This window comes from Semicossyphus pulcher, unplaced genomic scaffold (assembly GCF_022749685.1).
Source record: "Semicossyphus pulcher isolate SPU_LCO1_2020_fin unplaced genomic scaffold, fSemPul1.0.p SCAF_22, whole genome shotgun sequence".
In the NCBI taxonomy this organism is placed as follows: Eukaryota; Metazoa; Chordata; class Actinopteri; order Labriformes; family Labridae; genus Semicossyphus; species Semicossyphus pulcher.
Genome location: NW_027211696.1, coordinates 11,037,637 through 11,175,444, shown reverse-complemented (window position 1 = coordinate 11,175,444; position 137,808 = coordinate 11,037,637). Strand labels below are relative to the sequence as shown.

Here is a 137,808-nt window from a genome sequence, read left to right as displayed (position 1 = left end):
ATTATTCCTCCCTTCATATTTAAGTCCACGGGCTTTTCTGGTAATCCTATCAGTTCGGCCTTACCCCCTTTAACCCCACAACTCTCCTCCGAGCTCCAGCAGTAATAAAAGAAAAGCATAATCCAGTGTTTAGAAATATGAGATTTGCTTGTTGGAATCCAGCGAAGCCATGTTGGATTAAAGACGGCCCACGCTGGTCCAGAGGAGTCGGCTCTGTAGCCCCCCCGGTGATTGTGGCCGTGCATGGACGGAGAGGCGAGGAGGTGTGTAAAAAGGAGCAGATTGAATGGTGTAAAATTGACGTTAAAATGAAACCGTTTCTTTGTGTAACAGGTGTAAATCCTGGCAAATATAGCTGTAGAGTTTGGTTTAGAAATTCCTCATGTAAGAGATAAAACTACCCTGAGCACGGATATTTTCTGCGCAGATGTGTTTGTGTGATCGAGAGAGGAAGTGTGTGTGTGTTCTTGTTATTTATGGCTGCCAGGATTTGAGATGATAGAACCGGAAATTGGGCCGCTTTTTCCTTTTTTTCCCCCTCCCTTTCCTTTTTTACTGCACCCTGCTCATTTCTTTAATACGCTCTAAAATGTAAATCCGTATGCACACATGCATCCCGGACAATGCGGCCAATGTGAATTTTATGTAAAATGTACCCATAACTCTAGCCCACGATGTAACATATGACTCAATGTAATTTCATTACGTAAAAAGGGTTTGTGTTTGTTGGAGAGCGGCTGGTACATGTGTGTGTGCGTGTGTGTGAGGGAACATGTATGTGGTTGGGGGGGGGTTAAGAAGATAGAAGAAGTGATTATAAGTAAAGCCTTATGTTTGTGTCATGCGTGTGCGTGCTGCGTAGGGTCCAGGGTTGAATGTGTGTCAGCATCAAGATCCCAGAAATGCAAAGTGGGCAGGAGGGGAGGGGGCATTAAATAAAGAGGAGAGCCTTTCATTGACATTAGAATAATCCAGGCAGTTTTTTGTTTGCAGATTTGACCGCGCACTCATGTAGGTAAGCAATCTACATATGAGCCTGCGTCTCAAAGGTCAGATCCCAATAATTCCTAATATTCTAAGTAATGTAAAACAGGCTGAGCTCAGTTTTGATAAACCTTATGAGAGAACTAAATGAAGATTAGATATGGGCTTTTATTTTGTTAAGTAGGTTTTCTCATATTTTTATATTCATAACACACTTCAGTGCACTAAAAAGAGTCCAATTCAATTATACAAATTGAGAAACGGACCATTTTATGTTTTTGTGTTTCTCTTATGATAATTCTAAAGCACATATACTTTAAATTTATATATCATATATACTTTTTTAGATGGTAATGATTTATGTATTTTGTTAAATACTAGAATTCATAGCAAAATAAATGTTTCACATTACTAAAATAGTAAATAGGAAGTTAAATACACTGTAAAATTAGTAGGAAAGTAGGCATAATTCTGTCAAAATAAGAGCGTAGGTGTTTTTTAAGGTCAGTATGTGAAAGTAAATGTATGTTACCCAAGTTATTTGCTGGTGCTAAGATTTACCAGTGTTCCCTAAATCCCCCTGGCGCTGAAATATACCTGTGTTGCCTAAACGCCTCTGGCGCTAGAATTTACCTGTGTTCCCTAAATGCATCATACGCAGGCCTCTGCACCCCTGCACGGAGAGTCTCCCCTCGCGAGTGCAGCGCCGACAATTCCAGTGTTTGGCGTGAAGTTATAACGTTCATAATTGTTAGATCAAGTGTGACTGGCGTGTAGCCAGAGACGAAGGCAAGAAACTGATAAGCTGAGCAGTAGCTGTGGAAAGAGAGTCTCTGGGAGGAGCTCCGGCCGGCGTTTCCCTCCTAAATTCATGACTCATCCTGGTGAGTTAGCCACCTCATGAGAGCTGATTAGCATTAATTTGCCTGTTCAATATTAATGAGTTGTGTGTTATTTTGCCTTGATATGTGTGATGGACAGCAAAAAACCCAGTCGGGATGTAATGTTATGTAATTTGAAAAGTGTTTGAAGATAAACTAGCTTGTTTGCCGAAGTTTTAGCCACTCAACACGAGGCTAGCAGCAGCCCAGCAAGACCTGGGGCAACTTGTGCATATTTGAAACAAGGTTTAAAGCTCCTGTGAGAAGTTTTTCGCTGGATATGAAACGGACTGAAATTCATCTGATTCCTCAATATGACCTACAAAAACAAACCAGACCATCAGCGACAACACTGATTATTTCTATATAGTTATTTTTAATGCCTGAGACTGCTGGCGGGGGGAAGGCGTCAGATGAAGTGATTAACTGCACGCTGACTTTGTTTACATTTTCCACGGCAAAAATGTAAAGTGAGTGATACATATGACTGTTAAAGAAAGCAGTAGAGTTTTTTTTGTTAAAAAACACCACTTAATCATGAACAGGATAAAAACAGCAAAGAGATAAGAGGTACGGCTTTGTCCACAGGGGGCGCCAAAATCAACACAACCCAAAAGTTCCTCACAGGAGCTTTAATACAAATGTGTGTGTGATTATGAAATGTGAAAGGGGAAGTATGTGTGTTCATTTAATATGTTGGCTACATGTAAAAAATGTTTACAGAGAATTAAAGAGAATTGTATGGGACCTACCATCCAGACAGTCATCTTTAATGCCTTCATCTCGTTGGGACACTGATTAAAAAACTGATTAAACTGCGTCAAAAAGGAACTTGAGGTTGACAAACGTTAAAGGAACATTTAAAACGAAAGAACTCAAAGGAAACCCTATTTTATGTTAATTATGTTTTATTTATTTTTATATGGTCCTTTTTAAGTTTTGCATTTAACAAATGGATTTTCTTTTATTGTTTTTTGTGTATTTTGTTTTTTGTTCTTCTGAGAAACTTTGCATATTGATGCAGAAAAAACGTGAAATAAGAAAGAATTAATATATTTTTGTATTATTTTCTCTAAAGTCAATGGTTGTGTGTGTTATTTGTGTGTACGTGTACATGTACATGTACGGGTTCAGAGAAAAAGTTAAAGCCCACACCGGTAAAGATGGATACCTTCCTTGCTGAAAGATGACTAATATAAAGAGGTAAAACATTTTAACTTTTAATCTAGTAATAAATAACTAAATAAATAACTAGTGGAGTAGCTTTGCTGTTTTTATCAACACGACATGGATAACAAGAAACCTGGATGGATTATCTGCACGGCCATGCACAGGGGAGAAGGCTACGTAAAAAATAATGGACAGATCCTGTTCGGTTCCGGGTCGCACATTTCCGGGTTTCTTTGGGTTCGGGCACGACATTATGGACCAGTGAAGACCTCTAACGTGTACAGTATGTGTACACATACTTAATGCAACTTTTTCAAATAAATACATTTATGGGATTCTCATGATCAACACTAAAGAATGTAATATACCGTACATACTGTATATGAATGTGTCTTATATACTGTATCTCCCCTTTCTTCAGTGGGTGTGTATGACTCTGCACGTACTTGTGGCTGCATATTAATATCTCTGCATCTCGTCCTTGTGTGGTCTTCATTCAATTAGTGTAATTAGAGGTGGAGTTGGGCTGAGTATGACACCTTTTCCTGCATTGTTTTTTTTACCCATTAACATTTTACTCCCTCCCACTACTTTTTTTTTTCATGCATGTGTGCAAAGCAGCCGACTGCGTACAGGAGAAAGGACCAAATCAGCATCTCAATGTTTACAAAAACAGATTTTCTTATGTGCTATGTTATTATTTTTTGTTACGTAAAAAAATCTCTTGCAGGTAAAAAAAAAAGCTCGTTCACATTGTACAGCATTTCTTTTATTAAGGAAAGGCCGATCCATAATGTGGAAATCATGCTCTGCAGGTATTGATCCGGGTTCCTGGCTGCAGTGTGCGGTTCAGCAGCAATACCAGGGGGACCGTGACTGTATTTATACATATATATTTCTGTGGTGTGTGTGTGTTTTTATGTGTCCCTCCCTGTGTGTGTAAGCTGTACCAGACACTCCAGTCTATTGGATTGAGATTCATTCGCTATTTGAGGGTCAGGGTTCGGGCCACGTGTGCGCCGCATGCCTCACTGATCAATACCTCCGCCACACACCCTGCCTGACCCCGGCGTTTTGTCACCGTAAATCCCCGAGCTCCTTTTTCTCCTGTTCGCCTCCCCCTCCTCCTCATTCTCCGTTTTTTTTTTTTCTTTGCTTCTTAAGTCAGTGAAAGAAGTGATGGATTCAAGAGGGAGCACTTTGTAAGATCTAAATACATTTAATGCACCCCGGGATGGCCCTTTGATGGCTAATGCTCCGGGATTCAAGTGGTGGTTTTGTCTCAGGAGGGACGATGACTCAGAGTGTGCGAGGGGAAAGTTGTAGATGATGTACAGTAGGACGATGATGTCAGTGCAAATTTTCTGCTTTATTTTTGCTACCTGTGTTTTGACCCTTTTCCTGTTTATGACCTTTTAATTGGAGCTTGTTAGATTTAAAAGAGTTGTTCGTCATTGGCCTTCCTTCTGAAGTGTCTGCATCTGGGTCCTACTTTTTAAGGCTTCATACGTACCTGACAGCTGTAAATAAAAAATAAAGCACACAGACAAACAATAGTACGACAGTGGTAATAAGTGTGTCAAAATAAGAGTCTACGTGTCATTTTAAGGTCTATTTTACATCAAATGTGGGAAAAAAGAGAAAAATTTGCTTAAATTATATTTTTTGTTTATTACATTTTCCAACCATTCCCACGATTTCTTATGCCCCAAACTTTAAAAAATGTCACTAGTACAAGTACACTAAATTATGACCAAAATCGTACCTTATTTTTAACACAAAAAATTTACCAAACCACCAAATTTATCTAAAAAACATGAGACTAAAAATCAACAATGTGCTGTAGTTTTGCTCATAGTTTAACTTAAAGTTACGTGTTTCAAAAATAATGCGTAATTTTTTATATAAATCTTTATATAAAGCCGGCTGTGGCTCAGTGGTAGAGTCGGTAGATTCAGTGGTAGAGTCGGTCGCCTTTCAATCGGAGGGTCGGAGGTTCGATCCCCAGCTCCCTCAGGCCACATGTTGAAGTGTTGGGCAAGACATTGAACCCCAAACCCCAGCGGGTGTGAATGTGGTAACTGGTAACTGGTGAATGTTGGGCACTTTACGTAGCAGCCTCTGCCATCAGTGTGTGAATGGGTGAATGTGATATGTAGTGTAAAAGCAGCTTTGAGTGGTCGCAAAGACTAGAAAAGCGCTATCTAAGTACAGTCCATTACAGTCCATATATTCCATAAACTATATGGAATGACCTAAGTATATATGGTCGCCCTCATTCTCTCCACGAAATAAAACACCCAAAACATCTCCACTACAAAAATGTCCTTAATGTTGCTGCTGGAGAAAAAGTGTAAAACGGGAAAAAATTGTAAAAATTTCTAAGTATGTATGACCTAAGTTTTATGGCAAAAGTTGAGGCCCAAATACAGACAAGTTAGAATATAATGTCCATGTTTAAGAATTTCAACCCCTCTTTTGTGTCTTTTCAAACCACACACATTCATGCACGTCCATCAGGTACACAAACGCAAAATAAAAACACACGGCACATTTGCCCTTCCTTCGTGTCCTTCACACATCCTTCAGCCTCATTCCGTACAAAATGCAAACACGTTGCCCCTTCACCTCTCATCACTTCTGCTCTACATACCTCTCCTTCCTTTCCTCCCTCCATCCTTCCCTCCATCCTCGGGGCCCGACTGTGGCAGCCGTCACGCCGCGCCGACGTGTCTGCCTGTCGTCTTTGATATAGTAGCATAAGGTTTGCCTGATCACCAAGGTCAGGGACGAACAATCTATTCCATGCACTCATTATTATTAGGGGTATAAATAAATTTAGGATGGGAGGCTGCACCTTGACCTTTGAACCTTTACCCTGGGCTGAAATTTATCTTTTTACCATTTTTTTCCTCCCTGTTGCTTGGCGACAAAAGGTGTCTCTTCCTCCACCTCTCTGGCTCTCCCTCTCTTGAGTGTGCATCGGATCCATTAAGTGAATGAGATGGATGCTGCCGCTTTACATATGCAACGTTCAGAGATTCCATATGGACAAATATCTTGTTCCACTACCGAGAAAACCCAACGACACTTATCCAGTGATATTTTGGTAAATTAAATGATGAAATAATCTTTTTTAAAGTTGTATTTTCACTGTATTTATATCACCAACATCTAATCACGGTCTGTTTGACACTGTGTCTGCTGTTGCTACGTCCTACATACATATCCCTGGCAAAATGATCAATAACATATTTCTGACAGGTTTCTATTTTTGCTTTTCATACGATTATATTTTCCAACTTTTATCCTGAGCCTGGACTGTGGGACAAATAAAAGGGCCTCACCAGAGGGTCGTAAGCTGTGAGTCGGCTCATAAAAAGTTAAAAGAGCAGCAATATAGCCCGAGGCCAGACCTTTCTGTGCCTTTAAACCCATCGGTGAAATCTTTAAATAAATTCAAAAACTTAGTGGTAGCCAGTGCAGGTGTGCTAAAGCAGGAGTGATCTGGTCGAGCTGGAGACGTTGGACGGATTTTTGACTCGGAAAAAGTTACAGTAGTTTAAACGAGGTGAAATAAAAGTTTCTCGAAAGCAGCGTGATATAAAAATTGAACTGGAAAACTCTCCTCACCTGCTCATCAAAGGTCTTATATTGTGTTATTTTAGTAAACCAAATTATAAAATCTACTTTTAATGTTATATTTTTAATGAAAGTTACATTATTGGTCAATTTTGCTTTTAAAGTTTTATTCCGGGTCAGTTTTTAACACCAGAAATACTGAATACCTCTTATATCAATATTAATCTTTCAACCACATACACACATCCTGCCACATAAGATAGTTTCAGATGAAGAAAATAGTGATTATTTGTGTTCAGCTGGGATTTATACTTTCTTTATTTTAGACACATAGGTCTATATCAGCATAAAAACGCAATACATATAATAAAAGACAAAATAATAAAAAGATAAAGACTGATGAAGTAAGTGTAAATCAGCATTAAAAAAAACAATATAATAAAAATTAAAGGCAACAACAAAAGGATAAATTCATTAGTTTACAGGTTCTGTGATTAAGACGCGTAAATACACTTTTTCCAGTGTTTCCAGAAGCAAGAAGAACACCGTGTGTCACTTAGTGTGGGTTGAGATAGAGCCATCAGGATTACATTCTTAGACTCAGACAATCTGCTCATAAATTTGAACATTACATTTTAAAAGTACGGCATGGAGGGTTGGAACATTATTGGAGACAAACGTAATGCTCTCACTCAACTTGGTAACAGGTGGGCTGCATAGAGAGGAGTACAGGAGGCTCTAAAAACATGAACTGTGCACATGTGGAATTTGTTGTCGTCATCACTCAAGTCATTCCTGATTATGTGACTTAAATATTTTACTCTATTAACGACAATAAGGTGTTTATTGTACGTATAAAAAAATGGATAAAATACTGTGTTCAATTTTGCCGAATGTAACACAGCAAACACTGGAGAGCAAATGCCCGCGTTATCCTTCACCATTAAGTTTGGTTACTTTGTGAAATAAGAATTTGCCTTTTTTTGAATGGACTTTGGTAGAGATTAATTTTTGTCTGTATTCGTGCTTCGCTCCAAATCAAACCCTTCCAGATACAGTGTCTAAGATTAAAATCCTAGCATGAGAGTCGTGCTCTGAACTGTACTCTGCTCCCGTGTTAACAATAGTTCAGCGTCCCCTCCTGCTTTTGTCCCTGATCTCCCCCCTCCCTTCCTCCCTCCCTCCGTCCCCCCAGAAACCAAATTATAAAATCATCGAGAGCATGATGAGATTGCTGCTCGGTTATTAATCTTCAATAAATACATCTTGACCCAGGGATTAAGTGTATGCCCTCTCCACCCCCTTGTCCTCTCCACCACCCCCCTCCTACCCCAACGCACACCACCCTCACTCACTCATCTCTCCAAAGATCCTCTGACATGAATTCTGAAAAAAAAAAAAAAGGGAAGGAAAACAACAGCAGAGGGTTGAGGGAGAGAGCGGCCGGGACAAATGTTCCCAATGTGGATTGAGGGTTGGCGACTGATGGCAGCGACCTTGGGGGGGTCCTCGGGCTGAGGCGGGATTACTTCTTCTCTCTGGGAAAGACAAATAGTGTGGCTGGAAACAGAGAAAAGGAGACCCATGTTCAGGATGAATTTACAGATGTGCCGTTTGTTAGCCCGTTGGAACATGCTCATATCGCAGGAATTCCGATAAACCGTAAAATTATTGGCATCTTATTTTAGCACCTTTTCAAAATAAAACAAAACTCTGTATTCAGCTACTGTTTGTTTAATGTCTTATTTATAAGGCATGAAATGGAAAGTTAGGAAAAATGCTACTGCTGTTGTTAGAGTACATAAAAAACGGACCCACTGTCCATCTTCAAACTGTTAAACACCTCAAAATCAGGGCTGTTTTTGACTTGTATATCCATAAACCTCAATCTATTTAATGGCACCAGTAAACTGAAAGCAACTATATGACCAAAACAGCACACCACACGCTAACAGATTCATTCACCAACAGCCAGAGTCCGACTCTCACAACTGGAAATCTCGCAGGTCTCCAGCAGTCAAACATGACTGTAGAGTAAACAAACATGGTGGACGACAGGCAGGAAGAATTGGCGAAAATTCACGATGAAAAAAGAAAAAACAATGGAGGTAGTCGTGGAGACGGCGTGAACATGTTACTTTATGCTTTGCTTTTGCCACCATGGCTGCGGTTGTTGTGTTTCCTTCTTCAGTCAGCTTGCTTCCCAATTGGGAAGTTCCACGTGACAAACCACCATGGAGTGGCCCCGACATTCTTCTGAGCAGATCGAGGGAAGTAAAATCACTCCTAAGATACCTCACACACCACAGGAAAATCTGGCAAGATAATCTTTAGAAGCATCAAAAAATCTGGACTTTACTTAGAATTGTCTGAATGAGGGAATCAGGCCCAAAACCAGCTTGTTTGTACCCCGACTTACAGGTGTGTTACGCTTCTGGATGACAGGCAGTGTGAGTGAGACAAACAAAAAAGGATTCAAAACCAGGTTGACGATTCACCAGTTGAGGTGTAGATTTATTCAGGCCATCCAGACAAGCAAAAAAAATCATTATCAATCATCATTAAGTGTCCTCTGTAGAGACAAAAGAAACAGGCTCTCCTCATAGCCCTCACCTCCAAACTGACACACACCAACCCAACAGTTGATTTCACACACCTTTTATATCTTGCTTTTAGGCCAATCACAGGTGAGCTCTGTAATCAGTGGCATCTTGACCACAGGTGAACTTAATCTCCCCTCTCCAAGAGTTGATTACACTCAAGCATAAGTGAACAAAGGAAAAATACTGAACTCAAAGCACAAGCGGCCATTTTAAAGGAATAAATAATGAAAACACATTTTATCACAAGTTCAAACAGAAAATAAAATAAGAAATCATGAAGTTTAATTCACATATTTAACAATTATTTTGTACAATTATGTTTGAGAGGAATGTGCACCTTCCTCTTAATCAAAACAAATCTATCATCTTGCAGGGTTGCAGACTTTATATCAAGGTGTCTTCCTGTTTTGGTGTCCAATTAGTCCCTTGCTTTTTTTCAGCCTCAACCATTACCTATTGTTCCACAGATGCAGCACCTAAAAGGGATAAATGGGGTAAGTTGTGGATACAGTTGGGAATCTAAAAGAATATACATAGATTTGGAAAATATAAGTACACATACTGTCTGTGCTGTGTGAGGGAGGACCCGCATACAGACACCTTGGCAGACAGGCCAGTTTTGTACTCATTCAACTAAAGAAAGTTTTGCGACATCCAGCATTTAAGGCGCTTTGGTTCATTATGTTTATACAGTAGCGATAAGTGTGTATCATAAGCATAGCTATTAAAAAAGACATGCTTAGGATTAAGTGGAAGCATGTATAGGGAGAAGAGAAGGGGGCCAAGAATTGAGCCTTGGGGAACGCCACAGGTAATGTCTGCTGAAGACAATGATTTTCCTACATCTATAGAGAAAATCCTATTTGATAGATAGGGCTTAAGCCAACTCAGTGCGAGGCCAGAAATACCTACCCACTTTTTAAGACTTTTGTTGTTATAGTCTACTGTGTCAAATGCTAAACTTGGGGATGATTTCATGAGCAGATGAGCAGGTGGAGGTGGGAGTCAGGTGACCAGGATTGGTGGGAAAGACGGAGGGTATCTGGTGTACAGGTGGAGAACGGGACAACCTGAAAACATGCCATTGGGCCTGAATAGCTGTGGTTTTGTTGGACGTAGCAGAGCACGCTTCAGCTAGCTCAGTGACCGTCACAGAGAGGCTTTTTCTCGTGCAGGAAACCGCTGTGTCCCCTGTGACACCAAAATGAACCTTGACATATGATTTTAGTCTAAACGATCGTCTCCTTGAATGAGTAGTTTTGGTGCCCTAACCTACTAGTTAAGGCACCACAGCAGGGAAAAACCTCAATATGTCTGAAAGCACAGACGTTAATATTTTTGCTTCTTAGCAGCCGACTGAAAACACTCAAAAACCTCGACATCCCGCTCCCTGTGGAGCAATATTCAAATTAAACACAAACAAGCAGACATGCAGTGTTTGCCCTCCTCGTCTCCCCTCCCTCCATTACCAAAAGTGACTCCTCTACCCTCTCCTCCTTTTTGCCACTTCAACTGCTGGCTTCAAAAACAACAATTACACTGAGTGATTTATCGCCTCCTTCAGTTAGAGATCAGAGCAGATCCTGCACCAGGAAGACCCGCTTTGATGCTCGCAGCATGTGTTACAGCCGCTTCTCTGTCTGATTCCTGTTTCCTCAAATGCCTGAGTCTCTTCTTTGGGTTTTCCAAGTTTCAGGATGCAGGAATTCTCTGCTTCCCATCCCTCCCCGGCTCCTCCCCTTTCCCTCTGTGAGGGTTGACAGCTGAGCAATGGCCTCTCCCGGTCGCAGCGATAATTGAAAAGCGTGATGGCTGGGCCCGCTGGTGTAGCGACCATCTGTGAGTCTGAGTGGTTTGGTGAGTGTTGCGTTCGTGGGCGGGGAGGTCGAGGGTTATGTGAGAGCCAGACAGCCTCCCGTGGGGAGCAGTTAACACCTCATAGATGCCAAAAAGGCCCCGAGACGGCCCTTTGCAGAGCCGAGGCTCCTAATGAGAAAACAGGTGATTATCCCTCTGTGAGGCGAATAAACGCAGGCTGTTATGAATCCTGACACCAGAAATAATACAGAAAATCCAACAGAGACCTGGTTAAAGCTTCAGGAGTTAAATGTTTCCTGTTTACATACATTCTTTAATCATTGCTGTTACATATATCAGGGGGATTTGTTAACACACAGGATGGTAGATGGAAGATTAATTACCTATAAAAAATCAATTAATGCTGAAATAATTGCTCAATTATTCACGAGATACGCGGAGAATTAATTAAATCCAGATTTGATAATCATTTATCAAACCAGCTACAAAATGTTGCTCACTTTTTTTTTCTTTAAAATTTTTTTTTTTTATGTTGGTCCAAAAAAGTGCAAAATGTAATCATTGGAAATGATTTTAATAACTTGTAAAATATGTTATTATTTTCAACATTTCATAACATGCTGTGATTAATGGACGAGATAATAATAAATAATATTTTCTTTAATTTTGTTCAGGTATAATTTGGTAAAAAACTTACCATGCAGCTTAAACCAAACTCCATAGCAACTGTTGGTAACTTTTCTTTGTTTTCTATTGTTAAGATGTAATGGGTTTTTTTTTAATGAGTCCGAATACATAGAAAAATGTCATCATTAGAAATCATTTTGGGCTCTGACCACTTCTAAAACATCTTATTATTCTCAATGTTTCATGTAATTGATGACACAGATGGATAAGATAAAGAAAGGTTATAATTGTGTAAAATTTGAATGGAGTTTGGTTTATATTACTGGATCCAAATACAGCTCAAACGAAGCAGCCGTAAAAGCTGGTATCTGAGCACACGTGCTGTCTGAAAATCAGTATGCTTCTCATGTTCACCCCTCCTGCGTTAATGCCTGTATGAAATGTGCAATAAAGATTGCATAAAAAATGACAAACATCCAAACGCCAGCGGTGGGAAGACGCTCTGAGTGATGCATGAGCCGATACATTCCTAATACGAATGTTCCTGAATGCATCTCAGTCAGCCATCGCAGACAGATTACAGGATATTGCATTCCCGTCTCCGAGTGAAATGAAGAGATAATTATGCAGCCGGACGGGTGATGGAGAGGTGGAGCCGTGATGGATTTGATTAAAGTTGTCAGTGAAAACACACGCTAATGACCGTGTTGATTAGTTAGATTGCTTTAATGCTGCTGCTGCCATTAATCTGCAGGCGGAAACAAAAGTATGCCGCTGGTCAGTGCTGTGTTTGCACTTTGTTTGCATCTGTGTGTGTGTATTCAGACCCTTTGTTTTAAAAAGCAACAACTTTACAGTCATTTATACTAAGTTTTAAACAGCTTTTATGCTTGGCTTCTTTTATTTTGTCATTTGGAGTTCAAACTTTAAAAAAAACAAAACATTTTTAATATTAAAATAAAAGAGTAAAGTTTTTTTTATTTCTTTAAAAAACCCAACATATTTGAGTCCACAACATAGCACATTTTCCTTTCCAAACTCTGCCACCAAACACCCTCAAAGCTCTAACCACTGCAGGATCTCATTCATTAACATGTTCTTTAATTGATTGACATCTTCACCACAGATAATCCACCCTTCTAGTCCTCCTCCTCTCTCCTCCTCATCCCTCCCCTCCTCCTAAGGTCCGAAAAAATGAAAAAAAGAGCACCCCGTTTCCTCCATGCAGCCTTGCATATATTTAAACACACACACACACACATGCGCGCACCACGCGGCCTCCGCCCTCCGCTGCTGCTCCATTAGGTCTGAATTGTAGCTGTGATGTGTGGGACCCAGGGGAGGTGTTATTGTCAGAGCTGATTTACTCAGCACCATCTGACACGGGGCTGGGGGGCTCCTGTGTGTGTGTGTGTGTGTGTGTGTGTGTGTGTGTGTGTGTGTAGGAGAGACAACAGGCGTACTGCCAGGCTTAGAGTCCTTTACAGAGAGGACAGTCAAAAGCAACAGTTAAACAGTCGCTGCAAGGAAATAGGCAACCTTTACAGTCATTAGGATATAAATGTGCAGTTTACATTGTGTCGTTTGTATTTCAGAGTAGTTACGCGATCAGAACCGGTGGCTTTGTGTCATATGTTTTATGTTTGTGTGAAATTTAGAAAATGTAAAAATCACTCAGTTTTAATGTAATACACTTCTTTCACACCTAAGGACAAAGTTGCAAAATCTCAGTTGTGAAATACGATGTTTTTTTCCCTCATCTCAGACTATACCGCTCCATCTTTTTTAATGCTAACATGTTCTGTACATTTAAGCACTGAGAGTGTATATCTTTGTTTATTTGAGCAGTATCACATGAGAGGGAGTGATGTTGTACTGAATATCGTCACGGCTGTGATTCGGTCGTAGGCAAGAGGCCACAGAAGATAATCACTCCACCAACTCAACTACTTAACCAAAACTGAAACTGGACTTTTGTTGCCAGGCAACCCAAACATTCTCCTGCACTTTGTGTCATGATATTTTATCATGTACATTTACCTGTGTGTTACATTTTTGACTTTATCATGGAACCAGTGAAATAAGAGTCTGCTGTGTGATTTACCTGACTGAGGCGGAGTGATACACACAGTGAAACGTCTCAGTGATGTTGTACTCTACATCAGCACTCATGGAATGCCTCTTATCCATCATCCATCCGTCCATCAGATTACTTGGTCGGAACATTCTGTAAATAACATTATAGAATTAATTTTCATTAATTGGAATTTTCTTAAAGTTTTTAGAGGTTAAACATCTTTCAATTGCATCATAGTTTTATTTCTTATTCAATCACAAGCATGCCGCAGTGAGGACCAATCAGAATCTCTTATTCATCAATGGCAAATACATTAATAGTGTGCAAACCTGAAAGTTGGTCGAAGATTTGGTGACACCTTCAGTTTTCCGCACATATTAAAGGCATTTACATTTCATAAACAGTGAGGACACTTTTAGCTGACAAACTACAGAGGACACATTATGGAGTTGGGGAATGTTTAAAAGAAAAAGCCTGGATGTAAAGTTTTTTGTTACCTTTTAATATAACATATAGATACAAGATAACTGATACCTATATCTCTTTATGACCTCATCAACACAAAGACGTGTTAATACAGCCAGCCTTTGTTTGCCAAATAATGACTTTCAACTGTCATGTCTGCCTTGATTTTAACCTCTATTCTCCTTTTTCCTCCATTTTTTCCCACCATTTACTTAATCACTGTCGTGCTGTTCTAACATTCATATTGTTGTCACTAACACCTCACTGAAAGCTCCTTTTCTCACCTCCTGCAGATCTTATACAACCCCATCTGACAAATTGCATACCAACTTAATCTAATTATTTACTCTGAAAGTGGAGGATTTTAACCCAATTGGAGAGAGTGGGGTGGGATAATCCCAGGTGTTTGCTTAGAAGAGGTCATCTCATGGACACCAAAATCTCACACCTGCCGTGGGACAGAGATTTTACAGGTGAAGGGTAAGTTTGAACATCCACTGAAAACTAATTTGATAGCAGTGTAGCTCTTTAAAAAGTGAATTCAATTAAAAAATTACAAGACTTCTTAAAAGCTCTACAAGTTGCGTGTTGCTTACCTTTGGAGATCTGGGCTAATCTGATCCATAAATTAACATCTTAGTCCTTTTATCAAAGTACTTCCTGTAATTACCCCGATGAACAATTATTTCTAATATAAAACCTCTTATACCTTGTGTTTGTACCAGTTCATGCTACAAACCCTTTTGTTAAACTAACTGTGAACTTTTCCCGCTAGTGAGTGAGCTAGCATGCTTGCTTTGCTAGCTTGGATAGCTTCCCCACCTCCTCAGCAACACTTTAACGCAATTAAATGTACACACCCAAGAAAAAATGGTAGGGCTTGGTAAGTGGTGAGGGAAAAAGAGAGAAGTCTGCTTAGTGCTAGCATGTTCCCGGCTAGCTAGTGTGTTAGCATTTAGCTTTCTAGCCAACACTTTAGAGGAATTAAATAATGTACAAACCCAAGAAAAAAAATGGTAGGGCTGGATAAGTGGTGAGGGAAAAAAGAGAGAAGTCTGCTTAGTGCTAGCATGTTCCCGGCTAGCTAGTGTGTTAGCATTTAATTTTCTAGCCAACACTTTAGAGGAATTAAATAATGTACAAACCCAAGAAAAAGAATGATAGGGTTGGGTAAGTGGCGAGGGAAAATAGAAGTTTGCTAAGTGCTAGCATGTTCCCGGCTAGCTAGTGTGTTAGCAATTGGCTATCTAGCTGCAGTAATCAGCCAGCCGTGCTTCTTGTGTACCAGAGCTTTAAGAGATTCATTTAATTAAATAATCATCACAAAAACATCATCAACAAATAATTGAATCAATTCTATGGCAATTGGAAATTAATCTCCAGATTACAATAACAAACAGAAAAGTACTTCCTGTTTGATCGACAAATGAGCCTGTTTAACCCCAAATACAAACAGGAAGTAAACTGACCAAGGCAGGTTTCTATAGGAGATTAACACAGCCTTTCACACTTCACTCTCACCGCCGTGCTGTCTTTGCCAAAACACTCTTCGGGTCAAGTTACACACCTGTCGCTTTTTCAGGGCAACAGTGATACCTGCCAGTCAGCTGGAAGGATTCGGCTGAATTTCCTGTCTGGTGTTCCTTTTCTTGTTGTGGGAACCTGAGGAGCCGAGCAGGAGGGCGGGCAGCTATAATGGTGGAGGAAGTCGGGGGTCGCGCTCTGAGACAAAAGGTTTGAGGACAGCTGGCTATCACATTCATGTGTGTCATACTTTACAGATCTGCGCACACACAAACACAGAGGTACACATTCAAGCAGATGGACATCAAAACAATATGTTAGAAAAGTACTAACATCCTTTATTGGTAGCAAAACCAAGTGAGCAGAAGTACTACCAGTTAAAGTTATAATACAAAACTGCCAACTCAAGTTGATGCAATAATGTTTAAAGTCCACACGAACCAGCTAGAGCTCTGCTAGCAGTTAGCACTCTGCTAGCTGCTTCATTTAATTCAGCATAAGCTTGATTTGTTATAAAAACAGGAAGCTAAGTAGGAACTTATTGAGGGTATTGATTGGTGTTTACAGTAGCCAGTGAGAATGTGAGAACACGCGAACACAAACACAGTGATGACCGCTAACTGCTAGCTAGCTTGCAACATCTGCGTGTAAGCCTGGGTTTAGGATGAGTCGGCAAACATTTTTTGTTTCCAGAAAAAACTCTAACAAAGCATTAAGAATACCTACAGAATTACTTTCTTTGTCATTAATTGGCCTATAGGTGCTAATATTGATATACGATATCTCCTTTGATTCAATGGGAACATTGGGCAGCATTCCAATTACCTTTATTGGGCTAATTTATATTCACCTTGATAGTTAAATCTATACCAATCCACAAAGTCACTTATTACTGCTTCTGTGATATAAATGTGGTAGAGTAGAAAGAACAATATTACCCTAAAAAATGCAGTAAGCTACGTACTTCCTCTGAGTACAGTACAAGCACTTCAAAGAGCACTCACGTAAATGGTCTCAGTTAGTTTATGCTTCTGTGATTTCGGATGATTTAGTTCAACTTAAACTATACTGCTACATCTTATTTAATCCTTAAATATTGAGAAGATTTGAGCGTTAAGAGGACTCAGTTTTTATATTGTAGAATTTATTAGTATTCATCCTCTTTTAAAGAATTAAGAGATCAAATATTGCAAATTAAAAGGTCCATCTCTAAAATTGAGTGGGATATTTTATTGCTAATCCAATCAAAACTGAAGAGCAATCAAAATCTTTTCATCGGTTTCATCTGAAAGAGGAGTACTGCATTACTGTCTCCAAAGCTGACCATGTAAGGAGGTTCTTTCTGTTTAGTATATAACAGGATACATCAAATAATGAGATATCTTAGAAGATCCAAAATGTGATCTAGGATTCAGTTGAAGTTAAAATATATCCCTTTTTTTTAAATCAACATCGGCTTTAGAAATACTTCCCAGGTTACCACTTTGCAAAAATAAATGCTGAAGGAAGCAGAAGATTTAAGGGAAAGCTGAAAAAGCTGGGCTGTTTGCACACACACACACACACACATCACAAGTGCATAAACATGCAACAGCACAAACAGTCACACGCACGCGCCCGCCTACACATATACTGTTTAATCTACTTAATTGAACCTGACTTTGAATAACTAAACAAATGAGGAAATTCACAAGGGGCACTTGATCCCTTCTCGGCTAATGGATTGGAGATTCCTTTCCCATCGGAGCGTTTGGGCAAACAAGAGCCGGTAATCTCTGGATTGATGAGTTGACTCTCTGTCTGCATCAAATTTCTGCACTAAAGAGCTGTTGAACCCCTGATGTGTTGGTAGTTAGCCAGAGACTCAATTTGCAGACGCGGGCAGAACTGTAGGATGGGTCCTGTTTCACGATCAGGGCGGCTATATGCTATAGAAAACCTCTAAAGTATGTTTTAATTTCTACGTTTCTGACTCCTCGTTTCGTCTCGTACGACCAATTTTGTAGTCCAAACAAAAAGGATAAAACTCCATCTTAATTTAGGTGACAAATTTATTAAAGTCCTGTTGTTTAATCAGGAATCATCATCATCATTACCAGAAGGAATAAATAAGACATAAAACATTTTCCACATAAACAAACATATACATCACACCCCGAGTGCTACGGCGTATTCTTCCTCGGGGGTTGTTTTTTCGGCAGAACAAAACGAACGAGATACATCTGAGAAACACACAAATGCATAGAAGTAATTGGACCCCTAGGTACCGTTGAATTAAGACAACACCTACATGTTATGCCTATATCCCTGTTTAAGAATGTACAAAGTCCTCGTATGTGGGTTTCTTCTTCGTGTCCGAGAAGGGGTTTGTATAAAAATAAAGTCTCCACAATGATAAACCGTTATATTTATAGATATTTATATATAGACATTTGGCAACAACCAGACATTTAAAGAACTCAGTTCTGCACCTGAACACAGCGTAGAAAACAAAGAGCTGATGTGAATTAAGAGGGGGAGTTGGGGAAGATCCAAAAAGTCTCTACGTGACTCAGCTCATAATGGTTTCTGAAAATTGAATGTTTTTGATGGATTTCTTGCTTTAAATACGGACAATTTTTAGGCCAAGTGCTTTAAACGGAGGACCAAATATTGAATGTACTTGTTAATCAGATATTGGTGAGATCCAAGGACTAGTCCTTTACACAATCAATGTCCTGTGTGGCTAATTTTCAACTCCTAAAATCCAAAAGAAGACACAAAAAACGAAGAAAGTCCAATGTCTTGTCGTCGACCAATCAAAACTGTCCGTGGTCCACTTCATCCAACCAGGAAGCAGGACTGGCGGGAAAGTCCGGGTATCCGCCGCTGCTGCCGGTGGACAGGTCCGAGCTGGGGCCATTAGCGCCCCCCATGGTGACCCTCACGGCGGGGTTGATCCCGGGCCCGCCCCCCTGCGTCATGATCGACAGGCCTGAGTCGGGGTAGACCAGGCTGGAGATGATGGGCTGGTGTCTGGGCAGCGCCTGGAGGGACCCCGGCGACTGCGGGAGGCCGTAGGGGCTGTTGGAGCGGATGTCGTGGAACTGGTCCTGGGAGGGCAGGACGCCGTGCTCCAGGGGGAACGAGCTGTGGTTGTTGCCCCCCTGGCGGCCGGCCATGGCTGGAGAGGACTCGCTCAGGCTGCTGTAGATGCCGTTGGTGAGGCCGAGCTCGGACATGGGTGGTTCATCTGCGACAAGGAAGAAGACAAAGGTGATATTTGTTATTCTGGTTGATTTGAACTTAATGAAACTGTTTTTTTACACAGTGAAAAACTTCCTGGATATTTCTTTAATCCGACCAGTCATTGGTCCAGAGCCCAGAGGGTAACCTGGGAGGACTTCCAGTTAGCGAGTGAGTCAAATTTTTTAGGCTCCTGGTTTTGTGAATGCTCCAACTCGGAGACTTAAATATAACAGAGCCATCAAGCATGCATACTCTATTCATGTGTGTGTGCTTGACTGTACCTGTAAAGGACACCTCGGCGTCACTGTCCATGCCCTCCTCCTGGATGCTGTCCTTGTCCGATTTGGAGCTTCCTCGCGACCTCTTCATGTTGCGGAAGTACTGCCCCCACCGCTGCCGCCCGGCGTCTTTCTTCAGCCTCTTCTCTTTGGCTCGCCTGTTCTGAAACCAGACCTGGAGGGTAAAAAAAAAAAGATGACTTAATGTTGTTTGAATGTTTAGCACCATGTCTGAATTTGTCCTGTTTTTCATTCTTCTTTTTTTTTGTAAAATTACTGTTGAATACAAAACCAATCAAATTTCAAGGCCTAATTTACATAATCATTTGTGTCTTAAAGACCATATCTACGGAAGCCCTCAGCGGACATGCATCCATATATTTTATTTACTTTATATATATTATTTATTCCTGTGATAACGAGTAATTTCCGGTTTGTTTTCTTGAGATCTCCACTTATTTAACAAAGCTGTTTTTCTCGTGATAACCGGATCATTTTCAGGACATGCCATGCCACCATTGCCCACACTAATGAGGTAAGTTAAGCCTTCTTCTGTTTGTTTTGTGCTTTTGCATCTCTGAGGATACAAGTTATGATCATCTGATCTGAGACAAATAAGTCGAGATCTCAAGAAAACAGAAAATTACTCGTTACCACGGGAAAAGTAATTAAAATGCATGGATGCATGTCCGCTCAGGGCTTCCGTACATAACTACACAAATAGACCCCAATTTCATTAAGTCATCACGCCTTTCATATTCCCAAGTGTAAGCCCTCTACATCCACCGCCCTCCGCTCCTTCCTTGATGCACATATTCCACTTTTAAGCATTAAAACTAAATTAATTTTCAAGGACTGTCTGGACGCTGCTTCAGTCCTCTGTGACTTCCAGTATGAGACTGAAACAGTGACACTGACCTGTAATACTTGGACCGGCCTCCCTTTCACCTGATTTATCACACATTTAATTAACTCTGCGACAGCTACAAGTTGTCCTCACCCCGAGGAGCAGACAGGTCAGCGTGTTTCTGCTTTAAATTATCTACATTTTTCTACTTTTGATCTGATCGATAAATTTAATTTGGACTTTTTAAAACACAACATTTAGTCATAAACATAAACTGCCTGTAACCTCACTGCTTGCAAATAAAAATGAATACATGCCCTGTTTTTTATTTCATCATACACACAATGTTAATTCATTTCCTACAAGCACAGGAAGCAGTTTTACATTCTCCTTAATGATATTCCGCCCTGAGTGAACCCTCCTCACCCTGTCCCTTTCTCTGCATAATGAGCAGCATTTTAGTGTCTTCCGTCTCTACTTTTGTCCTTGCAAATAAAACAATATATATGACCGCCGCCCAGCCGCCTGCGCGCGGCTCCTCAGCAGCAGACAATATGCGAGGGGGCCCCTCTTAGCATTGTTAACGAGCTCGCACTTAAACCGTGCTGACTTTCATGTGGACTTCATTTTACTCCATCTCGCCGTAAATTCCACCCCAACACACACACTCACGCTTCTTCGTACAGTGGGGCTTGTGCCAGTTCAGCCACAATTGTCCCTTTTGATAATGCAGTCAGGACGCTAATGGAAAAGCTCTTAATGGATAATAATATACTTTACCTGCACAACCCGCATATCCAGGCCCGTCTCTGAGGAGAGCTGCTCTCTGACGTGGCGGGCGGGTTTGGGAGAGTTATTGTAGGCGTTCTTCAGTGTTTCCAGCTGCTTAGCTGTGATGGTTGTTCGAGGCCTTTTTGCAGTCGAGTCTGCCTCTGAAAAAGGAAGAAGTAACACACAGTGTTAGGCACAGCTGGACAGTTAATCTGCGTCAAACTTGTAAAAGCCTTAAATGTGTGGAAATATCACAAATTGGACAATTAACACATAAATTAGGGATAGACCGATTATCGGCCAGGCCCATTATTGGCGCCGATATTTGGCATTCATATCGGCATCGGCCATTTTTTTTAATTTATTTTTTTTAATCTGACGGCTGATAAGAGATCAATTTAAAATTGGGTTATTTTGGCTCTGATGCAGCCTCGCCTCTCTGTCTGCAGTCACTAGTCTCCAGCATTGTCCCACCCACAGCACTGATTGGTTACATGCAGAGCCATGGCACGGGTAACAGCCAATCAGCAGTGACAGCTGTGCATGCAGAGTGCTCACACACACGGCGGAGAGGAGAAAAAGTTCATTTCTTTGCTAATTTTATTAAACTTTGTTTTATTTACTTTATTTATTTATTTATTTATTTATTTAAATTTTCAGTTAACTTTATAAGAGATGCTGCTGACCCTGGGAACTCCCTGCTTTTTGTTTGTTTGTTTAATAAACATATGCTTAAAGGCATTTAAACAAAGTTAAGTGTTGGAGTTTGTATTATCAAAGTTTTGAATATCGGCTCCAAATATCGGTTATCGGCCTCCTTGACTATTAATAATCGGTATCAGTATCGGCCCTGAAAAAATATCGGTCTATCTCTAACATAAATATACACATTAATAGCCTAAAGGTTATACTTTTTTATGTGTTATCATTTCATGGCTGTGTCAAATGCTATAACACAAAAATAATCTATGACATAATAAAAATATAACTATGAAAAAGAAGGTTGGGGTCTTTATGTGCCTGTTTTTGGTTCATATTCTGAGCAACTGATCGCACCAAATCGCATACAGCTTTCTAATTTCCCATAAATGGACAACTTCCCCTCGTGCCTATAAACTAAACTCTGGCATCCTGTGCATAATCGCATCCTGTCGGCACATCTGTTGGCCAGCACAGCAAAAAAAAAGATACTAAACCATCATCCAAATGGATGCAGCCCTGGAGTAATTGCGCCCTCTCTCATTAGCAAAATAAACGTGTGTGTTTTTAGTGAAAACTTAGCTGCATAAATCCATGCGCGGCTGTGTCCGGCTGTAAATTCAAACAAACAGATGGGGAGATAAAACTGGACCATGCACAGTCTCTGGACCCAGCAGGAGCAGAGCATGCTGGGAGATTCTAAAATGTGATGTTGGTGGATAATATGAGGGTATCTTATGCCAATGTTTTTCGGGATATAAATAATGTTGTAAAACTGATGGCACATTTTAAAGTATACTTTACTGCTTTTAATAAACTAGTAACGCACGTGCTTCAGGTCGTGAATAGCGTCGATGTAAAGCCCATAACTGTTTCCTGTCACTATACTGTAGGTAGGTCTATGAATTATTTATTTTTTGTATTAATAAGTTAAGTTTTCTTGTTGTTGAAATAGAATACTTGTTAAAATGATACAATAAGAGTTATTGAAAGCAGCAGAGTGCACGTGCGTGCGCCTGCAGGCCTCCACTTTACGCACTCTGCTATCGATCGGGCTGCGGGAAACGACGCAATTAGCGCAGGTGGGTCAGAGTTTATGGGTGACCTCATTGTCATGTCAAAATAAAAGCACCTACTTAAAAACAAGTCTGCAGACCGCGCGTCATATTTCACAGAATTGGAGCCGCGCACACTCGATCATCTGTGAACTATATGCTGAGAGAGTCTCCTCACCTCTCTGCTTGGCGGTCTCGTAGTCGGCCTTACACACCAGCCTGCTGTCCTCCATCAGGTAGTACTCGTCCCCTGTGGCCAGCTGCCTCTTACACACGATGCAGGCGAAGCAGTGCAGGTGATAGACGAAGTCCTGCGCCCTCCTCACCACCTGCGTGGGCGGGATCCCCTGCTGACACGCGGCGCACTTGGTCCCGAATCTCCTTTTGGGAAATTAGACGGTTTTCATCAATGCATAATAACTCTCTCACACTCAATATAATGCAGCAGATATATTTTATTATTAAGGAAAAAAACTGTGCTCAGAATATGTGAGAGCTGCTCACTTGAAGAAGTCGTCCTTGCAGTAGACGCTGTCCCCTCTGCTGAAGCATTTCTCCGCCAGCTGAGCCTGACAGTCGCTGCACTTCAGACACTTGCTGTGCCAGTGGCGGTCCAGAACTTTGAGGATGAAACGGTCCACGATGTGCTGGTTGCAGCCTGCACACACTGGGATCTCTGCGGGACAGATTATGGAATAACTCAGGTCAGTAACAGTACAGATATGGGGGGACACAACTGAGGCTAGTGTGCTTTAGTGTACACTTATCACAGCTAAAATAAGCTCAGCAGAACCTAAAGCAAAGTGCGTAATGCGTCACTTGTTTCTTAAAAGAATACTCTTAAAGTTAATATTGTCTTACTCACTTATTGTCTGTATCTATAATAGTTTATAATTCCTAAGATTTGATAAAACTCTTATGATCGATAGGAGATATAATCGAATTGAATTCTATTTAATAAAACAGCACTGAAAGATCTTTTCTACTCTCTCTTTTCTAAGTGTGTTATTGAGTCATACATAATATTGCCCGCATAATTAAAGCCTCAAACCCAAATGTAGTAAAACAAAGCGAAAGCTACGACACCTTCCACTTTTCCTTATTGATGAATCAACACATGATGGTTTGAAAAAAGGGGGCGTTGGCAAAGTAAATGAAGCAAATGCATGATTAGCCTCGTGCAGAAGCAGGCCAGCGCTACACAAGCTTATACCAGATAGAAATGTTTAGACTTAACAGTGTAAACACGAAAAAATAAACCCCATAAACATAAACAAAAATAAGTAAAAATGTAATTCGGTCAGTTTTGCAGAGACATTCATGTAAACCTGCAGATTTTTAAGCTCTTATTAATTTTTTATATTCGGCCCTATAGTTTTATATGATCGGGAAAAAAGTCACCAAATCACCACATGTCAAAAATAGCCTATATGAATAGTAAATAATTACATTACAGAATTTCGTAAGCTTTCCTTGCCCTTGGTATGAGGAGGGCTGTTTAATGTGCTGGAAATTAGACTAAGCCAGAAAGCAGATGCCATACATATAAACCTCGCATAAAATGTATAACTCATATTCAGGCCGATATGTGTCCCTGAGAAAAAACGTGATGAAATCATTCACCTTTAAATTAAATTAAAGCGAAATGGGGAAATAAAAGTAGTCATATTGTCCTTAACGAATAGACAAAGAAACTAAACTGTTAAAAAAAATGGTTTGCACCATTTTCACACTAACTGCATTTATTAATTATACTGTAAAAAACCGAAGTGAGACCGACAGCCATTTCGAGCATAAATCCAGTTGTGCAGACTGAAGCATAAAAAAACCCTTCAAACATTTAAAAAATAAAAAAGATGAAACCGTGAGGCATTTCAAATACCGAAATGAAGTGTAATACAGCTTCATCTCTGGGAATAATTGCGCATTAATCGAATAATGGTCGACTAGTTATTTTGTAATCATATTTAAGGAGCAGCAGGCACATTTATATAAGATCAGTTTCAGGGAAAAAAAGGCCTCCACGCCCACGTGAGATATGTTCCCTTAAAGCAACAACAACTGATCAAAAGAACAGACACTTTGATATTCAAGAAAGAAAACAGCCAAATGAGGACAAGTTAAATGCCAGTAAGACGCCACCAGGCCGCTTTATTACTAATTAAAAGAGGGTCAACCACTTCATATTCCATCCGTGCAAGGAATCGCGTTCCTATTGTTCTGCTGCGGACGACCATGAAACATTCATGAACATTTTCTTCTTGCACCAACAGCACAAGTGTGGTGGCCTCGCCACGTCAGGAACAGGTGTATACAGCTCATCATTAATGCAGAGTGGTCTGTAAAACCGGAGAGCTGCGGCCTGTGAGTCTCAAGGTATAAACCAGTGAGGAGCTATTTTCTTGGAATATGAAAAACATAGAAGCTAGATAATCACAAACCAAATATACGGACACTCGCAATATTGACATTTGTAGCAGGTGAGGTTCGATGCATGACTTTACCCTCCTCATAACAGTTCAAAATGGCCGATGAGCTGGTAAATATAATTTGGAATCATTACAAAAAATAACAATAAACATGCAAATATTTAGAAAAATAAATGTGACTTTATCATGACTCAAAAATGGGTAAAACCAATTTCAAAATAAAAGAGTGAGGAAACGTAGCTAGGTCTGATTTACCATCCAAACAATGTACTAAAATATAAAATATACTGATATGAATTTGAACGAGCATTCACATAAATGAAAGGTTTAAAGCTTGAAGCGTAAAAGTTGTATTACCACCGAGATATGGAGCTACAAAAACGGCACGTGCTGTCTGGTGTAACAGCTGTAAAACTGACTCGCGCGACAGGAAAATCTGCCAAAATAAAAGCGACCGAACAGCTGTAGCATCAATCATCCATATACCAGTTATTATAGCACGTAGCCTACACACTTATTATCAAGAGACTGCAATTAATCCTACAGACACACAAAAAGGCCAATTTAAAGAGTCAATAATTAGTTGTTACATGCTACAAACACAAATACGTGTTAAATAAACAATGCAAGAACGAATAAACTGACAATATATGACTTCCGGTTACCTTTCCGTAGCTCCTCACTGTTCGATAGCAAAGCGAGGAGCATCTCCGTGTTATTTGGTGGCTCTTTTGGACAGTTTCGCTCACAGTGTCCATCCATTGGTCATGATTTACCCTCACATTCATACGAAATAGTCTTGTTTTTTTATTTATATACGCGTACAAACAAGGAAACTGTTGTCGAATGTGTGAAGCACGAGCCCCAAAAGCGAACACAAGCGCGCGAGTGTGCAGTGGTGGTGGAGTTTGCTTTCTGCTTCACTGTGTTGAATGAAGCCCGTGCAGGATTACGCTGCGCCGTTTCCCAGGCGACAGGGAGATAGATTAACATCACCTACCGAGCGGCATACCGAACCCGGAAGAGGAAAAACACAGGAGGTGAGAGGGGGCCAATAGAGCTTCAGTGCTGGATGGTAACATTACTTAGAGAGACGTTACAGCATTGTAGCATATTACTGTCCATATAACATGAAAAATATATAGATAATTATCTTTATTTCTTGTTTTAGTTTAGGGCCAAGCTAAATTGAAACTATACAAAATCCACATTTTGTTTTCATTTTTTGCTGACCTACAGGGTAAAAACCACGTGTTCATTAAAGTTAGCATACAGACCGTTAATGTAAAATAGGTAGGCCTATATAGTTTGCATATTCCGCAAATAATTCTCATATTGCTTCATGATTTTAGTGCATAACATTCTCTTTTCTCTATGCCGAGAAATAGGCTACCTGCGTGTGGACAAAACATAGTTGTATAAAATATTAAAGATCCCCTTTTAAAACTGGACTGATTCAATGACCAGTAAAAAAAAAACAAATAAACAGCAAACAAATAAAAAACACAAAAAAAGACCAAATATACAGCTTTTTGAAAAATCTAAAAACCAGCACATAATGTTGCTGTTGATTTATTACGTAAATCTACCAAATATTTTTTTCTCGCGAGAATTCCCCATTGCAAACCACTTTTAAAAAACAAGATTCCAGTGCTGCCCTTCGTAAAGGAAAGATTGGGCCTTGAGGGAACGCTACAATCTTGTCCAGACATAACTTTGGTTGCCTGTATAATGGATTAATTAATTTTTTTCAGCAGCACATAGAGGATTGTTTATTAAAAAATATATATACATAAAATAGCAGTGGTAAACCATTATTTTTACTTGAATAATTAAACCATTTTGCGTACAGGTGCTGTGTTTTCTCACTAGAAAGACAATACATTTTTTTGTTTGTTGCTATTTTTACAATAATTGTAAATAGTCAAAATGCACTTTAACCTGCTTGTGGAAGCATTACGTATCATAAGCTTTGTATCCGCTCAGATTTGAAATAAGTGATTCTAAATATCCTTCACACACGCGCTCACAATCTTGATCTCGTGCTCAGAGACAAGTGTTTATTTAGGGGAGAGATTGGCTGTTCAATAACATGTTGATCGGGCCAACACCCCAATGAATTTTATTGACACTGATCTTTGGCACAAAAGAGCGCCTGGGGAAATCACGGGGAGTGCCACAGCCGCGCGCGCCGCTGATGAATCTAAAATCAATGTCCTATTTGCCTGGATTTCCACAAGTATATGAAAGACGTTTTTTTTTTTTTTAGAGAAAGGTGTTCATGGGTGCCCCTCTTACTTTTCAGCTTTGTCATAATTTTTATGTCGTATTGATTGGTCACTTTTGAGGGGGTTAAGCCCAACGGTAATGTGATAACAAAGCAATGAAATTACCATTAGAGGAAGGGTCAGTGAGGCACAGAAAGTCGCAGAGATCATAGAATAAAATTACGTGTTTTTTGCGTCAATTTTAATTGGTTAAATTGGGTAAAATCACGTGATTAAAGACGGTCTTTTTTGAATTCAATTGCACCATTTATTTTAAACAAAAATAAATAATAATAAAAACACCAACGCTAAATCAAAAAACAGGCCAAACTAACAAAACATGCATTTCCCATCTTAAACGAGCACTACATCTCCATCACCACCTTCACAGGCGACCTCAGGTGTCCCACCTGTCAGGGCAGGAATGTGACACCTGTTGAGCATTTTTGAGTCGGTGGGCTGCTGACAGTCTGTCAAGCAGCCTACACACACACACACACACACACACGCACATAGAGGGACCCACACTGTGCTCTCTGCGTATCCGCTGCCCGCACCCTCCGCTCCCGTTACAACCTCGGGCGGCGGTGTGAAATGACAGCACGCGCGTAACATCTGTTCTTGTGATTCTGCAACAATGAAGGCTCATTACAGATTCATAACGTCTCCCGCACGCAACAACGCAGGAGAAGCGCCTCTAAACAGTCTGTATACATCAGCATGGGCCGGTGGATAATAGAAGGAGTCCTGCAACTGTTGCATCCTTATATTTTAATGTCGAAGATTTATTTTGGTGTGTATAAAACGTAAATATAAACAGAAAGCAAGAAAAGTATTTTTCTAAATAAAAGTTCGGCTGCTTTTCAAATAAAATACAGAATAAAACAGTCTGCGTAAAACCAGTTTACAAGCCCCATTTCACGCTTGTCACAGCTGACAAGAACAGCCTTCAGTCCTGCTGTGCTGGTTCGCTGTATTATCCTCCATTTCACGCCTAATTGTAACTTGTTAACACATCCCAGGACATCAATTAAAGCAAACACACATACAAAACAAATTAAAATGCATTCGAAAAGTGAGGAAAAGTTTAATTTGGCTCTTACCTTGGCCCGAACTGTACCGGGAGAAATTTCCGGTGTTTTGACAGCTTGACCCCGGGTGCTCAAGCAGCATTTTGGAGCTGTTCCGATGTCCCAACAGGAAGGAAGCAGCGCCGATCAAACGAACGCTTTTGCTTTAAAAAAAAAAACTAGCTCTGGACGATGGATTCAAACCGGAACTTTCCTGTTGACTTTATCCTCTCGAGAGTGACGGAAGTTTGATTTCAGAAAATTGTTAAAAAGGACGCCCGCAGACCTCTCTCCTTTCGTCAGCCACCGAGGACGGAAACTTTGAATATGCATCAAGTTGCTCGTTGATTCCGTGTCGATAAGCTCGAGGAGGAGGTGGGAAAAGTGCGTGACCGAAGTGTGCGCGCGGAAGCCTGCGACTTTACTTCAACTGAAGTGCTCTCAGCGCTGCCTCTGTCCAGGGTGCTGAAGGGGGAGTTCCTCTAAGCGGGGCAGGAGGCGTGTGTGCTGCTCCTATATCCCCCGTGGCTTTCTTTAAGCGCTCACACACACACACACACACACACACACACACACACACACTTGCCCTCCCCTCTTTCTGGTTATCTCTGTTGTGGTGCACGTGTCTGTCTTTCAAGGCGCACAATAGGGCAATTGGGCATTGCTCGGGACATTGTTGTCGTGCGTTTCCACCGCTGCGTCTCTCTTTTGTTTGGTTAAAAATAGACAGCATCGCATGCATGATACAAGTGGACAGAGCGAACATACCGTTATGTTAGCTTATATGGAGCTACGGTTGAACAATACGAAACAATGCATATTTACGTGTTTAAAATTGAAGCATACGTTTCGTACGCAAAAATACAAACGCTCAGAGGAAAATGTTTTAAAGAATTAACTAAATTAAAATCAATACTAAAATGCATTGAGGTTAAAACTTATCACTAGTAACATCTGTCTTTCTTTCCCAAAAAAAGTCGTTGCCAATTTATGCTAAAAATCTTATCATTTAAGCTAAAAGTCGTGCGCCTGCGCAGAGCTGCCCGGTTATTTGGCTGAGTGCCATGCCTCATTCCTTTGACCATGTGCCAATTACCACCACACCAGCACGAAACTCCTCTGACGTAGTCCTACAGCTTTGATTCAATTTTACTCGCCCAGCACGCCAGCCCGCAAGTGGTGTAAGCCAATTAGACCTATGCTGTTCATTAGTCCACTCAGGGCAATTAGCCTCCCAAAGTTGGGAAGAAATCAACCATCTTTTTTTCTTCTCCCACCATCCTTCATTGACTTTACACTCTTTATTCCTGCACTCATTTCCTCTAGCTTCACAGGATGTCGAGGTTTTACCAAAAAAAACAATATCCTTTGGATGTTTGTTGTTTTATGATTGAGAACAAGTTCTTTTGTGTTTTAGGGGGCGGTAATCTCTGGTTGACAAGTCAGTGTGGATCTTTGAGCAGATTAAGGGAGAACTGTTGGTAAATCTGGAGGAAGCTGAACACAGTAACCTAAAGCCAACAGCATCAAAGGAGCTTAGACTGCAAGCACAACAACAGGCCTGCTTTCCTTTTTCGTCTCTGCTCCTCTATTAAAACACTTTGCATGGTGAAGATGTGTACGCACATTTGACATTAGGATCTTTAATAGCCCCAAAGATGAATTATGAAGCATCATTTCCCTGTATTTATTATCTTAATATATTATGACAAAGAAATAGTTCCTCATAACATGAATCAGAAATCTAAAAAGCCTCTGCTGTTGCTGTCTTTCTTTTCATCTCTAAAACCCTCGGCCTGCATGCATGAATATCACGATGAGCCAGCCCCTCTGAAGCCCTTATCCTGTTTGTTTGTCCTCCGCGCTGTGGAGCATCATCGCAGGAAATTGGTAAAAGGTTAATACACCTGGGTCCTATACTTGAGGAAGCAGCTGCAATCAGCCTCTAATGGTCCTCCACCGTAAAGACAGCCTTTTGCACCTATTAGAACTTGATGTTTGACCTTGAGTATGAGCGGGTTCAACAGGCTCACAAGTGCCCCGCGAGGTTAGACAAGCCTCGGGGGCTCGAGGATCACTTCATAAGAACAAACGGCACGCTGCATATGAATCCTCTGGTTCTCCTCGAGTGGGAGCTCTTACCTGAGGAAAGAAAGGAATAGCTCTTTCGTGAGATACAATAGAAAATTATCTTATATTTGCATTTTTGCATTAATATGAATTTCAATTTGGGCACAAATATACCCTCCTACCTTTCTATTTTTTCCAAGCGGACACAAACAAAACATAAACTTTTATACCGTTTGATACGAGCTACAATTTCAGAACAGGCTGAGGACTGTTAATACTTATATGACATGTAAGTAAAGTGCACATTTTTGCCTTTAATATTCTATTAAATGTGTTTAGCCAAACTCTTTCAACAGTCCTGTATAATGTCGTTAAATAACAGTGTTTTGCATTTAATTTTGAATGTGCAAAATGTATCATGTTTGCATTTCCTTATGAAAAACATTGAAAATTTGAAAAACAATGAAAACAGCTTTCAAATGTAGCATTTTAGCTAAATTAGCAAAACAGGAAGCGGTTAGCTGTTATTATCATTGACGTAAATATTTTCAAAATAAGACGTGAGATTCTTCAGGTTGTCTCAGAAATCTTCTCGTCCGCCTCTGCCCTGACTCTCGTCAGTGTTTTTACATGCACATATTGAAACACATGCTCGTGCTTTGTCTGTACGTGTCAGCGCCGCACATATATGTGCATACATGTGTAACTGCTGAGTTGGGTGACCGAGTGTGGCCGCGGGGGGTCCCTGTGCACCCCTACCACCCCTCTGACACCAGGCCGCCATTGTGCTCCTGTCATGATCAATCATGTCCTCCAAAGACTGTCCTTGTTCGGGAGGGAGGGGACCAATCACACGCCTCATTACCCAGGCTTGGTTACTCCTCAGCGGAGCAGTCCCAGGACACCTCGGGCCTGTTGCTGTCTGGAGGGAAAGAGGAAGAGAGTGAGTGTCTGTTAGAGAGAAGTTAGCGGATGAGGATGATATCTAAATCTGAAAAACAGACCTTGAGAGTGACTTAAAGCTTTAAAAAGATTGTTTGGATGTTATATCATCATTTTCTTTAGGTTTCGTTCAGTTGCTGCTTAACAGAGAAGTCAAAGCGGTATAAGACAACGACTGGAAATTTAAACTGTAGGAAAAAGGAATTTCAACATATTTCCAACCCAACCATCAGTCGCTTTACTGTATATAAAGGCCCTCCCTCTGCGTCCCGTGAGCCCCAGCCTGTAGTTTCCAACCATAGCGAGCAGCTCTCATTGTTTTGAAATGGCTCCATCTGGCAAGGTTTCACTGACCAGGCCGGCCGCCGCTCGCTCCCCCAGCAGCTGGCTAAACTGCCCAACCGCTTTTCCGCTTGGCCCTCGGAGTAACCGACACTCTCTGCTGGCTTTGCCCCTCACACACACCCATACACACACACAATAACACACGAGGCTAACTGTCCCCCGGCCTGCCAGTCTAGGGGTCAGCTGGCCTGAGTCGAGGAAGGAGGGGTGGGATGGGTGACACCATTTAGGCTTTTGTTATTCACCCAAGAGGACTGGAGAAATGGTCGGACATTAGAGAAATGCTTTGGGTATTTAAAGAGCAGGGCGAAATGGACAAATTCTCCAACTGTGATTCAACATCAGATCTACTTCCTGATGGGTTTAATTCACGACTCTTCTTATCATTATGGCTTAACTCAACAGCTGGCCCTTAAGACTCAAATGCAGGTTGTATTATTTGCGCACAAGGGTCTACTCGAGGCTAAAAAGGCTGCCACCTCTGCCCAGCATCAGACCCTTTGAATATTGATATGCTAATGATGAACAACACAGGAAACAAAGCCTGACTGCTACCACTGGAGGCCCGTACAATGGCCCTTCAGTCAGGCCTTGACACTTTTACCACCCAACATGTGTCCCTGGTTTCATGCTCAGACAATAAAGGCCAACAACTGTCCATCCATTTATATGGTGGTGGTGGTGGTGGGGGGATGCTGCTGCTCCGTTCCGACGCACCGTCTGGGGACCCGACTGGTTGCGTTGTGTTTCAGGCGTCTTTGTCCAGGGTGGGAAATATCAGCTTTTTAGCTCAATGATAAGCCACCCCAGAGTCATAATGTGCGGGAGGTCAGAGTTCAAACCTTTCAGGCAGAGCTGAGGCTTGACCCAGCTTGTCATTACAGATGTTGGCCTGCTGTGGGGTCTGTCTTGTTTGCAGGTGGTATGTTGTGGTAGAGATAGAAGAGATTCTTAAGCGCTTACAAGCGAAATGAGATTTACACCTACGGGCTGGTTTATAGGAAGTTTCTAGATCTAATCAGCTTTGGAAAGCATGATGGGATTTTTTTAAATGTGTTGCATGGTGGCTTGTTTTGATCAAAAAGAAGCATCTATGTACTCAGAGATGCTGCCAAGGGCTTTTGAAAGAACATTTGACAGGATCAATAATGTGAAATTTGCTGCATAATTGTTACATTTTATTCATAAATGTCTACGCTAACTATATTTTCTTCTTTTTAGAAAGTGGTTTGTTTAATTCAGCATATTACAGCATACCTACGGAGTTATCTAACAGCTATGTGATACTAACACAAAACAATGAGGTTTTGTCATTTGTATTTTCTCTGAATATTTGATTTTTTTGTTGTTTTGTTAGAAACGTGGGGTTGGTTCTTGGGGTAGACGGCAGCTCAGTCTGTAGGCACAGAATCCAGCAACTGCTCGGGGCGCATGACTCACATCACTACATTAATGCATATCCACAGGGTCCTGTTTGTGCATGTGTGTATTTGGGGTGTAGCATGTTTGTAAAAAACAGAGTTTCTCCTCGGCTTTAATGAAGTACGTCTTCTTTTCTGTTTTAAAAAAGGTAGAATAAAATGTAGGTATTCAGAGACACAGTTAGGAAATATTACATAAATTACATCAGTCATCTAAATTTAGAATGTGGGACTTATTGAGGTACATTTTCTTTGAGGCTGTGACGTTGCACTCTGCATCTCAAGCATCATTTATTTTCACTTCAGAGCGGAGTTGGACAGTTGATGTTAGTTTTAATATAATTACATTATAAATAATGTTTATATGATGCTCGAACAGTATCGCAGATAAACAGGATTCAGTCCACAGTTTTGCTTTTCTTTCTTATGAAGGAAATTTTGACCAATGAGCCAGCAGCTGTCATTAATGTTTCTGATGAACTATTTTGGTATAATGGTTACATAACTAAAGCAGATTTTTGTTTATAATATGAGATCTGAACATAAATATGTCTTAATTACAGAAAAAAATATTTCAAGAATTAGTTACAGTGCTGTTGAGAATGTTAGATGGAAGACAAGGAATTACTTAACCAATGCACTGTGTAAACAAACCTTTCCTTTATCCTTTAGAGGGCACAGAGATCATGCCATATATTACATCTGATAGGAAATTATTAGGACCGTTACCCAGGTACCACAGAGAGATAAAAGAGAAAATTTAAAATACATTCATGACATAATGTACAAAATGAAATTACCATCATGTCACGTATTAAGTGTAACTTTGGAGATGCTAATGTTCATCTGTGTCAGTTTAAACCCTTAAGAAATGCTGCTACATCGACATAAACATCCTACATTATGTGAATGAGGCCTCTTAGCTCAATTTAATGTTGTGTTTGGGTTTTTAAGGAGATCATGTGTGGCTGTAAGTGCTTATAATTGAACTCTAATTGAAATCTCTGTCCCGCCCCTCTCTCTCTCTCTAATGAACCCTCCCCGACAGAGCAAACTGGACCCCCAATCTAGACCAAAACAATAAGAAAAGCAGATTAATTATAGCTCCCTCTCTGCAGCATTAAAGCAACACTTTTATCTTTCTTTTCCCTCCTCTAACTTTGTATCAACTTTTGTATTCACAGTCCCTCGTTGTTGTGTCTCCTTCTTTGGCCATCAGCAGTTGCAAAGTAGAGACAGCGACGCTGATTAGCGACTGTACAAGGCAGCAGTGACCTCGGATGATGGATGTAACCATTCTGCTGCAAAATGAATGTATTTATTATTAGTAATTTATCTGCTAATTAATCATACTCCATGTCAGAGCATAGCAGACAACCAGCCTGCCATTAATATCACAGGGTCAGCTGTTTAAAAGCTGGCATTTATCATGGTGTCGCTATTAGATGTCATTATTGCTGAGCTGGTTGGGATTCGGTAAATTATAAAACAGTTTGTGGGGAACGCTGTGCAAATCATTAGTTTTTTCTATTGCTTTAATTTTTTAGTAACAAAATTTTGTTGTAATTGTTGTGAACATGTTTTAATATGACTATTAAGACGTTTGCAGTCATGACGGGATGTTTTTTCTTTCTCTAGTGCTTTTAAAGAGATGACTATGGTGCAGCTAAAGTCAGCTCTGAATTGTCTTAGATTAACAGGCTTATAGGTAGGGATGGATGTTTGTGTACCAGCGGCTGGTGGAGGGCATGTGTGTGTTTTTTGCCTTTCTTTTCCAAACGAAGGGAGGGGGTGAGTGGTGTTGGTGGGGAGGGGGGGGGTCTAAACATTACGGATAAGAGGCGGCCCGGCACACGCCTGCCTGACGGTCGGTAATCCCACAGTCTCAGACTCATGACCCACTTTCTTGGAGGAGCAGGATGGAGCAGCGGCCTCTTACCCTGGAGGAGCCTCCAGACGCAGGGTGGAGGGGTGGAGGAACTGCCCCCCCCGATTTTGTAAAGACAAAGGAAAAGACAGACTCTTGTAAAGACTCCCGAAAGCCAAATAAGAGGTTCAGGAACGCTAATACCTCAACCTGATGCTCTTATTATTGTATCTAATAAATAATTCAGAGGGTGTGCCACTTTGTTCCCGGTGCAAAATATCCGTCTGCTAGTTGGAGGCTTCTTTTATTCTTGATTGCACCTGTTGTTAGGTTTAGGATTCCTTACGGATATAAATATTGCAGCAAACTTGTGATTTAGGAAAATGTCACTTTATGCAGATGATGATTAATTTTACTGAAGGATTCAAAATTGTGTCAGTGGAGCAAAGTGGCAAACAAGCCTCCCCGGTAGCCTTGGCCTTTACGTGAAATGGACTAAAATTCTTCTTGGGATGCTTCTTAAATCTGGATGCCCTTGTGCAATGCAAAGACTCTGCCCTTGTGTTAGTGGGAGGCTTCATTCATTCTCGACTGCAACTGGTATTGCGTTTAGGATTCCTTAGGGCTCGAGTCATGATCAAACTTGACACTAACAAAATGTCACTTTATGCAGATGATGTTCTATTTTACTGGAGGGTTCAAAATTGTGTCACTGAGCAAAGAGGCAAATAAGCCTCCTTGGTAAGCTTGGCCTTTATGACAAATGGACTAAGATTGTTCGTGGGATGCTTCTTAAAACTGGATGAGACTCTTGTGTAAGTGGGAGAATCTATTTATTATTGATTGCAACTGGTATTGCGTTTAGGCTTGCTAATGGATCGACTAATAAAATGTCATTTTATGCAGATGACGTTCTGTTTCAATAAAGTATCAAATATTTCTACTTATTATATTCCTACTTCTTGGGTCCTAAGCTCAAAAACGCCCTCTGCATCTGCTGTTGCTGCACTCTCAGCGCTCTTAGTTGAAAATAGTTCAACTTTTGGAACATTGCCGCACTAGTCAATTCTCCCTCCCTGCCAAATCAAAATCAAGAAGGGGGGGGACTTCTGATATCAACTTTGTCAACAACAATGGCGGAGGAGAAGCTGATCATTTGGTTTTTTTCGAGGGTACAATTTCCAAGTGTAGAGCTGCTGCTAATGCCAGGACACGATTCCTTTCCATAGTTTTTGATGTTTTCTTTGTTAAATTGCCTTGAATAAAGCAAATATTAAGCATACAGAGCAATTTAAAACAAACTAAACGATCACTACCAAGGGAAGCATAAGTGCCAACAGACAATTTTCATAACCTAGCAACAGTAAGCGCCAGTTAGAAGCGCCCTGAAATTGCGGTCTTGAGCGCTGCCAGCGCAAAAAACACCGTTAGTGGACACAGGCCCTTAGGCTTTGCCTTTATTTCAAACAGACTTTGATCCTTCTCTGGGTGTTCATAAAACTGGTCCTTTGTGCAGTGCAAAGACACAGCTTTTGTATAAGTTGGATGCCTCATTTATTCTTGATTGCACCTGTTCTTGTGTTTAGGATTCCCTAGAGAAAACGTATTCAGCAAACCTTACGCTTACGAAAATGTCATTTTATGCAGACGATGGTCTATTTCACCGCAAGATTTAAAATGATGTCTGTGGAAATATGCCTACTTTGGAAGTGGACATTGTTCTTGGGATTCTTCTCTAAACTGGATGCCCTTGTTGAACACAAAGACACTGGCTTTGCTTCCTAAATCAGGAAACTGTGAGAGCACAATATTGAGCAAAGATTTGAGCCATTTCCTAATTAAACCACTGAATTAAGCGGAGATCATCCACTAATACAAAGGAAATGAAAAGAACAGCTTCTCCATTATTATGTCTTATCCCTTGCAAACATACTGACCGACATCACGGCACGAGCCACATGCAAATAGGTCAACAAATGATGCATGGATGTATCAGATCATATCACCACCATACATCTTATTTTTTTATTACCCACTGCCGACCCACCCCTCCTCTTCCTTTTTTTGTTGTTGAAAACATCTCCCCACGCACACCACAATACACGCCGCTCTTACTTCTCTCTTTATCTTAATCCCTGGCAGACTTTAAGTGTCTGGCATCAGGGCAAAATCCCAAACTGGAGAGGAGCATGTTTGGAGACCTAATCCCCTTACCCATAGACTCGAGTTGCCCTCAATTCACCTCTCCCAAAGTAGGCCAAGAACAAGGAGCCACAACAGAGATGCAAGCGGCTTCACGAGGGCTCAGCATTATCACCACGCTGCCAGACAGACCGACGGACGCATGGACAGATGATGCATAAGCTGATATACACTAAAGTATGGACGCACATAGCAGCTGACATACACACACACACCCAGATGCTAACCTGAACTTCTTGCACTAATTGCACAATTTTAAGTAAAACAAACTGTCTCCTGCAATACTTGGCTTCATTCGGCATATACATTTTAAAGTTGGCCACTGGAAGGGAAAACGGATCAGCTTCACTCCAGTGTATATACATAACTTTCTTTCATTGTACCGCAGCTTAACACGCTGTTGTCAGTATGGTGGGAGGCTCTGAGTTTAAGCTGCAACCACAAATCAATAATTCTCGAAATCACACCCCCATATGACTTTCTCAGACACCTGCGAGCTTGTGCAGATAATGCATTTCATGCACATTTGAAAACACAACATTTGGATAGCGGTCCCATTAGTGATGTAAGTAGCCTAAAGAAAAGACTGAAGGTAAAATCAAGTGGACAATTTAACAAATTATGATATGTTTTTTCATCGATGCCACTGGCAGGTCACTGACAGTTTCAACATCAAAACCTTTGTCGAATGCTTTAGAACTCCAAGTCTGTCCATATTCTCACTTTGGACAGCTTGCATATCAACAATCAAATGTTGATGGCATGCAATGATATGTAGGCTTTTGTGCCCCTGACACATGGTTTAGACAAATTTCTCTTGGTTATGTGTGGTGTAAGTGTGTGTGTGTGTGTGCAAGTGCTGGTGTGTGTGTGTCTTTAGGTTGGATTAAGGGTTTAGAGTTCTGTTTGGTTTATACTGTATCTTATCAAACATATGCCAATAAAATTATTATACAAACAAACAAACAAAAAAAAACCTCTGAGTCAGTGGGGGCACCGGTTTATCTCAGTGGTTAACTCTCGTGTCCCATGTACAGAGGCTCAGCCCTCCACGCGGTGGCCCTGGGTTTGACTCCTTACCTCCTAAAGAAAGTCACTGGTACATACAATTAGCAATATAATAGGACTTTAATCCCCAACTGTTCTCATTAAAGAATTGCTTCATAAAAATAATGTTTATTAACATAAGAAATCCCTATCCGTCAAGGTGGCGAGTGACTTGAAATCTGTACCTGTCACTTCAGTCATGTGGCAGGTAGCAGGTGCTAATTATTCCCTGCTTAGTGTGCAAAGTGTATAAACTGAAAACGTCCAGGTTTTTGCTGCTTTTGGTTTACATTTTTTAATGTCTGTCATAAAGCAAATACATACACACTGATACAGTTTATGGCTGCTGTTATCATTCCTCCTGTCTATACCGGCCCTGAATTTATCCCTTCAGTCGTGGGACAAAATCCAAACCTTCCATACTTTCTCTGTGCCAAAAATTGTTGTCATTTGTTCTGACAAAGATAATATGAGGATTTAACACTGAGTTACACTAATAAAGTGGGATTCATCCAAAGTTACAGTCTTTTTAATGCATCATTTCCTCTTTGTGTTTCTATCCCTCCAACACAGCTCCGTCTGGGGAAACACAAAGAGGGAATTTCACATCTGTCATCACTTACATTAGAATCACACTGGTGATGGATTCACAGAGCCAGGAAGAACAATTATAGTGCCAAAAAAAGAAAGTGCATGTGATTCATGCTTCCATCTCTTAATGTCTGCATGATGTTGATGTATAACCATGCCCTTAATAGTTGTCCATGTTCAGTTTATGCCAGAGATGAGTAAACAACACTGCCACCCTTTGGTCACCAAGGGAAAATATAGCCATCATGTTGAGTTCACTAAAATACATACTGACATTAGCTTGACAACTTTATGTATAATTTGGAGTAAAATTTGAATAAGGAAATATATTTCTATCATATATGGAATCTACAATTTCCATTCGTGCAATTAATGCGAACCATAATGTGAAACATGCCTGCGTAACATTATAACTGAGGCAAACATGAGTCAACACACTACGCCGCCACACAAAGGGGATTGTCGGAGGCCCAAGCATTGTCTTAGGGATTGCTGCAAGATAACCGGCATCCAAAGAGGTTTAAGGACAGAGCTGAGATGCTTCAGCTCCGGTTGGATTCTCAGATTTAAAGGCTCATCCGTCACTTTTCCACTTCCCTCCCTCCCTCCCTTCATCTTCACTCCGAGCTCCCAAGCTGAGATCTGGAGAAGATTAGGTCTGATTTTTTTTTTTTATCCATTATGCAAATTGTTTTCTGCATCCCAGCCTTACTGTCATCACTTAGATTGTTTTATCATTAGAACCAAACTGCTCATAAAATGGCCAATTTTTTTAATGCAGTATATTACAAAGAGTTACAAAGGTCTGTTGACCTTCATTCAGAAATGAGAAAACCCAGATGTTTTCATATGTAATCATGCTACTAAGAGAAATCCCTCAGAGAAAAGATGTTATTGTGATGGATGTGAAACTTCTGACCGACAGTTTTTAGAAATGTGTTGCAATTTAGAAAGTTTTGATTAAAAAAAATCCTGAATTTGGATCTTGATGAGATTTTAATGTATATTTAGATATGATATAGCATGATATGTGTATAAGGAACACTCTCTTAGTACTTAGGCTTCCATACATTGGTATCTTGCCGTTGCTATGTATGGAAGCCCAAATTGGACATGCAGCCATAAATTATATTTACTCCGTTTCTTTAAGTTATTTCTGGTCCTTTTCTTGAGATCTCGACTTATTTGTCTCGTTATTACGAGATAACGACGTGGCACCACTGTAATGTCAGATGATCATAACTCGTACCCCCAGAGTTGTAAAAGCACGAAACAAACATATAAACAGGCTTAACTTACCTCATCAGTGTGGGCAGTGTCAGCATGGCATGTCCTGGTCTGTAATATCTGAGTGACCAACCTGTTGTTTTGTTTTCTGGATTGCCGGAAAATTATCCCGTTATCACAAGAAAACAAGCCTTGTTATGTTGAGATAATGGGCCAAATGAATCCGTTATAATGGGAAAACCAGCTTTGTTTTCCAGAGATAACGAGAAAAATATGTTGAGATCCCGAAAAAACAGCCAGAAATTAACTGGTTATCACAGGAAAACAGAGTAAATAAAATGTGTGGATGCACGTCCGCTAGGGGCTTCCGTAGCTATGACATATTTGAGTACATTTTACCTTGGGCTCTTTGGCCATGTCTGTCTTGTTGTTTCTAAACTTGCACGGATGTGATCATTCTGACTATGAATATCCCAAGAACTTCTTTACAGTACATCTACTACCTCATTTAATCCCACCAAATGAACAAACAAAAACAAACCTGTATACTATAAAGTTCAAAGGTTAATATGCATGTCTTTAGAAAAGTGTAAATCCCACTGATTGAATGAGTGAGGGCACAGATTGAAAGTAACCTTCAGGCTGTCGCACACGAGAGGTCAAGTGGTCTTAAACAGGCTTGATTTATGTATAGGATATAAGCTCAAGCTTTACATATTTATCAGTCTGCACATAATGAGGGGCACACTTAACACCTACTGTACATTTAATCATCTTATTTTCACAGTTACCTGCTTAGAAGAAGCTGTGTTGGGGCGCTGGTTTAGCTCAGCTGGTAGAGCAGGTGTCCCATGTACAGAGGCTACAGCTCGACGCCTGGTCTGCTGATTATTTGGTGCATTTCATCCCCCTCTCTCTCCTCCCCACATTTCCAGTGTCTCCTAAGCTGTCCTATAAATAAAGGCAAAAGCCAAAAAATGACATAGCAGTCATAAATGTCTACCTCTTTGTTTACAGTCTCTATTAATAATTTATTCCCGCCTGTTAAACCTGGCTTTAACTTCCCCTCTTTGGTGGAAAAGTTGGTGTCTATTTTATCTCATGATATGTACGGAACTGTTGGCAAAATAATCTGCTTTACTTTGAGCTTGATGTAATTCTAAAAGAAGTATTTTTTTAAAGAGTCTATCGTGTTTTTTATTTGCTTAAAGCTCCTGTGAGGAACTTTCTGTTTGTGTTGATTTTGGCGCCCCCTGTGGACAAAGCCATACCTCGTATCTCTTTGCTGATTTTGTCCTGTACATGCTTAAGTGGTGGTATTTAACATAAAAATCTCATCCTACTTTCAGTCATATGTATCACTCACTTTAAATGTTTGCCCTGGAAAATGTAAACAAAGGCAGCGTGCAGTTAATCGCTTCATCCGACAACTACCCCCCCGCCAGCAATTTCAGGCATTAAAAATAACTATATAGAAATAATCATTCTTGTCGCTGATGGTCTGGTTCGCTTTTGTAGGTCATATAGAGTCATCAGAATTAATTTCAGTCTGTTTCATAACCACCAAAAAAACTCCTCACAGGAGCTTTAACTTCTGACCTTTAACTCTTTCCTTCATACATACACTCTACGCCTGAACCCACCTGGCAACAGCAGTCCTCCACTGCTCTTGGACATTCGACAACCCACTAGTTATTGATTTCCTTTGAACCAAAATAACCAGATATGTATCTTTTCTTGTGTGTTATAGAACAGCAGAAAAAAAACATGGCTCCAAGTATGATATCTGCCTGTCATTATCCAAATACGAGCAGTTTATTTGGACTCTAGCAACCAGAACTAAGTTATCTCACCACATACATCCTCTGTTCCTTTTAAGGAAGATGAAACTATATTAGGCAAGGCCGGTTACCCCTTAAACATTTTTTAAGAGCCATCTATTTTTAGCCAGCTCCTGCAGAAGCTTTACAGAGGAGCGTCAGTCGTGAGTTATTCTGGTTCAGGTTGTCATTCAAAGGGTATTTAGGCCATAGTCAACAACAGCAGCATTAAAAACACACCATAGTTTATCCTCCCGGTTGTGTTGGTGCCGCCTTACTGGTATAATGAGAACATAAGCAGTCCGAGCTGTGATAAGACCATAAGGATGTTTCCACCTCTGGATTAGCAGAACCGGAGGGACGACTGTTTTGTTGCTAAAGGACAGCAGCAGAAAGAAGACGAGTAGCGAATGGGAAAGTGGCACAAGGTAACGCAGAGATGCTGGAGGACACCTCTGGGTCCTAACTGTATCATTCCCAGGGTTGTTGAGCAAACTAAATTTAGCCAAAACAAGATTAGCACAGATTAATGAAAACTCTACTGCCTTGAGCTGTATGCAGGAAAAATGTCTGCCAATCTGTGATTCTGCACATTTTTAAGCAACAATCAGATACAGGTAAATCTTTACTTATAATCTTTTGTGTTTGTAAAAGGTGGGAATCTGGAAAAAGCATACCTGACAGTGGGACTTGGTAGGAATTGGAGACAACTTTGGAGGCCATACTGAGACCCCAAGAAAGGCCTTCCAAATTATGTTATAATGGTTAAACGTATAATCTTGAAGATTTTCATGTAAATAAATCTAAGTCTGTTAAGTCACTATCTATCGCCAAATGAGATAACACAATGGTGATTGAGCCTATGGCCCACTGATGAAAGCCTTTGCATTTGCAGTATTACAGACTGGGTGACTGCGGCGACTTTCGCATAAAAAAAACACAAGCGGCGCCCAGTTAGTGACGCATTTTCCATCACCCAGCAGTGGTTGGTCTGCCAGAGAGGGTAGGCGGAGCTAAGCAAGTGTTGTGAGTAAACAGTAATCTACTATGGCTGAACAAACAAAGAAAAGATCGATGACTACAGATACAACTTCAAAAATAAGTGAAAATCCAAAGAAAAAGAAACAAATTCGACGCTCAGATGAAGGCAAACTGTCTAAAAAGGAAAGCGACCTTCAGCGAGGAAAATCAGAGCCAACCGTGGACGTGTGGTGAAATAGGGAAGTGTCCTCCCGTAATTACCCTTTATCGCCATTAGAGGCGCCAAAGAGAACAAAAGTGAAATCTTCCAGATTGAATCTTTAAACATTAAAAAATGTGACCATTGTTAGTCATGGTCAAATATCCTACTTAAAACACCCATGTTTTTTTATGTGATATTTCATAACACTGATGGAAAATAATGCACATATGCAGAAATATCCACGTAGTAGGAAATATACACGTCCCTGTGATGCATCCATACCAACTGGGGCTCCTGTAACCTCGTGAAAAACAATTTGAAGAGTACCTTACAGATGCAGGCAGATGGTTTTGTTTTCTAACTGGATGCTCAGTTTTAAATCTGAAATCAGCTTACCTCAATCTCATTTTGCTTTTGTTGCTCCTTGCTGTCTGTAATGAGCCGGCGCGATGCACAGGATATACGGCTGGAGGATTAAAGCAAAAACAAAACGTGAAGCAAGGGAGCAGGGAAAACACGTTTTTTTTTTGTGAGGGAAAGAGCAGAATTTAGGAGTATACTGTTGCAGGTTTGAGGGGCTTATTATTTTAGATGTACAATGTCATTATAATAAGTGGTTTCACAAACAAATACAGTATAAACATACAGTGCTCTGAAGATTAGCGGCTGGTTCTTTGTCCTCCAGGACTTTGTCCTTATTCTATCAAAGCAGGAGTTCTGAAATACAGAGACTTATCATTAAATTCACATAACTGAATCACTATACATGATATGTATGAAATGATCAGGATTTAAGAGAATTCCAGCTGTTTGCTTCCTTCATGCTTCTTCCATTAAATTAAAAACATCCACGTCAGACCTGCAGTCACTGACAGCCTGAATATGTTTAGTGTGAAACTCTTCATTTCCTTTTCAGCTGGAGGAAAGAGAAGTGCAGCTCTTCATATTAATGGCATTTGAATCTCATTAAACATTGTCATGTGACCATGCATGTATTAATGCTGTAGAAGTGGCGCATTAAGGAGTGCTGAAAAGCCACAAGACCTGCAAAGCAAAACAACAGGATTGTCAACATGCAGCAGGATTGTAAACATCAACAGCTTGCAGGATAACTGGAGGACAGTGCTGCAGCTCAGGGCAACACAAGCCTTTGATAAGAAGTCTAACAATGTAATATAAATGTAGAGAATGTTGTATATTATGACAAACTTGCTTACTTACATGCATTAAAAAAACAGATTAAATGTTTTTTATTATAGAAAAATTCTATTTACTCACCTTAAATTATGTGTATCCATGTTTATGTGTGCCAGCACTGCTCCCAAAACAGACAGACTGCAACAGGCGAAAATGTTAAATAATAAAATAGAAAAAAATGCAAATAAAGAAATTGTTTATTCTATTTGATTTAAATCTGAATTTGAGCCTTAAAAATAATTAAGGTTTTCCTAGATACAGAGAAATGCACAATAAAACAATTTAAAAGAGGACATTACTCTAAGAAGGCACAAAGGTGAAGTAGTTTTAGATCATCAGAGGTTTGAGAGTCTTAAGTCCTAATAAATTAATAAGGGAATCATTAGGCTTCTGCTAACTATCAAAAACATACAGTGAGAGCAAATATCAGAAAAAAGAAGAATTTGATTTTGATAGCGACACATTTGTAAGAATGTCTTTTAAAAAGGAAAATAAACAGCATTACATTTTTTTCGCACATACAGCATTTTTTAAAATCTATGAAAAATATTGCATTGTTTGGTGTTTGTATTATTATGTCCACCCCCTTTGTACTCCTGATTCTCTGAGATGTCGCAGGCTCACGGCTTTGTCATTCACCAGTACAATGCTGCTCTCTGCTGGTGAACCTCAGGTACTGCAGCCACCTCTTTGTTATGTGAGGCTCTGAGTGATATGCAGTCTGTTTTATATATATATATTCCTCTGTAGTCCCCCGGTGGTGGAATGAGTTATCAAACAACATTCGGTCTGCAGAGTCCCGTTCCACCTTTAAGAAGAAGCTAAAGACCCAGCTCTGTCATGAACACCTCTGCACTTACTGATATTGATGCTATTGATGATGATGACATTGAGGTTGTTGTTGATGTTGATTAGGATATTCATGATGATGATGATGATGATGATGATGATGATATTGATTTGGTTGATTTGGTTGATGAGAATGATTTAAAAAAAAAAAAAAAAAAAAAAAAAAAAGTAACGCTCTGTGCTCTGCCTGTCGGCGCCTGTGTCCGATCGCACTTGAAGCTGTTTGTTGACACTTGCTGACTTTGTTGCCTCCTGTCCTGATCGTTGCTTGTGTTGTATTAACTCCCAGACGTACGTCGCTTTGGACAAAAGCTTCTGCTAAATGAAATTGTAACATTGTAACATATATTATATACGCACGTTAGATAAAACACAATGGCTGAATAGCTTTTATAATAAGTTGTATAATGACACTATACAATATGTATTTTAAGGATACATTTTGAAATTAATAAATTAAATCAACCAAGAGAGCACCAAAATCTGAATGCAATGGCTGAAATGTAATCCTGGAAGTCAATGAGAACCATCCCGCTATAATTCAGCTTCTCATTTATCTCTATAAATAATACAAAATAAAACAAACTTTAGACTGTAAGAAATCCAGTCGATGTAGGAGAAAGCTTTAGCCTGGACATCCAATTTCAGTTATCTAGGTATCCGCTAGATACACTGGAGGCCCAAATTACTGGCCCATGACCCGAGAGGCCAGTAGATAAATTTAAACTTTAATGAAAGTCAAAGTAACTTTGTGATTGGATAATGGTGATAAAAAATGAGGCTGATACTATTTTGATTCATGAATAGTATTCTATTAGATATACTACAGGAGTGAATGTAAGTAAATTCCTTTAAACAATAATTCACAACCATTAAAAAAACCTACCTTTTCTGACCTTAAGTGGTTACCTCACCTGATGCTCAGGTGTGCGTCAGGACCCTGTGACGTCACTTGGTGACACATAGCCCTCCTCTGCCCACACCTTCCTACGCCCCATCTGTAATATTATAAGACATATATTAGACCGTAGAGAGGTTGGTAAAACACTAATTTTCAGCAGCTCCTCTTTAAAGAGAGAACGAGAACTACGAATATTTTAGAGAAACAACAACGAAAACATTAACGAAATAAAATAACACTGTTTGAGTATGCATTAAATATGATTTCACATGTGTAAAATACCCGCTTGCCCTCCCTCACCAGGAAGCACGCTCGCGCAAAAGCGACTCCCCAGTCTGTGACGTCATTTCAGAGGCGGGACTGTGTGTTTTTATGGTTTATTAGCACAATACCTCACTTCCTCGGCAGCTGCCATTGCTGTGGTGTGTGTGAGGGGAAAGAGGGGAGGGAGAGATAGAGGCAGTGGTGAAAAGCGAGAGAAAACGGGGGGAGGGAGTGACAGAAAGGCGGAACGGCTTAAGAAAGAAGAAAAAGGGATAGCTGCCTCTGGAGGAAATAATTGTGAAGGGGCCTCATAGCGGGAGGAAGCAGACAGATTAGCAGCGGTTCTATGGCTCAGTCGGCTGCTAACGGTGTTGACCAGGATCTGGCTAGCAAGAGGCTGCACTCAAGGTAGGACCCGCGGGGGTACATCGGCAAAACACGGGGGGTCAGTCTGGTAGCTTGTCCTTGAATGGCAGGCAGTATAAAGAGAAAAGGGAGCGGCTGAAGGGACAAAAAGGATAGTAACGGAGACTGCCAGCTCAGTGCTTTGCTTACCGAGGAGGAGCCAGGCAGGCGGAACTTGACCAGCACAGCTTTCACTGATTTTTTAAAAGCTCGAGACCCAGCTCGAGCCCGGATCCAAGCCTCATTCCTGGCTCGGGTCATTGAGCTGCTGTGGCTGGAAGTACAGACAGAGAGGAGCCTCGGGAGATGTGGACGTAGGAGGAATAAAGCGAGGGGTGTCTGTGTCCAGGTTAGACACATGGGCTTGCTATGTGGGTGCCGAATCACACCATACAGGGTCAGTGGATCACATGAATGAAAAACACAGATGCAGGCAGGGAGATGGCTTTGTGTAGCAGTAGCTGTCAAAGTAAGACCAGATCAGCCCCATTATTTGCATTGTGGGTGTATATGTGATAACCATGTTCCCACTCATTTGCAAGTCTTCCTTTACCTCTCTAGTTCCTGTATTATATCTGCATGTCATAAAACAGTCTGAACTTTTCAAAGCCAATCCCAAGTAAGAATCATTTGTAGTTTTGAAATATCACACACTATTTTCAGTTTTGGAAAAAAAAACCGTAGGCAACTGATGAACATTGTAGCATAGTGTATTTAAATACTACCTATTACACTTTTATTCTCATGTTACTTACCTGTCTTTTAATTAGTTCGCCTATTATTTAGGAGTATCAGGGCCACACTTTTTTATTCGTTTAACATTTCAAAAGGCCGAGAATAAAGTAGAAATGTGGAGAATGAAGTTGAAAAACAATGTCGAGAATAAAGTCGAAATGTTGAGAATGAAGTCGAAATGTTGAGAATGAAGTCGAAAAACAATGTCGAGAATAAAGTTGAAATGTTGAGAATGAAGTCGAAAAAACAATGAGAATAAAGTCGAAAAACAATGTTGAGAATAAAGTCGAAATGTTGAGAATGAAGTCGAAAAACAATGTCGAGAATAAAGTCGAAATGTTGAGAATGAAGTCGAAAAACAATGTTGAGAATAAAGTCGAAAAACAATGTCGAGAATAAAGTCGAAATGTGGAGAATGAAGTTGAAAAACAATGTCGAGAATAAAGGTGAAATGTTGAGAATGAAGTTGAAAAACAATGTCGAGAATAAAGGTGAAATGTTGAGAATGAAGTTGAAAAACAATGTCGAGAATAAAGGTGAAATGTTGAGAATGAAGTCGAAAAACAATGTTGAGAATAAAGTCGAAAAACAATGTCGAGAATAAAGTCGAAATGTGGAGAATGAAGTCGAAAAACAATGTCGAGAATAAAGGTGAAATGTTGAGAATGAAGTTGAAAAACAATGTCGAGAATAAAGTCAACTCCTACACATTGCCCACAAAAGCGCACATTGACCTGATGCAGTCAGCCACATACTTGGTTATGACCTAGTCTTGTTTTTCTTAATGTGGCCCTAATACTCGTAACCTATAATCTATCACTAAAGAGTAAAAAATGGCACTCATGACTCTAGTTTTATCAGACTGAAAGTTCAAACCCGAAGACGCTCAATATTTTATTGTATTTTACTTAAAAAAAAGCCTCACTTTTCAGAAGTTGAAAGCAAAACATGTTTGTTATTCATGCTTAAAAAAATTAACAGTTCATCAACTTTCAACAGAAGTTGCTTACCAATTTTTGCCCAAGCAACTAAGTTAGTGATTAATCATTTTAGCTCTACTTCGTCATATATTTAAACAGTGGCACATTTTGGCCCGTGGGTTAGTTTTATCTGTTGTTTGTTGGTCCATGTCTCATGCCAAATACTCGACACACCACTCATGAAATGTTATTAAAACTTGAATGACACGTCTCTGTTTAATATTTTGACATTTGGAACATTACTAATCACAATAACACTTATATAATGGTGCCTCCGCATCTTTGTTAATCAGTCAAGTAGAATAAATCCCATATCAAACCCACGGGTTATGCTGTCATTCAGGGAAGTCATCCATCTGATAAGTGTGTGGTAACATTTTCTGAAGCTATAAATTTACCAGTCAAATCAAAGTTATATTGTGTACTGTTATACTGTTTTACATGTATAGCTGCATGAACTACTTCATATCTTGTGGTGTAGTTTAATTAAAGTCAGTGTCTGTTACTGCTGAGAATATTAATGTGGAGCGACATTCATGAGCCCTGCAAGGTTGTCGTGTCCCAGACAAACACACAAAGATAAATAGAAAGAGTGACTCACTGTGCTGTTATGATCATATGGCCAAGTTTACCCTCTGCGATTGTTTTCCCTCTATTTTACAAACAGATAACATCAATACATGACCTTTCCACAATGAGGGTTGTGTGTGCATGTGTGTGTGATTATGGCCCTGGAATGAAAACACAGATGACCCACATAAGGATATTATCTGCTTAATAGATGCTTTTGTTTCTGATTGTTTCAGACAACTCTATAAGAGGTAGGGCTGCACGTTTATGGCCAAAATGATAATCACGATTATTTGATCAATATTGAGATCATGACTATTTATTAATGTTAAATGACAGGGACAGGGAGCAGCAACGTTATCCCTCTTGGCCTTCATGCACTCATAATACCGCACTTAGTAGTGTTTTTTTTTTTCAGGTGGTTGAATAAGTTAGTTGTGTTGCTTTGCGGCTCAGTCACAGGTTTCATGCACTCTTTGCCTATTATTTTTTCTTGCTTAACATCACTTGCCCTAAACCCGACATACCTCCAAACAACCGATGACGAGCCGTTTCAGGGGACCTGTGGTTCGGTTTAACGACTGACTTGCTCTCTTCCTGCTTTAGTATAACAACAAGTAGCGTTAAAAACACGACCGAGCATTACTCCCTAAATGACACGTTTGCAGAAACAACACTTCAAAGATGTAACAGAAGTATGTTGAAATCGTAATGAAAAACAACAAAGAGGCATCCACGAGGACAGTTCTCTTCCAACTGCTGTAACTACGACAACCACAGACGCAGTCAGCAGAAAGTCGCCAGTTACCATGTCTACTCGCTTAACCGAAACACCGGTCTCTGTTGTTTACTCCTGCACTCTAAACTGCCGCTGCAAAGTAGGGGCTCATGACATAGCATGCCAGCTCTAAGAAATGTGAAGGCAAAACCTCTCGATCGCCCCCCTGGGGGGAGTGGCTGTTAGTGTCGGAGGCACTTGATTTGATATGCAGAGTTTTCTACTTTTAAACTTCAATATTGCCGTCAATCAATTATTTAATCGTGAGGAACCCAAAATCATGATCGGGATGGATATTCGATTAATTGTGCAGCCCTAGTAAGAGGTATGTCTAAGATGAAACATCTCCTTATAAGTGTTGTCAGTCAGTTACTGAAATTGGCCACGGAGCATAATAACATATGTGAAAGATTAAATCCCTGATATTGAAAATGGTCCATTAGATCCATGTCTTATTCTTTAAAGAGACTAAATTTATTTCATTAGAGTTACAAAAATTTGAAGATGTATACATGCAAATTGCTGCAACAGACCTCCACTTTGTCCTTTTTGGATGTCCCAAAACTCGTAACCAAAGAACATAATGCTGCCCCATTAATGTGGCCACAGACGACAGGGTTTAGGGAAACAGAATATCGAACAAAAAATAATTGTGGTTTTACAAGAGGATCAGACAAAGGAAGGAAGAAGGAGACAGCTCTGCTCTAACTGAGAGCGACATGCACTGCAAGAGGAAAAAACATTCCTAGAGAGTTTCTCTTCGGTTTCCCTGACAACTGGCCGTGGCACTCTGTAATTATGGCTAGAATTACTACTCCGAGCACAGAGTTTGTTAGTTAAGCCAAGTATAATGGGGACAGTAGGGTAGAAGTGCCAGTATGGGTTAACTATTAACTATTAAATTAAGGAATATTGTATACATTTTTTTGTACTTTTCTATAAATAAATAAATGTCATTTCAATTAGAAGATCATGATTTCATTTGGTTGGGTCCCATATATGTCAATTTGTACTGGTATGGTATTTTACATTTAAACACAAACCTCACTTCAGCTCCTTAACCGACCCCCTGAAATCTGCCCTATATGTAACTTGTGCTATGTGATGCCATGGTAACAGCACTGGGGGACTGTCTCTCTTTGACCACAGGCGGGCTTTTATGGGATAAGTGTCTCCCCAACAGACCAATTAGAGTTGTAATCAGAGGAGAGAATGGAAGGCTTATACATTCATGTACTGCACAGATCCATTCTTAAGCCAACCACAAGGATGGCAAGAATGAAGGTCCCTTTGTGACAATCCTTTATTGGAGTAGGCGTTACTTCTGTCTTTGTCTTGTTGTCTATCTTTTCCTTTTTTGACATTCATAAATGTCCTTTTGTTTTTTTCCGTCTGTCAGTAAGCCCTAGAGTTTTGCTCTCAGCTTTGATCAAGATGGGTGATGGTATGTTGTGGCTACTAACTCTACAAGTGAACAGCTGAAGTTATTTAACCATGTCGCCATGCTTTCTTATTGCTACACCCTTTTCCACAGTCTGTTTTAAAGTTCAGGATTTTACAATTTGGCTGTGGTTTCCAGAGTTCCCTGCTCCAGTGCAGTCTTGTCATTGTCTTCTTTGTTTTTTCTCTGCAAAAGCACAGTTCAGAGCCTCTGAAGTTACCTGCTTCCTAATTGTTTTCACTATCATGCTTGCATGAAGACACTGGACTTCGGTCCTTGCAAAGCCTCAGCGTCCACCTGTGACTGGACGGATGCTAGGCTTCTATCCTTACTCCTTGAAACCTTGTCACTAGAATGGCTTTGCCACAATGGTTTGGATCCATTGTTCCCTTGAAAGGAAGGGTCACTACATGATCACCTATATCCCATGATAAAACATTTCCATCCTGATGGGACTGGTGCATTGACCTTGTGCCTTTCATTGCTTTGGCTACTGCTATTAGTCCCAGCTCCTCTTTCCTGTTGCTACTAACAAGCAGCATTAAAACAATCTACAACTTTGTTAGACCTGAAATTACCAATATTTTCTGGCATCGATTTACGCACGGAGGGATTTCAGAGGTAAAGGATTTCCTCCCACTGTTGCTATTTCAAGTCCATCTCGCTTGTTTTAAAGGGCTGTTATATGCAGTGGTAACCAGTAAAATCCACTTTCCAGGGTGATGACTTTGGTCTGTTATTGCCAGCCCAGTTTATAGATGTTTAGAGTAATTTTTGCCCTAGGGCCTGGATATGTTGTTCCAACAACAGTTTCAAGGAAGACAGTTTGGTCAGGTCAGAACGTTCTTTGAATAATTTGGCTGAATGGTTCAGGATGTTTTTTCTTGCCCTAAAACTGGCTACTTGTTAAAATTCAATGGGTCTTGTGGAAGTACTTTTATGCCATCTTCTATTTTTAATTATGTCATTCTAATAATACTAGACATAACATAGTGCCATTAAATATCAAGAGCATTAAAGGTTTGGTCAATATGGCATTTTGAGAGACGATACATTTCCATTGTAAGCCATGTTGAAATTCCTGCGATTCGTCAAGTACAAACCTTTCTGTCTTGTTATGCGACTCATCAACAGTTTCTCAATTGATCTTTCAGAATTTTCTTTATATCACAATGTATTTTGATAGCACAATTTAAATTGCCATGTACTGGAGTAGAAGAAATAAGCGAGAAGTGACAAAAAATACAGCTCTCCATCTGGTGCACACTGTCATGGTGATTTTTCCCCAAGGTCAGATGGTTCAAAGGTGCTATGATTCTCCTTGGTTATGATTCCAGCCTGTTGGCACTTCAGCCTTTTTACTTTGGATAAGGTTGACAAGCTTACTGACACACGGATAAATCCAACAGCAGCCAAATAAGTGGGCTCTACTGACGGGAATAAAACTCTAGCTTTATTTTACTATTGGGATAATCCCATTGAATTAGTAATCTTTTCAAAGAATATGTTTTATTCCGCATTTATTTTGATGTTTTGTTGATAATGGAACTATTAAATGCACCTTTTTCCTGGAAGGCATTTACATAGGCCTAATACGGTAACGAAATAATTAGTGGCTGTATTCCATTTAGGTATTTCAGTGGAACGACCTGGGTATTGGGCATGCTGCCAGGCTTACTGACGTACCTTATGGAACCGAGCCACTGATTACGCAATTAGATTCACCCGTGGTAAGCTTATCAATACATTAATGTTTCCATGTCCTTGCACTGTGTCTAAACAGGAGGCGTATTATTAGCAGCATGCAAGAAGCAGCAGCAGCTTTAGACATGTTGTGTTTAGGTACAGCATTGAGTGTAGGTCATCTGTGTTTTAATCGAGTTAAAAAAACACTTCTTGTCATTTATAGGTGCCTTCTCTCCTCTTTGCTCTGGTAAACTGATGGTGACCTAATAACGTTTCTGCCAGTATCAGCAGATAGTGGGATTAGTGCAGGCCAATCAGTTCACTGTGGTGTCTTCCAAGGAGATGCAGGTCCCTGGATTAGCAACCGCCTCTCTCGGTCATCCTTCCTCTCCGTCTCTCATTGGGTCAGTGACCAAGCTTTGTGGCTGTCCCCTCGCTCTAGACCAGAATTTACTCTTTAATCCACCCTCCCTCCGTTAAAGCATGACTTTTAATGGAAAGGCAGAACAATGGAGCTCAGTTGAGGACAGGTGCAAGAGAGGACGCATTCCTGTTGGAGATAGTGGGAACTGAATGACATTCTGATTTTTATTCAGTTGGATTAGTGAAACATGCCCTTGGTGGACTTTTTGATCAACATGTTTTTGCTGAGAATTACAATAGTACCCGGAAGTGGTCTTTTGTGGAATTCGCTAATATTCCCTCCTGACTGGTTTGGTTACGGGGACAGAGAGTTTACCATTCAGTTTTTGGACCGTTCTTGAGGACTTGAAAGGCCAGTGTGATTCTTGGCTGGGAAGAAACTGTGTATAGATGTTCCAGTTGGATTGTGTTCAGGTTTGCTCCAACAGTATGGATTCTTATGGAGTATTTCAGTTGGCTGCGTGAACTTGGAAACTATTACCTGGAATTTCCACGTCAATGTGCTAGATCATAAGTATTGCATTACCACTGATATGTTTTCTTCTTGAATTACCTGCAATTTCCATGTTAGAAGTTTTTAATTGCTGATTTTTTTTTGGGACTCAGCTTGTCTTGTTAACCCCATGCCTTCATGGCATCTGAGCCTTGCCCTCTCACTGGTGCGGAGATTGCAGTGTGTAGACTGGTCCACCATGGACCCCGTCCTCAAGCCATGTTAAGGCCTTTACGCTTGGAGCTACAGACGTATGTCAACAAATCAAGAACAAAGCAAAAACACAGGTAATCTGGAATACTGAAAAGGATCAGTTCCTGGATCAGTCCCTGAAAATGCAAGCAGGGTTTTGCAAAGCAGTTGACCCATGTAAGCAAGGCTTTGAAAAATTCCTGCAATTGCTGAAAACAGTTTTGTTTAATAGTTGTGCTTGATTATTATGAAGATGACCAATATAAGAAGGAATCAAATAAGTGGTTTGGGTGCAAGTAAAATAATGTTATGCCTGTGTCATAACAATCTTGTATGTTGGTGAATGGTAAAGTGACAACATAGGAAACAAGTAGACTAAAAATTGAATGAATAAATAAATGATTAGTAGAAAAAGAGGATTCAATAAGGGTAGGGGAGTAGTTTAAAAAAGTGTTCATGAAACTAGTAAAATTACACTACAGTTTACTACTTAACCTGCAGATAAAACTACACATGGTTCTCTTACCTTTTTCTGCCTGATAAGATAAGATTCAAGGATAATCCTTGCTTAACTCTATTCCAAAACCTTATCTGGAATTTAGAGCTGAAACCAACATGGCTGAGTTCATCCTGGATTATACTACGAATCTGGTATACATTCTGGATGCAACTCATTGACAAGGCCTTCTTTTAGCTTGAGACATAACACCTGGTTTATAATTACTTTACATACCATGTTATAGCCTTAAGATCACTTTTCAAAAGGTTCCATCCTCCCTGTGGAGGTTTTCCAGGCACGTCCAACTGGGAGTACACCCCGTGGTAGACCCAGAGCCCGCTGGAGAGATTATATATCCCACCTGGCCTGGGAATGCCTCAGGATCCCCCAGAAGGAGTTGGAAAATGTTGCTAGGGAGAGGCGTCTGGGCCAAATTGCTTAGCATGCCACGACCTGACCCCAGTTAAGCAGACGAACATAGATGAATGAATGGAAGTTGCATCAAATCCCTTAGAATTTGGTTGACTTGTCCCCTAACAATAAGGAAGTTGTCAATTAACACAAAGTTGTTCTTTTTACATTCCCTGGCACAGTGCCATTGATCCAGCAGCCGCAATCGTACCCAAAGTATTCTATCAGTGGTAGGAGGATTCTTCTTGACTTAACTTTTCACTAGTTATTTCTGGAAAATGTTCCCTCTCCTATATAAAACAGGAGCAGAGATATTGACACAGGAATGACAAACGATGTTCATTTTCGTATGTTTTTATGTAAAGCAGCAATGTCAGCTAGTGAATTACTTCTATGTTTTTACATAGAAAGTATTACTATACGCAGAATGCAAGCTTGCTTTGAAGATCATACACTCCAACAGCATAGAAAGGAAGAAGGGCAAACAGTTTTATCAAATTGATATAATGAACCAATGCTGCAAGAGAGCTGTATGTCTTTATAAATCAAACTCCTTAAAACAGGCCCATATGGGCAGTAATGAGTGGAAACTGCAACACCTTTTCAAGGTTCTCATCTTGGTGCCTTGGACTCAGTTGCTAAGGCAACAGTCCACAGACCTTGTTGTCATGGTGATGCTGGGAATTTGTTCCCCAATGATGTTGCAGCGCCACTGCAATAAGTGTCCATATTACTATACATTGTTCTATCTGTTATAGGGCTCATATGTTAATACTGTGTTCTGTCTCTCCCTGTATGCACGTGTGAATCATTAATAGGATGGAGGCCTCCTGCTTGGAGTTGGCCTTGGAGGGAGAGCGTCTGTGCAAAGCCGGAGACTTTAAAGGGGGAACAGCGTTTTTTGAGGCTGCCGTGCAGGTCGGCACAGAAGACCTGAAGACCCTAAGTGCCATCTACAGCCAGCTGGGCAACGCTTACTTCTACCTCAAGGAGTACGGCAAGGCTCTGGAGTATCACAAACATGACCTTACTTTGGCCAGGTGAGCAATGCACCTTTTTATTAACTGCTGCCTATGCAATGCAAAAAAGTTGTTTTCACTACTTGCTTTGAGCTGTTACAAATCACTTGTGGGAAAAAGCATATTTAAGCATTCAAAACCACTCGGCTTAAAGCACTTGACAAATGTCAATATATACAATACAGTGTTGTCTGCATACGAAGAGACCTTAAAAAAGGAGTTGGTGCAAACTATAGGGTTAAATAGTTTGTTGTGTCTACAAAACAAACTTTATATTGATAATCATTGTCTGTCAGAGAGATTCTTCTTGAAAGCAGTTACACAAGTTGTTATCTGACCTTCTTAACTGAGGACTGTGTGCAGAGCGAGATCTGTTGCATATCAAATAATACAATTTAAAATGAATGAAAACAGAAAATCTGCTGCGGCTACCCCTGAAGCCTGATTGCAATTCCATTAAAAATGAATCCTCTTAGTTGTGTTCTGACAACGGGCGCTGATAAAGAAAGCTTTGATGCTAAGTAATACAGTTGGAGCTCTAGTCAGTGCTGAGCTGTTTAGCAGCATGGAGGAATGATATGCTGATGATTCTGCTATTAGATGTGCAGCAGAAGAAGATTCAAGATGCCACCCTGACAGGTTTTATTGACCTTATCAGATGCATGAGGAGCACCAGGGGTTTAATTGTGTTGACAGTACGATAGGTAATGAAATTCAAAGAAAAGTGAGGGGACTTTCATATACTAACAGTCGACAACTACCAACTGGATATTTAGCTTGAATGAGTAATCCGCACCCCTGCTGTGAGTGCAGCTGGTACTTCAGCGGGGAAGCGATCAAAGACCCCAGGGGGATTTACCTTGTTACATTACAGGCTCATCAAGGCCACTGGGACCTGGTGAGCCTCCGTGGAGCCAATTAAAAAATGTTCTATGCAACATCTCCCAATTAAGTCTCGTCATAGTACCTTAATGACTATCATTTAGCTAAATGACATTCACATAGACAAACTGTAGACTTTTCTACCACCACTGAGCATTACCAATGTGTGTCTTTGCTTTTTCAGAACGATAGGGGACAGGATTGGAGAAGGGAAAGCCAGTGGGAACCTCGGGAACACATTAAAAGTGTTGGGGCGCTTTGATGAGGCCGTTGTGTGCTGTCAAAGACATCTGGATATTTCTCAAGAGCAGGGTGACAAGGTAACTTTCACTTTGTTTTTAGCATCTCTCTGAAAGTCAAAAAATCTGTGTAATGATTGTTCTGCATTTCACTTCTCTTTAACCCTTTTGGTGTTTCCATGTGTGGTTGTAGGTTGGAGAGGCCAGAGCACTGTATAACGTAGGGAACGTGTTTCACGCAAAGGGCAAACAGCAGCTATGGGGCTGCACCCAGGAACCAGGCGACCTGCCTCCTGATGTCAGAGACACACTGCAAAGGGCTACTGGCTTTTATGAGTATGCTTACTCCAGCAAATCTCAATCACAGAGCTAGTATCGAAAAGGGAGCTTAAAATGGATTCAGTGCAGAAGATTCAACAATATTGTCACACAAAATCGCATACAGATGTCTCATTTAAATTGTCATATGGTACTAATTTGATCCCTCTTTTGACTCACCTCTGGTAAATATTACCCTTCTGCTTTTCTCTAGTACATCTGTGCCTGCGTGGCACATCTGGATTTGTGCGTTTCTGTTATTTTTACCTGCTGATTTGCTAAAGGTCAGCACAGACGGAGAGCAACTCCAAAAAGCAAACATAAAGCTGGAACACAGATTTTTTACTGATACTTCAGTTTTGACTTTTCAGACACCGTTTACGCAACCCCAATTCTTGTTAAGAAGCAGTCCAGACTGGATTTGGCTGTGTGGCCATTGGCCAGTGTATTTGATCAAGATCCTGCTGACTCATATACAGAATGACATTTACTTTAATTTGACACTCCTTAGTGTTTCATTCTTTCAGCCCCCTCATTTCCTTTTAAATAAAATCAACCACACAGAAGGCTGCCACGTTCATACTAAACAACTGAGATGCTGTGAGAAAGTTTACAACAGATTTTTACTTAACGTTACAGCATACTCTCTGGTGGGGATGTCTGTAGCCTTCCCGAATGTGATGCGTGTTGGTGCCAAAAAAAAAAAAAGCCTGCACATTTGGTGCTGATGCCTGGATAAATACACCATAATAAACCCATAATAACAGCTAATCTCGCTGGGCTATTATGAAGGCCCGTTTAAAGCCAATTTGTAAACAATGGAACATTTAACATCAAATTTAGAAATTGTGAAATGTGAAAGGGAACGAATTATGCATGAACACAAGCCATTTCTTTGTAATAATTAACATTGGGATTGTTTATCACCAGCATCAGCCATTATATTACTCTAACATCATGCATATACTGTTACTAATGCTGTGTGTTATCTCTGTAGGATGAACTTGTGTTTGGTTAAAGAACTGGGAGACCGAGCTGCTCAGGGGCGGGCCTATGGGAACCTGGGTAACACCCACTACCTGCTGGGAAACTTTGTCGAAGCTATCAAGTTCCACCGCCAGGTGAGAGATTTAAAACATTTCCCAGCATCTTTTTGTTTTTTTTAAAGATTAATTTTATTTATGTATGTATTTTTTTTGGCCTTTTATGCTTTTATTGAGAGAGAGGACAGTGGATAGTGTCGGAAATAGTGGAAGAGAGAGTGGTGATGACTTGCAGCAAAGGGCCACGGGCGGGAGTTGAATCCTGGACCGCCGCATCAAGCGCTATAGCCTCTGTATATGGGACGCATGATTTAGCCACTGTGCTAAACCGGCGCTCCTGCAAGCATCCTTTTAATACTAGTGCACAGATGAGTTATCAGCAGTGACCTTGTGTCTCCAAAGCAACAGCCAGACTTTTCCCTTTACATAAGGTCGTTAACCTCGCAGCTATTCAGTAACTTAATGGTGAGCCATGATGTTGCCCTTAAATGTAGTTGACGGTAGTGGAAATATAAATGTTAGATTAGGTTTCTTGTATACAGTGAACATTAATCTAGACATGTCTGTCTTGTGCGGTTTAACATACATGTGGAAGTGTGGTTTTGTGCTGTAAAGCTGTGACATCGTAGCCAGGGGTCTTTGAGTGTCCTCCCCGAAGCCACGCTGTCACATGAAAACATTTGCAGGGCGTCGCTGTCGTCATATTTAGCCTCTTGGGTTGAGTGTCATGTGTCGGCCAAAAGCAAACAAGTGGTTACCAGAACACTTAATTTACTGCCGTGTTTGGTAAAACATGTAATAGCTCATTGGCGCAGTTAGTCTACACTGTTGTTTATTTCTGTGAAGAAGCAGGCTATGTGCGTTTGCTTCTTGTTGATGAAAATCTCCTGTGGTTTGCTTTGCACAGACTGCTTTGCACAGTCGAAGAGACAGCTTAGAGAGAGAGTACAAGAACATGGATTCTTGTGCTAGTAAACATGGCTAATCCTTGCTTATTTGTGAGGGAAAATCACCTCAGTGAGTTTTTCGATGAATCAAAATCCGCCTCTGATTGTAACAACACTGTGAGCAGTTTTAGATGGCTTCTCAAAGACAGGGAAAAAAAGGCGGGCCTTAGGTTTTTGGTGAATCAGTGGCAGACATGGCTTCAGGCTATATCTCTCTCCATGCTTCCTGTTATCTCCATCATGACACGACTTGTTTCCTCATAGGAGAGGTCGGTCTTTTGTCTCCTTCCCATTATACGCTGCTTTCAAAGGGAATCAGAATAGCTTATTTGATGCACCACTGCTGCAGCATCAAATCATGGAATCCGGTCAATTACCAAGCTTGCAACTTGCACTTTTGGAATCACCTTTCCTTAATCACGGATAAAAAAATAGGGTAAATTATGGTGACAAGTTAATAATTAATGCAAATAAAGGTAGGAGGGAGATTGATTATTGTGTTGCTTTGGTTTGATTTGACCTTTCTGCTTTGTGGTTTTGCAGCGATTATCCATAGCCAAAGAATTCGGGGACAAAGCGGCAGAACGGCGAGCATACAGTAACCTTGGCAATGCCCTGATATTCCTTGGCCAGTTCAACACAGCTACAGAATACTACAGGTGAGGAAAAAGGAGAGTCTGACATCTAGTGGACAAAATGTGAAGTGAGCCAATTTCTGCTAAAAGAAAAATGAATCCATGCATTTTTTTAAAATCTTAAATTACCATTTTTTCTTTTCTCTTTTACCTTCCAAACTCTCATATATCTGTTAATTCACTTTCTGTTTCTTTCTACAGGAAAACTTTGCAGCTGTCCAGGCAGCTGAGGGACCAGGTGATGGAGGCTCAGGCCTGTTACAGCCTTGGAAACACCTACACTCTTTTGCAGCAGTACGAAAGGGCCATAGACTACCACCTTAAACACCTGTACATCGCCCAGGAGCTTACTGACAGGTAGAATAAACATTCTAATTCTTAACCACAAACATGCCTGAGGCTCAGGAATATATTTTGTAAACTTTTGCCTGTGTGTGTGTCATGTCTCATTAGAGTCGGCGAGGGCCGTGCCTGCTGGAGTCTGGGTAATGCTTACGTGTCTTTAGGGAACCACAAACAAGCTCTTCACTATGCCCGAAAGCACCTGGATATATCAAAAGAAGTGAGACTTTTATTTTATAAACACAGTTAAGTTATGGGTTCTTGCATTCAGCCTAATTTAACCTGGCTATCTGTCGTGTCTTTGTGCCTGACTCTTCATTTCTTCCTCAGATTGGAGACAGAAATGGGGAGCTGACAGCCAGAATGAATGTGGAGCAGCTGATGGAGGCTCTCGGGGTCAATGAGAGCGACCTTTCACCCTCCAGTTCAGAGTTTGAGATGCAAGGTGAACCAAAGTTTTTCTTTGAAATCTCATTTATCAATGTGTCAGCTTTAGAGCTGGTTTGAGTTGTTACCTTTGAACAACAACAAGCTAGCAAGCTGCTGGCTGAAGCTTCATATTTAGGAGGAGGTATTATGCTGTTTCACACTTTAAGACACATTGTATATAATTTTACAATGTTGGATGTCCAGACTAAAAGTAGGCGAAGTTTCAAATTTGTAGGTAAAAGTATTTTGGAGTAATCCCCAGGCTTCTCAGCTCAGTCTGCAGTGATGTCGCAAAGTGCTGCCTCAGCAGGCTTCAGAGAGCTGGCCAATCAGAAGAAAGTCGGCTTGTAGACGGGGTTTCTTAAAGGGACAGAGCAGAGAGTCGTTTCAGGCAGAGGCATTATAAGGGCCTGCACAGAGCACCAGTGTGAGAAAAATTAGTTTTTTGATCTTTAAATTTTGCTAAGCTACTCCACAGGTATCACAGAGTGAAATAAGGAGCTTTACATTAGCATAATACCCCCCTTTAAATATGATGTAAAAGTGGTATAGGACCTCTCATGTCACTCTTGGCAAGTACGCAAAAAGATGCCTTTCCCAAAATGTTCAACTAGTTGCAATGATCAACTGAATGGGTGAGTCTGATTTAAGAGGGCCCTTAATTCACTGCATGTTTGTCAGATACTCTCTACTCAATGTTAGTAATGTAAAATGACGCCTCTTATTATTGTACGTAATGGCACCTCTTATTAACTATGTACTGTTGTGAAAACATTACATTGTACCCAATTATTTTAGTTGTTCATTTATTAAGATGAAAGACAGTGTCAGTCTAAATGTTACAGATTTTGTTTTTGTCCTTTAGTCTTCAATGAGAGCTTTTATTAAATATTTTGAAGAGTTATTAAATCAGTTAGAATTTTAATAACATAGCATTTGCTGGGAAACATGCAGTATGCTAAACATTTGTAAAAGTACAATGTCCAAGTCAGTACTTAGCCTCAGTTTGAGCACATATATTTAGCTGGCGTCCTCTGGTCTTCTGACTTAAAGTCGAGCTGAAACGGCATTTCGAGAGTATCTAGCTTCCGTATTGTGACGTATTTGCAAGTGGACGTGCACGCGGGACATATCATTGGAGGGATTTTATTTGATCGTTGATAAGTGGGCATAGACAGACGTTCTCCACAGCGCAGTATCTAGCTAACTGACCGGACGTTCTTGGTGCTCTGCGGCTAAATGTTGCAGATTGATTGGTTGAAATTGGTTGGTTCTAGCCTACGCAAGCACACAGGATATTTTTTTTTTTTAACAGGAAGAGAAAATTATCGGATTTTGATATAAGAATACGAAGAAATGGATTTTCTGTATTTTTTTTGGCCTATATTGTCAAATAGATGCACAATATTACCTAGGATGTGATCTTAAAGGATTAAAATGACATTTTTCATTTCACCTCGACTTTAAATTAAATTTTTTTTCTAAAGATTTTGCAGATTATAGATTACAATGTACAATATACACACCACAGGTTTGTTAAACCAAACGAACAAAGAAAATAATTTGACCTCACTATGAAATGAAATATTAACTAATTGGACTGAACACTGGCATTCACTCTGGGCTTCTGTTGTCTTCTTATGTAACCCCATTTCTTTATGATTATGTAAGTGACTGCCTTTTCTTAGCTATATCAAGGAGAAGGGTGGCGGCATATGAGAAAGCCCAACTCTGTGTGCGTGCGCCTCTATTTGTGTGCGTGTTTTTTATTTTATGACTGGTCTGTTTGTGCAATGCAAACTGTGGTTAGGGAGAGCCGTCTCTGAGCTGTACCTGCCATCCTATCTCACAGAAATGGAAACAAAACAATGACCATCAATCTTTTGGATGAAGCTTTCATCAGGAGAATTTAATGTAAACAAATTGCCTGAGGGGTTTTGTAAATGTGCATTTATCCAAATACCTTACTACGGATTCTTTAAGGTTTAGGTTTTTAGAATGAGCTCTTTTAACTTCAATATTTGACTAAATTAACTTGTGGGTTTGTGTAAACTAACTGGAAATACTGTTTGTGTACACAAGGTGGCCATTTAAATGTGAACTAAATTAGGGCGAGACAGACATAACAGTCAAACAGTGTCTGTGTTATGTCTGAGCTGAGGCTAAATCTAAGAGGGTCAAAGGGTGTGAACATTTTTGGGGTTAGATGGATGAAGATGAAAGTCTTGCTGAAAGTCTCAGGAAGATGATTTGTTTCCAAAGCACATGCTCTGTTTTCAACATTATCCTGTTAAATAATCAACATGTCTTTAACTATAGATTCTCTTTATCTCGCATTACCGGGACCACGTGAATCGTTTACAATTAAGCGTATAGAAAGTGTATCATCTTGATTTGTACAGTCAGGCGGGCTTTAGTCTGTGGTCATGAACCCTCCTCCGGGGGCAGAAACTCACACTGACGTCCCACATTTCCCTCTCTGGTGCGGAGCTGGCAAACAGACTCTTATTCAGATTGTTTGCTCGGTTGTCTGCCTGAACCGCGTATCCATGCCAAACATCATGAGACCAGTGAAGACATGACGGGGCTGCTGCGGAGTAAAGACAAAGAGCGCTCTGCATTCATTCATTTTTAGTCGCAGCAGTTGTGAGATATTTTGCGATGTAGTAATGTTTATTTACTTGTGTGTGTTTTTTCTGTAGGAGCACGACCAAAATTCACCAAGAGAAACAGCATGGACAGTGTGGAACTGTGGAAGTACCCTGCAGATAAGGTGATTTCTTACTCTCTCTTTTCAGCTTGATACTTAACAAATGTGCCTGTTAATATGTAATACACACACCTCTCCCTAAAGAGTTATCAATGAACCCTAACAATAAGTTCTGTTTCTGCAGAATGGTGACAACCAAGACTTGGAAAGTATACCCAGGAGATCCAAGAGTCAGCTGTCGCAGCCGGGTAAAAGAAAAGGCTATCCAGACAGTCAGTCATCGGATGAAAGACCGTGGTTGGACTCACCCCTTGACACTGATGACATCACTGTGCAAGTCCCGCCTCCAGTGCCAGTAAGTAGTTTTAGCTTTTCCTATGAGCAGCCAAATATGCTCTTCATTTGGTGCCAGTTATAAGCTTTCCACTGGACTGAGTCAGGCTAACTGTTTGCCTGTTTTCAGAAGCTAAGCTAACTGGCTGGTGGTGGTAGCTTCATATTTACCATACAAGTAGGAAAGTGGTATCATTCTTGCTAAACAGGAATTGGCATTTCCCAAACATATCAAACTATTGCTTTCAAGACTTCTGGAAGCATCCATTTTTGGCTTTAGACTGACACCAATCAGCCATAACATTATGACGATATGATGACAGGTGAAGTGAGTGTTATAGTGGCTCCTGTCATATTTTAGGCAATGTAAGGATTTACTTTTCGACCAAAAGTACCAGGACTTTTTAGTTCCAGGCACTTCTCTTCAAGGAACTAAATGGTCCCTGTGGCCCATTGTTGTCTTCGTTTCCACAGCAGCTTAAACTCCCGGGAAGGTTATGCAAATCAGACAAGTGAAAAACAAAGATGACGCCATAAAATGCGACAAACGGGCCGGTATCATCATTAGACTCTACACTACAGTTAGCCTGTTAGCATGGAGGAGATTCAACTTGTGCTGTTTTTGATCGTGCTTTGTTGCATTACAAATTGATTAATTGAATGGATGATAACAGTGACAGCTGCAGTCTTTTAAACATGGCGGGTGAAATAAAACGCTGCGAGTACTCGACCAATCAGAAACTATCAGCACTGCAGGCCCCGCCCCGAAAGTTCCTGAACCTTTGGAAAGTACTACCCCCCCGAGCAGAGACTTTTCAGGGGGTAAATCAATTACCCCTGAACTAAAGTTAGACCCTGGTTCCTGCTATTGAAATGCACAGAGTTCCTCAAAAGTTTCCTAGTTCCTGGGGAAACTTCCTGCAGTCGAAAAGCACCTTTTGACAAGGGCCAAATTGTGATGGCTGGACGACTGGGTCAGAGCATCTCCAAAACTGCAGCTCTTGTGGGGTGTTCCCAGTCTGCAGTCGTCAGTACCTACCAAAAGTGGTGCAAGGAAGGAAAACCTGTGAACCTGCAACAGGGCTTATTGATGTGCGTGGGGAGTGAAGGCTGGCCTATGTGGTCTGATCCAACAAAAGAGCTACTGTAGCTCATATTGCTGAAAAAGTTCATGCTGGTTCTGATAGAAAGGTGTCAGAACACACAGTGCATCACAGTTTGTTGCGTATGGGGCTGCGTAGCCGCAGACCGGTCAGAGTGCCCATGCTGACCTCGGTCCACCACTGAAAGCGCCTACAATGGGCATCAGAACTGGAACCACCACGAAGCAATGGAAGAAGGTGGCCTGGTCTGATGAATCATCTTTTACATCATGTGGATGGCCGGCTGCGGATGCATCTGTGGGGTGTGCCGCACAAGTCCGATCCATGGAGGCCCCACCTTGCAGCTTACAGGACTTAAAAGGATCTGCTGCTCATGTCTGGGTGCCAGATACCTTCAAAGGTCTAGTGGAGCCCATGCCTTGATATGTTAGGGCTGTTTGGGCAGCAAAAGGTGGACCTACACAATATTAGGCAGGTGGTCATAATGTTATGGCTGCTCGGTGTACAACGTTTTACAGTATCAGGTTCATATTGTGAATCTAAGATATACCCCCTTTTTAATTCAGTCACTGAAAGCTTCCTCAGAAGAGATGGGTTTAATTATTTTTCATAGAAAGCAACAATGGAACCTGTAGTGCTGACTGCTGAATTCACTTAACTACTTTCTTGTCCGTTCTTCTCTGACCATAATGTCCTTAGGGCTTCAGCTTTAAAGAGAAAATGGGAGAAATTAGAGATTAAATTTGGAACATTTCCCTTAATTTCCCATGAGCTTATACAGTGTGATGTTAGAAGTCAGACACAGTGTAAAGGTGTCTTCTCATTAGATGACGATGATGCTCCATTTGCCGTGAACTAGATTCTTAATGTTTCACAGCTGTTGCACCCTTAAAATCGGTGTCTTTACAGCAGTTTATCCTGCTATTTTCTGTGACAACGCTAATTGTTGTAATCAGCCGGCTGACATGCTTCAAAAAAGGAGTGAAAATTACTGTGCTGCATGATGATAGTTCATCACAAGGGCCTAGAAATAGCATCCAGAACTAAATGTTGGTAATCCTTTTTTCAGACCTGCCAATCTAAAGGACGCTGCTAACTGAGGCCGCTCTTCTCAAAAGCTTTACATCAGAGAGAGAGCTGCCCTGTGATACCAATAGGCTGTAGTATATAGTGTATAGAGTACTTCAGGGGCAAAAAAACATCTGAAATCGAATCTAATTATTTGTTAGTTTATCAGAATCTTCATATTAAGCAAGAAATTCAACCTGCCTTTGCGTGGTTCTTTGATTGTAATAGATGACTGCTGCATGTCTACGAGTACTGAATGAAGTGCTCTGAGCTGTAATGACACACAATGTCTACTTGTTTTGCAGTTGCACTTGTTATTACACAACTGCAGATCTCCAAAATGTCTGATGACTTTTTGTCCACGTTGGCATAAAAATAGAACTTGACATAAAATACTTACTCGCATGTTCTGGAGCTTTCGTCCATGTCATATGATCGTCATCAGCACAGTTTGCATTACATACGATGTTTGCAATAAGTATAGATATTTTTTAAAAACTTAATACATGTATGACAAATTGATGCACGTGTTTATGGATAGGACATATAAGGTGACAAAGGTACACTTTGTTTTGAAAGTACGATATACTGTACAGTGGTTTGCTCCACAAGGTATTAACTGACTGTTAACTAGTCCACAGACCCCTTGGTAACTGTTGCTGTGTCAATCTTTCCGTTCATGTATGACATAAAACGAAGCATTCCTGATTTAGCTCCTGAATTAAAGGAGCAATTCACTTCTGGAAAAAGCCACTGTCAGTCAAAGCTGGTGTTCTCTGTAATCGATAGAAGCAATAATATTTGAAATTGGCGCCATAGCTGTGGAGAAAGTTGTACAAACAGCTCGTGGTTTCGGCCGTTCTACATTCCTACAACACCCGGCGTGCATTGCGCCCCTCCCTCTGAAAGGAACGGCCCGGCGAGAGACGCTGGAGTGAAATACTACTGTTTTCGCTGCAGGCAATGGCTCAGAGCGGTACAGAATCTGAAAAACGAATCTTCGGGTCTGCAGTCTACATTTCAAACCTGATGATTTTGAACGAGACATGACATCGGAGGCGGGCAGATTGAGGAAGTATAGTTTAGCAAGCTCCCTGGCCTCCGCCTGGAGGTTTTTCAGGGCCCATTGGAGAAGCAGACAGCGTCCTCCAAAGGCACAGAGTGAAATTGCATTTGTTTGCTACCATAATGGCATCAGCTCCCCATAATAGCATGATAGGACTGAAGTTGAAATCGGCCAACTGGCCCTTTAAAGCTGGACAGTGTGGTTGAAAGTGCTGCCTCTAGCTGGCTTAATAATTTCTCAAATGACTAATTAAAATCGACAACCTTAATTATGCAGTAGATGGATACAGCTGAATTTCCCAAGCCAATGATCCATGTAGAAAAGGTGGAAATACTGATGATTGCACAGGTGTTGTATGATCTTCAAAGAACCGTCTTCCTCTCCTCCCTTCACTCACTCACTCTCTCTCTTTTACACACAACTTGATTTCGGCCCTTCTCTCTCTCTCCCTCTCATCGTCATCACGTGTACTTTTCTCTCTTGTTCTGTCCCTTTGGCCTACTTGATTAATTGGATAACAGGGAGGGAAGTTGGGAGAACCACACAGAGACCATTGGGCCAAGGACAGAGGAGACAACTGCTACGAGCCATAGATGATTAGTGTGCAAAGAGTAAATAACAGTCCTATGGAAGGTTTTTTTTCATGCCCATGATAGTTGATAATGGACGGTTTAGGAATTACAGAGTTTTTGAAGAATCCAATGCTGACGTTGGCGATTCCCGTCATCTGAGGAAAGTGGATCTCTGCTGGCGGCCACTGTTGGCATGCATTTTACTCATGCCTGTGCCCCTGCACCCATCTTTCCACCCCCTTTCCCCCAATCATCCCCCCTAAGCTCTGCCTCTCTGCTGATAATGTGACCTTGATCACAGAGCTGCTACACTCCCCACAGGGTCAGCCCCCCTGCTTGTGATAATGAGTTGTTTTCCCACAGTGGGTGAACGGGACAAAAATGGCCTGCAGGACAGCCGCACCGAGAGAGAGAGAGAGGGAGAGGGAGAGGGAGAGAGATAGAGGAGCAGAAAGAAAAAGAGAGGGAGTCGGAGAGGAGGAGGAGAGAGTGGATGTTAGAGATTCAAAGAAGACTGGAATAAAGGGATACAAGAGGAGAGGAAATTGGACATTAGAGGGAGGGAGGGAGGACAGCAGGGGAGCAGAGAGAGGGAGTGAAGCGAGGTGGGGGAGAGGGAGGTGTGAGCCAGGCGTGTGCACAGAGCGAGAGGGAAAGAGAGCTCAGAGAGACATGAGAGAGAGAGAGCGGGATAGCTAGAGGACAAAGAAGAGGTGCTGCTGGTAAGGTGTTTCATTTATACTTTACAGCTTGAATAACAACATGGTGCAAAGGATACAAGAGGTTATTTACTGTCTTTTCCTGTAGAGATTTGACACGTGATTGTCTTTGTCAGCTTGTCTGTGTTTTAGATCTTTTTCCTGTATGTAAAGCTTTAGGGAGTAAATGCAGAGTAAGTGAAGAACTTTTACTAATAAATTCTAAAAGTTTTGTGTTGTCTGAAGCACAGTTTGAGTTTCCAATAAAGAAAGTTGTCAGGCGTCTGCTGACGCTGACCTACTTCACATATTGCTGTGAGGCAAAGTGATTTGAACTAGTCGGAGTTGAATGTCTCGTAGCTTTTTCTGCTCATGTTGTACATTGGAAATCCTTTAACTGTGAATGTTGATTGGTGCGTTGTTACTGGGGCTGGTTTGTTAAGGAGCAGGAAGTTAACTTCATTTTGTTGTCCTTTCCAATGTAGTGATTGTTGGCAACTTAAGCATGTTGATTTATTTTTTCTGTGAGATTTTGTAGCCACAGCCTGTATTATGGAGTATTCAAGTCCTACTCTGAGATTCATGGTGTTTTAAAGTTGAAGCTGTTCCAAGAGGCAGTGTTCATTTTTGGTACTGCGGGGCTTCTAGTTTTTATTCAGCAGGGATTTCCAAATGTTAGAAACGCCTGGTGTCTATTCATAGAAGCTTGTTTACTAAGTAATGCCCTTGAAAGTTGTAGAAGAGAGGAAGGACACTTGTACGGAGCAAATCTGTCTCACCTCATCTTTCTAGCGCAGATTTCTTTTTGCATTGAAATGATGGATCTCATTTTCACTTTTATTTTTCAATGTTCACAAATTCCGAATCAGAAATTCATGCTATAAAAAATTCAAATAAATACAAAAATTCCGATCACACATCCGGAATACCAAGGAAAAGCAATCAATTCTGCCTCAAATCGAACCAACGTCCAGCCAATCAAGTTACGGTCCGTTGGTCATGTGACGACGTTTCGTCGGTCCCTTGTACACTAATTAAGTGGTGGTGTCGGCATCATTTTTGTGTTAAAAACATTACACGACCCTACACTTGCTATATCACTGATCGCTACAAAAGTGTCACTGCAGGGACGCAGGTGTAGCTCAGTTGGTAGAGTAGGCACCCCATGTACAGAGGCTGCAGTCCTCGACGCACTGATTGTAGGTTCGACTCCTAGTCTGCTGATAATTTGGTGCATGTCATCCCCCACTCTCTGCTCCCCACATTTCCTGTCTTATCTAATAAAGGCAAAAGCCAAAAACATTTTTTTTTTTAAAACGTCTGGTCTCTGTTTAAGTTTTCTTAAAATAACATTCAGATGTTTTGGAAACATTGAGTGAATAGAGGAGACCATCAAATCGGTTAACGCCTCAAAATTATTAAAACGCAATATATCTCAAATAAGAGTCAACTGTGTAAAATAAAAACATTCACTGGTCAGCTGGAGTCTGGATGAACTTGTGATGTTCTTCTGTGTGCAGCTGTGGTTGCAAAAGCGATCTCAGAGCTCGTTTTTTTATGGGGCGTGGATTGTGCCGATGATGGCCAAATTGAGCAGATGATCGTTTTTTTGTACATTCAGTTCCCAAAATATTGTCTCTGATTTTTCCCTATCCTATAAAAATGTATTGTTTGACTTCATTACTTACACCTCTTCCAAAATGTCTTCTTTCCATGGCGTAAGGCTATTTTAAGGAAACATGAGCAGAGACGACACTTTGTAGCCAGCAGTGATACGGCGAGTGTCGGGTCCACTATTGTTGTGTAATGTTGTCAACACAAAAACGCATGTCCAAGCAAACTGGGTCTCAGAGACACTGATCAATTAACAAGATAAGGCAGCGAAGTCATCGCGGTGTTTATTTCCTCGTTTGTGTAAAAGGGACCGACGAATCGTCGTCACATGACCAACGGAGCTTAACGTGATTGGCTGGATCTTGAGCCCATTGTTGTACATTCAGTTCATTATTGTCTTAAAATACTACACACATCCTGTTTTGTTATTATTTCCTGTCTGCATGACTTTGTCCAGCTCACTTTATTTGCAGATGTCCAGCAGATGAGTTTCCAGAATATTCCATTAGCACCGGTTGACACAATAAACTCCACATCTGCTCTGCTAGCCTGTGTAGCTGTGATGTGTCACGAACTGTAGCTCTGATATTTTTTTATTAATATATTATCTTTAGTTGCAAAGCTTGAATGCTGAGAGAGGGGGCGTCATTCAACACAGAGTGAGAGAGCATGTCTTGGTGTTATCTAAAACAAACACTGGAGGGTGCGATAAAGAAATGGCATCAAGTCAAACTGTGATTGAATCATTGATTGGTCCTCTGCTGTGAAAGTTGTAACACTATGTGAGCCCTTTTTAACTTTAATGCTAATAGATGGTGTTTGTAAGACATTTAATGGTATTGTACACCTTCAGTATGTAGGCCAAGGTAGTCTCAGCTGGAAGTCCATCCCTTGTCAGTTAATTAGATTATTTTTATCTTCATGCAACTATTACTGGTATCAAGTTTAATTATGATCTCTGAACCTCCTGACTCTTCGATCTTGGAATAGTTTAGTTTTATTGTGGTCCACTGTAAAAAACTTAGGAGGCTGTCTTTGTCTTTTTGTGCTGAACACTAAAAAGTCTTTCACTAACTTGCTGTTTTTCTTTCAGAAGCTGGGCCGTGACCCCTCAGATGAAGACTGCTTCTTCGACCTCCTCAGCAAGTTCCAGAGCAGCCGCATGGATGACCAGCGCTGCAATCTTGATGAGCCACAGAACGGAGACAACGGAGAGGGCGCTGCCAACTCCATGCCGTCCCTGAACGAGATGATAGGTCAGCTGAAAATTGCGTTCATATATCTGTCCAGTCCTTTGTCTGAGTTTTTAAAATACATTTACACTCATCAGGCTCTTCTCTCTTCTTCTAGATCCTTCGATCACCACCTCCCCCCAGACTGAGGAGCTGTTTGATTTGATTGCGAGCACTCAGAGCCGCCGTCTTGATGATCAGCGGGTTAATGTTGGTAATCTTCCAGGCTTGAGGATTACCCATAACAATCTGGGACACCTGGTGGGTGAGGGAGATCATCAGGAACCCAGCGATGACTTCTTCAACATGCTTATCAAGTGCCAGGTAAGAACTCAATGCTTCTCAGGTTGGTAACTTTTAGTCTTCTATAGTTTCATGGTTATTAATTTGTCCGTCTTTCCGGCTGTAGTCCTCCCGGATTGATGATCAGCGGTGCTCCCCACCAGAAGCAGGCCCCCACGCCCCCACAGTGCCTGATGAAGACTTCTTCAGTCTAATCCAGAGGGTGCAGGCCAAGCGCATGGACGAGCAGCGCGTCCAGCTGCCTGCAGACGACCAGGACGACCCTCCGTCCCCCGAGCCTGACTCACCTGGTGGTTTCTCCAGCTAGGACTCGATTAATCACGCTGCGTAACTTCATGTCAAAGAGAATGAAAGCGGAAGAAGGATGAGCCAACATTTAAAGACGGCACTGAAGGGTGAACTAACAAGATTTTTAATAACAAGACAAATTCTATGTGCAATAGGTGGTGCCCTGTCAAATGTTCGCTCGATGTATTATGCTCTATGTGTGTGTAAATATAACAGGAACAATTTAAGCTTGGTAGTTTGGGAAGAAGAGAATACTCGGGGGGGACATGCTATCAAAAAAAGAAACCCATTTTCAATCTAATGCCTTAATCAGCATTTTTTCAGACTCAAGATTGTATTCCCTGAAGTGTCAGATGTGTTTTGTGGAAGCACACGACGGGCGTACAGTGTTAACGTGGAGACTTTAAGCACGAGTCGAGGAAATCACAAAGATTTGATGATAGAAGCAGAGTTGATGAGACATATTTGCACTGAAATCTGAACCAGTTTTATAAAGACGTGAATTATGTATCAACAAAAGAGTTGCATATTCACCAAGATGTGTTAACGCAGTTATCCTCTGATCAACGCTGCTTTATCATTCATTTCTTATGGTTCCCACAGCTCATAGAAGACTGGTGTCATTGGTGCAGTAACAGTATTAGGAAGTCTAGTCAGTGTTTAACTGCTTCTCCACTGGCTTCATTTAAATTGACGGCTTTACTGAAACATGATGCACGTTTCTGCACATCTCCTGCAGAATCTGAGGTTACTGAGAAAAGATCTGAAATAGCTGCTGCTTCTATAGATTCAAGATTAGAGTCGTGGGATAATTCAAGCTCCACTTAATGTTTCTGCTTAGCTTCTAAAAGTATCTGCTGCCCGTAATGTTCTCAACATCTGATAACAGACTGCTGCTTACTGCCATTATCACGATCACTTCACATAGACACAGAAGGATTAGAAGGATGTCATCTTATACTGACGCGCTAATTCTAGCTTGTGCTGCCCCCCTGTGGTCAAAGCCTAGTGTTACCTCTGAAATACAGTCTATGTGGTATAACAAGCTCTCCCTAATCTTGACAATAATGTGACACATTTCATATAAGCTGATTCTGTTACTTCTCTCTGGTTTCAGCAACAAACTTTTGACCAAATTGTACCAGGAATCATAAAGGTTAGAGTGCATCATCAACTCTCTCCACTTGTAATGAAAGTTCTAAAATGAGAAAGACGTACAAAGTGCAGAAAGTGTTCTGTATAATGGTACTGTACAGGAACGTTCTCCTCACCTATGGGCTCGCTTTTTATTGATAAGTAGTGCATACCTCATTTTTGTACCTCAAAGCTTCTGAACCTTAGTATTCCGAACCAGGATGGATCACGTTCCAAGTTAAGAGGTTTGATTCATCTCTTTGATGACACATTGGGAGTTCAAGTTAATAGTTTCTTCAGTTTTTTGTGAATTAACATTTTTAGACAGTACCTGGTACGCTTCGATTTGTCTCTGCCATAATTTGTACATATAAATATATTTTGTATTTATGTTCCATTTGAGGACATGAATATGTCCCTTCATGCTTTTAATAAAATGTTTCAGATGTTTCCTTCGGCTCTCTTTCTGTTTACTTCTGGCTGAACTTCTTCCTCTTTTTAAACTGAACCACTGCATGAGTAACACCGACCTCTGAAGCACAGACACATCATCACAGTCAGGACACTAGAGCTGTGGTTCTTAACAGTTTTTTTCATTTCAAACCTTTATTTATTCTCGAAGGGACATTGAGGTTTCAAAAAGAACAAATAAATATAATCAGTCACAGAAACAACAGATTAATATAAATTAAAACAGTTACAGTTTGACACACGGTGGCTACAAATCAAAGTCATAGACTCTGCAAGAGAGGGAAGAACTTTAATCTTTATTCTCGTTTCATGAGCCCGGGGCATCAACGGAAAATGCTGATTTGCCAAATTCTTTGCAACCTCGAGGGACTTTCAGAACTAGCCAATCAGTAGAACGAGTCGTGTGCTTGAAAAAAAAAAAAAAAAAGATTTGGCATGAAGATGCTGCACTTTTATTTTGAAGGACATGGCTTTCCTATGACGTGCGTGCAGTAGTAGTGTAGTCTATTCACACTCCATGTATCCACTGATGGGGTAATCCCAGCTACAGTTACAAACTTGATGAGCCTTGATGAGCCTGACAGTAGTTGCATTCATATTGCACTTTTTTATTTTCCTGTCATGCACTGCCACCTGCTGGTCACTTTGCTTGACTATTATACTGTTTTTATTTAGTGATGTTGATATACTGTGAGGTTTCGTTCCATCTCAGCTCCATATTGCACCATTTTTCATTGAAGAAATTAAGTGGTCGAAAAATGGGTGGAAATTTGGGTGGCAATTTGTCATTTAAGCTCCTGTGAGGAACTTTTGGTTTGTGTTGATTTTGGCGCCCCCTGTGGACAAAGCCGTACCTCTCATCTCTTTGCTGTTTTTGTCCTTTACATGCTAAGTGGTGTTTTTTAAGAAAAAATCTCATCCTGCTTTCTTTAACAGTCATATGTATCACTCACTTTAAATTATTGCTCTGGAAAATGTAAACAAAGGCAGCGTGCAGTTAATCACTTCATCTGACACTTAACCCCCCACCAGTAGTTTCAGGCACTAAAAATAACTATATAGAAATAATCAATCTGGTCGCTGATGGTCTGGTTTGCTTTTGTAGCTCATATAGAGTCATCAGAATTAATTTCAGTCTGTTTCATAACCAATGAAAAACATCTCACAGGAGCTTTAAGGAGGTGGTGGTGGGTCCTGAGGCTAGACCAGTTGAGAGCCACTGCATTAGAGAATGAGTCAAACTACATCTACTGAACAGAACAATCACTGGACTGGATTTCTCAAGCTCTAATCTTTCGTGCAACAAAGCACAAAGAACTGACCAAACATGTTGGTTAACTTTCAGTTTGGTTGCATAACAGAGATTTAGTAGGAATGTAAATGATTCATAAAAATCTGATTTTCATTCAGTGTCCGTTTATGATCGACAAATGCAACACTTTCAAAAACTGAATTCTCAAATAGATTTATGTTTTAAATTCTAGTTTACATAAAGACAAACACTACAAGTCTTACAACTATGACACCTACAGCTATGCCATAAAATAATATTCCTACTTCTTCCTTCTTCTGCTGAGCGGTAATGTGATACAGTCGTACATTCTGCCACAGCCCACACCTCCTGTCCCTCTGCCTCTAATTTCACCCCTGCCTCCTCATGTCCATCATCCCTCCCTCCCTCTCCTTGTCCGTTCTTCCTCCCTCTTACCCAGAATGCAACGCGGGCTGAGCAGGCTCAGCTGAGCTATAAAAAGGCATAGCATGGGGGAGGGAGGGCTGCCGTGCAGCAGGAACTGTGCAGACACACACACGGGGATCCAGGGACAGCAGCCCCCTTGCACTGGGATCTAGAGCCACAGCGCGACAGAGAGGTCAGTACAGAGGACAAAGGCTCCGTAGAGGAGGGGAGAGCAGGAAATGTGAGGGTCGAACTCTGTCAGAGGGTGGGATGAATACAGAGAGATGTCAGAGAGAAGGCAGGCAGAGTGGGCAGGGCTGTTTAATGGGATGGAGAGTGAGAATAACAGACCGAAATGGTGAGCTGTCATCCGGTTTCAGACTCTGTGGTTGGTCACACTGTTCAGGGCGGTTAAACTGTCAGCAGATCAGGCGTTTTCTGCTTAGTGCAAAGGCATGCAGCGCATGACATAACGTTTGCTAAAAATTAATAAATTAAACAATGCTTCTTGTTCTTCTCACAAACATTTCTGACATTGTGCTGCACATATCTCGCCTTTACTCTGATCCTCCTCCTGCATCCATTTAAGGCCATTTTCATTCAAGCTGCACTACCCGTTTAATTCCACTGCCATGCTTGCAGCTCCTGTAATGGTCATTAGTGAGAGACGAGGAGACTGAGTACTATTGATTCTTGTGAGTGAACCAAAGCTTACATTTGGGAACACAACCACACCTACAAAAGCCCCGGCTTACACCAAAATGATCTCGCTCCATCCTTTCACAAACAACATGCAATATCTCCCACTGCACTGACGTCAAAGGGTCCCCTGTTCTCTCTTAAAGGGACAGTACGCGCAATTAATTTGTGGCATAGTAACCAGCGCTGCACGGTGGGAATGAACTAATAGATCATGTGCCGGGTACTTTGTTTTCACTCCTGGAGCTTATACACAGGCTGTGAAAGCTTCAGCACCATGTGCTGTCTGAGAATGGGTGACATGCTATCCCTTAACAGCTGCAGAGTCTTTTTTTAGCAGTTAAAAAACAGTAATAAGACATGAGGGAGAGTCAGGCGAGACAGACTATCAGTGGGGGTGGGGTGAGTCACGTTTACCAGGTTATCTAAAGTATTTTTTATTACTTTAATCATGCAGTTTTAAGAGATGAATGCATTTTAAGTTAAACAATGTGGACACGTTGCTAGCACAACATTGACAGGCCTTTGTCCACCTCTAAAAGTCACGTTTAAACACCTGTCCAGGACTGATACAGCCTCTGCTGGGAAACACAGACACTGCAAGGATGCAATTTAGTCTTTCAACTATAGTAGGTTTCATGCAGCATTGAGTGCAAATTCCTCCTCAGCGAACTGTCACGAATTCACCGTCTCAGAACAAGAAAAATGTCTAGCGTGCCAAAGAAGCAGGGGACCCAGGCGATGGCACCATAATAGGCCACAGAGGGATTCCCAAACAGGCTCTGTGCTGACTCAGATGCCAGACGCAGATTGACATTTACACGGGGCCACGGGGTGAACGGCCGCTGACTTAAAACTGGACACCTGAGAAGCTGAACGGCCCGTGCTACTGAGGAGAACTGCATGTGAGAATCAGGGAACACGCTGGTAGCATTCGCAGCTTTGCGAAAGTATATCTCTTAATGGTGAAGCAGGAAACACACGCTCGCCATAAACGATATAGTAGAACTTTAATTCTGTTTTAACTCAGCTGCAGTGAAACAACTCGTATCAGCTTTTAGATACCCTGGAGTGTATTTATCAATCTGGCACAGCAGTGACAGATTTGCTTAAATAGCACGTTTGAGCCGGTGAGCAAACAGCCACATGGTCACAAGGTCAAATTCAAGTCTTGTAATCTAACACCACTCCCCCCGTTTGTGTTCCCTGCAAAGTAGGGCAAACAATATATGTAGGGTACAAGATTATACATCAAGACTTAGAGGAAATTCAAATAAATCTCATCTTATTTCCAGTCTTTTAAGTCTGTGTAAATTTAAATTCCCTCTGGTTGAAATATTCAGTCCATCAGGTGTGCAGAGGTTTGTAATTTAAATGTATTTTGTGTGCAGTATGTTCTTTCCTCCCTGGCGACCACGGCAGGATAATTAAATCTAAGCTTGGACTTCACCACGTAACCTTAGAAACGAGCCCTCTGACCTTTATCGCAAATCTTGTTTGACAAACTCGGACCAGAAACTTCTCGGGTTACTTGGTGACCACAGTGTCGGTGATGCAAGTTACCAAGTGACAAGTTAACGCAATAGCAAACTGTATTGAAAGGTGATTATATGTGTACGATGATAGAACATAATAGACAGTATATAATCACCATACTACACATTTCCAGCTGGTATTCTGACCTCAAATTAATTCCAAACATAAGAGGAAAGTAGCTGCATTGAAAATATGATAATGTATTTAAAATAGATGCAAAACAGAGAATTGAATTTAAATAAAGGCATCATCAAATAGCCCCATAGAGAACTTTTCTTAAGTCAAAGCAGATGCAAAGTGTTTAATTTGATGTAAGCAACACCTGTTAACCCGAGTCAGTTCTTTCAAACACTCCCATTTTCAACCCGAGGCATCAGAGGCAAGTCGAAAGTATTTATTTACACATTCCAGCATCAATGGCTCCTCTAACCTCCTTCCTCATTCTTCTGTCTCCTGTCCCTCAGTCTGCTTAAAGAGCATGTAAACAGGAAACCAAGCGGCTGTTGTCTTCTTTAGATATATTCAGTGCTGTTGATGCGGACGTAACAGGCATTTCCCGTCCCAATCAAATGTTGAGGAAGCAGAATTGTTGCGGGGTTCTTCTGAACAGCACAACTTAAATTAAATCCGACATCACAGCTACTTCTACAGAGGTGTCTTTAGTAAGTGAGGAACTGAAGGGTATCCAGTCCACAAAGACCAGCACACTGCCAAAGAAGTGGTGTTTTTGTTATCAGCAGCCTCACCATAAAGAAAGCACAGTTATGTAACAGAGGAAATGCTTTTAGGGAAATAATTGCAAGACCTTCATGATGCTGCTTCAACTAAACCAAAAATGAAACTGTTGTGGTAATCTGGTGGGGAGGAACAATGGCAAGAATTATTTTACAATCCAAGTTAATATTTGATAAACTTTCAAACAATAAAAGTGTCATTTGTCTTGTTGGACTGTTAACCCCTGCTGTCTAACGTAGGCTTACACTTTTCTGACATTAAAGAATGTCAGGTTACCGTGACAACGGACTCCCTCCTCAAAGTTTAACCTGATGACCTCACCTTGCAATATGCTGATGTATTTTGTTTTTATTCTTTATCATTATTTTATTATTTGATATTATTATTTTTATTACATCAATTATTTTTTGCTTTTTTTTATTTGCAGTTTTATTTGAATTTTTTATGTATTTATTTCACCTCACATTACATGTCCATGTTATTTCTGTTTTGTTTACTCCTAAAAACTAATAAAAAGAAAAGAAAAAATTAAGTTTAACCTGATAAAATGTCAATTTTGTGAAAATATCTGCTGTCGGAAATTAATTTCCTTTTTGTCTTTCTTTTAGTTGAAGGAAAACCCTCATCTAACTGAACACAATGGCAGGTAAATGATAAATCTTCTAACAATGATGAATGATGATGCTGACTTTTAAAATTAATCTTACAGAGGTGAACTAGAAGCAGACTCATGTTTTCTTAGACTCTACTGCCCTCTTCTGGTAGTTTCTGAGAATACAACTGTCTTACATTTTTCATTTGAAGACTTAGAGTTAGATACAGCATTTTAATTCTATTGAAAAATAGACTTTTATGGTTTTATGTTCAATCAACAACACATTTTAAAATAGTACAATATTAAAAGATACACTTACACACATAATCATACAATAAAGTTATATAGCAATATTTGCTCATTTGTTAAATTCAGACAAACTCAGACTTGTCTTATAGTGTCCTGGGAACAACATTTATCCCTGACAACATAACATAATTAGGTGACAACAGTTGCCGAGGCAACACTGTTTGAGTAATAGCACATACCTGCACCAAAGCAAGCGCATTCAAAACAGCCGAGTGGACCAGGCGACATTGTGCAGCTGAACAATGGAAAATATGTGTTCTGCTGATTCTACTGGATGTCTTTCCTTCACATGTAACCCTCAAGATGGTTTGTTACTGAAAGGTTTTACCCACCTGGCCTGAACTTTACTTATACTACACATATGGACTAATAACCTCTTCTGCTTATTTTCAGACAAAATTAAAGATGCCAAGATCATCTTTGTTGTGGGTGAGTACACCAAGTCAGGATTTTGCCTCATCTAGCACCACACACACAACATGTCTCTCATGCTAAACAGATGCTGTCTTTCTCTCTCAGGTGGGCCCGGCTCCGGAAAGGGCACCCAGTGTGAGAAGATAGTTGCAAAGTACGGCTACACCCACCTGTCATCTGGGGATCTGCTCCGTGCTGAGGTGTCTTCTGGCTCTGAGAGGGGCAAGAAGCTCCAGGCCATCATGCAGAAGGGAGAGCTCGTGCCCCTGGTAAGAGAGAGGGGTGCATCATTTAATTGTAATTTAAAAAGCATGGATCAATGCCTTTATAGTTTTACGATACCAAGTCAAGTTTTGTTAAATACAGCTACACTGCGGCTAAAACTACTGCAGGCAAATACACCAGTCGTGCTATGAAGGCTATTGAGTTTCAGTTGTTTCAGAGAGGTGTTGATCTAAATGTATGATCAGTTTGGAGGATGTAGCTCGAGGCGCTGTTGAAGTGGGTTGCATTTTATAGAAAGATTTAATTCTTTATCCCCTCATTGATATTTATGAGCAGGACAAAATAACAGAAGCACCTGCCTGTGCAATAAACTACTAGCAGAGTGTATTTTCTTCTAGAAGTGCCTTGTCATCGCGAAGGTTGATTACACTGTTTGGGTCTGCTTTCAGGACACAGTCTTAGACATGATTAAGGACGCCATGATCGCCAAGGCTGATGTCTCCAAGGGCTACCTTATTGATGGCTACCCCCGTGAGGTGGTGCAGGGTGAGGAGTTTGAGAAGAAGGTAAGCGAGGGGCGCGACACGGTGATCCATAACTCATCCAGCAGTCAACGCTGGGAAAACTTTAATCTAGCAAACCCGTCTCTGACCCCCCAGATCGGCAAACCCTGCCTGCTGCTGTACGTCGACGCAAAGGGCGAGACCATGGTCAAGAGGCTGATGAAGCGCGGCGAGACCAGCGGCCGCTCCGACGACAACGAGGAGACGATCAAGAAGCGCCTGGACTTGTATTACAAAGCAACCGAGCCGGTCATCGCTTTTTACGAGGGCCGCGGCATCGTCAGGAAGGTGAGTGTGCCTCCCATGTTAGTGAAAACTGAACACACATTGAAGTTGTGTGTAAAATCATGCATGTTTTTCCTGCTGCTTTGTCTAGGTGGACTCTGAGCTGCCGGTGGACGAGGTCTTCACCCAAGTCTCCAAGGCTATTGATGCACTGAAGTAAAACAACGTAACTGGATGAGCTGTGTCTGGTTCTTGTTGTTTTATTGTCTTTATTTTCTCTGAACCAATTTCATAAGGACAAAACAGGAACAGAAATAACGCCCACTCATCCTGGTTAAAAATACTGGAGGTCATTAAGGATCAAAGATGCCTTAACTCCTCCTTCAGAAACTGTAGGAATCTACAGTTTAAATCAGCATATCCATTCGTTCCTTAATATAGTTGTTGCTTCCTTGCTGTGCTTAACATGTATGTGGGTATATCCATCTCTAAAGGCACTGTGTACAGGAGCTGTCACCCGCCTCCTAACCTTTAAAGGCCTGATGCTAACTTTGGGTCAAACGTGCACTTTACACGCTCCTTTCCCCCTCTTTAACCCTGTCACTAAGAGTCCAGAGTTCATGGGAAAATAAAAGACGCCTTTATGACTGTGCCATTGAGCGATGGCAGGGATCGCTCACTGTGGACAAACTGGTGCAACTCTGCATACATGTTCATTAACTTACCATCCTTAACCAGTGGATTCCATACATTTTAACTATATTTAAAGCACAGAAAATATCTATTTTTTTCCATTGAGATGTACACATGTGTCTACAAAGTTGTATATGTACCAAAAGAAAATTAAAGGACAAGAAAAAATTATTCATATTAAAAATGATGCACTTTCAATGACATACATGCAAGCGACAACAACATACACACACACAAACAAGAGTCTTTGACAATGCTGCAAAGTTCAAAAGGAAATGCTTCTCCATCCAGAAAAACATGGCCAAGTTGCTGGAGCAAGTAGACACAACAGGATACCGGACACCCTGCTCCAGCCACAGTTCACCACTGTTATTAGAACTTTTCCTTTGAGCCCATGATGACCAACAGGTCTTCCTTTACCTCTCACCTTCCTCACACACGCAGACAAAAACACATCCAGCTGGCCAAGCAAACACTGCTGCAGGTATCCGGACTACCCTCCAAGGAGAGCTCTGATCATGACTCTGCGCCGTAGGGACGAGGAAGAGGAAAGCGGCTCCTGAGGGGGGACAGGATGTGTCCATCGGAAAGTCAATCATGAAAAGGCGTCTGTTAGCACTTTCATAAAGCCATCGAGGATGCTGCTTGAATGTGAGGAATGCACCGCTTACCTCATAAAGGTACAACACAAAGGGAGAAGAAAGGAGGTGGCAGTGGTATTTATCACGTACGGCAGGGAGAGAAAGAAAGAGACACATGCCTGTGAACTATGAGCCTACAAGGCAGTGATCCAGGGATCCTGAACAAATGATTTAGAAAGTTCATAGACAACCCGTTGACCTGGGAAGTGCACAACATTTTACCATTCAAAACAGGTGACATACACTATAAAGCCCCTTTGTGTAGGAACATTTCTGACCCCCTGTGGCAGCAAAGCACACAGCACCACAGCTAGAGTGATGGTAAAGCCTGCATCAATCAACTGAGGAGCATTTCTTTATTCATCACATGGACACAGAAGGTGTCGAGAATTTTATTTTCCACCTACTCGCAAAACCTAAAGTGAAATCCTTGTAATTGTCTTAATGTCCATAGAAATAGGTTTATAATCAAATTGGAAATGTAGCCTTCTGTACAAGGCTTCCACCATTAACCTGAAAGCTATGCGCACGCTATAAATGTGTCCGCACTTACTGCAGCTGCAGAGAGAGTCAACGAAAATCAGCAATAAGCATCACATAGCGGGCTGTGGCATGTGGCAGCTCAAACAAAATCAAGGCTTGGATCTCTGCATATTATATGTAAGCCCACATGACACTTAAGCTTAGAAATTAACTACTACATAGCTCCTGAAATCTAAAGAAAGGCTAAATACAGGGGTCAACAATAGCCAAAGCACAATGGCCCATGGGCTTAAAAAGCTACTCTGTGGCCACCCTATATTACATGGGTATAGGTGGACCAGTGTGGCCCCAAACTTTGAGCCCAACAAAGCCAGCTTTCGTTAGCTTACATCTGAAGTCCTTCACGTTAGCATTAGCAAAAGCTGATGCTCAAGCACTTGAACTGCTCCAGCATTAAAAGAGGTTAAGCAGGTGTAGCAAACACACTCCTACAGCAACTGGGTAAGGATGAAAAAAGGGTAGAGACGGAGAAAATATGTGTCAATTAAAAATAATTATTAATTTACATGTATTTCCTTTATACACTTGTCACAGTTAAGGTTGTGTTAAGTTGAATTAAATTGCCTATTCTATATTGTTTTAAGTAAGCGTAAATTTGAGCCACCAAAAACGTACTTTGGCCACCAAATTTAGGGGCTTGTTGGACTGCTGGGGGGCGAGTGTTGCACAAATATAAGGGCCTATTTATGCAATGTTAAAGGAGCAATTCTCCCCTGGAAAAAAGCCAATCAGTCAAAGCTGGCGTTCTCTGTAATCGGTAGAAGCAATTATATTTGAAATTGGCGCCATAGCTGTGGAGAAAGTTGTACAAACAGCTCGTGGTTTGGCACATTCTACATTCGTAGAACACCCAGCATGCATTGCACCCCTCCCTCTGAAAGGAACGGCCCAGCGAGAGGCGCTGGAGTGAAATACTACTGTTTCGCTGCAGGCAATGGCTCAGAGCGGTACAGAGTCTAAAAACATCTTCGGGTCTGCAGTCTACATTTCAAACCTGACGATTTTGAACGGGACATGACATTGGAGGCGGGCGAGATTGAAGAAGTAAAGTTTAGCAAGCTCCCTCCGCCAGACTACGTAAAACGCGTCATCTGGCAGAGGTTTTCCAGGGCCCATTGAAGAAGTGGATAGCGTCCTCCAAAGGCACAGAGAGAAATTGCATTTTTTATCTACCATAATGACATTAGCGCCCCATAATAGCATGTTAGGACTGAGGTAAAAAAATCTGCAAACTGGCCCTTTAAGTGGCCATAAAGTATCTCATGGAAAGCATGTAGGCTCAGCAAAATTAATACTTTACTAAAAACCTAACAGCACTATCAGGAACAACATGGTGCTATATTCAAAAGTAAGAGCTGATTTTTCGAGTAGTATGTTTCTGTATGACTTTGTAAGGCTGACAGGCTCGTATCAGTCTCGGATATTAGAGCTGCAAGGCCATGCGTCAGATCCCCCCTCGGAGGACGATAAGGAAACGACTAAGCTGGCACATACACTTTATTCTCTCTCTCTCTCTATCTCTCTCTCTCTAAGGCTATGTAATGTGGCGGACTGGCTGGCTGGCACCACAGAGACCCCGGTGGCACCGTGCGGGAACCAACGTCAACCTATGATGAAAGACGATGGCCGATTGTTTCCTGTTATTGAAACACTACTCATGGGCGGGGGGTAGAGGGTCGGGGCTATGCTCCAATAAAAAAGGAAAGCCATTGAAGGAGAGTGCTACTGTAGAAGTGTCCTTTGGCCAGCCTCAGATGTGATGAAGTACCTGGAATGAATGCCAGCAGTGACATATGCCTCGGCGAGTTAATCCAAGCTGTGTCAACCGCTAGAGGATAGCAATCATTTAAGTAACACAGAGTACAAGTAGAGTAAAATTGTCTGTGCTTGGTGTTGCAGCCTGTGTGCTTTTCTTTGTTCGTGCTGCCTGAAGGAATGAGGTCAAATCAAGTTCAGAGTCAATGAGCAGAATATCAAGTAGTCTGAGGATACGAGGCTGTATGTACGTACGACTGTTGTTAATGCACTGTGGGATTTACCTGTCAATTAGTCCAATTAGTCCATTAAGCACCTGTGATCTGCAGTCGTGGATTAAACTGACTAGCCCTGCAGATCAGATTAAGAGCACATTAAGCTCCATTTAAAACTAGGAGGCACTTACAGTATGTTGTATTTATAGAATCTTGTGCATGTGATTACTTAAGATTTAGATCAGGCATTTTCGTTTATATGGTTCTCAAGAATCTTTTATTAACAGTGGCTGGACTCATCTAATATTTCTGCTACTAAGAAGTATTGGTCAGTTTGTCAGGACAAGCCTGCCCTGGAAGATACAGAGCAAGCAATTATTGTTTTGCTCTGCAACTATGCTACATTGGTTTTTGTCATACTGTCTGTATTCTAAAAAACTCTGTGACAAATTTAAAGTTTCAGATAACATGCGAAGGTTGTATTTTTTTTTACTGATGGAGGCAATGTAAATACTTTATAACTATATACGAGACTATATAAGAAAATGTTGTTCATTACAGTATTGCAATCATAGACTGTATAAAAAGATGGACGACATGACAGCTCCCTACAAGTAAAGCGCCCCCTGTTGACTGGCTGCAGTATAGGTCATAATGCCCGCCTCCTCCATGTTAACAGATGGGACATGAGTCAAACTATAAAATTAAAATACACAGTAAATAAATGTTTCTCAGACATGGTTTCTGTTATTATAGTTAGTTCTTAACATGCTGATTTACGTGCAGCCAATCTGTTCTGGATAAGCAGAGTAGAGGAGGAACGGCGAGAGGAGAAGTAACTAAAACAATCACTACAGTCACAAGAAGCTGTTCTGCTGTTAAACACGCCGGCGTGAGGGATCCTTGCTGGTTTTTTTGGTAATTTAAGTGCGCGTTTTGGTTAGCAGAAGCGGCTACGGCTGCTCCACCCGTCGGTCTCTACTGCGCAGCTCTGGCTCCAAATTACGTGACCAACGCAAGATGGCAGCTCCTATCATCAATGCAATCTATTGATTGCAATATATTGCAATATATAGAATTGTAATTGATGCATTTTGATAACTATTGTATCGCCACTTTCTTGCAAATCCACAGGCCTACTGCGTTCTGTGATTTGCAGGTACAGTATGTTACTAAGCCAAAAATTACTTCATATACTCCCTTTGTCTTCTTTTTATTATCAGGATTAGGAACAAACTTAACTGAAAATAGCTTCCATGGCTTTTCACACTGAAGAGAAAATGGAACAGCATAGAGCTTCTGTCTGCTCTCCTGTTGCTGTTAGTTCAGCACAAGGTAAAAACACACAGAGGGATCGACAGAGCTGTTTGCTACAGCAATTTTGCAATTATTCTGAATGATTCCTAAGCATTGTTGGGAGTCTACTCTATGTGTGTTTTTTTCTGTCTGTTCTTCCTCCATTCCAACAGACTTTGTGTGGAGTGTTGATTCGATGTAATGATGACTCCTCTGAGTCTGGTCAGTACAGAAAGGATGTTGTGTCTACTCTCTGCGACAGTCTGTTTTTCCTGAGAAAGTAGCAGTGCTACAGTAGCTAAAGATCCTCTGAGAGAAGTTCCTGCTGTTTCTCAATTTTAGGTCCCATCAGAATAAATTAGATTATAAATGACTGAAGATGTAATAAAAAAAATATTAAACCAATAAAAAATATGATATGAAAGTACTTTTCAAAGTAATTTTTCCCCCCAGTAAATTATTGTTCCCAACACATACACATAGTTACATACAGTGAGGTCACAGAAATTACATAAATCTCTTTTATAATAATGTGTTCTGACTTTACAGGGCCCAGACACCCACAGCACACCCACCACAGAGGTGTTTTCACTTATTTTGTTTTATTACACCTCCTCTCAGGTCTGTGTGGGCACGTACAGACTGAGCTTGATAGACCTATTTCAAGGGAAACATTTTGGCATGTCACAGTTGGGAAAGCACAGGTGTAAATAATAGAATTAATGATGGCTGGATTCTACTTAGTTGTTTCCGGTCCTGCTATTTTTCACTGCAAACATCTTGGCCTGTCATAGCAGGAAAGGAACAAGTGTGATTGATAACACAACCCGCAATGTATTTAGTTTATCCAGTTCCAGGGTTGTGGTATTGTGCATGCTGGCTCACTGGCATTGCCTACTGGGGAAGTGATCCATCGTAAATTAAATTTGTGTCATCTGTGCTTTTCCTGCGGTGATAATTCAAAATGTCTGTGGTGAAAGGTGTATTGTGCACGCTGGCTCACTAAGTGTCTTCTCAGTCCACCTGTTTTTATGTGCATTTTTAATTTGCCATATAAAAAAAATAACCAGAATGGAAATTCCCTGAATTAAATCAGGTGCATTAAATCCCAATTTCTTTTTATGACTTTCTGGAAATGTAATAATAATTTGAGCTTCATTTGGGGGGACACTTGACTGCTGTCATGTCTTACTGGAAGACTTGAATGTAATGTCATTATAATGTCATTAGTAGCACCTGCGCTTTCTCCACCCACTCACTATTTGCAATGTTATATATTCTCTAAAAAGCTTACTGGTGAGAAATATATGAAACTGCAGATGGTTAGGAATTATTATCATTTTACATCATGGCTGAGACTTAAAATTGATAAGGGTAAATTCAGTGCACTACATGGTTCAAACTCGTAGGGATTCAGAACACAACTCTAGCAATGACATACATAGCTAATTAGGCTAATCAGAATAACTGAAAACACCTGGCAGTGAGTATGAGTGGTCTTAAAAAGTAACCAGTACATCAAATCAAGTTTACAGTAATTTACAGGAACATTTAAAACTGACTGGGCAATAACTAGAAATAAGTTACCAAGTATCCAGAAAACAAACATGAGTTAGCGCCTCTGTAGGCTAGCTAAACAAAGTTAGCTGACGTTAACTTACATGTTACACCTGCCGGGTGGTCCTCTGCAGCGGCCTCCTCTATACCCTGTTTTCCTAACGAATCGGCCTGTCGTTGCTCCTTTGGTCAGAATTTTCTTGCTCCTCTTCGGTAGGTACTACAGACTGTGAAAGGTTATGTTACAATTGAGCTAACAGGGTGTTGTTTACACCGTTGTATGCCTCGTCGACGGTATTGTAAATAAACTTGTTCACTTGAACATTTTGCCGCATAAACATCGACTTTTTCTCTTTGTCCCTGACCTTCTCCCTCTATGTTATCGCTTTTCGGGTCATTTGTTATCTTTTTTTAATTGTATTTCAATTCAACACCGATAAAAACTCAATGATTCAACTTCGCTTTTTGATAACGTTCGGTTATTTCCCGCTTGACCTCTGACATCACATGGACGAATCCACTTGAAGAGGTGAGGAGGTGACACGGCCAGGACCACTTCATCTGTCTCAAAGGAGCCACTTGTCATTTTGGGGTTTTTCAAACCCCTTTCAGATGGGCTCTTCCAACATAAAGCAGTTAACGGATGGCAGGTAATTTATATTGCCAATTTCCCCCCATAGATTTGCTAAAACTAAGATTGCCAGCTAGAGCCTGGTCATTGCCAAAGTTAATGGGCTTTGTAAGCTTTATAATTTATGAGCATATCCGGAAGATTATGGGGCGGACAAATGGGAGTTTGAAGGTAAAGTCGAAATGTTACAGTATGACATGATTTTAAGGTCCACTTTAAGATAAAACACGACAGAACACAAACCTAGAAATTTACTAAACTAGTGGGCCATAAGTGTGACGTTGATAGGTTTTAGCATGAACACCCTGAGAGATTTAAGGCAGTATTGAAAAGTTTGTGCTACTGGAGCAGACGATGCTTTTATGCTTACAGAAAAGATATTATTATTATAATATTTATTTATTCATGTTATTTAGTTTTAATGTAATTATTTTCTAAATAATTTATTATTGTTTAATAAAAGCTATATGTATGTCTTTATGTATATATAATGTACATGTTGACAGAATTACAATACATATGTTTTTTTCTCCTCTATATAGTTTTCCTTTTAAATTTATTTATTTGTAATTTGAGTACGGGGACCTAGTATTAAATATAAAATAAAGTTAAGTGACAGAAAATCACATATGACGCAATCTTAGAACTGGGTTAAGATTTGCATGTGTTTTTAATAGACTCTCTGTTGACTAGACAATGCTTTGACAGGGCCCGCACCTACTCGGAAAAGGGAAAAAAAGAAAAAAAGGAAAAATGCCGGTGGGAGGGCTACAAAAGTAAATCTGCACCGCCCAGGCAGCACAGAAAGTTTGGAAAGTCCTGACACCGTTACATCGCTGAATGCAGCCGAATCCTCTCTCCTGGATTATAGCCCACGCCTGCTTTATTCAAGAAAGCAACTTTATTTGTAAAGTAAGTTTCGTAATTTTGTTTCCACTTTTCTATTGTCGCAGTGACGTTTGGTCTATTTTATTTCCCTGATAGTAGCCCATAGAAGGCAGGAACTTTTAAAGTCTTTTCTTAGTGCTCTATCAGTCCGTTACATGACTAATGTTAACCGAATAACGGTAGGAAGTGCGAAATATTACAACAAGGCGTCATGGGTTAAAAAAAAGAAGTCTTATGGAAGAGTTGCCGACTTTTCATTTTGTTTTCTCGGCTCATTAATTTCATTAGCCTATCGTTATTTTATTCTATATAAGTCGACAGAACTGCATATTTCACGAATTGTGTTTGTTATATGTGTACTTTTAACAAAATTGTCGCCGGTTGAAGACATTTCTCTTGAAGTAACATTCCGGGAAATAACTTGACTCTTTGTTTTACTTTGAAAGTACACAAACAGTTTACACAGGCTCTTCCTCCCCTCTATATGAATCATATAACAAGAGCAGCCTCCTCCTTATCTGATCTGGGCATTGTGATATTATTTAAAGAAAGCCATGCCGTAGTGCTTCCTGACAGAGTGGGCCAGAAGTAAGTGACCAGCGGATAACCCTCGGGTGCTGACCCTCATTGTGCATCAGGAAGAGGGACAGAAATATTGCGGGACTTACTGTCTCTGGCGGAAAATCCGGTCATCCCACTGCAGGAATTTAAGACATTTGATCAACACGTTAGTGTTGAATAGATTGTGTAAATGACCGATGACCCTTTTTGTTATCCCTTTTTTATTTTGATGCCTTTAATCAGATGTTTTGGAGGTAGACTGCACTTATCAGATAATTTATTGGTGTGATAACCTCACACACAATGGTTGTTTTAACATTACACCTTCAGAATAAGAGTCATGTGCTTGGTTGTGACAGCTGCTTACTTCCTTATCAACCATCACATCTCTTCACTGACTCCAGCCCCCTTTTTTTCATGACCTCTGACCTTTTAGAGTCTGAAATTGTCTGCTCTACTCCTTCCACAGTCATTGCTGCTCTGACACCAGACAAGGTTACTTCAACCTCCCTGAGTACCTTCGACTTAACTTCCAAACCATCACCTCAAATTTAACAGAGATGGAGGGTCATATGACGCAACTTGCCCTGCTTCTGTGCATCACTGTTGCTGCCTCTGGTAAGTCCAGCAGCCGAGTTGTCAGTTCTTTCAGGTCTTTTGTAACTGGATTTTAATTCTAAAATGTGCATTTATTGGCTGTTTGATTTAGTGGATTTTAAGCCCACAGGGACATATTTCTTTCAGTGCAAGTTCAAAGGCAGATATTAATCTTCCCTTGTACTCTGCTCTGACGTCATTTCATTATCAAGACATAAAAGAGTGTTATTTGCTCTTGTGTTTTGTTCCTGCACACTAAATCAGGGTTTTACAACCAGTCTGAAGGGAGCGAGTTTGTGCAAAATTGTCATTTTGTTTGCTTTTTCCTTACAGCAACCCAATTATTAAACACCTTATTATATTTGTATAGAGTAGGGAGACTATTATTTAATCACTGAGTCATACTGGGCAGCATTTGTTTGAGTAGTTTTAAGACGATTTCATTGAAAGAGAGTCGAGGCACAAGAAGCAAAAAAAACATGTGCGGCGCTCTTACAGTTTTGTGATCCACTCCCTCACTCCACACTTAGCCCGTGGCGGCCCATAACAAATTCAAACCTGTAATCCATACAAGGTGGCAAAGAGATGTGAACCCCCTCCGTGCCCTCAGGCTGTAATCCAGACTCGTACTCCGGCTCTGCTCTCCTGCTTTCGAGGTGTTAGGGTCGAAACTTCCCTGCGGCGATGTTTCACACGGGGTGGCCACATGGTTTTCAATTAAAACAACACTTCTGTGAGGTTTTGTCTTTATTTTGAAATCAAGCAAAACTTTATGCACTGCGGTCAAAAAATATTGATATTACAGTGAAAACGTTTGATTGGCAGTAAAATGTTTAACCTATTCTGTTTGAGAGCACAGTGAGACAGTATTTGCTTTTTGTGCAAACCCACTGACCTTATCATAAAAGTTGCTTTATGTTACAACATTTCAAATCTGTTAGAGATCAACTTGTAAACCCTTCAAGTGTGGTGATTATAATCTATAGACTTCATTGAGTATGAAACTGTCGCATGTTAAAACTACATATATATAAAACCCTCTTTAAACTCTCTGCAATGAGCATCTTTGTAACAGCAAACTGTATGTAAAGTACAATTTCCCACGGACTCTAAATGTCAAACAGAGCATAATGCACCACCCTCTTATGTAATACAGTTTCAACATAAACAGTCAGCGAAATAAGAGCCTGCATTTATTTCACAATGCTGCACTCGAAGGTGAAAGAAGCACTTAAAAGTGCCAAATAACCTTTCTCTCACTCTGTGTTTATGAACATATTCATCGGGAAAATAAACCGTCTTTTTAAATAAAGCCAAACTAACAAGCCAACATAACTCGTGCCAGAAAAACAAGCTCTGCATCTGGCCTCCGCTCTGACCTCCCGTACGACGAATCACAATATTGCCACCAGTGTTAAACAGCCTCTCAGCAGGGCGCCGGTGGCAGCGATGCAGAGGTGGTGTTTTTTTTTTCCGGCCAACTGGCAGAGTTTTTGCGGAGTTGACCTCGTGTAGCTTCCACTGCAGGGGATCCGTCTTACTGTCTTCTGCTGGAGTCTGCGAGGAGCTGTTTAGCTCAGCCCTTAATTGCCTCTGTGATACATAGCCCTGAATTCTCTATCAATTCTTTTTCTGTCCTCGGAAGAAGCAGGAAGGATTTTCTCTTCCTCTTAGTTATGCTGCAGAGAAAGCTGTGGCACAGACAGACGCTGCTCTCTGACCCTGTTTACTGACTGTTGAGGCATTAATCAAAACATCTGTGTGGCATGTAGGAGCTCCTCTGTGTAGTGCGTTGGTTATTCGTCACTATAGTGTCCAGTATTGTCATATGAATGTGTCATTCTCTCTGATATTGTCTCCTGAGCTTAGTCCTGTGTTGCTGTCGGACAAATGAATCACAAAAATTAGATGTGACACACTGAAACAAACGTGCGAAATCCCCGACTGAGTAAGGCACAGCACCCATATAATTTACGGTGTGATATGTTTTTTACTAGCATTGTCGCCAGCTGCAGGTCACCGTGGGAGCATCCACAATGTCAAAGTTCCTGAAAAGAAGAAGTAAACACAGAGAAAGTAAATCAAAAACAGCCCGCGGCCTGCAACAAATCCCACGACACTCCCTGCCAGTTACAGGCGACCATATATTGGGTTTTTACTGGAGCTCGGTTTTGCTTCAGCTTTACTCAAACTTATTATATGTTTGACCCCGTGTAAGCTCCGCGATATCAGGCTTATTAAATCCTTATGTGAAGCAAGGTCTGAGTGTACGGGAGCTATTACTTGCACAAGTAAAGCAACGCCAATATTTTTCCAAAGCCAGATCTACAGTGTAGATATTCTACTGCATTATATATGACAGACGTAATCCTCTGACTCTACTGAAGGTTATGTATCTAAGACTCGTGTTGCTTACACACTTCATTTCCTGCGACTGGAAACTTCCCAAGAGCACCCCCCTGGGTTTGCTGCCATCATGTATTTATACACTTTTAAAGACGCAGTATTAAAACAGGAGGATTATTGGACGGATTGGTGTTTTACGACAACATTATCACATTACTTGGGAACACTTCCATGCTTATAGGCTGTTGTGTAGTTTCAGATCTTCCCACTGAGGTGCATTGCCAAGTTTATCTAATACCAGTGGATGGAATTATGGGTAGTGTTGCAGCTCTAGATAAACTTTCTCACCAATCCTCCAAAATGTAAGGACTTTATAGTTGATGGAAAATGCTGGAAGGCTGGTTCAACTAGAAATGTTATTACTGTAAAATTCGGTGTATAAGATGCACTTTTATTACATTTTTTTTCATCTAAAAAGTGGGCTGCGTCCTTAATACCGGTGCGACCAATGTACCAGTATAAAATGCAGAGAGAGGTTATTGTCTGCGCTATAAGCTACCTAAAGTTGTCGGTTGTTAAGTGGTGACATCACACCTCCGCTTTAAACTGTTTCCGGGTCCAAACCGCTACAACGTCTCCTACGCATGGCATGGCATTATGTGCTCTTATCTCTCGGTCTGTCTGCCCGTGGTGTATGGGTCTGCACAAACGCAGGAAGCGTACCTGTGTTAGGACAGAACTGGGAGGGGAAACTCTTGGTGGGTCAGCTGACTCACCTTGGACTTTATGTCTAAGGTGGTCGAGAGGAACTTCTTGGAGGGCTTCCGATCTATCTCCTTTCACTAAACCTTCAGTGGTGCCTTAAATTAAGGTGCTGTTACACAGGGTAGAATCCGCTTGTTGATCAGTCCCTGGCATGTTGAACAAAATGTTCTCAGCTAAAATAATCTAAAGCGATTCATGTCATGTTTTCACACAATCAAAGAGCCATGGTTTGAACTTTTCTTTTGGCCTCGAGGAAGCTCCAGCAAACCCCGTTATTGTGTTACATATTTTACCCAGATGATGGCGCTATAATCTCGCTAAAGTTGTCGGTTGTTGAGTAGAGACGTCATGTCCGGGTCCAAGCCGCTACAACGTCTCCTATTTACAAAATGCCGCAGTGCTGTTTTGTGTTTTCCTTGATGTTTTAAGCGAGGAAAACTAACTTGATTGTTGCTAACGCTGCGTCACGGACATGCCCCGACATGATCGCCTGTGCAGCCGCCATCCCCACAACAATCAACGTTACCGTAGGCTGCCAGCTGCCGCTACCTACAGCACCGGTTGCTAGCAGGATTGCAAACTGGACATGGCGAAAACTTGTGTGTTTTGAAAGTGTGTTAAATGAAAATAAATTGAAATAGTGTTGAAATAACTTGTATACACGTTTTTATTAATAAAAAGCCATAGAAAACCTTTTTCCCTCTGACTGCATCTTATATTCCGGTGCGACTTATATTCCAGATTTTACGGTAAGCCCACAAGTTTCAAGGTCTTAAGTTCCAGCATTCGTTTCCTGTCTAAAGAGCCCAGACACAGCTCTTAATTTTACCCTGAAGTTTGACAAACATGCACACATTTTGTCGTACCAACCTGTTTTCATCAGCTCTGGCTTATTTATGAAAATCAACCACCACTACCCATCTCCTTAAATCTAGAAGAGCTCATCCTTTCATCCACCTCCCTCCATGATTATTAAAATCCCCTATTTGTCGAGATCAGTCGGGCCTCCGTCTTGTTTACAGCTCACCCATAATCTCTGGACAGGCTTCTGTCAGGCTCCAGTAAAACAGACAGCATCACACCGGTCTTAGTTTCACCACGCTGCCTCCCTGTGAGGTTAATTGTGTTTAAAATTTTTTGCTGTTTGTTTTGAAGGCCTTACATGGTCCAGCCAGCGGGTTTATCTCTGAGCGCCTGCGGTGCCACGATTTGTCTAAATCCCTTTAGTCATTTAACTGGGGGTATTTGTTTGTGCCAAGATCATACAGGCGGAGTTGCCTGTGCCATGCTGGAATTCATTCTCCCTGTTTGTTTGGTCAGCTGAGGCCGTCATTTTTTCACTTTAGTTTTCATGTTTTTTGGACCTTACTTTGTTTATCTTGTTTATTTCAGTCTTTTTGCTCCGAGGCAGCTGAAAAATGTTCTTGCAACTTTCGTTTGATGGCGTTTAGGGAACATATTTAATGAAGCATCTTTGCTTCCATAAAATTGAAACGTATATTTTAACATGAATCTTTAAAAGACGGCTCAAAATTGGAGTAGCAAAGGCCAAAATATTCTAACTTTTAGATTGTTTAATGGTTTACTGCTGTAAAAAAACACATTTCCCATAATGCAACCTGATTATGCTCGTTCATCAGACCTTCTCTGCCTAGTTATAGTACATCTTTACAAACCCTTGACCTTACGTTTGTTACACAGGCTTACTGTTATAAATTCTCCATGTGCAAAGTTGATACCCTGATGATGTCATCAGGAAGATAACCCTGATGACATCATCAGGGTTATCTTCCTTAATTTGACCAAACTCCTCCAGAGCAGCAGAAGACGTAATACCACAGTTTTTTTGTAGTAGTCCTGATGATGAGTAAACTAAGCTGCAATTCTTAAAGGTGGTGGAGTTAGCATACATGTTCTTTAAATAGCTAGCATTGCTAAGCTAATATAACTATAAGGTGTATAAGGTATAATAATGAAAGTTTCCAGATTCTGCCATAGAAGATTATATGTTTCTAAACTACTGTACTTTCAAGTGGCAAGCACAACAACCGCGACCACTTAAGCTGCCTGTAGCAGTCAGACTTTTGAACAATTATCTATGCGTCTGACTGAAGTCTTTGTATGTAGTGATTTTATCCGCTGTGTGCCCGGCATTTCCTGCCAGGGAAGTAGTGTTGAATATGCCCCCCGCTGCAACAACTTTCCCAGTGGGAGCCGGGCATCATGATGTCAGCCGCCAGACCTCCTGCTGCATTTTCTTCCTACCCCAGAGTCTCCCTCCACGGGCTGGAGGAAAAGCACAAAAGTGATTAGCTAGCCGCTGGGGGTGGAAGGAGGGAGGGAGGGGTGTCTGAAGAGGAATCTTAAAGAGGGAAAAGAGAGCGAGACAGACCGACAGACGAGAAGAGATAACAGAATTCATAAAGACTGATTCATGGAGACAGTAAGGGAGTGGGGGGTCAAATTCGTGTGACTGTCAAAGAGCAGATAAGTAGTTCAGAGGGAAGATGTGGGGAAATAGGGGATTAAAAGAATGGGGAGATAGGAAAAAAGAACAAGACGGGGATAAAAGAAGGGAGACATGGTGATCCAGTTAAATTAAAAACTAAAGAATAATGCAAATAAAAGGCTGAGTAATAAGACAAAAAAAACTTAAGATTAATTTGTTAGCTGGCAGAAAGGATTAAAAAAAAAAAGTTGGAAAGAGATGACAAAGGTTTCTCAGAAGGCACGCTAAGCCCAGAGGGGGAAAAAAGAGAAAGAAAAAAACATCATGTTAAATATGGCGTTGAGAGTCAAAACAGTCCACTTCCCCTGTTTGACTGCAGTGAGCCAGCGCAGCCTGCAGTCAGACTGGGTGGCAGGGAGACGCGACCACTTGTCGCTGCCTCAGACCGATTTCAATCTCCTCCAATGTTATGCCCCTCCCAAATAACAATCCATTTCTGACTGCCTCGCTTTTCCTCTGTTTGAATACAGACGGCAGTGTGAAGGAGAGCCTCGGTGCAGTTGTTCTGTTAGTTCCCACATGCTTTATACCGGATTACGCTGCACTGTTTATTGAGACTGTAACATGCAATGTGACATATATATATAATGCTGTGTGTGGGATCCTTAAGAAAAAGAAATGACGGTAATGCTTTATATTAAGGTCCTTGTAATAAGCGTTAGTTAATAGGTAAGAAGACCCTTATAAGATGCTTATTAACATTAAATATATGTTAATAAGACGATAGAAATGTCCATAATAGTATCATAATCATGTTTATTGTTAGATTATAAGACATTTATAAGCACTTGTTGTTCATAATAGCATTACAAACTCATTGAGTCTTACTCACTTATTATGCCTTTTTTAAGCCTTTACTAAGCTTAATACATACTTAGTAAGCGCATAGTTAATTACTAATTATTGCATAATAAACACTTGTTTATGCTTTTTGCAGCTACTCTATCTAAAGCGAGAACAGTGCCTTATTAAGGTTAATAAAGCCTTTATTATGCACGTATTAACAGTTAACGCTGTCCTTTTTGCAGCTCCCATTTGTAATAAGCACTACATGGGGAGGGGGTGAAGGTGGATAAAATGTAAATAAATGATTACATAAAAATGAAATGTTTTAAGCGTCAGACAGTTCCTCTGAATTTAAATGTACATGTTGACACGGGTTTTGTGTTCCCGTCTTAGCCAATCGGAACCGAGGCAATAATTACCCGGGTCTGAATGCCGATTGTCACCTTTCCACTCAGAAAAAAAGACGGGTGTTTGCAGGATTTTTGACCAGTGGGAAAGGGGATTAAGAGAGTGATCTACAAAAACTCAAAAACAGTTCAATATTTCAACTGAACATTATAAAAGAGATTTTTAAAAGGCAATTACATGAATAAAAAGTGCATACTTTTAATAACACTTATAGTCTTATTAACACATGTTTAATGTTAATAAGCATACTCTAAGGGTCTTATTACCTATTAACTAACGCTTATTACAAGGACCTAATTGGGTTTTGTTTTGGTATTAGTTTTGAATGATAAAAAACTTTGGAAAAAGAAAGAAAATTATCAATAAATACACAAGATTTTATTACCCAGAACACTGTGCAGCAAACTCTGCAGACCTCTTGCGTTATATCCCCATTTTTCTTTCACTTTCTATTACTGGAAACATATTTTAAGCTCACCTTGCCATGAGAGGACTCTGGTTTCTGTAAATTGTGTTAAAAAGTATCCTCATGCGGAAAAAAAGGTGCACTTTTAGGTGAGAGTCTAAAAATGACAACCCTTTCACACTGCATACACCGTCTGATCTTCACCTCTGTGTTACATAACCATGTCTCCTCTCAAGCATTAGCCGAGCCTGACTCCGCACAGAAAGTTTCGTATGTATGAGGAGCCCAGCGCTCCATAATGTCCATCATTATAAATCATTATAGATTTCAGATTGTGGCTCCTTGCTGTATCTCGGCTGACCTTCTCACGACGGTCATCACTATGACTGCACGAGATCTTGCACCCTAAGGACCTTTGCGTTTCACTATGCGGCAGCATGAGCTCTCAATGGCTCATTAGTCGTGGGTGAGATAAACGCCTCGTCAGCATGGCGACCACTTGTGCTCATTTCAACATGCCTGCTGTCTGCGCAGATAAGGCATGGCATTCTGTGCTCTTATCTCTCGGTCTGTCTGCCCGTGGTGTAGCCTGCATGGGTCTGCACAAACGCAGGAAGCGTACCTGTGTGTTAGGATAGAACTGGGAGGGGAAACTCTTGGTGGGGCAGCTGACTCACCTTGGACTTTATGTCTAAGGTGGTCGAGAGAAACTTCTTGGATGGCTTCCGATCCATGGTCCTCTTTTCGCTGAAACTTCCTTCAGTGGTGCTTTTAATTGAAGAGGGTGCTGAACACAGGGTAGAATCCACTTGTTGATCAGTCCCTTTAATGTTGAACAAAATGTTCTCAGCTGAAAACACTTCTCATGTTTTCACACAATCGAAGAGCCATGGTTTAAACTTTAGGCCCTGAGGAAGCTCCAACAAACTCCTGAGAATGTTAATGCGTTTTTTACCATGTACTTCAACTACATACCATCTTTCTGCATGAACATACTTCCCTTTCTAAAGTGGACGTTGCTTCACAGTGCGCAACAGAGCGTTGCATAACGGCAGAACCTCTTGAAGCACTGGGTGGGTAGTTTTCCTGTTGATTCAGGTGCCACACCGGTCAATCTGTATTTAAAGAGCTGAAATCTCCCTCTGATGTCTGCATGTGCGTGCATAGTGTATGTGTGTATGTTTGACGTGACGAGACTATCCTCGCCGGATTTGGACGCTGGATTTTTTTCATTTGCTCGTATTTCTGTGATATGTCAGAAAGCAGAACGTGCGACTCAGAAGTAAAAGCCCTGAGACATCTGACAGATTATTTTAATCTGCTCAAACGCTGTAACTACAACAAATCCAACAGTCAAACTCGGGATACTTAATAATCTTTCGGCGGATGCCGGAGGGAATAAAGTTACACTTGTCAAACAGCTCTCCCCGGTACAGACACTTCCATTAGTTAAATTGTGAAAATGAAATCATAAACTCAAAGCCAGACATGGATTTCTCTTGGAGATAATTCAAACCTTTATGTTCATGGAGGCCCATTTTCTTGTCACCGAATGAATTAAAACATTCTGTTCTTGATGCCAACGGAATATTTGCTTGTTGTTTGGTGTCGAAGCATTAAAAGACGACTGAAAGCCTCTCCCCTCTGGGTTGCCGTGGCTCGTTGTTTGGATCATAATGGATCATCGATCGTACCCTTGACTTCGCTCGCTTTAAATATGTTTAAAAAAATATAATACCACAGCCTTCATTAGTATGCCGCCCTCGTATCGGAAACCATTAATATTTGCTGGCAAAAATCAGTCAAGAAAAACGAGCTAATCTCTGTTGGTTCTACACCAAGCATATGTTGTGCAAAGCTACATTAATCTTGAATGATTGGGAGCAACCGGCGTGCAATGAATCTCTAACGCTTCAATCTGCTTTGGCTTGCTCGCAGTTAGCATGAAACTTGCTAAATTAGTCTGTCTATCCACCAATTAACACTCAGATGATTAATTGTGTTTTGCTAGTGCTCTTTTAGTGTATTTAGGGGGGAAAGTAAGCACATGAGCGAGTGGAAAAGGCGGACTTCACACGGTAACGGATAGCGTCTGAGTATAACAGATCACCTGAATGTATCAGAATAAAAATGATGGTACATTTTTATATTTTTCAAAGAACCACAAAGACTACAGGACGGCTAAATACGAGCAGCCGACAGGGCATAAAGAGACGGAGGAAGTGAGCCATAGACCTTACATACGCCACCGTCTGACTTGTTGTTCCGCCGGCTTCCGACAACGACGAGACGACGGACGAATGGCTCCCCGAGGTGTAAACAGAGCTAGTGTGAAGACAGGCTGTCTCCAAGACCCGCTATCACATCCTCAGTTCCTCTTCGACAATCAAGGGACGCGAGACTTGGCACACGCGAAAAAAGTCTTCGGCCATTAAACTGACGAGACTTATCAGCAATTTTTTAAGAAGAATTTTGTGACTTCTGGAGAAGGGAGGTGAGATGGTCAGGAAGCCGGTGTGTGTGGTGTGTAGTAATGCAGGGTTGAGAGGCCAGGGGACAGTGCGGGCCCCTGCAGAGCACTGATAAGAGCTTGTTTACCTTCCTGTGGATGGTCAGGCCTCAATCTGCAGCTGCGGAAACGCCGGGACAATAGGTGTGTGTGTATGTGTGTGGAGTTGAGAGAGAGACTTGAAGCTCCCCCTTTCCCTCTCCGACAAACTCCGATAGGACTTCTGACCCCTCCCTCCCGCCATACCTCCGCCTTCCCCCCATCATGACTCCGCCATCCGACCCTGGACACAAACAGTTTACTCTACCCCCGACGGAACGAGGGAGACAGTTGGTCTTGACGTCGTCTGCTGTCAGGGCTTCCCCTCCTTTTTTCTTTTTTTTCTGTCAAGCCCTACAAGTCTGCATCTAAACTCCAGACAAGTAGCCGCACTCTTCCTCACAGTGACTTACAATGAGGGGAGGCATGAAGTCAGGGCATGAAATCAAGCCTGCCCGCTTGCTCGCCTCAGGTGAGTGAAAAGGCAGCTAGTTATTGGACCGCCGGTACTCAATCCCTTGAATCTAAATCAACATTTAGTTAAGGGTTAGATGGAAATTTAAATTCAAGGGCTTCACACAACCTGTCAGTTCTCAGCAGTGTCCACATCACGGAGGCTCAAAATTGAAGCAACAGTGTTTCAAACAGGCAGGTAGAGCTTTAGATCTGTAATTTGGCAGCAGAAGTAGCAAGCTAACGTAAACAGCACTAGCAGTAGCGCTAACAGCAAACCTCATCCCCAAAGTCTTGTAAAACACTGTAAATATGGAAAACTCTCAGCAAAAAACCTCCACAACAAATGATTAAGCTGACTCCATCAAATATAATATCGTAGTACTTTGATTTTCCATGAAGAAATGCTCTTTTCCCAAACAGTGACTTCCTGTTGGCAGGATTCAGGCTTCCTCTGTGGTGGCAGCACGTCTGTCACTTTTTGAAATATAACTGAGGCATTTTTTCTTTTATTATTTGCTGAGCAAACAGATGCCGACACCCAAAAATATGTTTAAAAGAAGAAGTGATAATCTAGTGAGTCACATGTACAGTAACAGATAATAACCTGTCGTACTTTTTGTTGGCACTTCTGCTTTTTGTACAGACAGTCAGGAGCCATTGTGTGCCATTTACAGGACATTTGACGCGGCAATTTTTGTGCTGATTGTGATCAATTGCATCAAAAACTGTACATTTTAAGCTACATTTCTCAGGCTCAGCTCGAGACTGCACTATACTTAATCAGGCTAAACCCTCATTATCCATGCTTTGCTCTACATCAATTGGCCACATTTTCCTGTCGCCATGTTTAGGGTTGGAAGCACAATTATGTTATAATTATGGACAAAATATCATTGTCCTGACTTGTGCAATACAATGACCATATCGTATCTTACAAATATAGGGCGCTCTTAACAGATTTCCCTGCCATTTTGACTCACCGTGTCACTGCTTAAAGACGTCATCTCCAGGATCTCAGGTTGGTTCTCTTTGGCGGCACCAATGGCGATAAATGGTAACTGCGGGATTGCACACTTGCCAGTGCTGCATGTGTGACGTCCACGGTTGGCTCCGGTTGTAACGGTTGATCGCTGACGGTCGCTTTCCTTTTTAGACTGCCTCCATCATCAGTTGTATCTGTAGTCATCGGTCTTTTCTTTGTTTGTTCAGATTACCATTTACCGACTACACTTGCAGAGACTGAAAAAGGAGCTTAGCTCCGCCTACCCTCTCTGGGTGGCGCTGTTTGTGATTTCTTCGCCGCAGACACCCAGTCTATAATACTGTAAATGCAAAGGCTTTCATCAGTGGGCCATAGGCTCAATCACCATTGCGTTACCTCATTCGGCGGTAGATAGTGACTTAACAGACATTTGAGGTTAACTTCAACAGAAATTAATGGGCGGAAGAAGTTAATCGGATATCGTGATGTATCATTATATGACTGTCTTGCAATCTATCAGTTATCGCTGTATCGTGATGTTGTTATCGTGGGTCTCGTATCGCGTATTGTATCGTATCGTGAGTTGCCTTGCGATTCCCACTCCCACTTGTTATGATGTTATACTATTTTGTTCCAGGTTGTCAGGGGAATAAACATGTGGAACGTGACAAATCATTAGCATTTGGACGCTTCTAAATTAATCAGCAACTGAAACGACAACGAGTAGTGAAAATCCAGAGGGCCATATTTTAAGCCCATATTGGATTACCCATTAGCGATATTATTATGGTTAGCTACGGAGTGACTGAATGCTAACATTACTGTTTGATAGTGTCTTACATTACAATAAGAAAGGATCAAAATGTGTAGCTAATGGTAATGTTTGCTAGGAAGTGGTAACATAAACTGTTGTTACCTTGTGAGTCATCAAATGTTGTTTTAACCAAAATATGTCCCAAACTAAAACCAGCAAAACACGCAATGTTGTGCTAATCTTGAAGGCCGATAGCCTGATGGAGTCAGAAGATAGTTAACGTCAATCTGATCCTGACATGCCCTAAAATGGTCACAGTCGTGGTTCCATCTTAACGGTACTATGCTCAATTGAACACATGCAAACACAAGCAGATGTCTGTGATTTGGTGAACCCCGTCTCCTGTCGTCTTTCTTTCTGGAATGCCCTGAGGGTTCAGAAAGAACAAGCAGATAACGTGTGAAGTCACCAGATGGGAACTTTTGTTCTCCTCGTTAGGTGGCAGGCTCCAGGGTGCTGCAGAAAAACCAGGAGACTTGCCGAGGGCAATTTAAAGTGCATCATACTGTTAGTTGTTCATCACTCTCAGATATTGGCACAGTCTACAAAAATGGGTTTTCTCCAAAGGCTGCTTCAGTAACAGCAAATTGGCTGTTATCGATTCTGGCTGCGGACTCGTTGGTCTTAATTTTACGAGCATTCGATCAGTTTGCTATTATATGTTTTAATATGTTTCTAGTTAAATAAAAGCACCTTTTAAGTCTTGCAATTTGGCTGGTGTTAATAAGGTAATTAGCTTAGAAGTCTATACAGGCTTACAAATCCATTGACACCCATTCAATATGATGTGTAAGTGGAGTTTTCATTAAGAATTAGATCAAACTTTGAGATTATTACAGATTAAAAGCACTTATCATGATAAGAGCCCATTTTCTGTCCCTCCTAATGTTCCCTAATGTTTACTACTCACATCCCCCCGTCATACCTAGCATCTAAATGGAAATCACCAGCATCCATAAACATGTCTTCTCATGGAATGGGAAATGGAGGGGACTGATATAAGTAGATAAAAAGGACAGGGAATGGAATGGCTCTTCTATACCTCATTTACCAGCAAACCGCTTAGCGAAGCCATTGGCATTTCCGGGGTCAAGAGGGCAAAATGAATGTTCTTCATATCCTATGGTGACTCGTAAAAAAAAAAAAAAAAAAGGAGAACAGTGACACAGGCATGTGCACACACACAAACACACACGGTCACAAAGTCTTAACGCAGTCTGTGTGATTTATACCAGAACCTCTCGGGCGACAGTCATGGGCCGTTGACTCCGTCACCGCCGAACAAGAGAGAAATAACTTTATGGATGTGGGTATTGAGCAACAGACATTAACACAGAGGGCCAGAATAACAGGAAACCAGCCTTGACCTCTGGGGTGAGGGAGGGAGAGAGGGATGGTGGAGCAGCGTGGATGGCTCTCCATCTTGTTTGTCAGGAAAGCTGCAGCCCAGAGCCGAGCAGAGTAGATGTTGTTACGTGATTTAATGACACAGCTCCCTTGAAACCCCCCAATTAGAGCCCAATGTGGTGCTCCAACAGAAAAGGCAGAAAAGTAAGATTTTCATGGGACAAAAGACGTGTAATTTCCAAAATTTTCTTCAATACGCCGCATCTGAGATATTATGTGGGACAAGCTAACTCTAAAAATGACTGTGATCCTTTCAAGTGAATTAAAATAATATCTCCACAATGGATTTTTCCATTAGCGATATTATGGGTCAGAGATGTTATGAACAAATAAATGAATTGAACGAATGAATAAGAGTCCGTAATACCAGGCCAATTTCATTGTGGGTGCAACAAAAGCAGAAGAAAAAAAGCTGCTTGTGTAACATGTTCTCGCTCCCTCCTTTTTCTTTCCAGCGCATTCATCACTTTCTATCCCATTTTATCTCTATCTCTGTCCATTCTCCTCCGCTGCTCGCGATGACATTGCCTCGACCAAGGTCTTTGATTAGTGCCGCTTCTAAATAAAGCACATCCTGTTGACCTTCCAAACTTTGTAATTTCCTATTAACCCTTTCCTCTCTTCTCCTCTTCCCTTTTCTCGTCTCACTCGTTTTCACAGCACATCTCCTCTCTGAGGGATTACGGCCCGCTGGGTAAACACACCAAATATATCATAAAAGTCAGTGGAGCGGTATGTCATGCAGCATTTGCTTACTAAATTAGTTGTGTCTGGTGTGATATCACTCTCACTCGCTTATGCTTCAGCACCAGCTGTTTGAGGGGTGATTGAGGCATGCACAGGGATGCTTAGGCTTTTATTGCTTATATTCATCTTACTGTAGATATGCTTATCAAATATTAGGGTGCATTACAGAGTTAGCAGTTTTGACTAATGCCCTGAGGGTATGAAATATCATACGATTCAAAAAGGTGCATTAATACCAAAAGGATTAAATATTCGGTTTTCATGTAAACATTTTTTCTGTAGCTCTACATTTGCATACTTATGCATTGAGATTAAAATCTGTGAGCGTTTGTTGACTTGTACTTCCTGTACAAGCCTGTGAATTCAGACACAGCTTTGCGACTCACTTCTGTGTTCCATTGGAAACCAGGTCCAGGGCAATATGGCAGCTTCAGCTTATATGAAATGTTGCACTGATTAAAATGCATTCAGAGTTAGGGCCTGTGTCCACTAACGGTGCTTTTTTGCGCTTGCAGCACCCTCGACGTCTGCTGTTTTTTCTCTCCCAGTTGAAAATAGTTCAAGTTTTGGAACAATATTAATGTCACTTCTCCCTCACCGACCAATCGAAATCAAGAAGGGTGGCTGAGGTGAAGCTGATTCTTTCGAGGTGTTTCAGGTGTAGATCTGCTGCTAATGCTAGGACACCATTCCTTTCCATTGTTTTTGCGTTTTCGACAAATTTCCTTCGATAAAAGCAACTATTAAGCATTCGGAGCAATTTATAACACACTTAACTATCACTACCGAGGGAAGCGGAAGTGCCGCCAGACAACTTTGGTAACCTAGCAACAATAAGCACCAGTGAGAAGCGCTCTGAAATTGAGGTTGTGGGTGCTGACAGCGCAAAAAACGGCGTTAGTGGACACAGACCCTCAAGACGCTTCCAGAGAGACTAGTGTTTAAAAACACAACTTAATGAAATATACACAACCCCGACTTTAATCCAGATTTGGTCCAGCTAAGTGGACTAGCTGACTGGCCAACTGAGCTAGCTTACTAGCTAACAGCTGCTGCTTTTGATGTCCTCCCTGCTGTTGTGGCTCAACTCTTTCTGAGTTAGCTTTATTTGCTGCTAAGGTCTCCACTAACTGCTGCTAATAGTAAATAACGTGTTTTTACACAGAAGCCAGTGAAGTCAGGTCCCCAGTAACACTGGGACTTAATTTCCAAGCTACTCTAGCTGCCATGTTTTGCTGAACCACTTCAGCTTGTAGCTAAAAGGAATCACTTGAACATTTGAGTTTATTGGCAACAAATTTATGTCTGCAAAAGACCAATTTAAAGCTAAAGTTACGGTTACAGATACCAAACCCTGTTTTCAACTTAATCCAGATCAAAGACCATGATCAACATGGTGGTTTATACCAAGATTGGCATGCCAAAAAAGTCGCATAATGCCCCAGCCCGATCCTTTTATCTCTAATCAGTGAAAGGTGGGAGATGGGCCAGGAAAGACATCCTTGATTGAGTTAGAAAAGACATCTGACCCTTCTCGCTCTATCCCCCACTGTTCTTCTGAGGAAAGAGGAAGTTTGCTCAAGAATGTTTTGTCCCCGCCAGCTTCAGACAGGTTAGAGGGAGCCAGTGCACGCGCATATTCACTCTAATCTCACACAAAAAGTACACACACACATTGCCCAGGTCAAACACCAAGCGTTTATACCCAACCTCATCCATGACCGCACAGCCTTGGCTTGATTAATTCTGCCTCCAGAGACACGGATCCCCAGGTTAAACAGCAGGCTCACAGCAGAGAGCAGAGCGAGCAGGCGTGATGGATGACTGCAGCTCTGTATCCTGACACGTCTGATAAACGTGAACCCACAGATTCGTTTTTAAACAATGTAGTCCTACCCACACATTTAACATCCATACTCTGAGACCAGGGGAAAGCTTTCACAATGACTAATACCAAATTTAGCTCCTTTCAGACAAGGTATCTGTAACATAGCTGGGTTCATCTATCTCCTAAATAATGGATTTCTTTTGCCGCCGCACATATAGGTCTTCATTTATGTGCAAATTTAGCGTCTTCGTAATCCTGCATTACCTGTCTTATGACACAGAAGACGAGCTAATGCCGGAGTTTGCTGTCAACGTTGGAGGCGAGAGATTATGTGCGCTGATGCTGGCCTAACATTTGCACTTGATTCCTTTTCAGCCTCAAGTCAGACATGTGATCTGACGAAGGTTAACGACAACCCATGGGTCTATGTGAGCGAGATGCGAATTGGCTGTTGGACCAGCTTCATCACGGAGAACAACACAGAGGTCCACATCCTTAATCTGAACTTTGGCGTCAGGGTAAGCATGTCAAGGTTGTGCTAATGAGATGCTGAGCACTCGGGCTAATTATGTAAATGTGCAAATCTGCGAGACTGGGAGTGAAATGTAAGATGCTAGTTAAAACACACGACTGTAATGGGAACCAAAACCTTTTTCTTACTGCTTAAAATGTACAGTAGCAACACTAAAGCTGCTGTCAAGGTGCTTATCATTCAAATCCAATACCATGGCCTGTCATGGGTTTGTTATCACCTGATAATTTATCATCCTTTTCAGTGGAAAGCACAATGTCAAGTCACACCTACGAAGCATTGCACACATGCGCATCTTGTATGCATTTCTAACATGTCAGATCATAAAACATGTCCTTCATTGTTACAAACACAGGAGACGGTCTGAATTCAATTTTACTTCACACTGGCTGGAGCCTCTGCCAGATTGCATGTAACAGCATTAAAACAGCAAAGCCAACTACGGAAGTTGATTTATGTGAGGGAGATTACATCGCAGTTCGCTGTGATGAACTGTGGTAAACACAAGGGTGACACAAGGCTTAAAATAACAATTTTTATGGAGTAGAATGAGTTGCTTTCAGCGCACAGCTTTGCCCTGAAGCTGTGGCGTTACATTTCTGTTCATGCACAGGTTAACCAAAAGAAAAACAGCATGTTAATCAGTCAGCTTTAGAGGTGTTGATGTTTGTTCTGGAAAGAGCAAGAGCTAGCTTTTAGCTGCTGCCTCCAGTTTTTATGCCTTTTTATCCTGGCATTGCCTGACCAATTTGCAGATGTGGATTAGTCTGGAACCTTTCAGTTCATTTTTGATTTTCAAAGTGCTTTATCAGCAGACTAAAAGCAAAATGCATCTTTCAAAAAGTGTCACCTATGGCAGCCTACTAAGCTAGGAAGGTAGTTATATTCTGGTTTCTGCATATCCGTGTAAGCATCTAAAATGGGCTGTATTGCATGTTATGATTTCATCACCTCAAATTGCCCATGTCCTGCTTTGTTCAAAGAGTGTGCACCTGAAACAACAATAGCAATTGTCTTCTGTTTTAACACTCCTGGTTAATATTGCTAGGTCTAATTAAACAGTAGCCTGACTTAGCATTGCTGCTCCGCTTCACCAACAATAACTTTAAATAAGCTACCTACTTGTTTTGTGTTTAAATTTCTTGGCGAAGAGGGAAACCGTTGACAACACACATCTACTGTATATGCCTGTAAGAGCTGAAACAACATGGACGGACCTGGCAGAGTTCTCCTCCGTATACACTCAGGCTAATAACACGATGGAGCAGGTTGGTAGGCAGGTGAGAGGAGAGGTCAAAACTCCAGCAACACTTGCTTTTTGTCGGACCAGCTCGCTTGCAGTTTTGACCTCTTCAGACTTTTGCTTCTCTGTGCAACTTGGAGGTGGGTGAAGTTGTGCTAGAAAAAAAAAACCCCACTCTGTTTGGCCAGGTGAATGAGGTGAGTTAGGAAACTCGACAAAGTTTGTCTGCAGGCAGGGGAAAAAGGCAGATTGTGAATAACAGCAAAAATAAAACTATCCAGCACTAAAAAATAAAGTAGTCCTTTTATTAGTGGACATATAAATAATAAATAAGAGCACTGCTTTATATTTGAGTCACCGCTACTTGGCACATCATCCATCAGGCTTGTGTTATACAGATTTAGAATGGCCTAATGAGAAGTGCACGACATAGAGATTAATCAGATAAGCTACAACCAGAAGAGGTAAGAAAGAAGTGCAAACAATATAAGATATTTTTTGTATGATTTTGTTTGTAAATAATAAATGGCCTTAAGTGATGTCACTTGGGTCCTTTTTGATCAGGACTCAGGACGACAAAATCTTGGGGTCTGCACCTGGAAAGAAGTCGACCTTTGTCGCACGCTTGAGAGGCTAAAGGCTACATTAGCAGCAGCTTAGCACAAGTGAATCTCTGCCTGAATCATAGGCAGCTGAGTTGCATTGTGGGTAATGTAGGGGCAGTATTTTGTCAATAAACTTGACTACAAAAGATAATACTTCAGCTGCATCGCTTTTCATCTTATTATGTTTTTGGCTGACCTCCGGGGTCAGCCCTACACACGGGTCTGTATGTGACCCAACTGACTGACGGTACTTTCAGAGACGTAGAGAGGGAGAGTTGCGACATCACAATGGCAGATCATGGTGCATATCGGACCTCCACTGGTGCGACTCTCTGTCTACACGGCTCTGGATACTTTATTCAGGGAGTAGGCGGGGCTGCTCCTCCGCTGCACGTCTGCAGTCCTCACCTGCGTCCGCAGCGCGCACCTGCTTTCAAACACGTCGTCATCGGCCTCATAAGGACAGTCCTTGTAACACATTGCCCACAAAAGCGCACACTGACCTGATGCGGTCAGCTACATACCAGGTTTTAACCAAGTCTTGTTGACTATTTTATAATTGTCCATCGGGAGTGTAAATATATTTTAGGTCTTATTTTTTATTCTATTTTAGTTGATGTTGTTGTTTTACAAATTCAAATCCCTAGCTTTAATAAGCCCAGAAAACAACCCCATGTTGAACATGTTACAGCCAAACAACTAACTAAACCGTAACAGATGCCTGACAAAGGATTTTTTCCCAACATGCAACAGCTTGTTGACACACTGAACAGTCTTCTACAACAACCCAGCTCTGTAAGCCAACCATGTGTTCAAAGAATTCCCCTCTCCAGCTGAACAACACCCACCATAATTGCAGATGCACAGTGTATAAGGTCGTTTTCATTGTTAAAACTTTTAGCTTTGGGGAACGACACTGGAAAATAACTCCAGAAAACTTTTAATCTTTATGTTGTTATTGCCGTGCCAGGCTCCATTTTTCACTGTCCAGCATTGTCGGTCAGCTCACATTAGTCATTTCTTTATCAGCACGCTCTGTTTGTTTGCTTCTTCTGTTTGTTCTCACTTAGAGTTCTTTGTGTAGTTCTTTCACATAGCTCGTGTTAAGCAAGTGCTGTTTACTCATTGTCTCTTTTTATTTTTCACACTGTTGGGCACGCTTTCTCATTTGGTGTTGATTATGAGCAGGGAAGCAGATGTGCTGTAGGCCATCACAGGATGGTGCAACACAATGGCTGCCTGAATCTGTCCCCTCCATAAATCTTTCAGCTTTCTCTTAGGAAAGTTACAGAGAATCCTGTCAGAGCTTTTCTCTCTTAAGGGAGCCTTCACCAGAAAGTTATGCTGAGCTTTATAAATGCGGCATAAATGATCGTTTGAGGATGCTGAAGTTCAGCCTTAAACTTGTCTTTGCATTGAAGCTGTATAACCAGGTCTTTAAGACGTATGTTTCACAAAAATGGATGTAGCTAACGTTGGTTTGTTGACTACCGTTTTTAAGCCTTGAGACTGGGTTGTTGGTTGTCGCCATGTTGGTTTTCTTGAGCATATTTAGACGGCGGATTCTTGCTGCATAGTAGCAAGGGGTTTACAGACGACAATTATCAAAGCTATACAGATGTAAATGGCTAAATCACTGGCTGTATAAAGAGCTAGTCTGCTATTGTATTTCCCACGTTGTTTTCCCCCCTACTTATTAGACTCTAGAGAGCTTGTGGAACGTAGCGTTGCTGCTCACTCGCTTGTTCATCCTCAACTCTGTAGGAACAGCAGGAATCCAGTGAAGTCCATGAAGTTGGTAACTTTACATTCCGACGATCTGCCGTCTTCTTTGCTTTGAAAAGCCACCAACAATCCTGACTCCTAGGCACTGGCCACCAGAAATAAATCGATGATTGTCAAACACTGCACAAGCTATCAAATAAGGTAATGGAGTGCAGACTTCTTAAGTACAATAAACCCCACAGAGAGACATCTTATTCGTCTGATAGCATGAAAAAAATCATCAAAAGGCGCCAACAACACAAACATGGCAGAGAGGTGAAGTTCAGTGACTGAACTAGCTTAGCCCACAGGTATAGCAGCCCTACTTACGTGTTACTTCTAGCCTTAATGTAACTTAAACAGTTTAGTTATATAAAAATAAAACCACCATACAGTTGTCCTGAATAGAAAAGTTAGCTACAGAGACCAAAACCTTCTGCTGTAAAGAGGCTTATATTTCTAGCTCCGTCAACCCGTCAGTTTAGAACTGAAGAGGCCTCTCGGATGAGAGGTGAAACGTCTTCAAGAACGTCAACCAAGACCACATGCCTTTTAGATTAAGCTTAGAGTTACCATGACCTGGATGACTGAGAACCTTACCAGACATTCTGCTGTAAAGTTGGGCATCGTAATACAGGCCCCAATTGGGATTGACTCGCTTTTGGAGCCAGCCTCAAGTGGCCACTCAAGGAACTGCAGCTTTTGGCACTTCCGCGATGGCTTCATTTCTCATCCCCAGAGGTTCCCCTGCGGATCCTATACTTATTTATGTTTTAAGTAAGATTGCAAACATGTGCAAGCAGATAATTCCTTTTGCCTCAAAGACTGAGCGATCTAAATTATGTTGTTGGACTATTTCAGTCTCAGTTAACTGCTGTGTTACACCATCTTTAATGGACTGGAAATCTTCTGGAAATCATCTTATTAAGCAGGGAGAGTAAAAAACACATTTTGTAGAGTTGGAGATAAAGAAAAAGACACATTCCATTGCAAAACTTTCTACAAAGAATGGTGCTTTCTACAAAGAAGTTGTTAGTGTGAATTGATGTGGGGGTTGTGGGAGGTTGCTAAAGGAATTTGGCTGGAGATCTGTGTGATGCAATGGATGTTTGACAGAGTTTGCATATCCTGTTCTCTTTTGGGACTCTGAGTGGATGTTTTATCAAAGACAGAAGAAAGTGCACATAACAGAGACCTCTTATCTGCTCTTGACTGTCTGTTTAGAGCAGATTTTTCTTGTGAACACGGAGGAAGAGGGACGACTTCATCTCTTGCCAAACTGTCCAGTCAGAAGGGAGGTTGCGCTCTCGCCTCCTCCTTTCTTTGTCCTTTAAATTTTGTTATCACCGCCTTTGCCATCCCCTTTTGTTTTTCATACTGATTTACAACCTGCCAGGGAAAGTCGACTCTCACACTTTGACCGCACGGAGAATTAGAAAGAGGAGCGTGGAGGGGGCCGCGCAGGCCGGGAGAATTCATAGGGAGGAGCTGCTTGAACAGGGTCCATTGATGTCACACGCTGGCTCGAGTGGTCCGGGTCTTGGCGCGCTGCCGAGACTAGACCAACGGAGCCAATGCAAGTTAAGGGAGAGAGCCAAAAGAATAACTGGAAACTACATCAGCGAAGGCCCTTCAAAAAATGCTCCAGAGAAAAAGAAAAGGAAAACAATTGTATCTTGAAAGCGCAGGAACAAAAGAAGCAAAAGGTGAGTGATCAGGGTCAGTCGTGATTCAGGGTTCAAAATGAAAGAATGAGAGTCACAGAAGGATAAAGGGAGGGAAGCATGACGGAGAGACAAAGAGGCTCATTAGAGAGGAGTATTTCAGGAAAGTTGTCTCTGTGAAGTCCAAAGGAAATGCCATTCATTCATTTACTGGATGTACGTGCAGCACAATGCAGGTAACAACAACGTTGTGTTTCCGTGAAAACACTGTGTTACTACAATTTCAAAGTCTCACACACGCAGCACAGCGCCTCTTATGTTCCTTTATTCTTGTTGTTATCCAACCCACTTGACCCCTGTAGAATTTTAACTAAGAGCTCTCACGCAGATGAGCGACTCAATCCAAAGAAACAGAGCCATCTCAAAAACAGAAAGAAATTGACACTTACACATTTTTCCATTTTAAAAAACACAAAAAAACAAAGCTTTCAAAATAAATTGTCCACAAATGGACCCTTACAACAAAGATAGGTAGTATCTTTGTCAACTTATATGAGAAAAAACAGCCCATTTATATGTGAAAAAGTCAGTTTTACGTTTCTCCGTCACACTGCTCCCTGGGAAAAAAAAGCGTCCCTTTCTGGCAGTGACAGGCGGATAGGTCCCCCTGTTCATTACAGGGCGGCTGTGGATCAGTCTTCGAGTTGGTCGTCTTTCAGTTGGAAGGTTGATGGTTCGATCCCCAGCTCCCTCAGACTACATTTTAAGTGCCTTTTGGCAAGACACTGAACCCCAAATTGCTCCCGATGGAGCAAGCACCATAGCCCTTGGTGTTTACGTAGCAGCCTCTGCCATCAGTGTGTTGATGGGTGAATGCGACATGTAAGTTTAGTGCTATTTAATTACAGTCCATTCACCATTCACTGGACAACGCTTGACTTTTAAAATAAGACAGGAAGTCCTAAACTTCATCAACAACAACAAAGTTGTAGGTACACACAACAATAATAAAAACCCTGTTTATATGTGAGATAGTCATAACGTGGTCAGTTTTTTAGGAAGCAGGCGGTACTTACCCGGTTAGGTAACCCCCCGTTCATTATGTGATGTAGTTTCAAGCCAAAAAACGTGTCACACAGTGCCTTCCTCCCTTTCCAGGCCGCACGGTTGGTTGGGATTTCTCTCACAACATGACCTTATGGCTTCTATAAATGGAATACAGATGGAGACGCTAGGCTGGTGGAGCCATTTTTAAGTTGAAACTGGGGAGAAAGCAGCGCTAAAAACCAATGGATCTAAACATTTTATATGTATGTTTCCAGTTGTGGTTATTGTCGACAACTTATAGTTTCTACAAAACAAAGCCTGGATTATAATTATCCACGTTTTGATACACTAGGGAGAATTTAAGAATGGTCTGAAGGGTTTATTGATCTTAGTGTGAAGAGACGGAAAGCAAGTGTCTTCTAAAATTGCTAAAACAACAACAAAAAGCAACAAAAATATCCATCCATTAAGTAACTTAAGCAGCCATGTTTGCACCTGGGATTGCACTGCCCCATTTGGCCAGTTTTAACAAGAAGGGACTACACACATTTATGAGCTGCAGCAGGCATTATGCAAAACCCTCTCTGCACAGGACACTGGTAATACGGTGTGTGCCTGCATGTGTGTGTGATGACTGATCCCGCTGTCCGTTGCACTCCTTCCACTGCATCCGTGTTTGGCTCGCAGGCTATTTGTTGATGGTCTCCTTAGACCTAATTTGCCGTGTGCAGGTCTGAATATTTCCACAGCTCCGGTCTGAGCTCATCAGGCTCCTCTTGGATCAAACTCCGGCAGCATCAGGTAGCGAGTAAATGAATTTAATATCAGGGATTCACACTGTTTCCCCCCCAGCACGCTCATTGTCTCCCAGCAGGTCTCGGCTCTGAAAACAATCCACCTTCAAATAAACATAATTTAACAGAATCAAGTATTTGCTGTCGAAAGAAATCACAGATGAATGAAAGCAGAAATTTGTATTTATGGGTGTTAAATTTGCTGAAAAGCTTCACACTGGAGAGATGTTTCTTCTGCATTCAGTCAGAAAATTGAACCAATTTCAATCCATAACTCTTTCACTTTCCTAAACCCAATTATTTTGGCACTTTTACAGAAGTAAACGTAATTAGAAGTTGGATTCATTGGAATTAAGTCAATCCTGGAATAAAAAAATAGTCTGTAAACGCAGGCGTATTATTCTGCAGTGAAAAGGTTTACTCACCACCACTTAATCCATAAAACTGTAGCAGCTTTATGCGCGCACATGCGGCGCATGCTAATTACGTCTGATTCATAGAGCGACTGTGGTGGTGATTAGCGAATCACATCACCATTGTGTATCCCTCAGCTTGAAATATGGTTAATGAGGTATTACATTATGTGCTAAATTATGCTAATGAGGCTCTATATGCAGTGTACCACCGGGAGCAGCCGCGCTGCAAAGACAAACAGCGTACATTAGAAGATGCGGCTTATTGTGCGTCAGGTAAATATGTCATTTTGATTTGACTTTGACTTCATTCGTCCTTTTGTTGAGATGTAAAAATAGAAGCGAGCTGCATTACCTCATTAATGTCTGTGTCAACACGGAGGCAGACGGCAAACACGGCTTCCTGTCTGTCTGCGAGGCCTCCTCCGATGTCTGCCTCTGCTTTTCCTGGAGACAAACGTGTGTCTACTTTTCAGTTCCTCAAATGTGGATAATTGTCTTGGAATGGAATCAGACATATAAAGTATTAAACAGCAATTTGTATTATTTTTAAACACGGTACTGCAAGCAAAATGTCTCCTGTCGACTGTCGAGTTCGTGTCTGTTCATTTGATGACACTGTGCCAGATTGAGAGGTTTGCAAGTTAGGCAATATCCCCTTTTTCATACAAGTACAGCAAGAAACCCCCACAAATACTGGCTTTAAGTTGACGGCTACAAACCATCCAGCTATCCATTATCTATACCGCTTATCCTCTTCAGAGTCGCGGGGGCTGGAGCCTATACAGCTGGCTACAAATCATGTAAGATATCCCAAAGTCCAAGAAAGTTTGATTTGATTTAATGTAGGCCAATATGAGAAGAAGTCATGGGCCAGTTTAATTCAAATAGTTTCATTTAGATCAGCTAACAAATAAACATATTACTGAACTCATTCATAATGACATGAAATAAACTAAAGGCCAGCAGTGTTGTGAATCATGGGCATCTAACAGGCGAATAGTACATAAAACATAAGTATATAAAGTCAAACGCTGTCTGATAATACGATACGTGGCCCACTATAACGATAATATCACGATACAGCAATTCTGCAATAATGATATATTGCAAGACAATCATATAATGATGCATCACGATATCTGATGAACTGAAGAAGACAAAACGCCCCTAAAAAGGTGAAGTGCAGGATTAATGTATTTATTCTCTGCAATTTGGTGTCAGTTTCACAGAATTTGACACAAACTGAGATGAAGCAATGTACCTGTTTTCAGTCTGCAACTGTAGAACAACTGTAAAAACAAATAAAGACTTTGGATTTAAAAGTGGCTGGCGCATCTCGTAACTTGTTTTCACCGCTGTACATCATTGTCCAGCTGTCGTCTTCCTCTTCTTCTGTTATCCTGCTGTCTACTTCTTCTACGGCCAATTAAATCCGCTCACGTTACCCTCATTCATGTCGTAAGTGCCACCACAGGGAGTCGTGAAGTAGTGGCGTGGTGAGTCAAAATGGCAGGGGGATCTGTTCAGAGCTTAAAGAGAAATATCTTTAATTATTGTATCATATTGCATGATTCAGGAAGACGATATATTGCCGTATCAATATTTTGCCCCACCCCTAATCCATCCAAATCTTTGTATCATTCCACCCCTAATCTGCAAGGCAGATTATGATCCACTGCGACAAAGTCACTCTTCATTGAGCTTTCTCTGTATTCCTTTGTGATATTTCCAGCCTGTCATGTTTCCAGTTGACAAGACTACACAGATACATTCCTCCCAACACTGCGCTGTACAACACAGCTCCACGATGTGAGCGAGACGGGTTGTTTGATCCACTCGAAACATTTCACTAAACTTTTTTAGCCCTTTGATTTTACTGCTTTGTTTGTATAACACAGCACACACTCAGCATGGTGTTGCAACCAAAAAACTCATTACTGGCAGCTCAGTAGATCCCATATGGATGACTTCACAGTGTGAGTGAATATTTATGCCACTTGATTTCCTCCTAATCAGTCCCAGTGTTCCTATTGGAGATTTACACCACCGCCGAACTTTTTCTGCCTGTAACACGACCATGAACTCCACAATCCTTGTGTTTGATTTACCAGATAATCTCAAGGATCTTCATTTAAATACATTTTAAGTCTCTATCTGTCGCCAAATGAGGTAACACAATGGTGATTGAGCCTGTGGCCCACTGATGAAAGCCTTTGCATTTGCAGAATTACGGTCTGGGTGTTGGTGGTGACTTTAGCGGGAAGACTCACAAGCAGCCCTTAGTTAGTGATGTGTTTTCCATCACCCAGCAGTGGTTGGTCTGCCAGACAGGGTAGGCGGAGCTAAGCGGCTGCTTTTCCAGTCTCTGCAAGTGTTGCGACAATAAGTGAAAATCCAGTTACACCGGAGCCAACCGTGGACGTCACACATGCAACACTGTGTGGATATCTGGGAAGTGTGCTCCCGCATGTAACGTTTATCGCCATAGGTGCCGCCAAAGAGACAAAACCGAGATCTTTCGGATTACCACTTTAACACTTGATACATAAATGTACCATAAATTGTAAAATATGGTTAAAAGTGTCAGTTTCAAGTTTTCTCCTGTGATTGAAGTCACATTTTGAGTTTGTTTCCCCCCTCAGGATAGCAACATATTCTCTCTGGAGATGGAGAACGCCAAGCCGATGAACCTCATCCTCACATCGCCCCAAACGGCCTTCTGTCTGCTCAGGATCAACGCGGACGTTAACGTTTATGTGAGTGCCGTCTCTTCGCTCAGGCTGCATACATACCAACATCTTCTCCAGGATGGGCGGACGCAAAGCTGACCATGCGGCACACCAATGAAGTAGTTACATATGTTACTCTTTGGTGTAGCTCTTGCTAATCCTGTAAAATTAACACCAATGAAAGCGGTTCTCTTTCCAGTATAATTTTCAGATTTCTCCTCATGTACTTAACTCCTGTCTAGTGCCAGCTGCTTTAACATCCAGTCAAACTGCCACAGCTGTGCAGCTCTCTGCGCCTGTTCAGCGAGACAGTGAACAATGTTGGTTTTTCCATAGATATTCCCCAGTGGCCGCTCTGAACGAGGCAGTTTGGGCTGTTGTGTTTTTTATTATCCGCGCCATAAAATCTGCAAGAGTTAAGTTTTAAAGCGGCCAGAAAACGAGAGAGAGAGGCTTGATGGCATCGGCGGCGGAGTTAATGTTCCAATGAAATTCTGACTTTTACACACCGTCCTCAAATTATATCTTTGAGTCCAATCCAGAGAGGCAACAAAACTTTTATTAAGCAGCTTGAGTGTATAATTTAAAAGAGGAATAATAGTGTTATGAGTGCTGCTGTTTTCTCAGCTTGGTCACTGTTGTGTGTAAAAATATTTTGGTATTAACGTTTATATTGGTGATGAAACTAACAAGGTGAATTAAACACAAATATACTGTTAGTGGGACGAAACACTGAGTCCTTAAAAGTCTTTATCCCCAAACTGGATCACCCTTTAAATTTTCTTAAACAGGGAATTATTAGACAGAGGTGTCCAAACAAAGATTACCTCAAACTTAAAGGAGCAGTTCGCCCCTGGAAAAAGCCACTGTCAGTCAAAGCTGGTGTTCTCTGTAATCGATGGAAGCAATAATATTTGAAATTGGCGCCATAGCTGTGGAGAAAGTCGTACAGAAAGTCGCCCATTCTACATTCCTACAACACCCAGCATGCATTGCGCCCCTCTCTCTGAAAGGAACGGCCCAGCGAGAGATGCTGGAGTGCGTACTACAGTTTCGCTGCAGGCAATGACTCAGAATCTGAATACGACGAGAATATACCGGTGGATCGTCTAAAAAATCCTCAGGTCTGCAGTCTACATTTGAAACCTGACTATTTTGAACGAGACAGGCCATCGGAGGCGGGCGTCCTAGATTGAGAAGGTGTAGTTTTGCAAGCTCCCTGGCCTCCGCCAGATGATGCACTTTACTTAGTCTGGTTTTTCCAGGGCCCATTGGAGAAGCAGATAGCGTCCTCCAAAGGCGCAGAGCCAAATTGCATTTTTTTCTACCATAATGGCATTAGCTGAGACTAGACTGAGGTTGAAAATCGGCGAACTGGCCCTTTAACTATAAATTCGATATATATTAAATTTCATGTTCCTTTATGAAAGCACCGACTGTTTTCCCTAAATTGCTGAACATTTAAAAACAGCTTACCCATCTGCAAAGTCAGCAGCTTCAGCCTCCTGTGTTGTTTTTCCTGCACCGCTGTGTCACCTCCGTTTAACACATTTTCCTTTTTTCAAGTCGTACATTTCAGACAGTGATAAATGTGTTTTTCTTACCTTGGCAGCAGACGCAAGTGTCAGTTCACATCAGCACAGCCGACAGTTGGATTAAGATATTAAACTTCCTTTAGAGGAAGAATCACAACGACCATTTTATCAGCTTTATTTCTCTCCACAAACTTCCATTATCTTTGTGCAATCCGGGGTTGTTGTCATCTTGGGAACGATTGAGATTCTCTGTAACCTTTAAACACAACAAGCTCCTTAGTTCACACTGTGTGTCACTAAGTTAAGATAGTTGTTTGTCTTCTGTGTGTGAACATTAGATGACATCAGACTGACTGTAGATCATAAGTACAGAGCTGTTGGCAGCTGAGTCTTACATGTCATACCTTTCCTCTTGCACTTGAAGGCACCACTTGACACAAAGAAAACAGTTTGTGATGAGTGTTACCCTTACCGATTTTTCAACTTGTGCTTTCATAATGACATGAAATAAACTAAAGGCCAGCAGTGTTGTGAATTAAGGGCATCTAACAGGCGAATAGTACATAAAACATAAGTATATAAAGTTAAACGCTGTCTGATAATGATGTTGAAACATCTACAGGAACGTCATTAGTCAGTCTGTTAGTGATACGCTGACAGCAGTGTGATACCACATCCTGTATCATGTCCTGTCGTGAGCCTGGACAGCATCGCCTGTGACTGCAGGATGTTTTCGTGGGATGAGCAGTATCGCTGGGGGATAATAGTGTTTAACTGCAGATTGCAGTGTAAGAGGAACAGCATCTGGTCTGCGTCGCAGAAAGTACGTCACGAGCTTGACAGCTTGGCTCAGTGTCACAATCACAGCCTTTTTTTTATGTTTTTGCCTCCCAAAGCTGACGGAGTAAACAGGGTGATTATTAAAAAAGTACAGCAAGATGTTTACTGTATTTTATTTATGCACTTTTTTAAAAATTTACCTAAAAGAATTAAAGGGGAATTTATGTATATTTAAATCTTTGCCCTATTTGTACATATTTTGGTGTAATCACCAGTTGGTTCAAACTGTTCTGGTATTGCTCCAGTAGATCGCTTCAGCCAGCAGCCACAACATAACAAATGCACCCAATCAAAGTTCATCCAATAGACAAGCTTTATTTTGCCTCTGACAGGCTCAGATTGTTATTCAAGGTGTCTTACAACATTATGAAAAGGATTCCTGGAGATAAATAAAGAGTAAGACTCTTTTTCTGAGCCATAAACAGCCCTTTACATCGCACTCTTCGGAGCCACCAGACTCCATTGACAAAAAGACAAATTTTACTCCGCAGAGCAAGGCAGTTGCTGCTCTACTGCTGCCTTGATCTGTTAGTTTGTTTGTGTTAAAGTTTGACTTTGATGTTAAAAATGTTTCATTGGCTCAAACACAACAGACAATATTACAGACAAACTAACCAGGAGGTAGAGCAGCAACTCCCATGTTCTGTGAGGTAAAATTGCTGTTTTTTTCAATGGAATCTGGTGGCAATGTAACTGCTATTTTCTGGCTAAGAAAAAAGGATTTTACCATAACAAGATATATATTTCTAATATTGTCAGATGCTTAGAAAAACAATACGAGCCTTTTGGCACTTTTAGAGCATTAGCCACGTTAGCCGCTAAGGTTAACATTGCAGCCATTGCAGCCTGTTTCTCGGCCGCAGGCTGAAGCAATTTGCGAGGGCAACAGTTTGAGCCTGGACCTCATTTAAACAAAGAAACATGTAAAAATTAGGGCTCAGTTTCACATATACTGGATCTCCCATTTAAATAGATCACCTCTCAAGGGAGAATCTGAGCTTATTGATCAGGTGAAAATATAGAGCCGAGCTTCTGAAACTCAAACATCCATCCATCCCAAGGCAGGCTCATGGGGGAAAAAAGCATCACTTTCTTTAATATCCTGCAGAGAGAGAGAGAGAGAGAGAGAGAGATACGCTTCTCTCTCAAAACATCTTCGAGTTCCTTGAACTTTTCCAGTGAGCCTGCAGAATATCAAACCGATTTCTCACCGCCTAATCTCAGTTAAATTCCACTGTAATCATTAAAACGATTGCCATTGTTATTTCCCGCTCGTGTCGTTTCCAGGCCTTCCCTCTCATCTCATCGTCTGCCTGCTTTCGACGTGACCGGTTTCCCCTCTTTTTTTTTTTTTTTTGTAGTTTCCCTTCACTCTATTTTTTGATCTTGCGTCAATCAAATATTCATGCAGAAAGACCAGCCGCTCCCTCGGGCTTACTTGGCATCCACCGGGTTTTTTTTCTATGCCGCTTTGTGACGCAAGGAAATGCTCCGAAATAGTCACACATGGCAGACAGGCCGGAGAGAGGTTTCTATTATTTAGACAAGCATGTTCGTGTACTCCAAATATCCATCCTTATTGTAGTTCACACTGACAAAGCTGAATTGTCTATAAATCAGAAGGCATTTTAAAGCTTAAAATAATAACATTAAAATCTGTGCATTTTACTGTATGCAGCAAACACTTCCTGCCTTGTCCTATAAATCTGGAGCTTCATTCAGCAGAATGAGCTCTTCCTGTGTGTCAGTAGACGTAAGTGTTTACAGAATGAAGAGCTGCAGTACTTATACAGCACTTTACTTCCCACTTCAGCCTGTGGACCGCCTAAGAAGAGAAGGACAAATCAGAGTAGATTCAAATTAATTGAAGCCAAAAATAAAAGTGGAGCTCATGTTTTCTTTCTCGCATTGTTATTTATTGAGAACATTTTTTTTTTTACATAGTCTAGCCTCCACTCCTCTTTTTTTCCCCTGTGCGTTTCTCAGCCCTCTTTTTCACGCCGTGCTTAATGTAAACTCCATTATTTCCCATCGGCCCCAGACGCGGAAACAGCAGTGTCTCGTCGATGGGGATGGATGTATATATTTATACCTTGTATGGAGCCAGATTTCAGCCGACTGCGGTGACGCACAAAGCTAAAAAAGTCTCATTTCCTGGCCCCAGTCAGGAAGCAAAGGAAAGACCATGGCTCCAGCAGGGTTGTGCAACTGGGCTCGTGGACACTTAACCATAATAAACATTTCTTTTTAACAGGAGCCTGAGCGGAGAATGGAGGGAGAGCTGGGTGGAGGGTAAGAAAAAGTAGAAGGGGAGAATGAGACAGGGGGTGAAACTTTTGATGTGACAAAATGTGAGCCGACTGGAGGTAAATAAATATAAAGCTGACTCACTGGATTGTGTGTTGATGTAGCGGTGTGTAACAGACCGACTCACGCCGTTCAGGATGGAGGAGAGGGGGGGGGTTCAGACTGGAAATAGTATGTCATGAAATTAATTGGCATGACTGTGGCTCTGCTTTCCAGATGAACAATGACTCCACGGTCTCCCTTATGGGGAATATGTATCCAAACAACGTCCACAGGCTAGACTTCCCCACGCGGAGCGAGGAGGAGCTGGTCACGTGGGCGACCAAGCAGTTTGGAGGTGTGACTTCTTTCACCACAATCCGAAACCTAAGAACAATCAACACAACAACAGGACTGAAAGGTGAGCAGAAGCTGTTAACCCCGCCTGATGTGTTATTAACTGAATTTCTCTCTCTTATGCTTTAAAAGCGCTTCACATTTATTAATCTCGACACTTTGTTATCTGCATCTTTGTTTGATCTAAACCAGTATTTTGGTGCTGAGGAGAACAAAATAATTACAGTCAGCACAGCATACATCTCCAGCATACATAACTCAGCACAGGTCTGCAGTGCTGTTATCAAAGATGGATGTTGCTCTCCGGGGCTATCTCTGCATCTCTCTTTGCCTACTAACCCAATCTTATCTTAACTGTGTATAAAAGTCCTCTCTGATGAAATCACAGAGTAAACAGATGAAGACCATGTTGCATAAAAATACTGAGTTTGCATGTCCTCCCTGTGCATGCGTGGGTTCCCTGCAGGTACTCCGGCTTCCCCCCACAATCCAAAGGCATGCCTGTTAGGTTCATCAGTGACACTGAATTGACCGTAGGTGTGAATGTGAGCATGAAAGTGTGTATACCCCGCCTTTCGCTCAATGACAGCTAGGTTAGGCTCCACCCCCCGCGACCCTGAACAGGATAAGCGGTATAGATAATGGATGGATAGAACTCAGTAGGGTTATATTGTATCAGATAATGACTCTGTACTGTACAGTTGACTCAAGGACTAACAACACCTCCCCCATAGCTGTACTGCATATAGAACCAGATTCCATGCTGCTTATATTTGTATTCTGTATGCGAGTCATGCACTGACCGCCACATGGCCACACACAGTCTATTTAAGGGGGAGGTATTATGCTGATTTCACATTTCACTCTGTGATACCTGTGGAGTAGCTTAGCATAATTTACAGTTAAAAACCTCGTAATTTTCCTCACACTGGTGCTCTGTACAGGCCCTCATACAGCCTTTGCCTGAAACGAGCTCTGTCCCTTTAAGAGACCCCGCCCCTACAAGCCTGAATGATTCAGTCAGCGCTGTCCCTTTAAGAGACCCCGCCCCTACAAGCCTGAAATGATTCAGGCAGCGCTGTCCCTTTAAGAAACTCCGCCCGTACAAGCTTGCTTTCTTCTGATTGGCCAGCTCTCTGAAGCCTGCTGAGGCTGCACTTTGTGACATCACAAATTGCAGCGTGTAGAAAAAACTGTGTGAAACCTGGCGTTCACAGCAGCCTGCAGACTGAGCTGAGAAGCCTGGGGATTACTCCAACATACTTTTACCTACAGATTTGAAACTTCACCCACGTTTAGTGTTACTCCATCCTTTGTGCTGGAGATACAGAACTCAATCCTAAAAATCAACAGAAACATTTGTCTCTCTTCAGTGCAGCTCTTCAGATACATACATATTTAAAAATATATATAATCAATCTTAAAACTGATATACATACTTTGCATACTTTTGTATGTGCATGTTTTGAGTTTACAACCAAACCTAAAATGTATATTCCCAAATTAGCAGCATCACACCTGCTTTCAAAGCTTAGTAAAGCCTCCTTAATGCTGCATGTTTGAAACACAAACACCTGTACATTGACAAGCTCGCCATATGGGGAAATCTCATGCAGTCAGTGCAAATCTTCAGCTCGGGTAAAGTGCTGTATGCTGAGCTCGACATTCTCCGTGCTGACGGGGACATATTTGCATATGATAAAGCGTTTAGAAAAAGGAAACGCTGTGGACAAATGGCCTGCAACGCCGAAGACAGAGGCACAGCAACACTTTGATTTAAAGTGAGCGTTCACGGCTGAGCAAAGGCTGGACATTAAGAACATTATTTGTTGCTACAGCCGGCAGCAGAAGCAGCGGGGATGCTCCATGCAAGCACAATTATTTTCCAAACAAAGGCGGCTTAAGGCGGTCTGAGTCAAAGCAGAGCTCTGACATGGGTGTAGGAAGATAGAAGTGGACTACAGGAGCTGGGAGAGTGTAACTTTAACTGCATTGCTGGATTCATTAAGTTTTAAGCTCTCTTTTTGATTGTCAGTCCTTACAGTAGGCGATGGGTTAATTTTCCTCCCTGACTATGGCAATATAAATGTGTTGTTTAAATTCTGCTTAAATGCTGCATTATCACCCACTCTCATTTCCACTGTATCCACTGTTTTTACTGACTCATAGTCCACGAGGGCATTAAAATTACCCAAGCAGCCGAGCAGTTTACATCGCTATTTTGCTGTTTCCCTCGGCACATAATGGTTTGTGAGGTGAACCTGCGTAGGCCTCGTCGTAGGCGTTTGAAAAAAAAAAGTCTGTGCAATGACTACACAGCTCATATTGCCAAGTTAAAGACTGGCTGAGGAGAAAACATGTACATGGCCTTTAGGGTTCTTGGACGTCTCAATGTGATTTTAAAATTCAGGTCTCACTTTTGCCAGTCCAGAAGAGGCTGTTAGGAAAGCTGCTTTGAGTCACTTTGAACAGCTTCAAGATGGGCAATTAGAGTTTATATGTAGATGGACGTGTCATTGCAGGCAACTTTTTTTGAGTCGCAAAATACACCTTTGTTGGCTTGAAAAGGTAAATGTCCTCCATGCATAACGGTCCGTAAGTTAGCGTAAAATTTGGTGTATAAGCACTGTTAATAAATGTTTTTTCATCTGAAAAGTAGGCTGCCTCCTTATAACGGTATGACCAATATACAAGTATAAAATGCAGACAATGGCGCCATAATCTAGCTCACGCTTCGTCACGGACATGCAGCCGCCACCCTCACAACAATCAACGTTACCGTAGTAGTGCTAGGAATTAAGGCTCTTTGAAGGGAGCCGGATTTTATGGCTCCATTCCTTTCCGAGAGCGGCTCATCGTTCTTTCTTTTTTCTTTCAGGGGACGGAGGTTAATAGGATTATCTGCGAAATAATCACAGGGTTAATGATTGGGATCAGATTCAAACTTAGACATCCCATAATAAACAGCAGAATGAGCTGTAAAAACTCAAAATGTCAACAAAAAAAAACATCAAACATGGAGGAGGGTTATAATGTTGCTCACCGTCAGCACTATGTCTCTGGTTCGCACTTGCTTTTATCAACTGAGAAATATCTCTAAACTAGGGTCCATTGTATTCACAGCTCAGATGGAGATGATAATTCATACATTCCTTTCCTCCTGCTTTGACTATTGTATTTCACTTTTAACCTGTCTAAACAAAACACCTCTGAACCGGTTACAACTCGTCCAAAACGCTGCAGCCAGACTGCTGAGTAAGTCTTCAAAACGCTCCCATATAACACCCGTTCTGTCTTCTGTACACTGGCTTCCCATAAAATTCCAAACCAAAGGTGTGCTCCAGTTTGTAGCTCCAACACTTTAGAGCTCTTTACCAATCAGTCTGAGATCTCTGGGTGCTGTTGTCACCTTCAAAAAGCACCTGTTTAGACTAGCTGTTACTTAATCTGTTGTGTACCTTTACTTGTTTCTTGTTGTTTTTACCCCCAAACTTGTTTTCACTTTGTATTTTGTGGCTGTTTTAATTTAGTTTGTTGTTGTTTTTATCCTGTGTTTCTTTTATTCTCTCTGTAAAAGCACCTTGTCACTTCTGCTCTAGAAAGGTGCTATATTAATAAACGTATTATAATTATTATTATGTTGTGGCGACATGATTCCGCTGTACGTGACAGATACCGTAGCTCAACTACGGCACCGGTAGCTAGCTGGATTGCAAGACCATTATGGTGAAAACAAAATACAGGCTGTCTTATATTCTGGTGCAACTTATATTCCTGCAGGACATGAGAAAAATCTGTGCGAAAACATTGTTCAAAAATACTTTGATATGAGGTGCGATAAATAAACATAAATTGAAGTACTAATATGACCTTTAAGTTATAATTCTCTCTCCTTCCTTTACCATTGTGCTAGCTAACCTCACAGTGATGGAAGTGTGATTTATTTTGCACGCCTCCTCTCAACGTATTCTAATGGCAACAACTTTTAAAAGACAGAAAAATAGTCAAACATCTGTAGCTTAATTCCCTTCTCTCTCCTCCGTCTCCATACGCTCCTATTATTTAAAAGTCTGGCTCGTACACAGCTCCGTCTCCCACACTGCTCCCACACTTGGCTGTAGGTGTAATAAGGCTATAACATAGATCACTGCAACGTCCAGCGTGGTGTTTTGTAACAAAATGTGCTTTGCAATTTGAGCACTTCACCGGGGGGAACACCTGTAAACCATCTGTCACCATTATTTGGTCAGAGGCTGAGCATGTTGCGCTCTCATGAGACGGCTCTAATGCGCCTCCTGCAGCAGTTCGGGTCTCCTTTTGCAGACCGGCTCTTCGCTGCTGGACGCCGAGTAAAACAGTGTTAACTGTCAGTGAAGTTTGCAGCCACACTGAGCAGAAATAAGATCGATTTATTTATGTATAGAGCCACTTTTACAGTTACAAAGTGCTTCATAAAGGCAGCAAAATAGAACAGACGGGTCATTTAATCAACAGGTTTTAAATCACGACATTAGAGGCATAAAATAGGCGAGGAAATACGCTTAAAACTGCCTCACTGTCACAATGAATTATTCAAACAGAGAGGCTGCAAGTCCACTTTTTGGTGATTTCTTCCATATTAAATGAGATTACGAATGCAGAGATAGTTTTACATCTCATTATTTCCACTAGACAATGAATAAACAATGATATAAAATAAATGTTTGTTTTTTTACAGGCACCAAACCCGGCCCTCAGCGCTGCACACTCAAAAGTGAAGACGCCTCGGAGAAACACTTCTTGAAGATCGAGACGGAAACTCCGCTCAAATCTTGCTCCCCGCAGCAGCAGAACTCCGGCGCCGAAGCTGAACTTCACATCATCAACATCCGCGAGGACGCCGGCATTCAGTAAACCCCCGACACTCTTCACATAGAACATCCTGTGGATCTAATGCATCGTGTGCTGTCTTTAATTTCTTGTGTAATTGTTGATTCTTCTTATTGCAGAAATGTGTCGCTTCGCATGCACAATAAGAAGACCAGCGTGCTCCTGAGAGGACCTCAGGGCACCACATGGACCGTCCTGAACCCACAACACACACAGTTTGGTGTAAGTTAACACAGACGAGAGTTAGCAAAATAATCATCCTTCAACCACATTGAAAGAGGAGGACAAAGACCCCACTCTATGTGATTAGATTGTTCTTAATAGTGTGATATAGCTCACTTAATATGAGTGTTAAATCCTGTTTCAGTGAGTGTTCTTTAAAGACGGTCTTCTTCTCCTTCCACAGTCCAACAATGACATCCTGCTAGTGGCCTTCATGCACACAATCCCCCCTACATTGACCCTGAACAGCGACAAGGCAGAGGATGTGCAAAGAAAGGCTTTGGACCACTTTAAAGCCAGCACTTTCACCAGCTACACTGAGTTCAGACCAGAGGGCTCTATGGTTCTTGTTCTGGGGAATAAAGACAACGGAGCAGGTATGACGAGGCACTTTTTTTACAAAGAGAGGATATGGATATATGAGCAAATGCCAGCGGGAATTAAGGAGGATGAAGTGGATTTTAATGGTTACCGTTTTGCTTTCTCAGTTGGAGAAACCGTTCCAGAAACAGTCATTCCCATCACAACTAACGCCCCTCATCAGATGCCGCTGATGATGCAGCTCTACACCTCACCGGACTACAGCTCTCCCCTGGACCCGAACGGCAAGGTGCAGAGTGACAAGAGAATTTACGCAGAGGTGAGGAACCGTTCACTATTCTAGCTGTATTCTTATCTCCTGTGAAGAAGGGGACTTCTTTGTTTCAAAGGTGAAGCCAGTCCGGAAGAAACTCCAACCTGCTTTCCTTCTAATGGCCAGCAGGGGGCGACTGATGTTTGCAAAGACAAGTCGGAACATTTTCCTAATGCGTTAATGGCCTTAATCGCTACTTTCAAGTCTTCCTCAATGCAGCATCATGTTCATTTTGTAACTAATGCTCGCAAATAGAGACAAACTGACGATAAAGCAAGGTGCGCTTTAGGGCGTGGCTTCCTGTGATTGACAAGCGGCTTCCACGATGACCTGCCAATCAGAAGAGAGACACGGCAAAGCATATCCATCCGCTCGTCCAAACATGTTCACTTCTGGTTCCAAAAAAACAAGATGGCTACATCCAAAAGGCCGAACTCCATCCATCCGTCTATCAATTATCTATAGGGGGGTGGAGCCAATCCCAGCTGTCATTAGGCTTCGAGCTAGGAATCTTCTAGCTGTGAGGCGACAGCACTAATCATTGCACCACCATGCAGCATCACATCTCACCCATACTCCATCTCTTCCTGACATTTCAAAATAGATTCCCCGATGCCCGTTTGAAAGATTCTTCTGCTGTTGCAGTTAATTTCATCATTTGTTTCCTGCAGATTTCGGGGCACACTTTCGGCGACATCGTCTTGACCATCAAGGTGATCAGCTGCTTCGTGCGCTCCAAGGGCTCGTGTCCCGTCATGAAGGAGCTGCCCTTCATCCCAGAGACCTGCTCCTTAAACTCCTGTCCCAACAGCACCCGACTCAGCTTCTCCTTAGATCAGCTCCAGGAGCTGGAGGCCACCACGTGGGACCTGGAGTGCTCGGTCAAACTCTGCTACAGTGAGGTAAGAGCCTATCAACTATTTATCACGCAGCACTTGAGATAAATAATAGATTAAAATCCCTTCAACAGAAATATAACCTTATGACACAGTGACCTTTAGGTTGTTGATTTAATTTTTTCTTTCTTTCATGACCTCATCAGAAATGTGGGGATGGAGGGAGAGTGAAGAGGAACCTGGAGGTGACCCAGCCGTGTCTGCAACCACCAAGTGAGTTCAGTTTAAACTCCAAAACATGAATCTATTAACACCTTTGAGACCAAATAAGATGCTTCTTATGCTCTTATGATCAGGTGAAGCCGTTAGAAGTAAAAAGTCTGCGGTCTGTTTATGTAGCCACAGCGTTAAGGTGCACCGGGACGAGGTGCCGCTGATCACGGGAATACACGCACTTATAGCCACCTCGCGTAACTGCCCGTCTGCCTCGATCATCCCGCAGGCGCATCTGTGACAGCAGGAGCATCGCACGCATGTTTCCAGTTTACAGACAGGTGACACACAGACTCTACATGCACAGCGGGGCAAGTAAATCCCCCTCATGTGTGAAGGAAAACTAAAACGTGTGTGTCACCCAGTAATGACGGTATCAGTGGCAGAACGTGACACCGGTGACGGTATTGAAACCACCCATACATATCTTTTCCTCCTTTTTTTCATAGTCCAGTGCACTCTGCTTTTTTTCTTTTCCCTGGCGTTTGACCAGGAGTAGGGAGGTTTAAAACATTTTACCAGTCCGCGTTAGCTTGTTAACGTCAATTAGCATGTTGTAGAATGACAGTGTCCTGAGTGCAGCGTGTAGCGTGATGACAGCAGTAGCCAAAGTGCCTGTAGTGATGCTGACATCCGATGATTACCGCAGAGAAAGTATTCAGTCCCGTCTATTAGGACTGTGACTCTCGGGACGGCTACTATATTGTATACATTGTGTGCTTGTGGATCCTACTGGCACACCGGGCTAGTTAATGCTTTATCTACTGGCCCGGGGGGTTACAAACATACCAGCGCTCATGTCGAGCCTTGTTAGCTGTCTTTACTCAGATTAAAATGAGCCAAACTAGCTGTTATTACTCACATTTAATGGATGCTCTGTTCTTCAAAGCAGCAGTCCTTGGAATGCCGTAATTAACCAATCAGAATCAAATATTTAATACAGCCGTGTAAGAATATAACTTATTCAACTCGACTCTGATTTAGACAGCTAGGCCCTTATTTTCTCTTATTGCTCATATTCTCTTTTAAAGAAGTTAAAAAGGACGTTTGGCAGATTTATTGTAGATTATTTAATATTTTTCCTTTTAAAAATAAGTTTGTAAATAAGGTTTAAACACACACAAAAAGACTGATTGATTGATCCAAACATCAAAGGCCCAGTCTCCAGAAGTGGGCTGAAAGGTGTCATTTTTTGTCCGACTGTAACCACAGGGAGGAATGTTTCTAATTCTCTAAAAATATACTTTCTGAACTCTGCGTAACCTTTATATTAAGAATACATTTTCCCTTCATGCCCTGAGGACTTAATTGCTAGTCTAATACTCTGCAAGTGAATTACTTCTACTGCTCTAATATTCATTCCTATTGTTGCTTTCACTGCACGACAAATGCAGCTCGGGCGGTTGTCATAGCAGTAACTCAGGATATGCAGCGAAGCCAGTAAGGGGCTGCTGGGGCTGGGCCTCGTCCTTTAGGAAGGCCTGCAGGCTGACCTTGTGGCCACAATCAGAAGTAATGGCCCTCGGGGGAGCGGAGGTGAAGTCCTTTGTGTTTCCAAAGAGGGTCTGACTGGGTTTCTGTCCAAACACGAGCCACTGGGCCCGCCGCTATTGTCAGATTAGTCAACACCGTTGAGTCAAACGAGGGAAGATGTCGTGTTTCAAAGAAAGAATAGCACGACGGATGATTCATTTCCAGGAAAGATCGAATGATTTACTTCCCGTGCAGAAAGACTCCAGGAAGTAGATGTTGATTAAAAAGGGGCTCACCTGGAGTTTGTCACACTTCCTCTTTAAAACTATTTATATTCTTGGTATCCTTTGGCTTCCTTTATCCTTCACTTACATCTAGAGGAGGAAGAAATTAGTTGAAGGTGTTTGGGAAGCTGACAAAACTCCTAAACTCCTGAATAAATTAAAGTAGTTAATGAGGAGCTTTCTGGTTTGTTTATATGTGGTTCCAGTCCTTAGCCGGCCGAGACACAAGGGTTATATCAGCAGGACTCGCAGACTGCCTTCAGTCATCATTCCTGTTTTGTAGTTTCTATACAAAGGGCTCCGGGGAGTCCCATCACAGGCATTCAGCTGCTTGTGTCCTCTTCTCCACCTGAACAGGAGCTTCTGCTTCCTGCTTCTGTTTATTCAGCCTCGCTTACACAAACGAACACAGCGAGTGATTGCAGACATAAAAAAACAGTCTCGAGAGAAAGGCTGCACGACTTGAAAATGTGTTTTCGGCACATTTGAGGTCAAGGAATGTTCAGCGTCGACGGATCAACAAACTGGGTTTGCTGCCTGGGGTGCAGTTGGCAAAAACGACCACAAGATGTCACTGTTTCAGTGCTCTGGGTCAGGACTAATGAGCTGATATTATATACTGTTTGATCAAATTTCAGCACAATAGTATTTATTGTATTTATGTCAAACATTATATACAACCTCATGGAGTCAGTTTGAGGCTTTTCCTGTTTTAATGTCAGTGCAGTTCTTTTGTACGGGCTGATAAACACATAAGGTTCCTATAGGCGTAATGCAGGTGCAGCCACACCGCACGCTAGCACCAATGATAGACAGGGTAAAGGCTCGTTCCGCTGTCTTCTGCCCTCCCTCTCCTCTTTAATGTACTAAAGAAGAGGAAAGCTGTACTGTAAGAACCCCAGTTTAGTTATCAGCCCAGCACATGCCACCAGGAGGCAGGAAGCAGCCGAGGCAGGTGAGAGTAACACGTGCAAAGGTGATGATTAGTTTCTTCCAAATCTTTGGGATACTTGTGGGAGCATCTCTTCAGGAAGCCGAGAGAGGGGAGGAGGAAAAGAATGTGTTTGTGCACCGCTTTTCTGTTTTTTTCATCCTATGTAACTCAAAGAACGCACACGCTGGTTTATTTTTCTGTCGGGGACGCCTGATGTTTTTGATTGCATGTTCTCAGAGTACGTTTGTGTGTATCCTTGCAGAGCCACGATACATTCCTGAATTCAGATTTTGGGACTTTTTACAGAATATCCTTCACATTTATAAAGATCAATAACTGCCCTGTGAGTGGTTACTTTGTGCAGTTAAATCTTTAGCACAGCCTGTCTGAAATGACGTCCGTCTCAAGGCCTTTCACGAAGCCTTGCCAGACCACAATGCAGGAAGCAAAACCTCCAGACTACAACAGTATATTTGTGCCACAGTACGTCAGAGGCTTAAGAGACTTTAGATTTTTTCCTGACTCTTTTTGAAAAACATGATTTTTTTCTTGCCTGTTGACTCGGGGTTTAATGTTTTCTCTCGAGTTTGTCAGCAGTGCGGCTCTCTGTGGGGGGCCAGCCAGCGCACAGCGGGGCGCAGAGAACATCACTAATGCCAAATTTGATAACTTGTAATTTGTGTCTTTAAATTAGAACAGAGAAAAATGATAGATGTACTTTTTATTTCAGTTAAGCTGAGGTCTAACCCTGGAAAATCAATGGCTTGTATTTACTGCAGAGGATTGGCCCTCTGAATCTTTCAGTTCACCTCAAAAAGGTTAAAGTTGTGTGTTTTTGTGGTTAGAAAAAATCTTGTTTTGAAGTCAAAAGCAGGATTAAATATAACCTCTTAATGCATACCTGGAACCACAGTTCAAGAAATTGCCTTTAAACGCAGCACTTAATATCTGCTGTTTGGTGCTGACAACCAAATTGACAAGCCAATCATAAAATGGAAACACTTTATTCCACAGTATATGTCTCTGGAATAAATACACCTTAATATATTGTGATATCTGTTGTTGAACTGAAGCTTGCATACATTGTTGTTTTCGTGTCTCTGTTGCAGCCCCCCCCTGCTTTGATTTTGGCCTACCTGGCGTCCTTGGCATCGCGTTCGGAGGCTTCCTGATTGGAGTTTTACTTATTGGAGCTTTGTGGTTCATCAAAATTAAAACCGGTAAATGTACAACCGTTTAGTTTCTCTTGATGAAATTTGATACATTTGGATTTTACATTGACACGCTCTGCCTAATTCAGGGTACCCAACTGGACTGGACATTAGCTCAACTGCAGCAAATCTTCCTGGTAAGAGACTTTTCCTTTTATTGTTTGTTTTCTTTTCTTCTTTCCAGGTTCTTATTGGCTTCTCTCTCATCTCTCTCCAGGATGCCCCTGCTCAGGAGCCAAACGACAACCCGTCTCTACCAACCCGTCCCCCTCTGAGAACAGCAGCGCTAACGCCAGCATCGGCAGCACCCAGAGCACGCCGACCAGCAGCATGGCATGAGATCATGATAATCTGCACCACCAGCAGGGCCCCTTCAAAATCACCAAAACGGGTTTCGTGCTTTTATTTTCTTAAATAATGCTTTAAAAAAAAAGGCATTTCCCCCCCCACCATGCCCCCCTCACATTCACATTAAAAAGCACAACCCACGTTTGACACACAAATGGATGTGATCTGGGAGTATGTAATGGTGAAAGGAGGGGGGGGTGCTGGGTGAGGGCACAGAAGTCTGATCAATGGCTTCTAACGCTCACCTCTGCAGCCTCTCTGTAAAATCAAGCTCCTAGACAGGAAGTTAAAGAAGGCAAGAGAAAAAAAAAAAATTGGCTCCCAAGCAACAGGAAAAACAAACCATATCCCCCAAGAGCTAACAGGAAATTCACAACATTCCTTTCAATGAATTGTGCTTGTGTGATGGCAGCACAATAATAGTCAGACAGGAGACAAACCAGTCACAAGAGCGACTTTGAAAAACAGATGAAAAGCTGTTTCGCATTCACATCTAAGCTACAGACATACGAAGGGCTTTTGGCGAGGTCAGTTCACAGAGTTATCAGCCTTGTCTTGGGGACCGAAAAAAGCTCTACATGTTAGGATCTCAAACCAGATGCTCACTTCAAGGGGTATTTGTCTTAATTGGAGTTCGAGGTCAACGATTAACAGCTACCTCCTTTTTTTTTTTTTTTCTTAGAAGTCTGGAGTTAAAACTTAACACTAGATTTCTCTGGTGAATTAATCTTATATTCTACCTTTTTTCTGTGTCACTCTAGATGCATCTCATAGCTGACCTCTTATAGCTGGGTCGTTTGTAGCTCATGAAACAAAGTGATGGTGCCACTTTCATGCTATCCAATAGCTTCGACAAGGCATTCAAATTATAGTCGCCTTTTTCCCAGTGCACATTGCAATTCCCAGAGAAATATATGCTTGATTTCATAAATAACTCAACAAAATCAATCCTAAAATCAATTAATGGCCCAATAAGAAATGAGCCATAAAGGGAAAACATTCATGTGAACTCACTCTTACAGCATGCAGAGATACGTGTCTATATTCAGAGCTCCATAATGTGCCCATAATGAGGAGTTAGCACCAGAACATTGCACATTAGTTGTCAGACCTGAGTCTATATTTAATGACTAAAGCGCCCCTCATACAGCTTTTCTCACAGGGTGGAGTTTCCCAAAAATAGTCCGTCTGGAGGTGAAATTCCAGTACTTTTCCTTTTGCACAGTGACCACTCTCACCAGAATCTGTAATACATCTTATAACTAGAGTTTCTTACCGTAAGGTTAAAGAGGGGGTATTGTGCTGTTTCATATTTTAAGACATATATATAATGTCACAATGTTGGATGTCCATACTAAACGTGGGTGAGGTTTCAGACCTGTAGGTAAAAGTATGTTGGAGTAATCCCCTGCGAAAAAAGTCTCAGTCTGCAGGCTGCTGTGAACGCCAGGTTGACAGTTTTTTCTACATGCTGCACTATGTGACATCACAAAGAGCTGGCCACTCACAAAGAGCAGAGGCTGCATGAGGGCCTACACAGAACACCAGTGTGAGAAAAAAATGTTTTAACTGTAAATTATGCTAAGCTACTTCGCAGGTATCACAGAGTGAAATATGAAGCTTGAAATTAGCATAATCCCCCACTTTAATATCTGTGGTAACGCACACATACTGTACAAAATCATACGAAAATCCGTTTTTATGTTACTACAAGTGTTTTAAGGTCAGTACAATCACCACCCTCTAAACCTCCGTGCTGCTGTTTATGGTGCACAAGCCATTACTCTTCCTTTATTTGAAGATCAAGTAGCCACTAATCTCCATCATGTGATTGGAGATGAACGCAACTACAGGGAAATAGTTATTAGTCCTCTAATTGATGTTCACTGATGCTTTTAAAGCTTTTGCTTTGACAAACAAGCCACCCTCTGTCCCTGCTACACCCTGGAAGAGTTGCTACCTCGATGTGACCAAACTTCTAGAAACTTTTATTCCTTGTTGGGGGAACTTTAGGTACAAACAGCCGCCTTAAATAGTCCATAAAATGAAATTGAATTAGTCGTTCTCGCGCAGAAGGAAATGAAAGGCAAATGTTTGTTTTAAAGTGATGGGCTAGAAAACCTAATTTCCAGTTGAAAACTGGCAAACTCAAACGTTTGGACTGTAAATAAGTAATTATGATATATCTATATACCTAACCCCCTTTTGTTTAACTTTTATACCTTAAACTTTTTGACAAGTCACACGCTCAGAAGACAATTGATTTGAAATCACCAAAAAAAATAGTATATTTTTGCAACAGTTGATTCATGCTTTAATGCAGTCTGCTGCTTCATTTCCAGCTGTCACATGATGTGCCTTATGATTCGGGAACTGTCATTTGAGAGAGATGAGTTCCACCGCTTAACCTCCCGCTCTCTACACGTGATCGGCTGCATCAGCCACCGCAGTGCTTACGCTAAACGGAAGCCTCATAAATGCGCATCGGGGATTTTCATCAGGGCAACGACTGTAGAGTGACGGTTGATCCGTAAAGCCACTTGTTTCAATGTACAAATGTAAATGTATTTTATATTTTATTGCCACTCTCTTACCTCTTTAAAAACATTCCCATCACACATCAAGTCTTGTGGTATAAGTGAGCGTTTTGTATACTGTAGCTTCGACACAAGCACCCAAAATTGTGATGTTTCTTTATATACACTGATTTACTTTTACTCATAACGCATACTTTACGCATATATAACCACACTCCCAATAATTACTCACCTACTGATTTAGATTGTGGATCTAATTTATTCACCTTCAAGCCTAATCTCTGAATTATTCAGTCTCTTCCAAAGAAGTGTCTTTAAAAAATACACATTGAGTATTTGTGCAATATGATGAGGTAAACTTGTATTTAATGTCTATATAAAGTTTTTTTTACCATGTTTGTGATGTATGATATTCTTACTTGCCTGCTTTGTTCTTTCACGTATCCGGAGAACTGGGACAATTCCTTATCATGGCACTTATCAAATACATAAGATATGTTATGTATAGTCATCCCTGTTTTTATTTTCATATATTTGGGGCTTGGATTGTAGTCACAGAGAGTGCGTGACACATCACATGTCAGAGACAGCACATTTGCTTTGTTGGTTTTCCCCTGTTTGACATTTGCCGTGAGATTCCCCTGCTGTCCAAAAACCCGGCGTATCTCTGCTGATTCTGACATCCTGACATTGTATTGTCTCACCGCAGAGACGCCTCCAGCTAAATATTCAACACTCACGAACTTGTTCTCAGGAAACATTCAGCTTTAAAATGTGGCCGTTAGTGAGAACTTTTTTTACTTTCATTTAAAATTAGGTAGCGGCTGCAATGTTTGACTTTTTCTAGTTTTCAATTGTCAAGTGTTCTGTACCTGTGTTAAACCAGGCCTGCTGGGTGCTTGCTTCTGTCTGAGCACTGACAGTATAATCAGACAGGCTGTCAGTTAATTCACTTGTTAACCCTGCAGATCCCTTCGTTACCTCTGGCAACAGTTGCTTCCTCCTCAGACACACGACACATTTAATGAAATATTTGCGTGTGTGTGTGTGTGCATATACACAGTATTTGCATCGCATGGGTGTGTGTGTGGAGGCGTATAACGGAAACTATGCCAACAGTTATGTGAGTGTATTCTTCCTCCGGTCTCTTACCAATGTCCTATTTTGAATTTTTCCCAATGTTGGAAATCTTAACATGTCAAAATGTCTGCTTTGATTTTACTGAATATAAAATGTAGTTGACCATTTTCACACAGCACCAATTTTGCCCTGACGGCCCGCTAAGAGTGGGAAGCTCAATTTATATTACAATGTCCAACTGCTATGTTCCAAGTTTGCAAAAATGTTTAAGAATTGTCATCATAAGTAACTCAAAAAACACAAGAACATTAGCATTTAACCACTTTCTAGCTAACCGTTTTGCTATTGGGATTCAGAACATGATAGGTAAGGCGTAAGTTCGTAGCTAACAGTCCTGTTGGTTGCATGCTAACATAAGCTGTTGTAAGTACCTGCTTATCAAACGTGTTTACCTTGAAATATCAGCAGATGGTTAGGGTTTAGATACCACTTGTGCTAAGTCACAATGGCAAATGTTAGCATTCAACAAAATCCTTGCTAACATAGTTAGCATGTTAGCTTGCTGACATAACCTTGGCTAGGAATTTATGCCATATTTATCATATTCTATAGAACTATCAAATGTTGATGTTCGCTAGGAATTGGTTGCATGCTAACATAAGCTGCTGTGACTCAGCATTAACTACCTACTTATCAAACATGCTTTACCTTTAAGTCATAACAGCAAATGTTAGAATTCAACGAAATCCTAGCTAACACAGTTAGCTTGCTAACATAACCATTAGCTGGGGATTTATGCCATTCTTATCATGTTCTGTAAAACTCCCAAACGTTCGTGTTAGCTAGAAATTGGTTGAGTGCTAACCCGAGCTGTCTGACGTAAGCTTGTGGGGTTAAAAAAAAGTCCTGATATTCCTTTTGTTTTTCATTTTCCACTGTTAAAGTTTCAGATCGATCTGGAAGCAGTGTAAGGATAATTAGTCAGATTCCCAACAATTATAAGACTTGCAACCTTGAGCAGATCAATACAACATAATAACAGCATTTGTGCTCCCGACCCTCAGCAATATGTCAAGGAACACTGTGTGAATATGGTTGATGTTATTCTGCTAGAGCAGGCAGCCTTAAACCATTTAAAATGGGTCCAATTGTTGGTGCAGTTCTTAACTGTGGTCATGTAATTCTATGTCGTAAAAAAATAAATATATGTTTTGTCTGAAATTATCTTAATAAAGTCAGTATGACAGACATTCTTTGTGTTTTCTGGTGTCTTTCTCACAGCCTTGTGACATTACACTTGGTAAACATAGAGCGTTATGTAGTGTCGGATAATACAAACTCCCAAGATACCCATGGATCTCCCTTGACAAGGAACATCACGGAGTAATAATAATACAGCACACTCGGCAGAGCACTTATGCAGAATAAAGGAACCAGAAATACTTAATGTTAAAAGCAGTTATAAAAGGAAGGGGAATAGAGCATTAAAGGTGTGTTTTCAGATTTTTTTTTACAGTAGCACTGACGTTGTGAGCGACAGAACAGGGAAGAAATGTTACATTGGAAATCCAGATTCA

General features: G+C 41.3%; 4 protein-coding genes across 8 annotated transcripts; 3 read left to right on the top strand and 1 right to left on the bottom strand.

Annotated features, from left to right (window-relative positions):
- Nucleotides 1–18,529: 18,529 nt before the first annotated feature.
- Nucleotides 18,530–28,478, bottom strand: lhx3 (LIM homeobox 3). 3 transcript variants are annotated; one of them, XM_069673512.1, is made up of 6 exons: nt 28,403–28,478; nt 23,114–23,285; nt 22,788–22,990; nt 20,865–21,016; nt 19,241–19,412; nt 18,530–18,963 (listed from the first exon to the last, which is right to left on the bottom strand). In XM_069673512.1, exons 1-6 carry the CDS (start codon nt 28,476–28,478, stop codon nt 18,530–18,532), a joined length of 1,209 nt encoding a protein of 402 aa, XP_069529613.1. The 3 variants fall into 3 exon arrangements, with proteins under 3 accessions (XP_069529613.1, XP_069529614.1, XP_069529612.1); XM_069673513.1 differs by having other exon boundaries at nt 28,409–28,478; XM_069673511.1 differs by lacking the exon at nt 28,403–28,478 and adding an exon at nt 25,704–25,800.
- Nucleotides 28,479–46,426: 17,948 nt separating this feature from the next.
- gpsm1b (G protein signaling modulator 1b) lies at nt 46,427–73,339 on the top strand. The gene is made up of 14 exons (XM_069673347.1): nt 46,427–46,709; nt 55,733–55,954; nt 57,000–57,135; nt 57,248–57,390; nt 58,370–58,493; nt 59,906–60,021; nt 60,199–60,354; nt 60,451–60,559; nt 60,670–60,784; nt 63,471–63,541; nt 63,663–63,833; nt 71,026–71,188; nt 71,283–71,488; nt 71,574–73,339. The coding sequence occupies exons 1-14, from the start codon at nt 46,648–46,650 to the stop codon at nt 71,772–71,774; spliced, it is 1,995 nt and encodes a 664-aa protein (XP_069529448.1). The 5' UTR covers nt 46,427–46,647; the 3' UTR covers nt 71,775–73,339.
- A 1,798-nt stretch (nt 73,340–75,137) lies between these two features.
- On the top strand, nt 75,138–80,574 carry ak1 (adenylate kinase 1). The gene is made up of 7 exons (XM_069673377.1): nt 75,138–75,231; nt 78,617–78,654; nt 79,306–79,341; nt 79,432–79,595; nt 80,001–80,117; nt 80,211–80,402; nt 80,491–80,574. Exons 2-7 carry the CDS (start codon nt 78,648–78,650, stop codon nt 80,557–80,559), a joined length of 585 nt encoding a protein of 194 aa, XP_069529478.1. The 5' UTR covers nt 75,138–75,231; nt 78,617–78,647; the 3' UTR covers nt 80,560–80,574.
- A 7,915-nt stretch (nt 80,575–88,489) lies between these two features.
- eng (endoglin) lies at nt 88,490–137,465 on the top strand. Of its 3 annotated transcripts, XM_069673593.1 has the most exons (14): nt 88,490–88,582; nt 89,589–89,737; nt 106,094–106,236; nt 116,426–116,539; nt 121,411–121,594; nt 126,248–126,419; nt 126,519–126,621; nt 126,806–126,998; nt 127,110–127,261; nt 127,927–128,157; nt 128,298–128,364; nt 132,165–132,275; nt 132,356–132,403; nt 132,484–137,465. In XM_069673593.1, exons 2-14 carry the CDS (start codon nt 89,680–89,682, stop codon nt 132,603–132,605), a joined length of 1,698 nt encoding a protein of 565 aa, XP_069529694.1. In that variant the 5' UTR covers nt 88,490–88,582; nt 89,589–89,679; the 3' UTR covers nt 132,606–137,465. The 3 variants fall into 3 exon arrangements, with proteins under 3 accessions (XP_069529694.1, XP_069529695.1, XP_069529696.1); XM_069673594.1 differs by lacking the exon at nt 132,356–132,403 and having other exon boundaries at nt 132,451–137,465; XM_069673595.1 differs by lacking the exons at nt 88,490–88,582; nt 89,589–89,737; nt 106,094–106,236; nt 116,426–116,539 and adding an exon at nt 121,141–121,179.
- Nucleotides 137,466–137,808: the final 343 nt, after the last annotated feature.

What these genes read in the sequence shown, in the direction of transcription:
- lhx3 (XM_069673511.1), bottom strand. Translation starts at nt 25,800, where the DNA reads ATGGATGGACACTGTGAGCGAAACTGTCCAAAAGAGCCACCAAATAAC. An exon ending in CGAGACCGCCAAGCAGAGAG is followed by an intron (nt 21,017 to 22,787) that starts GTGAGGAGACTC and finishes TTCCTTTTTCAG; the next exon opens with AGGCAGACTCGACTGCAAAA. An exon ending in TGGATATGCGGGTTGTGCAG is followed by an intron (nt 19,413 to 20,864) that starts GTAAAGTATATT and finishes TTTACCCTCCAG; the next exon opens with GTCTGGTTTCAGAACAGGCG.
- eng (XM_069673593.1), top strand. Translation starts at nt 89,680, where the DNA reads ATGGAGGGTCATATGACGCAACTTGCCCTGCTTCTGTGCATCACTGTT. An exon ending in ACGCGGACGTTAACGTTTAT is followed by an intron (nt 116,540 to 121,410) that starts GTGAGTGCCGTC and finishes TCTGCTTTCCAG; the next exon opens with ATGAACAATGACTCCACGGT. An exon ending in CACAACACACACAGTTTGGT is followed by an intron (nt 126,622 to 126,805) that starts GTAAGTTAACAC and finishes CTCCTTCCACAG; the next exon opens with TCCAACAATGACATCCTGCT.
- ak1 (XM_069673377.1), top strand. An exon ending in CAAGATCATCTTTGTTGTGG is followed by an intron (nt 79,342 to 79,431) that starts GTGAGTACACCA and finishes TTTCTCTCTCAG; the next exon opens with GTGGGCCCGGCTCCGGAAAG. An exon ending in GCCGCGGCATCGTCAGGAAG is followed by an intron (nt 80,403 to 80,490) that starts GTGAGTGTGCCT and finishes TGCTTTGTCTAG; the next exon opens with GTGGACTCTGAGCTGCCGGT.
- gpsm1b (XM_069673347.1), top strand. Translation starts at nt 46,648, where the DNA reads ATGGCTCAGTCGGCTGCTAACGGTGTTGACCAGGATCTGGCTAGCAAG. An exon ending in AGCAAGAGGCTGCACTCAAG is followed by an intron (nt 46,710 to 55,732) that starts GTAGGACCCGCG and finishes AATCATTAATAG; the next exon opens with GATGGAGGCCTCCTGCTTGG. An exon ending in AGGGCTACTGGCTTTTATGA is followed by an intron (nt 57,391 to 58,369) that starts GTATGCTTACTC and finishes TTATCTCTGTAG; the next exon opens with GATGAACTTGTGTTTGGTTA.